Source organism: Serinus canaria, chromosome Z, assembly GCF_022539315.1.
Source record: "Serinus canaria isolate serCan28SL12 chromosome Z, serCan2020, whole genome shotgun sequence".
Taxonomy (NCBI): domain Eukaryota; kingdom Metazoa; phylum Chordata; class Aves; order Passeriformes; family Fringillidae; genus Serinus; species Serinus canaria.
Genome location: NC_066343.1, coordinates 39,954,687 through 40,098,865, shown reverse-complemented (window position 1 = coordinate 40,098,865; position 144,179 = coordinate 39,954,687). Strand labels below are relative to the sequence as shown.

The 144,179-nt window shown below is 38.8% G+C and overlaps 1 protein-coding gene across 4 annotated transcripts; it reads right to left on the bottom strand.

Moving 5' to 3' along the window:
- Positions 1 to 44,456: 44,456 nt before the first annotated feature.
- TLE1 (TLE family member 1, transcriptional corepressor) lies at positions 44,457 to 121,531 on the bottom strand. 4 transcript variants are annotated; one of them, XM_050986664.1, is made up of 20 exons: positions 121,388 to 121,531; positions 120,702 to 120,802; positions 119,057 to 119,120; positions 118,918 to 118,962; positions 100,771 to 100,833; positions 99,854 to 99,958; positions 80,747 to 80,951; positions 79,979 to 79,995; positions 71,952 to 72,068; positions 68,845 to 68,898; positions 67,133 to 67,285; positions 66,162 to 66,306; positions 65,275 to 65,465; positions 63,772 to 63,848; positions 56,098 to 56,347; positions 54,187 to 54,434; positions 52,315 to 52,462; positions 51,765 to 51,915; positions 51,267 to 51,343; positions 44,457 to 51,103 (listed from the first exon to the last, which is right to left on the bottom strand). In XM_050986664.1, exons 1-20 carry the CDS (start codon positions 121,409 to 121,411, stop codon positions 50,996 to 50,998), a joined length of 2,343 nt encoding a protein of 780 aa, XP_050842621.1. In that variant the 5' UTR covers positions 121,412 to 121,531; the 3' UTR covers positions 44,457 to 50,995. The 4 variants fall into 4 exon arrangements, with proteins under 4 accessions (XP_050842621.1, XP_030092553.2, XP_050842622.1 ...); XM_030236693.2 differs by having other exon boundaries at positions 99,884 to 99,958; XM_050986665.1 differs by having other exon boundaries at positions 80,747 to 80,948; positions 99,884 to 99,958.
- Positions 121,532 to 144,179: the final 22,648 nt, after the last annotated feature.

The window sequence follows — 144,179 nt, the reverse complement described above, 5'->3', positions numbered from 1 at the left end:
GCACCAAGAAAGCACTACCTTCTACAAAGCTTTTTGCTATTCTTCCATTTAAAAGTTTCACTGGCAAGGAAGTAGAAAAATAATGTTAAGTCACAGTTCAGCAAATAGAAACCACTGGGAGAAAAGACCATAATAATCCTGGGCTTCAGCACTAGCACTGATTATATGAGTTCAGTGACATTTTCATAATTCAGGTCTGATTAGCAACTCAAAATTATGCACTTATGCAAGTCTGACACCCTTTTACAGACAGAAGACCTCATCTAAAGGTACAGAGACAGGGCACCCGTCTTTCATAGCTCAGAAACTCACTTCTCTCAAGGTTTTCTTTTATATATCTTCTCTATATGTGCAAACCTAGGCTATTAGTAATAACTACTAAAATGGCAACACTATTTGAAAGTCCTTTTAACAATATTTGTACTTCCCTAACTCACTTAATACAGGTGATGTGTTTGGGATATCAATAGCAAGCACTTCTGTCCAAGTGCCTTGAAATGCACAAGACCTGTAGAGGCCTAAATAATATCTCACAGTCTTCTCTGCTGATGGAGGCAGAGAAAATCAAGCATATGGATTTACAGGCTAGCAATTTCTGAAAATCTTTCTGTTTCACTTGGGCCAGCCAGATATTTTCCAGTAGAATAGAAAGGAATGTTTCCCAATGGTAGCCACCAGCATGCTTGGGTTTTTGCATGTATATGTACACACACATGCAAAAAACTAATTGCTGTCTAGAAAAAAGAAAAAAATTAAAATACTGCATTGTTGCAGTGTGATGTCATAGCTTACCTCAGTTATCCTGGTCCTTCCCCAGGTGCCAATCACCTTTCCTTTCCCCCACCCTGACCCCTGCTGAGCGCTGTCAATCCTGGCATTCCAGAAGGGTGTCAAGTGATTGCAGAGTTCAAAAGATGCTCTGCATCCCTGGGGGCCACTGGCCCATCCAGGCGTCCCTTTCACCTGAGACCTGCCCGCCCTGCACCTGGTTGACAGGATCCTTACCCCTTCCCTCCCTCTCTCCCCAGGGTTAAAAGGACCAGCAACCACGCAGTGAGATGAGTTCTGTTGGAGCAGTTACTGGATTCAGAGGCCTGTGGGCTAGGAATAAAGCTCTGGATTGAAACCCTCCAGCAGAACCTGACTCCTTTTCCTTCACTTCGCCTTAAAGCTTCTCCACCAGAGGTAAACCTGAGCTCCTGCACGTCTGGACCTGTCTCTAGCATCCAGCTGCAGCATCCAGCTTAGCCAGAGGTGTCTCTGAGGTGAAACCACTGCAGTGCTTCCTTGGGTCAAGCAGCAAGGGCCAGACAAGCCCAGGCACAACACCTCTGGCTATATTGGTATTAATTCCAATACTGCACTTTTTTTTTAATTGGCTTATTTGTATTTGTTGAAAGATGTAGGTATACTTAGGAAGGATTTGAAGCTGAGGGCTTGACATTTCATTCAGCAGCTAGACTCTGGGAAAGAGCAGCAGTGCTTGAATCTCTGCCATAAAGCAAATTCAGCATGCACAAATTTCACACACCATAACCAGCCTGCACCCTCATAAAAAGGAGGCAGTGCTTCTGTTGACCCCATCTGTCCTGTGGGCTTAGAGGACGAGTGGAGGGGTGTTAGCTGTGAGCGTTGGTGGGGTTGTGGTGTGCAGGCTCTGTCTGCACCCAGCCCTGTGAAACTGTCTGGAGAGCCACATGTCTTATTTACCCTTCCATTTGTACTTTTGCATCCATCAGTGAAATTACCTTTCCCTATGTCCAAACAGAATTATGCATTGATGCATTGTCTCTTCATTCCAAGACTGATGAACCCCCTGACTGTGAGTGTGTGAGCAGGCTGTGCTCCCCACCACACCAGGACCAGTGCTGGCCTGAGGAGGACTGTGAAGCCAGAGGCAGCCATCCTCTGAGCCTGGGAGTGAACTGCACAGCAAGGCCTCTAGCAAGACCACTAGATAGAGAGCTGGTGGGCCTCAAAGCCCTGGCTTTCATTCCCCGCTCCCAGCTGCTGCCACAGATGTCCAGACTTTATTGCAGAGATGAGTTTGGATGGCTGCAGGAACAGCTGGAAGTGTGAAGGAAGAACCAGACATTGGCTCCAGTGCATGACATGGCTCTTATGAAAAGGAAACAAGAGGAAAGGAGGAGGGAGGGAGGGGAGGGGAGGGGAGGGGGAGGGGATGGAGGGAGGGTGTGATGGGCTAGGTGAGTTGTGCGTTTCGGATTTTTTTTAGTTTTACGTTGTTCGTTTTCTTGTTAGGTCGTTTAGTGTTCGTTTTCGTTTTGCTTGTCGTTTCTTTTCTTTCGGCCTCCCTCCCGCCCTCCACCGCCCTCCCCTCCGCCCCTCCCCTCACTCCCGCCGCCGCCCGCCCCGCATCCCCTCCCGCCACGACCCTCCCGCCAGCCCGCAAGATGTGACAGCACGCTGCTCCTCCGCAGCTGCCGCCATTAGCGAAACAGTTAACATCATTACACCCTTTCTCTTTCCTCTTTCCTATTCCCTTTCTCCTTCGCCCCCCCCTCTATCGAAAACTCGCACTAGATGCCACAAGACTGAGTCAGAAGCTTCTCTGTGACCAGAGCTAGGGAGGCCCAGCACACACTACACAGATGTGGTATTTTCTTGGGGAAGAATGAGATGCCCTGTGTTAAAAGTTGCATCAGGCATCAATGCACCCAGTGGAATAAATGCCCTGCTGGAGTTTTAATTCCAGCCAAGAGACAATCCACAAGGTTATTTAGGAACATGCACTGCGTCTTACAGCATGCTGTGAACATGCAAGTATGGGACAATTTAGCAGATCTTTGAGGAAAACAAAACCCACAGCAGTATAGTAATATATATGCTCTCATATGTGCACTTCTAACCCAGCTACTCTGAAGTTGTATCCAAACACAGTACTTGGAGTTAAAACATTTGATGAAAAGGCAGAAGCAGCTGACTACTTAACATGAACAGTCTAAAAACTCAGCTACTTAAAGAGTAAGACCTCTGATCTGCCACAGAGTACACAGACCCCTTTGCTGTTACCTAATAAAATCTTGTATGCCGAGCACTGTTACCTAAACAATCTAAAAATAAAGTAGCAGAAACTGTTGCCAAAATATAAGTTGAATTAAGACTGCATGCAGCACTTGTGTGCACTTTCTAGTACCTAAGGCAGCGTGGTCCTAGGAAGAGTGCACACAGCACAGGCATTACCAAACTCCCGGCGGGGGTGGGGGGAACCAGCTAAAAAACCAGGAGCACAGACTGAGAAACAGCTATGGTAGCAACTTGAGGAGGTGTCTGGCTTGGTTGAGCAGCAAAGTATACATCAGGTTGGCTGGAGATAGCCAACTAATGTATGATTCCTGCAAGGACAACCAGCAGCTCATGAAGGAAAAAAGGACAAATAATGCTAAGTATCAAGATTGGGAGGACATAAGTCACAACTTAAAGTATATCATGGGTAAGAACAAATAGTTTTGACTTATGCACAATACATTGCAAACTTACTGAAAACCCATTTGAGACCAGAACTATCATAATTTCCCTGCAATTTACTGATAATTTTATTCCAATACAACAAATCCACTTTTCCTGCCTACATTAAGTACCACAGCTCTACCATTCTCACATTTACCATATATCTCTTTAGAATGGGCTATTAAATACTGTTTTCTTCTTCGATGTAAACAACCCCAATCTTTGATTATTTTACAAACTCATTACATTTTGATAATTTTGTCAATATTTTTCTTCTGTGAGTTGTTGCGCTGATTGTAACTCCCTTCCCCTACACTTGCTTCCAAAAATTCCTGTCTCTTATATGTCACTTTCATTTTAATTAGACATTTAATGACCAGGCAACATGCTAATATATCTTGTTTGCCATGACTAAAATTATGGTGTAGAAGCATTATTGAATCAGCTATTCCAGTAGTATAATGCATTTTCATAGTAGAAAAAAACAACTTTAATTTATAAACAACCACTGTGTATCATAGCTCACAATTTTTCTAGTCCTCTAAGCAGACATCTTCAAAATAATTTCTGATGATTGAAACTAAAGGAATTATGGTCCCATATTTTAGTTAATCTTAAGATAATTTTTATAGATATGAATGTTTAAATTACATATCTACTGTTTGTGAAACATTTTGCAGACTCTGACAGTGAGCTCTTGAAATTGCCTCCAGATTAAAACTATAATTTTCAACATAAAAAGTGAAGTCCAATATTTCTATGCCTTTACTGTTAAAGTAGTCGCAAATCATTGCTCAGCATGAAAATTACAGATGCATCATACCAGTTTTTTAGAAAACAGCATTCCTTTGACAAACTGTCAAAGGAGCACTTTGTTCCAGACTAGCATGCCTTGAGTGGGGGGTTCTCAACGTAATTCTCTACCAAGTTCCTAACTAAATTTGTATAAGAAATTTCACTAATCTAAAAGTGAAAATGTTATAGACTAGTAGTTAAAAGCAAGAGAAAAGAATGATGACAAATAAACAGCATTTTCAAAGACTGGAAATAAATCAAGAACATCTCATCAAACATCTCTACACCTTGCCACAATTCATGCTGATTTTTTCTTTGAAGAACCTGGATAACATGGAAGAGGAGTCCATTTTGAAAGAGTTAGTCTGTGAGTGTTAGTCTTACTACCATGGGAAGCAGAGGAATGAAGTAAGCAGGATAAGGTCAACACATTAACATTTACATGAGTTCAGATCCCATATAACTTTAATCCTCTTCAGTGACAGGCAAACCATCAGAGAGGAGGAAATGAGACTTCAACATTAATTCAAAATGCCTGGTTTAACCTTTAGAAAATAATTCAATTTTTTCTTTCTTTCCCTTTCCTGTTCTCCTTTCCATACACCACAAAGGCGGGCACTTTTCTTTTTCTTCAAAATTAACTACATCTTTTCAGGCTTTCATTTAAATTTGGAGAAACTGTCCATGCACACTTTATGAGACCCAAAGTGCACACGTGGGAGATAAACTCCTTCCTAACTCTTTGTGCCTCATTCCTGTAGACTTAACTGAACTAACAAAGAAGATTGAGTCAGGATTAGCTTCTATTCACCCAAAATACCTGTGGACAAATGTTAGCAGTCACTGCCTGGGAGTTCCAGGCGAACTTTTTGGTAACAAATCACCCCAAAAAGAGACAAACAGGCCTAAAGTTACAATGAAGGGCACTCACCAATCATTTTAGACAGACGAGTAAAGAAACTGTTGTTTCAATGTAAGAAAGCAAGGTGGGGGAGTAGAAAAGGGAGTGGTGTGAGAGAATCCCAATAATAAATAGGACTTAATTTTTTTTTCAACATTGTGAAGACTAAAGCTTCAGAAATTCGCAGTTTTTTGTATGGTTCCTTGGGGCTGCATAGTGTAATAATTGTTTGTTCTACTGGGGTATGTGGCATTTCCCCAAATCTGGCTGTCCTGGATTAGCAGAATCAAAATGAGATAACACAATGTCTTTGTCTCAGGCAGGACATTAAAGAGAGTAAAATACAGTGTTCCAAAGAAATGAGCATACTGAGACCCAGACCCAAATGGATAGAAGCCAGCTCACCTTTTCTGAGGGTCTGTAAAGATTGAAATTTTCCTTATAGAGTGATATCTTACTTCTAACCACATCAGCATAAGTTCTTCTACCTGAAAAAGTTTTCTGCTTACCTTTCTGCAGGTTAGTGTGAAAGTGTGTATTCATCTGCATCACTCTTGTAAACAAATCTTAATGGCTTCCAAATAACTCATCTTTTTTTAAAGACAAGCATCTTGTTGTTTCTCTGTAGATCAGGCACTGCACATATGCACTGTATATACAAAAAAGAGGATGGTCAGTCCCTACACAGGATGAGACACAGGAACATTGCTGAAATTCTGAAATTAAGCACTTCCTTAATTTCAGGAGAAGTTTTCTCATTCTCCAGGTAATGTTGAATGTCATGAAGCAGGACTGAAGAAATGTTTCTTGAAATCAAAGATGTATGCTGAAAAACAAAAACCAATCACAGATTCCATTTCTTGATGAATAGATAAAATATGGTTATTCCACTTAATTTCTACTAAAAAAATAAAAGGGAAAAAAAAAGGAAGGAAAAAAGCCTAAAGCAAAGCAATCATTCTTATTTAATTTCTTCTATCTTCACTATGGTCAATGAAGTTCCATCCTTTTTATTTCTTCACTTGGCACTGACTTCATTTTAAATACAACCCAGTAGAGTACTCAGTTGCCAAATTGCTGCATTTTAAAACATTCTAAATAGGACATTAGTTCTTAGCATGAATGTTTTGAAATCTGATCAACAAGCTGTTTCTCAATACATTAGGCAAAGCAAGCAAAATTAGGCTGTTTTATGTCAGGTACTTAGCACAAATCCCTTAATAATGTGTTTGAGTGCAGAAACCATTAATAAATGCATAATTCCCTAAGACAGGCTTGATTAATTAAGTCATATGTGTATCCTTCTAATTAAAAAAAGAACATTAGGCAGATGAGTGGAATTTCTGAGTACAAAATTCAAAGGCTGTTTTGCTTTTATTTGAACAACGAAAGAAAAGCTGCTCGTTAATATAGCTGCCAAAAAACCAGCAAGAGTGCTGACACAAACCCCCCAAACTCTGACTTGTTCAAAACAGCTAAGTATTTACTCGCTCATTTGTAGTCCAATTTTTAATCAGGTAGCTGCTTGATTAATCCAGGCAGTTCAAATTACAAAGGCAGCTGGTGCTAATATATACATAAGTAGAGGATATGTTGGTTGCATTTCTTCCAGTAAATCGTTTAAAATCAAAAACTCACAGGTTTTTACACTCTAAGGAAAAACAATTTTATGAAAAAATAAGAGTCTAATGGTTGACCCTGACTCTTCTCAAGCATGCACTTTATTGCTGTGTGGACTGCAAATTTTGGTGTGATAGCATAATTTGCAGCAATACTGAAGCAAAAGCTATTTTTAAAAGCATAACTTTTCTTGTAAAACAATCGGCTTTTTGAGATTCCTTGCTAAAACAAATAAACAAAACCAGAAAAAGCAGAAAACATAATGTTATGAGACGTACCAGAAATGTAAAAAATTCTGCTAAGCTAACAGATACTGTTAAGCATAACAATTTGGCCAAGGTGATTTTTGAGGATAAGTAGGATTGATTGCAGTCAGCACAATTTGGTATAATAATGCTAGTGGGCCAAATACAAGCCCAGTACTTGGGCTTGTATTTGCAAATCTGAGATCTCAAGTTAGGTTTTAGTCTGAGAAATATGAACCTGTTGAAGATAAATGGTAAATTTAGTGGCTCATAGGTGGGCAAAGCTGGTACCTGTCAGGCAGAGACAACAGATTGATCTGCAGGAATAATCTCAGTTGAAAAAAGAACACAACGATAAAGAACACAGTGTCCTGTGGCTCTTTAATTTACAGAGAAGAGCCTAGGTGAGAAAATGACCAGGTGTGTAAAAGCAAGGGGGAAAACAGTAGGCAACAATGATTAAGGAGCAGAGACTGATAGACTTGATAGAGACTTTATGAAACACTTTGCATCCATGGGACAGGATGGCGAGGGGAAAGCAGAGACAAGGGTGAAGAAGTGATTTGAATAAGATTTATGAACACCCCAAGAAATATTATTTGGACCTAAAAGAGGGGGCAAAGGGCTTGAATCTCATGGCCCGAAAGAGGCTAAAAGTTAGATACAGTTGAAAAGCCACTGAACTGGTTTCTCCAAATGCAAGCAGTAATTCAAAGGAATTAAGTATTTTAATTCTTCCACTGCTATATCCTAAACCATCAACATAAGCAACATTCTCAAATAAAAAGCAAAGCAACTCAGCACAAAACCAGCCAGAAGGCTGCTGTATGTAGTCCCAATTGGTTGGTGCAGCTCAATTTCCAGTCTAGGCCTTATGTCTAGGCAATTACATTATTCCCAACTAGAGTGACAAGACTGAAATAAGGCCCACCATGACTGCTATTTTTTTCCCCTGTGTCTTCCTCTAAAACAGACACTGACTGAGAGAGTGGCTGAAGCTTAGACAGGCTGAGTCTGCAGCTATGAAGACAATACATTTCTGCCACACAATGAGTGCAAGATGACTTGCTGTGTTGGACATTTCTAAGAGGTTACATATGGGCACAATTGTTGTGCAATCTGGAATGTGACTTTGAATTAAGCAGGAATGTACTTTATTAAAAAGTAAGAACTGCATACAGCTCATCATCTGAGTTCCAACTCCCTGAGCTGCAAGTCTGAGTTCTCCACTCAGAGACAGATACTTGTGTACCTCTATCCAAAAAGACACACAATACTGCACTTGCCCTTGCCTGTTTTTGCCATAACATATATTTAGGTGTCTATCAGAGTTGTTCTTAGCAGACTGATACAAGGCTACAATCTTTAAAAAATCCAGTAAAGAAGACTTAAACCAACAAGACAATAGTCATAAGACAACAAATCCTAAGAGGATTGGAGAATTAGAAATTTACAGGGACAAGATCTTGGAAATGAGCAAAAAGAATATGTACAGTAAAAATTAAACTGGAAAATGCTTATATGAAGAGGGAATGTTGTTACAAGAATCAAACTTGAAAGCAGCTTGCCTGTTGATACAGTCAATAAGTATGATAGGAATGACAGAGAAAACAAACACAATCAGTCTAGATTTAAGTGTTTAATAGTAACTCCTGTTAAAAAACAGGCTCCAGCTTGGCCTCAGTTGGAGACAAGGAAAAGAAAATAAAGTTTCTGTATTCTAGAGGGGTTTGAGCTGAATGGAATTAATTTTTGTCATGGGAAGAAGTAATATCTATCCTAAAAATCAGCCACCTTTTCCACTAATTTTTCTATGTAACACAACTCAAACTCTTAGTGCCTTCCTGAACTATAATTAAATCCATGCACTAATTTCTTCCTGTGAGAAAACTGTCTTCTTTCTAATGTTTACATGCAAGCCTAGTGTCTCCTGTTGTTCTAACCCTGCTATAATATAATTCCTGTGCTATATTCCATCTCCCATGCCCTATGTCTGCTACCTTTCTAAAAGATTTGCCAAGCTTAGTACCCTCTCAGGAAGCTATAGCATCTCTCATGTCTCCCACTCACCAAATTCTTACTTTCCTCTCCTTCTTTCTACTGTTCCATCCACAACCTTGTCAAAAGCCTATGCATTTTGGTTGGGCTTGTGGTGTTTTAATTTTGATTGTTTGTTTTAGTTTTTTGAGAAAAAACTCCAACATATTATTAACAATTATCAGTTATGCTGCATATTGTACACATGAAAGTGAGATCTAGAGTAGTCTGGAACTCGACAGTTTGACTCATTAGGCTTTTCCTGTTTTAGGTGATTGTGAAGTCACACTGATTTACAAACAAAAATCAAAATCAGACCTTACTCTGCAGACAGACATTGAAAAAACTCCAGTAGGTAGATTTTTGTCAATATTGTCAGTTTTCCTGTTTTTGCTATTGGATGTCCTTGACTCCTAGCAACACATTAGAGTGCAAGTCTATACTCTGAATACCAACATTCTACCATAGTTTAGCTTTCCTTTGGACTAAAGCCAGATAAAGAGCCAGGTCTGCATGATCTAGTCTTCTAAGATCAAATATTACATCACACAAACAAAAAAATAATTAGAAAAAAATTGTAGAGATACAGAAGTTTTCGTCTCAGTCAAAAACCTTTTTCTCTTCACTGTTAATCTTACTGTCTTCTGGACCAAAAAGCTAAGAAACTTGGACAATTTGAGAACAAATTTTACAAGTAAGTATTCATTATTCCTTTCTGGTTTTTGGTGGTTTTAAAATTATTTATTATTTTTTGGGTTTTTTTGGTTGCTTGCTCCTTTTTAAAATATCTCTGTTTTGCAGAAAAAGCTTTCAGTCCAAGTATATACTCCAGGACACTAAAGTACCCATTTTCACCTTCCTTGCATACATGAACCTTTCCTATATATGTAAACTAGCATTTACACTGGGTATGTTGACAAGCTTCAAAAAACAAGGGAAAAATATTTGTCCATTTTCAACTTAGCTAAGAAGAGCACCTCTTTCCTTCCAAGCCCTCATTCTGGTGAACATCAGAGACAGACAATGCAGCGTGAACATCCAGAGACAAGTTTCCTCAACAATTACATTTTCTTCCCTTGTACACAATCCCAGTGTTATTAAATGTTTGCAGACCATTCACTGCAGGAGACAAGGGCACAGCCAATTCAGACTGAAGCCTGGAACAGGGATAAACACTGAAATTCTGGAACTCACCTAACAGCCCAGGGTCTGGAGCCAGGGCCAGAATACAAGCCAAGGCTGAAGCCAAAGACAGGAACCAAACAAGCTGCCAAGAGGCAGGACCTGGAGCCAGGGTATGATCCAAGGGTTGTGAGCCAGAGCCAAGATACAAGTCAAAGGTCAGGAACAGATGCCAGGGACTTGGATCAACAATAGGCTTCAACCATTCAACAACTGAAGAGAAAATACAGACACCACTTTAATGCCCAGCAACTAACTACATGGGATGGCCACGCATGTGACTGTGCTGCTTAAAAGCATCAGCCCTCTCTCACCCAACAATTTCTACCAGACTCCAGCTAGCACTGAGCTCAAGCCAAAGCCAGTAGTCCTGACTCAAATAAATTGCAAACTATTGCATCACAGCTAAGTGGTGGGGTACAAGCTAATTTCTGGAAGTGGCATTACAGTTTACTTGCCTCCACAGCCCTGAGTCAGCTTGATAACATAGCTCATTACATATATCACATGCATCCTTGTGGTGCGGCATCCTTGTGTCTTTGGCAGGGTAAGTGAGAACATCCAGTACTGACAGGAAATGGGATCCCTAGATGACTGGAGATTGGAGCACAGAAAAGTTACAGGTACATAACTACTTTTGAGGATAGTTTTATCAAAAAACTTGTTGCTAGAAAAACAGATATTTCAATAAAGCCAGATGGCAATCTGGTCCTTTTTTCAATAATCAGACTGTCCTATATCCTTGAGTACAGACATAGACAAAGAGCCACAGCATCGTAATTAATTCACTTTCACCATAAACTCTGAAAAGTCTTAAATGAGAATTAGATGTTTTAGAAATCAAAGTAGGAGAAGAGTGTGAACTACCTTATCACAATCTTTGGCTAACTGGAGGAAAAGAAAACCAGTAATTGCATGCAAGCTGTAGATGTAACAAGAGTGGCTTATCTAAGCAGTCAGAAAACAAGCCCTAGTGTTGGAGGAATGAACTAAGACAGATAATCAGAGCCCTTTGCACTGATGCCTCCAAAGCTTATTCAAGTACAATGAGAAGCACTGATAAAATAGTGTTGTCTAATTTTCCCTGATTAAATACCTGACATTTCCCCAGACTTCATCCTCTCTGTATCGTTTGAAATAACTTTTAATGAGATACATAGATATTCCTTTAAATCAACCTTCAGTTTTTATTTTTCTAGATGCAAAATTTCAGCCTTTGTAGCAAAAAACAAGTTGTATATTATCAGCATCTGAAATAATTAGGAGCCATGGTCTTCACACTTTTCATATTTCTATTAAACATTCTGCTGACCCAGGTGAGGTAAATGACTGCTTATGAAAGCAAAAGGTGATGTTTTTCACTCAATTTCTTTACAAATAGTTTTTAAATGCATGAAAAGGTGAAATAAGTTTTTTTTAGAGATTATATTAGTTTCTACATTAGCTCCTTAGGCAGGAGGGTAGGAGATAGGGTTGTGCAAAATATTTTTCTTAAATAGGTAGCATAAGGGAAAAAAAGTAGAATTATTAATGTTTTGAAGTATTTTAGAAAATAAAATTGATTTGGCATATAAACCAAATAATGGTTATTTATCTTGTCTGCTAAAAAAACCCAAAACATACTTCTGAGACTTCAGACCATTTAAAACTTTAGGTTTTCATGTGGCTGTGCTCACTAGAAAATTAGCGCATACTCTACGACAAGTTTCCTCAGTGAAAGAAGCTGTGAAATTATTGCAGAGAGGTTTCCAGCTAAAATGTGGGGGGTGAGGGGCAGAAGGGAAAGACGCACCCCCTCTTTACTTTTTTTTTTTTTTTTTTTTTTTTTGGTGAGACTATGCTGAGGAGATGGTTGCAATTCTTCTCACCAAAGAAGCAATACTGCTCAGATACCATTACTGAAGCCCCTTTGTTTCCTGTCCTTGAAGGTCTATATCTTTCTACTTAAATACTGAAAAAAGTCTACTCTCAGTGGTGGCAATACCAAAAATCATCAAGCATTTGTTACATAGGTGTCAAGCATCTCCTGAACAGCACTGTTAGAACGTTTCTGCAGACAAAAGAAAACTCTACGTGTTGACAGGGACGAGTCCTGTGGAGTGCTAATACACTTTAGAACAGCTAGAAAGGATTTACTTAGGCCACCCATAAAGCGAAAAAGGGCAAAAGTAGCTTTTATCTTGTCATTTAGCCTGAGGTCTAAAAATACTTCGTGACAAGGTTATGACACATGTTCTACAAGCAGAAGTTCACTTCTCTACAGGGGAAGTACCTGGCTGTTATTAAAGCTGGATGGATTGTTAACAACACAGGTGCCCCTGTAATTTCACAGCTGCCTAGAGGATTCATCAGGTATCTCTTCACTTAAACATCAGCAAGTGCCTGGAGGCAAAACCATATGGGATGAAAAGGGCTCTCCCAGTAAAGTAATTTCTTACTTGTAAATCCTACTAATTTATGACCCTGTGTTAATTCCTCAAGCTCTTTGAAGAACTATTACATAAATCTTTTTAACTGCATTATCATCTCTTGCACACAAATCATAATTTATTCTAAGGACTTCAAAGGTCATCAGTTATCCTGACTGCAACTCCAGACTGACACAGCAATCCATTAAAAACAGAGACTTTTACCAACAAAGTTTTTCACTTTAAATTGCCAGATGACTGAAACTAAGAGGTTAAGAGGTCACTTTCAGACAAATAACCATCATATTTTTATCATCTTTAAAATTCCCTGTTAAATTCTGCAGTTTATTAAGACACCAGCCATCTTCCCCATGACCTCTATTATTCAAAAATTATTCAACACCCTCATTATGATATGTAAATGTATATTTGACCTTGATGAGTTCCATTATCCCAAACAAAATCTTAGAATGGAGCACACATCAAAGAATAAGCTCCTGCTTTTAAATATATTCAGAAGAAATGCATCCTTTTTAATGTATTTCAAGCAACATTTTTTTGGTGTTCAAAAAATATCTTCCTGCTTCATATCTGTTTATACCCCTGATTTCAATATGCTTTCTGTATCAAAAGGGCAATATGTCTGTAAAAATATTTTGAGTGTTTATCATAAAAAGTCCAACACACCTCCAGAGGAACTGGAAAAATATAACAATAAAAAAACCCCAAACAACAACAACACCAACCAGAAAAACCCAAAAATGAAAAAAAAAAACTCCACCCAAAAAGCCAACAACAAAAAAACACCAAACAAACAAAACAAAAAAAAAAACTAAACAACAACCACCCCCCACAATAAATTAAAAAGGCTTGAAAGCAAATCAAACAAAGAGGGATTTACCAAATGGAAAAGGCAGCCGTAATGGCTGAACTATTTTTATCAGTATTCTAACAAATAACACCTCCTGTGCTTTAAATATTTAATGTGAAATCCATGGATTTATATAGCTTACAAAATGCCAGAGGCTTATTATCTTTACAGATTGCATGACAGGAATATTCATATAATTTGATTCCACTTTTTAAGACAACAGGAATTCCTCCAGGTGCTAATAGTAGATAACTTGTGTGCTGCTTCAATAATCTACTAATTATAGAATCCCTCAGGTAGAACAATGTCATTAATCTGATTAAATTATTTATATTCTGGAAAGCAAAATCTTATTAGGTCCTTGGCATTTGACTGTGTATATCATGCAGCTGTGTTTGCAGTTTAAGGTGTGGAGGAAAAATATCTATATTTTACCTTAACATCAACATAGCTGGAAAAGGATCAGAGTCTCTTATATCCTAACTTACGTTGCTGTTCATTAATTCCAGAGCATACCCTTCATTGCATAGGTTGTCCATTTAGAGCACTATAACACTTCTGATAATGAAGGTTTGTTGTAGGCATTTATTAGGCACCTAGTCTTCTCAGGAGCAAAATAACAACAGGCATGGATGGAGTCTCATCCACCCACTATATGGTAAGCATGCTAACACTAGTGAAATTATCAGACACTCTAATGTAAGATCAGGATCAACCAATGGTCAGAATTAAAGTGATGGTTTTAGTTTTCTACTAAATATAGCAGGACCAACAAAAGCAACATATGTTTGCAGAAAGCACAGTCTGATCTCACGTCAGTAGCTTTGATTTTAAAAGAGGAGGTAGCATAGGGGATTGAGAGCTGGTATTATCTTGCAACTTAGCACAAAATAATGACACTAAAACTAGATTAATATTGAGTTAGAGAAAACAGAAATTTTGATTAGTTCTTTCAGCAGATAAGATACTTTTTGCAGCAAGCATCATCACATCACATGGGATAGATAATGTGGTTTTTTATAGAGAAGCAAAAATTTCCACTGTCATCTCTGTACACCATTGTGCAATATATCTAACTTCTATTCTGCCTCATGCCTCCATTTGAAACTTATCTTTCTAGATTTGCATGACAATTAGAAAAGTGAAACCAACATAGACATGTTCCTATAGTAAAGCAATAAAAACAACAGCAGATTTTATAATTTAAATAGTAATATATTTAGAGATTTCTTAAGGATGTGGTTTGTTGTTGCACCTGTTTTAGCTGCTATATCAGACAAGTTACAAGTACAATAGTTTACTGAATAATATAAAGCTGTTTCAGTAGGTCATTATTCTGGTAACATTTATTTACATTCAACATAAATTCACATCCATTTACAGCTACAGAAAGGCTTAAATGTTAGCAGTATCCCTTCAAGCAAAAGATTGCTGTGCTGCTTTTATGAAAAATATCAACTCATGATCATTTGTCTTCTTGCCCTTCTAAACTTCCAGAATATTTAAGTAAAAAATAAACTGTATAGAAGAAGTTGAGAACACCAGTGTCCCATTTGATGCCTATTAAAATAGATGATCTAACTGTTCCTTCTTGCTTTAAAAATATATGAACTTTTACATTTCAGATTTTGCCAAGAATTCAGTTTTGATATTGGAAATAACTTATACAGTACATACTGTATGTGGGCAGCCACTCTAAATATTGTAAACATTATTATAAAACATTGCAAGTCCTAACATTACTGAATAAAGTAGAGGGTTTTATTCCTTCATATGAATTACCGAGTATTCCTGCCAGTGCATTACTGTCCATCTATCAAATTTCTGAAAAGGGATTAGAAGAAGCATCTTCACATATTCAGCTGACTCTTCTGGCAAAAAATAGTTTCAGTTTGTGAGTCATCTCACTTTCTGGCAACGTTAACCCAAAAAAGGTGCGATAACATATTTCACCTCTGTACTACGCAAATCTGGTCCTATAAAATGTAGGATGTTCATCACAGCAAAAGTGAGAAAGAGTCTTCTTCACCCTTCTGTAGCAACTCCTGCAATGTGTAATAGCAAAAAGTCCCCTTGCATAAAACACAGTCTTTCTCTCAGTCCAAATTCACTCCTAGCTGATCTGGCACAGTAAAACTGAGATTAAATAACCATCAACCATTTGTACCACAAGAAAGTTCAGTGCTCTTTTTATCAACAAGTTTCTAATGTGCCTCTTTAGAACAGACTTTCCCAGGGGAAGGCAGTTTGCATGGCCCAGATCTGAATGACAGCACGCTCCTGTTGATTATCACCGTGTTGGTAGACTTCTTAAAAATCTCTCACAGTGACATAAATGCCCATTTTTGAGACACGTCCACTTGAGTAATTGCCAGAGGAAATTTACAAGCCATCCTGAAAAATGCTGAAGTGATGAGTCTTCCATCTGCCTTAAATCACAGGGGTACTGAGCATGTTCCCACAATCAGTTCACTGCTCAGTTGGACTACATTCTCAAGGTCTGATGCTTTCTTATGCTTAAGTTCTCTGCAAAGAATGAGATGCGTAGATACAAGCACATTTTTTTGTGACCATCCTCACCATTCCTCAGGCCAAGTATGTCTGATTCATGTTTGCTAGATAGGGCATGCATCTGTTAAATAGCCAAGTTTATAGAGAAGAGAAAAAGCATGCAATATCTCAACCTCAAGTTTAAAGACCGCATTTTCTCCTTCTCTACAGCTACTGTGGTATCGCAAGGATTGTCCAGCATATATAATATTTCTGCAAAATCTACTACTACATGGAGCAATAAAAATCCAAGTGGGTGGAAAAACAAGATTATTCAATGCTAAATGAGCAGTAAAGGCCTGTTAAAAGCTCTTTGCTGAAGGATTTGAGAATCTGCTCTAGCAGATACTCTTGTTTTCCTAGATCCACTAGCCATCAAATCCCAAAGCAGTGACTTTTTTCCACCTCTAAGATGTTACATCACACTTCAGAAGACAAATCCAGATTCAGAAGGCACTAAAACCAGCATTAGTTCCTATATCTGTTAGTGGGAAGGAGAAGATAATAAGAAATTACAGAATCACCTGTAGAAAATGCTGCCACATTATCCAGAGTTCTCAGTGCATAAAGGTTTTGGCTTAAGCTATCATGCCTTCTTATCTAATGTGAATGGCTCTCTTTCAGTCTTTTGTAGGAAAGATAACAAACTTCACCAGGAAGATAAGTACAAGAACCCTGTTATTTCAAAAAAATCATAAGGCTCCACTTACAAAATTAAATTTTACTTTTGCCCTACACGAAAGACTGTTTCTGCTTATCCTCAAAAAAAAAACCAAACAAAAAAATCCCCAAAAACCCAACAAACAAACAAGAAAATACCTAAAATACCTAATAATAGAAATTTTGAAATATTTAATTAATACATAATATTCTTTTTCTTTCACTACAATTTAAATAGGTCTTAAGTTCTCATGCATGTGTATTCCATTACTGAAAGTTAAACTGCAAAAAGCAGACCAACAGTTCTTCTCACCTGAATGCAAATAGAAATACTAACAGACCTCCTAAGACCCCAAAATCTGAAGGAATGCAAGACAGAATAGCACAAGACAGGACTAACAGATAATCTATTTTAACCTGCAGAAGCCTCTCTAGCTCCAGTACTCTATAATATCTTGCACAGCTGAGAGGTCTCCTGGGATGAGAGATGGGAAAGAGAGACTGGACAAAATGAGGCAGCACAATGCTTTATCGAAACTGGATTTCAGGTGTTAACCTTCAGTGAGAAATCTCTGATCTTCTGGCTGTCCATGATGTTACTTCAGTGGTGGTGACTAGAAAGCTAAGCACTCAAAAACATCTGCCTGGCCAGAAATACCCACGGTATTAAATGTCTAATCTCAATGGGTATTACAGTTGCATTGTTTGTAAGAGAATAAAGGCTACTATTTTGCTTTTTTTTCTATATCACCATGTACTTGACTATGGTTTCATGGTTGCCATTATTTTTTAGCAGATTAAATAATTGTCTGCATAAATGGAGGAGATATAGAGTTGTGAATTTTTAAAAATAACTACTCTTACAACATCAGCAACATGTACAAAATTCTTGTTCCTTCTATTCATTAAAAATTACAACCTCAGGTACAAAATCATTCACATTTTAGTCACTGAAAAAAAATCTAAAATCTCATTCTCAGAGTTTAAATATGCTCAGGCAGGTCTGGTACCTCCAGCACAATGACACCTGATGTCCTTCGTGGTATTTAACAACAATATCAGCAAGTGTGAATGAATGCATTAGATGTCTGACTATCCTTTTTGTTTCCATCATTCTTAAGGCTTCTTTTCCATCCAGAAAAACAATGATATCAGCAACACTCAGATTCACTCTTGGCTTTGTGCAGGTTTTTTTATACATAATGAATATTGTCCCTGTCATCTTCATTCTCTTGATTAAACTGGTATGAAACTCAGTAAAACAACAAGAACTGGTAGCCCTAACTGAAGAAAACTGTCATCTCAGACACCTATATCCCACTGCCTAAGACTCCACCAGGTTATAAATTCAATGACCATTTACAATAAAAATCACCATGTCACAAAACTTCGGAATTCATGTAATTCAGAGATGATGCATCACAATATGAATTGTAAGTGTATTTGTGTATGGTGGGTAAGATTGGGACACTTAATTTAGTTCCAAAAACTCATCTCAAATGTATATTTTTATTATTTGATTTAGTCCTCACATTTAGTCCTCCCCTAATGCAATGTTTATTAGGTTTTGGGAAAAGAAGGGCTAGTCAGCCATGTCTGCCAAAGGAAAAAGAAAATTCCATAGCAGTAGGAATGCAGACTGCGTATATTCTCATTACTTTGTCTGTCTCTAGCTTTCATGGTTGTATGATCAACTATTTATAAATTTTGTCTTTTCTCAGAATGCCTTCAGCAACATGTAAATACAATTTAATGTTACAATTCATAATTGGTGCTTCAGATGATTAAGCAATACTCTAAGCCCCAACCCTTCTTGGGTTGCTCAGAAATATCTATGTTGTGTATACAACATAGAGTTGTTCAGGTTAGAAAAACCTTTAAGATTGTCATGTTCAACTATTTTGCCAGTACTACGAGGTTCACCACTAAACGATGTTCCTAAGTACCATGTCTATAAATCTTTTAAATATCCCAGGGGGTGGTGACTCAGCCACCTACCTGGGCAGCCTGTTCCATTGTTTGACAACCCTTTCTGTGAAGGAATTTTTCCTGATATCCAATTTAAAACTTCCCTGGGGCAACTTGGGTCCATTATCTCTCATCTAGTTGCTTCCTACTTGAGAGTAGAGACTGCCCCCAGGTCACTACACCCTCCTTTCAGGTGGTTTTAGAGAGTGATAAGATCTCATGTCAGTCTCCTTTTCTCTAGACTAAACAATCCCAGCTCCCTCAGACACTCCTCACAGGACTTGTGCTCCAGACCCTTCGCCAGCTCAGTTGTTCTGCTCAGAACACACTTCCACCATCTCAATGTCTTCCTTGTCATGAGAGGCTCTGAACTGGATCCAAGGTGTGGCCTCACCAGCTCTGGGTACAGAGTGGCAATCCTTTCCCTAGTCCTGCTAGCTGCATAATTTTTAATGCAAACCAGGATGCTGCTGACCTTTTTGGCCACCTGGGCACACACAATGAATCATGTTCAACTCTGTCTGAAAGCATCCCCAGATTATTTTCCCCCAGGCAGTTTTTCAGCCACTCTGCCTGAAATATGTAGGGCTGCCTGGGGCTGTTGTGACTCAAGTGCAGAGCCCCACATTTGCCTTGCCAAATCTCATACTGTTGTTCTCAGTCTCAGGCCAATCCCTCTGCAGAGCCTTCCTACACTGCAGCTGGTCAACAGTCCCACCCAACTTCATGTCATCTGCAAGCTGGCAGAAGGGTCACCCATCCAGGTTGTTGATAAAGATAAACGATCCATCTAGGTTGTTGTTCTGTTGTTAAACAGAACTGGCCCCAACACTCTGCTCTCAGAAATCCCACTGGTAACTGGCCCCCAACAGGATGCGGCACCATTCACCAACCCTCTCTGGGCCAGAGTTTTTAACTCAGTGAAGAGCGCACTTGCCTAAGCCATGAGCAGCCAATTTCTCCCTGACAGTGCTGTGGGAAACTGTATCAATGACTTAAATGAAGTCCATGCAGACACATCCACATAAACATGGCTCCGTTGGTGCTTTCACCAGCTCCCTCAGTACCCTCAAGTGGATCTATTCTGGCCCTATAGATTTGGGAGTGTGGGCAAGCAGGTTGCTGACCATTTTCTCCTGGACTGTGGGACCTTCATTTCCCCATCCCTGTCTTCCAGCTTGAGGGGCTGGTTATCCTAATTAGACAAAGAAAGCATTACAAGCCTTAGCCTTTTATCCATCTTTAGTTACTGACATGGTATTGGCATGGTCTTCCTACATAGAATCCTGTAAAAGCTGATCACCCTGTGCCACAACCAAACATAAAGGTTACACTTCACCACATGAGTTATTTTCTAGTACTTCAATTGAAGTGAAGAAGCATAAATAAGGACAGTAAACAAAGCTCAGATAAGAAGTGAGGTTTAATTCTCTGACATTACTGTCCCCAACGGTGCATTATTACCACTTAAAATAGGTGTAATTCAGTCTAATTCGAATCGTGCTCAGAATTTGCATTTTAGGGACAGGCCTAAATCTTCTCTAAAAAATGTAATGTGCCATATATCTTTATGTCTATTATTCATCACATTAATGTACATTATTTTTCAGGAGTATCTGCACTGTTTGGGATAATTTCTGAATGAAGACTGTATGGTAGGTCTAGTTCAGAAATTTCCTGATAAATGTTCTGCTCCATAAACCACCACAAGACCTGAAAGTTTTCTTTCTGCTTTTTAAAACTGATGGCCATTTCTGAACACTTCTCAATATCCACCCAAAGAACTAGAGAATGGAGCTCCCAGCCTTAAGACCCCCCTGAATTCTCACTGAATTTACTGACCAAAATCTTCCTTCCTGGAATGGAAAAAATATGATCCTCTTCCCTCTGAATTATTAAAACTTTGAAATTATAGGGTTTTCAGGCAAAGATATGGGAAAAGGAATATCAGTTCTTTGCTAGTGTGTGTGTACTAGTGTGTGTACCAGTGTGTGTCTGTGTAACCAGGCAAGCAAGCAACGCCGCTGCTGGCACACCGAAGGAGAGCAGAAATCCCAGGGAAGGCTCTTCCCGCTCCTCGAGCACTTTGGGTGCAGTTCCTGTGACAGCCGGCAGGGGGCGCTGCTGGCTCCCGGCGAGCCGGGTGGGTGCGGTGATTCCCCCGCACCTGCAGGGGGCGCTGTGCGCGGGCCCGCCAAGGCTCCCTCACACGGTAATGGCGGCTCAGGCAAGGTGAAATGGCTTCCCTTGCAAAACTCACGCGGAGCAGGCAGTCTCAGTGCCACTCTGGGTCATGACCTAGACTGTAGCGGGAACCTTGGAGGAACAGGCTGGAACAACAGAGGAGAACAAATCCAAGGACAGTAAATCAAAGTGTAGCAGCACAGCAGCAGGAACAGTGGCCAGCTAGACCCTGGGGAGCGAAGGTGGAACTAAAGCGTAGTGAAAACCTCAGTGCAGCAGCAGGAAACCACGGGGGCCAGACGTGAGGGGAAGTCAAGCTAAGTGCAGCAAACGACCCCAGGGCCATGGCAGGAAACAGCAGGGGCAAGCAGGTCTAGTTGGGCAGCAATGAACCTTGGCGTCACTCACTGGCAACTGGCAGCAATGGTGAAGTGGGCAGGCCCAGCTGAGAAGCAGCTGATGTCAGCAGCCAGTAGAAACAAAAAAAGAAATAGACAGATCCCGGGATCAAACCACAGCTCAACCCTGTCAAGGGAAGGACAGGCACCCGCTCCCCCACCACACGTGGCTGCTGTCCCATCTGAATGCAGAGAGGAGAAAGGGCTGAGCCCAGCCCCTGACCCACAGCCAAGTCTTGTTTAGACCCCGACATCTCATGATGTTGCTGCACCTCCCAAGAGAAACCCACCAGCCAGAGAGCTCACTCTCCAGCTAAGAGACTGCTGCAACCATGTCCTTCCCCCCTCCTTCCCCAGGACTATCTCTGTGAAATTTGAAGATGCTCAGCCATGGTTTTGTCTCTTAATATTGTCTGTTCATCATCTCCAGGGCAACAAATGGGAAGAAAAATTCCCTGAGATAAAGAAATAAAAGCAAAAGCCTAACGCTTAAAACAAAGACATTTACACTGCCTTTCTGTAGGAAAGTTTGGAAATTCTGTTTCTTGTTTCAGAAAGCTAGAATTTTGACATTTGGACCAGCTTTACCATCTTATGCCTGAAGTAGTCAAATCATTACCATACGAAAATGAACACCACGAAGGAGTATCTTCTGTGCAGTTCACCTACCTGTAGTCTCCTGTGGGTCCATTTGGCGTCCTTACCATTAGAATTTTAATATAGCGGTCAGATCACACCCTTGCCATATTCTTCCTTCTAAAGGCTGCCTGAATGATGACGGCAGGTAAGATGCAAGTAGGCAACGGTTGCAAGGGGGAACTGGGACCTGTTGGCCCGTCACCCTGAGTGCAAATGCAGAGGCAGGTTTTGCCCAGGCAAGTTGGCTCAAGCAAGACCAGCAGCAGCACCAGCTACAGCTCAGGCAGGCAGCACTGATTTTGCCAGCAGAAACATAGACCGGAGGGACCTGCAGAAGATTTGTACAACTCAGCTCTCAGAAGAAGGAAATATCTAGCTCATCTGGCTGTACTACTGACTGTCCCTTGGCAAAAAGAGAGCACCCTTCCTTAAGGCTTTCCACAGCTGCTCACAAAAATCTGATGAAATCAGTACACTAACATTGAGAAGGGGTGTTTTTGGCAGCAGTCACCTCATGCATGGGGTCACCTTGCTGTGAGGCAGAGACACCCCGTTACATACTCTGGTCCCAGTTTATTCACTGCAAAGGAAAAGCATTATGCTGCTACACTACTGCTTGTCCATTGTACATCCAAGAGGGGACAAGACAGCTGCCAACTGGCACTAACCTGATTTACATCCAGTGGTGGACATGAGTAGGGAGATGAGAAGACGCAGGGTAACTGGATTCAGTCATAAGATAATTTTGGTGTTTATGATCATATGTCTGTGATGGGCATTACTCAGAGGTACAAGCCATGCCAAAAGGAGAGAGATCAAGATCATTGCAAAGCCCCAAACAATAAAAATAAATCCATGCTTGAGGAGGGAGATGCACACATTTAATCCTTGCCTAGACATGACTCATCAGTACTCCTCACCCCATGCAGCCTGAGGAGATACCCCAGAGCTTCCCTCCCTCTCCCTCATTTACAAACCATGAAGGCCATGGATTTACAGCTATGTCACTTTCCCTGCACACAAACAGGCATATTGTGCATAGAAATTCAAGGACTACTGTTAGATAACTTTTTGTCAGCAAATAGGGATGCAATCGGATTAGCTTTCACTGCCTGACCTTACAGCCACACTACCCACCACTTAGAAACATTGCTTCATTTTCATCATAACATTGATGCAACAAGGAATTATTATAACCATTTTATAGAGAGGCAGAGTGATTAAGCTATTTGCTCACAGTCAGCAGCAGATTCAACAGCCAAAGTCATAAACTTTGAAATCCCACAACTTGAAAAGTAAGAGTTGTTCCATCATCTGTTTCCTTGATTAATGCTACATGAGAGAGTTTCCATGGATGGTCATGTCCCACTGCTTTCTGAACTTAGTGACCATTTCCCAGATTTGCAAATAATGGAATAAGAGAAGGAAGGCATTATAGGACAGGTTTATCTTTAAGCTTAAGAACAACATGAAGATTAATGCACAGTAAAACCTCAGGGGATTATGCAAATAAGTACCACATTGCATACATTAAGCAGAAAGGAAAACAGCCTAGTACAAAGGAAAAATACTTCAAAACTACAGCTATGGTCAAAGAACTACAAATACATTTATTTAGAAGTTTCTACTGGAAATCTTAATGAGAGATCTTGGCCACACTGGACAGAGCCTCCTAGGGGGAGTCTTCATGCTCCTCTGGCATTTAAAAGCAACTGTATTACCATTGCTTCAAATTCCCCCACCTTTCACTCCTGGCCTTGACAGTACACTTAATTTTATAAGACATTTCCCAGATGCCAACTGGCTGTATAACTTCCCTCTTAAAAGAGCTAATCTAAGTACTAAGACATCTAGTTTCCAAACAGACCCTTAACCCTGAAGAAGATATTTCCTAAAGAGAAAGGTGTAAAAATTAAGCCAGAAAGTTGCTTTTCCAGATATACACCATCTAACTTGAAGACTTCTGCTGTTATATCACATCAAAGGAAAAACACTTCCTCCCATTCACTTAACAATTAGAAACTATGTGAAATGAGAAGGAGCTACACATGAGCTACACAATTTCAAAGTATGTGTAAGGTAAGAAAAAGAGTTTCAATGCTCTTTTCCTGCCTTATACTGCATACAGATTTTTAAAATCCAAATAATTTTCCTTTTATTTTTAAGTGGCTAAACTTCTACTTTGTTTCAATGTAACAAGTTCTTTGGAATGTTATTAAAAGTTTGCACCATTTCTAATTGTTGCATAGCTACATGATAGAAAAATTTATATTTATAAACTGTCTTTTGACAGTTTATAAATTCTTCCTGCCCCTCTGCTCTACTCTGGTGAGATCCCACCTGAAGTGCAGCATCAGCTCTGGGATTCCCTGAGAAGGAATGACATGGATCTATTGGAATGAGTCCAGAGGAGGCCACCAAGATGAGGCCACCAAGACTAGAGGGATAGAGCATCTCTCCTATGAGGAAAGGCTAAGACAATTGAAATTATTCAGCCTGGAGAAAAGAAGATTTTAGTGTGACTTTATTGTGCCAAGGAAGCTGGACAGGGGCTTTTTGCAAGAGTATATAGAAAACAGGACAAGGAGGAATGGCTCCACACTGAAAGTGAGCAGGTTTAGATCAGATATTAGGAAAAAAAAAATTACTGTAAGGGTGGTGAGGCAATGGAAGAAGTTGCCCAAAGAAGCTGTGGGTGTCTCATCTCTGGAAATATTTGAAACCAGGCTGGATGGAGCTTTGAACCACCTGTTCTGGTGGAAGGTGTCTGTACCCATGACAGGGGGGTTGGAACTTTAAGGTCTCTTCCAAACTAAGATATTCTATTATAAAATAAGTAAATTATACTGATAGATCTATCATTTTTACATACTACTATTACACTTGGTTTGTATAATATGGAGGTATTTCATTTAAACATTGGGGTACAGTGAATAGTGCTGGGTGAACTTTAATGCAGAGAGTTTATCCTGGCTGATCTCTAGTGATTTATGAAGATAAGCTCATTATATTTTCAATAAAGAAACCATATCTCACACAAAGGAACAAAAACCAAATGAAGATGTAGTGGAGTGTCAGGGAAAATTGCTGTAAGTATGCAGAATAACTGCATCATATGCTTCAGAGGAAAAAAAACAGCAAAGAAAAAAACACTTTTCTCCATTAAAAACCCCCACAATTTTTAGGATATTTTTAGGGGTTAAAAGCTAGAGAAAAAAAAAAAAAAAAAAAAAGATAGATATAAAGAAAAGAAATAGAGATAAATAATCTATTTCAAGGCTAAGAGAAGTTTTGGCAAATAGGATAAAGATTAATTATCTCCCTGCCTCTTCACAGTTATTCTCTATGCTGACAGCTTTTAATTGTTTGTGATTTAGAACCCAGAAACCTTTTTCTGTGTCTAAATATCTACAGAGAGCAGCAGTTTCTGGAAAAATACTTCACAATAGAATAACCTAGAAAGAACAGTGGAAAAGATATCATAATCACTGTCCTTTTAGTGAAGACTTTTATATTGCTCTTGCTGGGAGATAAAAAATATCAGTATATGAGATTTATGATGTGAAAGGAATCCCTATTTCTGCACAGTTTCACTATTCCAAATGAGCCCCTCATAGTTTTACATACACATCCCCCTTATAAGCTTCATTCTTTTGCTGTATGAAAGAGCTTTCTCTGCACTCTTTTCCAGCAGTTATGCACAAACCATGTTTTACCCTTCAAACCCAACATAGTATAACTGAGACCCTGCCTCATAGTTTGCAGACTGCTCACACACCTCTTGTCTTTCTCTTTTTGCCCACCACCCTGTCCTTGTTCTGCAGCTGCACGATATTACCACCACCCCAAGCACCTTTTACTGTCTGTCATACAAGGACCTTTCACCTTCTTTGAGTCACTAGTACTAGCAAGGTACTTGTTTGTTCAGTGATTCCTCAAGATGTGGTTGACATTTTGCAATTTGTTCTAATTTGACATGAGATTTTACATTATTTTAACACCTTCCACATGGAAATCCCATAGATAAAAGTCATTTGAAGATGATGTAGTTTTGCTTTTTCTGTCTCTCTGATTTTTAAAGATTGAAGATTTCCAAACCTTCAATCTTTAAAAATCAGAATCAAAGATTTCCAATTTTGAAGATTTCCAAATCCCTGCAATTGTCATTGCTTTCACTGTATACTGATGGAGCCACTTTTCAGCACTATTGTGTACAGAACTTCCCACTCAAACCGAAAAAGAATATAATTCTAATAACATGTCATCTGAAGAACAGTTTTCCCTTCCTCCCCCAGATTGGCTTCCTCTTCCCATCAGGATCTTTTGTGTCCATGACACAAACTTGTCAGGAAAATCTCATTGAGAGGGATGCTCACAAATGAAGTTGTGCCAATGAATAGGTCTTGGTGCTTGAGTATTAGCTTATTTCTTTTCCCATGGAGCAATCCACCAAATCTTACCCTACAGTTTCCTTCTCTTTGTCTGGAGAATAAGAAATGTTTGCAGATTTCAAACATATGCAAACATTTTTTGCCCTAACCTCTTTTGAAACAAGCATTCATCATTTATTCTTGAATCATTAATGTAACATTTTTTATTTTTCAGGTAAAAGCAGCCTGAGATGCTCAGGTAAAAGCAGACTGAGATGTTGTAACCATAGACCTCATATGTCCTTAGGAAATTCAAAGTGCTTTACTAAGCTGTTCTCAGTTTCAGGATTGTGGGTGTTTGTGGAATTAGCACTTGTCACATATATCGTATGTTAGAGTTGTTACAAATACATCACCATGACATTTTAACAAGCTGCCACTATAGGTTAGCACTACCTGGCTTTTACATGGCATTTTAGATGTGAATCTCAAGCACAATACAGAAGATGGTAAGCAATGTTGCTGTCATTATGCAGACAAATAAGAGTGAGAGACAGTGTGGTTAAAAAGCCTGCAAGAGGCTGCTCACAAAAGCCATTCCTGACATCTTATACAGGGTCAGTAACAACCTGAGCCAGAATGATCTCTCCCTGTCTGCCAGCAAAACTTCAGAAACTACTTGGACATCTGGGTTCAAAGCGTACGGTTTCCATGCCACGCTATGGATCTTGAGCCCTTGATGCTGCAAAAGAGTAAGGGCAAGGCACAAGGCACCTTGCAAGGCTCTACTTCCACAGAATGGCCTTCTCCTAAAATGTATTCTCAGTTGCTTTTTCACCAGGAGCTTTTTCTGTTCTAGCATGCTCCAGTGCCATATTTTCAGACTCTATGGTTTTTCAAACCAGATCCTACTGCTGAAACCACTTGAAACCTTCCCAAATTATACATGAAAAGCAAGGAAAGAAACTAATCAAAACATGCTTCTATATGAAAATGTCAGTAACCATCTAAAACTGTAATGTATTTCTTTAGTAGATGATTAAAAACAAGCTGGCCCTTAGCCAGCCACTCTACTCTGCTGTGCTGTACCATGTCTTCCTTCACTAAAGAATATCGAAGCTTTTTTTACTGATCTCTAACATTGATAAAAAACAAGTTAAGCAGCAGAGAGAACAAAGGAAAAAACGCGTTCAAGCACCCTTTTGATAGAATAAAACAAAGGTAGTTTACTCCAGTTTAGAAACCAGGTGGCAAAAATAGCAAACTCCTAGCTTTTAAAAGCCAAAAGTTTTATATATTTTAAAATATCCATGGGAGAAGTCTTTGGCTTGAATAAACAAAATTCCAACTACATGGTTCAAGAAAGAAATCTGTGAAGCAGAGCTAGATAGCCAAAGCTGAATTTCTTGGTTACTTCCAGAAGGAAGCAGATGCGTAACATGCATAGACTACCATGCTTAAGCGTCTCTGAATCTCTTTCTGTATGACATAAAGTTTTAAGTCTACTCAGAAGACATCTCAGAGAGGACTGCAGCACTACCACTGTTTACACCTGTGTGTGCCTCAGCACCGCATCTTCTGTCTCAGCGACAACTAAACATTTGCCAGTGTTGGCAAAGGGATTGGTGTGACACACCATAAGTTTTCTGCTGTTTATCCTCTCTTTGTGGATCTTTTTCAACACTTTGAAGAGTGGATTCTTGCTACTTCAGCTATATTATATGATTTAAAAGCAACTGGAATGGGAATAAATTGTAATTTGTGTACCTTGAGTGCAGCACTCAAAACAGAAAAGCAGTTTGAGACCTACTTTTGAATTGTTGGACTTGCATGGCAACTTCAATCTTCGAAAGAGGACTTATATTTTCCATTTTAAATTACTCAAAGTATTATGAAGAAAGGGGCAAGATGGGGATAAACTTTCAAGGGACAAAACCAAAATTTTAAAAATATGTTTCATAATCATATTACATGAGGCTTCTAATTTGAAGATTTCCAGTCCATATTCTTCTTGTAGATAAATCTGCCCAGTTAACCCATGTTTTCTTGTGATGCATTACTTGTATTTAGAGTGGTTGTATTTCCTCCAGAATCCACACAATGGAAACTGGTAAGAAATTTTGAGCACTAGGAGAAAGAGGAACCTGAGGACACAGAAGACTGAGCATCAGAATCAGAAAGGAAAGAAGGAATTATATTTTCAACAACAGAAATAGATTATCTATGGAAAAGGTAACATGATTCTTGAAAAGAAACCAGATTTTCAATTAGCCTTAGTTACAAACTCCCTTTTCATTGCTAGAGAGGCACCAGATATTCTAACTGAATTTCTGTAGTTAATCATTATAACAAAAAATTATCTAGTTAGATAGTGATATAAAAATAATACACACTTCTAAAGGAATCACTTTTCAAATGAGCTGATTAATATTTTTCTTTTACTACAATTTTCAATTTGCTGGCCTCACAAGTACTGCACACTGAGAGAAAATGATGAATTTTGATGTCCAAGCAATTCTGTCACAACCTTGATATTTAGTGTATATACACAAAAGAGCATGGATGAAATGGAATAATTCACTAAATCAAACTTATATTTGTAGACAGTGTATTATATTAAGCAGTGGCTGTAGAAATAGTAAAGATACCTATTGATATTTCTAGGCATTGGTAAGTTTATGCATTTGTGCATTTGCACCTTCCTGGGTGAAGGGCTTTTTGTTTTGATTTAATAACGCAATTTATTTTTTTCAAAATGAAGAAACTGGCAATAATACCATATTTTTTTGTTAAGAAAGGAACTCAATATTGTTTAGAGGAAGAGCTGAAAATAAACAAAAGATAAAAGCAAGAATGTGATATTCGAAACCTTTAATGGTACATAAGGGGGCACTCAAACCAGCCCACTCAACTTTATTTTTTTTTAAAAAAAGGGAATGGAAAAAACAACAAAAGTATTCACAAGGACAGTGTAGGATTATTTATTTCAGCAAACACAGGTATTCGCAGGCATCTTATTCCCTGAGCCAATATTTGGAAAACACTATATTCTAGAAGCAATTTCTGAAGCCCTCTACATCTTAGCAAGAGAGAAGATGGTAAGGAAATTTCAGTCATTATTATGACCTATATAAAAGAAATACAGTAAGTAAAATTACTAAAATGATACCCTAGGAATTACTATACTGAATAGATGTTGGATTTTTTTGTCTTAAGAGGATGCTGGTTAAGAAAATGTGGTTTCAAACTCACAGGGTAGCATTCATGCTACTCTGTCAGTTACAAGCTTCATTTCTGTTTCTAAATCTAAATCTTGTTCTATAGATGTGCTCGATTTTTCATCCTAGTTTCTTCTTTGAAATATCAAGGCTGTTTTCCTCCTTCTAATTTTTTTACTTATCAGGTTCTTCAGATCTTATTAGAGATCATCAGAAAGAAATTATTTTTCTGCTGAACTAAAAGTTGGAAACATTATTCAATAGAGAAATGACAAATTTACTCTTCAACACAAAATTTAAAAAAATGAAATTAAACCATATATATGTGCAGTTTGCTTGTCAAAAGAAGGTATTTTCCTGAGCTTTCTTTTAAAAAAATTCAGTGCATGCTTGTCATTGAAGACTAGCCTTTCAAAAAATTCAAAAATTTTCTATCCTAAAAATCCTCAGTGCATAAGAGACTAAAAAAGATTCAATACACAAAAGACTAAAAAAAGAAGATAACACAAATCCCACAAAAACCCCACATAATCAAAAACTTGCCTTCTTGAGAACATAACCATCTAAAAGAACTAGATTGGCCGATATCACTCTCCTTCAGTTTCTCCCCACTGCCTGCATAAAGAAATCTAGTCCTCTGCCTGGTGTCTTTCTTCTTCTCTTGTTCTCTTCCCATAGTCTTTCTTTTCCAAAGCCATTCAGTTCTAGTTCAAACCTGTTTAACCAAAGATTAGGGCAGACAAAGATTATGTGCAGGGAGTCACATCTGGGGCTCACAACCTCTGGAAACATAGATAGGATAAGGCAACCCTCTTTCATCTTCAAAATTATTTTCAAAACAGTAACTTTTAGATGGAAATGAGGATGGGTGGCAATGATAGGGGTGACCCTTTATTCATATTTTCTCCCTTTTTAAGCCCTTACCCAACCGTGTGAAGGAATGCATATGCGTAAGGAAGCTTTGTGCCATATGCCTATGCTCTCTGGGTAGGCAGTGGCTAAAAACCAATGCAATCACCAAAAGTGGAAGACACTGTATTTTGGTTTCCTGGTCTCTGGGAAGGGGTGCTCATCAGGACTTTGGTAATTTCCATGACCCCTACTCCTTGGCCATTTTCAGGCAAGGAGTAGGAGATGTGGAAATGTCCCATTTTCCTCTTTGCAGAAAAGCAGTTTCTAGATCTGGGAACTTCTTCCTGTTCCTTCATCCCCCACTGTAGCAGTAGTTACATATTGAGTATATTAAAAACAATTTTCATGTTGATGTGGAACCCTCCTAGCTGGCTTTCACATATTGCTAAATACAGCCCATCAGGTCATTTCTGCATTTTGTTGTACAAATGAAATTTTAATATGTATTTTCATTATTTAAAAAGCTTGTGTATTTCTGGTATTACTTAGCCTTGGTTTTGTCAAATGCACCTAAAATAACACACACAATCCCTATCACATCCTTGTTCCCCAATTATCACACATTTAATTCACAATAACAGTTCTTGCCTTCTGCCTTATGTTATCTTCAAAGAGCAGTAGAGCCACAATTAGCAAAATTTTGTGAAAGCAGAGCCATACCCATTCAGCTTTGGAAAAACAGAGCTAAAGTTGTACTGATGTGATTCAGCTTCCATTCTGGAAGCTGACAGCTGTGTAAGATGCCTTTCAGCACTGAGAACAAGGATTTCCCCTCCTCTCTCATACTCAGTAACCTGGAGATGTAATTTATGATGAATTCACACGCAAAATGGTCAGTGGTTCAGTACAAACCAAACATAAGCAGACACATTTCTAAACCTATCCGTCATGCTGCTTACACAATCTGTTGATCCGTTGAACAAATATATGTTGAAAGATTAGGCGGGAGTTGACTGCCATTCAGTAAAATAAATGTGGACTAGACTAATTTTCTGCCTGACTTGACACTTAAGGATTTGCATTAAAGGGGAAGGCAAGGGAATTCCAGACACCTAGATTTTTGGAATGAGATTACCCTTCCAAGGATCTCACACAGAGGTCTCTACCAGCCCTCTTTCACATACCGAATCGTCTGCTTTTTGAATAAAATTGCTGGGCAAGCAATAAACTGGTACTAAAGGACCACTAATTCTGGCTATTCAGGTTTTTTTCTTGGCAGAGAGAAAAAAAAACAGAAGGATGAAGTTGTATGGTGTACAGTTGTAAGTTAAAAGCAATAGCTGTGCTGTCATGGTCTTTGTTATACTGTTGTTTCACAACAGAACTGCAGAAAACTGAAAATCATTAACTGAGGAAAAGCACTCATGCTGCCTAGGGCCATCCCTTAGCATGCATTAACCTTAACTCAGCTTATTTTTGGTGACAGTCCCTCTAAACCCAGCAGCTTTCGTAGAGGAAAAATCATTGGTTTTTGTCAGAAAAATCCTTCACCAAAAGATATACTGGTTTTTGGTGTCCAAAGACTGCATTTAAATCATGACTTGTTGAGATTAAAAGTAGTGTCTAGAGGGAAATAAGCTTGTTTTATGATTCAGGTTTCCCAGGAGACTTGGGAAATACTGGCATCCCCAGCAAGAAGGGCTACTGAAAGTTTAAGTGAGTGAGCTGACAAGAGCTCCAATTGGCATAAACCACCTCAGGTAATTCACCATCACAAAGCATCACCTTTTCTGAAAAATAAGCAAAAAAACCCAACCAAACAAAAAGAAATCCAACAAAAGAAGAAAGTTTCTCATGTCTTATTATACAACTCCAAAATGCAATTATGAATATTTCTGCTAGATCTTCAACAGACCCCTTAAGAAATATTGAAAATAAAATAGATACAGCTGTTTTGTCAGGCAGACCAGGCTTTTAAAAACATAGCACAGAAAAATGTGTCATAAAATTCCAGATTCACCACAGTTCATGACAGCATTTCTACAAGTTTGAATGACTTTATGTTTTCAAAAGCTTACCCAAATATCCCTCCATCTTTCCATTGTGAGCCCAAAGAAACCCACATGCTCCTGGGAATGTGTTTTACTGTAATGATTCCAGCAACTTGTACCAGGTGTCTGTCTTGTGAGGTGCTAGGTCTCTTGGTAGCATCTCAGAACCTTTTATCCCATGATACCTGAAATGAATTTGTAAAGATTTTGGAACAGGTGATAATTTTCTAAGTATCTTGATTCCAACCTCAAACTCTTGCTGCATTCTCACACAAGACAAAATTTGCCAGGCTGGATATGAATATCATCACACAACACCTTGTGCAATACTCTTTTGGACCAACACTTTTGCTACTTTACAAATAAAAACAACTTGCAAGCATCAGTGGTTGTTTCTCTTGTGCTATAAAAAAGCTACCCCTTCCATTTATTTATTTTGTTTTCCAGTAAAAAACACAAAACCTTGCAGTGCTTAATCTGATCTAACACTCCACTTTTCTGCCAGTTTGTTTAATTTACTCTAAAGCAGATCCTATAGTCTTTAGCAAAAGATGCCTTTTCAGTTTGCTTGTTTCAATGAGTGGAGCCTAATGAAATGCTGATTCCTACTGGACATTACTTCAAAACTGAAAGCAGCATGTCAGCAAAATAAGTAATCCCATTGTTCCAGGTACAGCAAACACTGTCCAAACATTACTATGGTTGATTGCATCTCACTGACTCTCATGTGCAAGCACTAGTCTCTGAATATTAAAGTTCAAGTTCACTGCAGGGATGGAAGCATCTTAGAAAACAGAAAAGGCTTCACTTAATAATCACCTAATCCATATGATAAAAACTCCAGGCATATTCATTCATCAGTGCTAGTAGTTTGGGTTTTTTTTGGGGGTCTTTTATTCAGATGGAATTTATTCCTCTACTAGTAGTAGCTATTAGAGTGTCTTTAAGATTTAACTCTACCAGAATCAATTCACATAAAAACATTTTATTTAGTTCCTCAGAATTACTTCAGCTTTAACCTACTTTTAAACAAGATTAAATAAGATTAAATTAAAATTAAATTCTTAAATAAGAACATCTGTCTAAAATTTTGGGTACTTTTGGCAAATCTTTGAAATAAGTTAAGAAGGAAATCCAAAATAACAAAAAGGTATAGGAAGAAAGAGTCTGAAAGCATGGGTAAAGACATCTATCTTATTTAGGACCAATGATTCTTATTCAATAAACTGATCCAGCCATAGGTAGGAACAAGGCAGCAGCATTGGCGGAATACTTTACAATTACCGCTCCATAGCTTTCAAACATCTAGATTAATCCCAGACAAAACACAATGTATTAGCTGTCTCTAGATACCCTAAGCCAATAATTCAGTGTTGTACACTTAAAAAAAAAAAAAATAGAAAAGGGAAAGAAAAACTAGATGAGAAAAATGGATTTGGGGGGGGTAAGAAAAAAATTAGTTGAATAGTTTAAATCCTTCAAAAATAAAATAATCAGGTGCTTGAGATTAGTTTGGCAGGCCAAGGCTTTATAACCTAGCTGCTAAAATTATACTAGAAAAGAAAGCTACAATATGGTTCTAATGAATTCACTGGAGACAGTTTGCATTTTAAAGAAAACATAAACTTGACCATCTGGATTAAGTTATGGCAGATTGCTGAGTATTTTTCTTCTTCCAGTCCCACATTTATAACTAGCAACATCATATTTGGCACAGCAGTAATCTGTGATAGGCTCCATGGCTCTTTTGAAAGCCTGCTGGTACCTGCTCCAAAATTATGTAATTGAATGGGAATCATCATGACAAATGTCAAACAAGGAAAATTTGGTAGCTTCCTTTCCTTCAGACAGACAGTATTATTCCTCTTTCTTTTCATAATGTCATAACATATACTCAGCAAGTACCATCTACAGACACTCAAGTCAGTGTATGAGACCATTAGTGTCTAAAATGAGTATTTTGTGCACACATGAACACACACACACAAGATTAGCACCTGACCATATGATATATGTTATTCATGAGCTCCTAGGAGTGCAAAATATGCCAAGTTCAGAATAACTTTGAATTTGTCAGTCTTTCTCCATTCTCCTCAAGATAGATGGATGTTCCACTTTTTCTCCCTACTCCCCTGAAAGGAGGAACAGACAAGCTATACTTGTTATATTAGGGTTAGCAAACAACAATGCAGAAACCAACAACTAAAAGTACACAGACAGCACATAGGAAATCCTGAACTAGGAGAAAGTGTTCAATAGCTACTGAAGTAGCCCAGTTCTCCATTCAGCACAGTGTACTTGCTCTTCAAAAAGCACTACAAAATTATATACAACTGATACCCAGGTCATGCTCATCTCTAAAAACTTTTAAACTTTCTGCCCTGGAAATGAATTTGCCAGCTTCTAAACCTAAGAATTTTACAACCATTTTTTAAACAAAGATTGATGTTTCAAACACACTTGATAATTAAACACACATTTAATTAATTATATATTAAAATTTGCGAGGAAAACAAAATGAAATCCTGTTTGAAAGTCAGGAAGTTGAGACTTGGGAGTTTTTTCTCAAAGAGAAAATTCCCATAGTGAATTAAAATACCTGACCTGGCAAAGGATAAGCAGTGGTAAGAAGAATGTATTTACTATGTCTTGAGAACGCAGAACAGGTCACCCCTGATTTCTGTTTGTGCTGCAGTGAACCTTGAATCTCCTGGAGCAATTTGTTCACCTGTGTCTGCAAGCTACATTACTCACTGTGTTTCATCTTGTAGGGCACATTTTGCATTAGGGTCAATATCCTCACATAGTTTTTGTTCTATGCTTATTACACTGGGAAAATAGTATTTCTGGAATTTTAGAAATAGTATTGCAGGAATTTCAACTTACACTTGACAGCTAGCAAACATAATCTGTACATCTCAATGCCATTGTAGAGTGTATGGTGTCTAACTGGACGAGAACACAATGGATTTTATAATAGCTGAAACAAGAAATAGCTGAATAAGGAGCAGAAAAGAAGGTCTCTTATGATCTCCTCTGGTCCATCATACTGTGCCCTGGACACATGTGCACATCAGACAGCACTAACAGGAGTGCTGAGTACTCCCAGCTCTTCTCCATTAAGTGTGCCTGGAGGAAGATGACCATGAAAACACTGCTATCCTTTTGAATCTACAGTTTGCATTGTTATCACTAGCCAAGCTCATTCCAGTGTTCCAAGTTCATTTCAATGTTCCTGTGACTACTCAAGTAATAGAAAGACCTTTTATGAGAACTTGATCACACTAAGAGCTTTCTAGTGCTCTTGTCATCTGCAAAAGAATAAGGCCTTCTCCATAAAGTCAATGCTGCATGCAAGTGCTGCATTTGAAGTTAAGGTGGAGTCATCTCAGCTTCATGGGAGGGAGTGATTTAGAAACAGAAGAGTTTTAACAGTTCTCAAGGATGGAAACCACAATGGCATTTTTAAGATAAAAATTCCTTTTTCATATAACGAAAGGGGAAAAAAACATGATGATTTTACAGCCCACTCAAGACTGAGTCATAACCATGGAGGAGTTAAAATTACCAATTTTTTCCCCTATTCAAGAGAAAAAATGGTCCACAAATAATTTTTCCCCATCAAGCTGTTTCTGTTGGACAGGACAAGGCACATCTCTTTGATCTGCACAGCAAATGGAAAAGAGCCAGCAGTCCAATAGCATTTTGAAAACAAACAAACAAACAAACAAAAAAAAAAAAAAAAAAAAAAAAAAAAAACCACAAAAAAAACCCAAGCAAAAAGTCCTCCCTAAAAAGCAGAGAAGCCTTAGTAATATGATGTCTAGTAATATGAATATCTAGACACTGAAACATGTTGTCCAGAAAACATTTGGTATCTCTATTCTCAGAGTTAAGCAAAATCCAACTGGACAAGTCTTAAGTAACTCAGCTTTGAAAAGGAGATGGCAGGAGGTGAGAAGCCTTTAAAATAAACATCTGCATAAGGATTATGTTTCCTCCTTGGTTTTATTGAAGTAATGAGTAGACACAAGGGAGCAAGAACAATATATGGAGATAGGGGCCTACACTAAGTAAATGAGGTTGTTTTATGGGACAAATACAAGAGAATTGGCTGAAAATTAACTACATTTTAGCAAAGGCCAGCATTGATGTATAATAGAGGAGACCTACAGTGGCTGTGAAATGTGTCATCCTCCCATTGGTGGAGCAAGTAGGTCTGGAGAGAAAGGCTTTTTTTCCAGTCAGTTGTTTGGTTTGGTTGTGGTGGTTTTGTTGCGGTTTTCTCCCAAAAAATTTCCTGCTGGATGCCTGAATTGGTAGTTATGAGACGACCTCCCTCCACCCACAGCAGGAAATCAAGCACATATTGATTGCACAAAATGACATTCATTGCAAAGCTAGCAGAAATGACAAGAAACCTCCTTCTGCCAGTACAAGCAGATACTACCCACTGTTGCTTCCTAAGCTGCCAGCATCCAGCAGATTGAGATTTAAAACTGTTTTTAACTAGTTTCATCTAAAGAGGTTAGTCCTAATTTACCCATTCATGCAGAATAGTCCAGCAGCCCAACCCAACACACTCACCACATGGATTCCTCAGAACTGGCTATTTTGCTTATGTGCAATCCCAAGACAAATAAACATCAAGGAGAAAAAAAGAGTAGAAGAGTTACAGATGTTAGAGAGGTCCTTCAAATCACCAATTAGAGACACTGGAAAAAGGAAACACTTCCTTTTAAAAGCTCAAAACTGAAGCAGAAAATAAATCAGTGAAAGTAAGATCAAATTAAAGCTGTTCTTCCAGAAGGGAAAAGTTGATTGCTGTGAAATACTCGGAGAATTGCTCAGAGCTGAAGCTGCTTTTATTGTTTAATTTCTGTTTTCTTTCATTTTACTTTTGTAATATGAATTTCTTCACATTGGAGTAGCAGCAAACTACCTCCCAAGGAGCTGGACAGACAGTCAAATAGCTGGCAATGTTTTCCTTTTGATTTAATGTCTTGCTTGAGGCATATTTTCAGGCTTTGGATGAAAGCATGGGAAATTGCTATTATAAGTCTTTGACTTTTAAAAGCAGTGTAGTGGGGAAGACACTGCTATAGTACATATTCCAAAACTTTTCAAAGCAACATGGCAGAACCCTATTCTGTCACGACACATGAGCATAACAACTCACATAAATATAAAACCCATTTCCAAGGATTTCTATGGTAATAGACCTAGAAAAGCTACAATAATTTTGAACCATACCTGTGGTTTTCTGTATTATTTGCCAGATTTCAAAAAATTAAAGAGCAAAGAATTTTCAGTAAGATTCCCAAAGGATATTTTTTTTAGTCTTGGAGGTAAATGCCATACAATGTTCAGCACTTAGTGACATGGGCCTGTATTACATCAAAACAGGAGCTTGTAATGTCATACTATAGTAGGTCATGCTAAAAAAGGGAGAGCCTTCCTCTGGGCAAACACCTGATCTGTTTCTTGCTGTATATATCCAGGTTTCCACGTCTCCAGCTTGACTGATCAAGAGTTAATAATCAACATACTTGCACTGGGTGTTTTTAGTCTTTTCTGGATATTGTGTTCCTGGATAGGAAGGTGAAATTCCTTACAAATAAGATGCTTTCCTGGGAACAGAGAGAACCCTGGTAGTATTTACGTACAGCTTGTTTTAATTAGAACAATTGCAAGCAAGCTGTCTCAAGCAAGAATGCTGAAATCTCTGCCACAAGCACATATACTTTAACCAGTTGGTAGCCATTGCCTGGTTGGATAAGACCATTTCTCAGGAACTTATCAAACACACAGATAAACATTTGCTTGGTTATTTGTTCTTCCACTGCCCTACCCTCTCCTTAGGGTCGTAAGAAAAAATCAGAACAACCAACACTGTGTTCCACCTTTGCCGCATTTGGTTAAACACAAATGTAATATTCTACCCGATTATCCTCAATCAAGGAAAAAGTCTTGGCTTACCTTTTTGACGTTGCATCTTCATTGCTGATCAAGTGTGCTATTTCTAATGTATCTCCATTTCTTCTGTGAATGGAAGTCTTCCCTGCTCACAGAAAAACAATGTTCTTTTCTGATCCAGCCACAGCTACCTTCTTTTCCAGTAAACAAGTCCCACATAAAGTCCTTCACCCTGGCTGGAGAAATGCAGAAGAGCCAGGATGTGCAATTCCTTCCCCTCAGGTGCTTCGAATCTACTGCACAGCAGCTTGCTGCAGGGAGGTGATGGAGATGAGAAGTTCACTATTAAATTGGTGGATACTCCCCAGATGGAAGAGGCTATGACCAGCCAAAGACTTGGTGTCACCCCACAAACCCCTTCACTCCTGGGCTTTTTTCTTCACTTGTCCATGGATCATCTTGGACAAACCCAGATGCCCAAAAATACTTGATGATGGGGGACTGTAAGTTATTTATTTAGAAATTTTGGGGTTTATCCTCATCCAAGAGATTTGATCCGAATTTCCCACTGCTGGCACTCTCCTCTCTTGAATTTCTCCCAGCAGCGCTTCTCCCAGCAGTCCTCAGACACTGGTCTCTCTCCTGCACCTCCCCATCTCTCAGCTTCTGAATTGCCCAGTATTCCAGCCCCAGCTCTATCTCCAGCAGCACCGGGGCTACCTGGGCAAAATGGAGGCCAAACTACAGACACCACCATGTGCACACACTGTTGGTTACATTTCTCCATGCCCAGCTTTATGAGGGGTCCACCAGAACATTGGCACCTCTGCTCCTTCAGACCTTTGCTAGCCGTATCTTGGAGGCCACTGGTCTTTCCCAACTTATGGTCCAATTGTTTCTAAGGGAGGCTTTGCACTTCATCTTCATTCCCTCCACCCTATTTCAACATACCCCGAACACCATCCCAGCATGAAAAGCCTTTAGAAGGGCTATAGTTATGCTATATGCCTTCTTAGTGCCTTTTTATAGCAGAAAATTGAATCTTTGATGGAATATAAAATGAAAATGTTGGGAGAATTCACAGAAATAAAAGCTTTTTTGCTAAATGAACCAAGTAATTTTGGATCTTTTTTCAGATTCTTCAGAGAAAATGGTGGGGACTTGGTTTTCTCACAGCTAGACTATCAGAAAGGTATGGTGCAGGAGAAAGGATATTATCACAGAGTTTAGGAATACTCAGATACAATTTTTTCATAAAAATTAAACACCCAGTAAATGCCATTGATGAAAAACGTAAGAAAAGTTGTGAATTGTTTCAATGAATAACCATGAATATGATGCTGGGTACAATGAAAAGTTTAAAAAAAAAAGGTAATTTTTGCTGAGGCTAGAAAAAATGATGCTGGCAAAAAAAAATAAATGTTCACCAGCATACTGCAGTAAATTAGGACCATTTCATGGTTCTGCACTTGGAATATTGGAAAATTGAACAGATATGGTTAAGAAAAAGCTGTATTTTCCTAGTGTGGCAAGTGAGAAGCATTATCTAGGAAGGCTTAATTAAAATATAAAATCAGACTGATTAAAGAACTTGGATTTTTGTTTTTCTGATGTGTTATTGGCTGTAATAATGCACTATGAAAAAAAGGGTCTGACCAAAGTTGGACAGACCAAAACTTAGATTGACAACAAACTCTCTTTAAACTAACTATAGGAAAAGGAAGCAAGCACAGTTTAGTGTGCTGTCTTTTGCTGGAGCTCATCGAGTGTTACAGGATAAAGGGTGCTATTTATGGTTCTTTTCCAGTCATTAAGTGTTGGCCAAGAACTGGTTTGTCAGGAGCTGATTTCCCCCCCCTGCCAGTCCTCCTTCAAAACAACTAACTGTCCAGAGCAGCTTTTGGTGCACTCCAAATTCCTCATAGCCCAGTCTGAATTTTGGTTCTTTCCACAGAAAAGCAAGAGCTTGCAGCTTTGAATTTATGGAAAGCAAGCTTCTGCCTTTCATACAGAATGACTTGTTACCTCCTTGCTCTGTGTAGCATAACAGGCTTGCCCTCAGAGTATGCATGCAGGTAACAGTGTGCATAGTGCCATCAGCCAGAAGAAATGAAATTCCGAATACCACATCACCCAATTTAGTTTGTCCGTTTGTTACAAGAGGCAAATTCAGTGATAGCCAGGGAAGATTTTCTGTGTCCTTAAAATGTTCTTTGCTCATCCAATATATGTATTGAACTATACAAAAAACCCAGTTTGTTACTAAATGGCAAGGTTTATTTTGAGAATGCAATTAATATGTAATACCTTGGAAGATGAACAGCTATTGTAAATACAGAATAAATGTTCAAGCACCACAGCTCTTCTGTTCCTGTTATTTGTGTTTTACAAGAAAAGACACGCAGCACTAAACTGCATAACTTCCATAAAAGGTGCTATAACTAATTTAGAAAACCAATGTCTCAAAGAATTAGTATTTCAGACTGACATATGTGTGCATTCAGGATCATAAGAATTCAAAACAGCAGCCCAGAGAGCCCCACGATGTGAAGTTCTCTTGATCCCCTTCAGCTGTGCTTTGAACTATGTGCAATACCTTTTTTGTCTCTGCCTCAGCTCCATAAGGCAGGACACTAATTTTCTCTAATCAGCAATGTGAGTGTTTGTAAGCCCTGCTAGCTCATTTACAACAGTGGACACTAATACAACAGGAAATGAACCTATTGGTTTCACTTAGATCCCTGGGCAGCTGCCAGTTACCAAGAGATCATGTCTGAGTTTGAAAACAGCAATGCTCTTGATTGCAAAATGATTTTTTCCCTGCTGTTGCGGCCCTCCTCATACTCGCTTCTGATCAATACACCATTCTGATTCACAACCACATCTTCCTCAGGAGGCTTTGAATCAACTAAGTACAATTGCAAGCTCAAAGAAAATACTGACATTTATTTTTATATTGCAAAAAAACCTAACTATACATACCCCCTCTCTCAGAATTCACAGAAAAGTGAGTCTTTTATTGAAAGGCCCTATAAAACTGAGGTAAAGTACAAATTAGAAAGCTATCTGTAATAGAAATGACAGAGGATGAAACTCATTGTATATCACACCATAAAGAACACATGGGAATTGGTTTAAGCATGACAGAAGTGAACTTCCTAGCAGCAAGGAATTTAATGCTAAAATCTATGATAAGTACTGTGTATCCCATGACTTTTTACAGTTCACAGTTACAGAACAAATCTGTTCCTTTTCATTGTAACTGCTCCAAAATCAAATGTATAATATGTATATACAAATATAATTAAATAGCCAAAAAGTTCCTAGTCTGACCAAGACTCGACTGAGCAGAGGTACCTATTAACTTTTTTGCAATTAGCTTCATAAATTCAGCTTTGTCACTAAACCTTTGAATTGGATATGTACTAACATCATTTAAATACATAATGGCTTTTTTGCCCATCTATACAATGAAATTTGTGTATAAGTCTCCAAAATGTCTTCTCCCACCTTCCAAGGGGAATGAGCTTGGGAGCAGTAAAACCTACTGCTCATACTTAGGCTTCCTGGAATAGGCTGACTGCAAGCATTGCTAGGATAATAATTCCTTCCCTCCTTCAACCACACATAATACAGTCTTTATTCAGCAAAGTCGTTTCACGCCATGCCAAAGGTCATCTTTTGCTGTATTAATAGCTGCTCTGGGAGGATCAGTGTTGTGCTATCCTACATTTTTTCCCGGGTCTGGAGATGCAATTTCCTACAATCTGCAGGCAATTTCCCACCAATTTTCTTGGGGAGCTAATAGGCTGTGACAGGAGATGGAGCTAGCTAGCAGCAGGCGGCTTCAGAAAAGACAAATTGCATCTCTGCCACCTAACTGGGCAATCTAGAAAGACAGAGTTTATAGCTTTGTAGTGTTATTGGGCCCCATGCTAACAGTAAATTGCTCAAGCTGCTATCTGAATTTCATATTCTTTTCCTTCCGAATTGTTACCGCCACATATCACTTTGCTGCACTTCTTCTACGAATGACAGTTAGACACAGATCATGTGTGACTACTGTTTTAACTGCCTTTTAACTAGATAAGCCCTGCTAAACAACATCCACATCAGAAACAGAGAAATATACAGTGTCTCTATCAAATAGAGATATTTTGATTATTTTCATATTTGTTAAGGTTCAAAGCAGACACCTATGAAAAGGGATTAATTTTTAAGCTAAATTCAAAGGAAACAGATGGAGCAAACTGTGGCAACATTAAAACCAAGCACACCTACTGTGGTAAGAAAGTAGCACTGATATATATAGTACAAAATGAAAGCAATAAAAAAACCCCAAATATAACTGGTAATTGCTCCCTCTACTCTAGCAGGTTTTGAAACCTAAGAAGTTAACCTCAGCAGTCAAATCAGTTCAAAACCATCCATGCAATGATTTACTGTGCAGATTTAAATTCAGTAAGACTAGTAAAGCTCTAAGAACGTATTGTCATATCCACTTCGATAGAAATGAAACTGATTTAAAGCTGCTCACCTCATCCAAGATTACAAAAATTTAACAACTACAGAAAATGATTTAAAGGCACATTGCACTAGCAACTATTGCAAGTGGTATTTGTCACTGTACTTCCCCTTACTGTTATAGCTAACCCAGGGGATAAATACTGTAAACACATTTTATTACAGAACCCTATAAATCTGTATGTTTTCTTCAAAATATAGAAGAACAAATTTCTGAAGGCATGGAGGTTATTAAAAACAACTAACAATAGCAATGAAATTATTATAATTAGCAAAATTTGCAAGGTTAATATTTTTCCCCTTCCCCCCTGCCCAAGAATAAATTAGGTAGAGTAAAAACAATCCCATCTAAATTATTGCTGTCCACTGGGAGACAAAATTAGTATTGAGATGTATAAAATTTTACTCTAATTCAACCCTAAGGATTTTTTTTAATTACTTAAGTAATGAAAAAATGTAAAATTACAGTGAACAAAGTGTTGAAATATTCTAACATGCATTTTGAAATTCTCACATTAAAACCACTTGTCATTAATATCCCCATTTCATAATTGTGGTTTTTAATAAGTTACAGCTAGATAAAATACTGAAGAACCAGGAAGAATTATAAATAGAATACCAGGTCAATAATTTGTACTCAACAAAGAAGAGTATCTACATAAACAAATAAAAAAAAGCAATGAAAACCATTCAAAATCCAGAAGTATTTCCTTTAACAGATTCACTGATAAAAATACAAGAGTATCAGGACTTGAAAATCTTGAATTTGACAAACGAAAATCAATGATTTATCTATACAAGTCTATAAACTTCTTGAAGTACACATTCAAAAATTCAATTATATAATATATTTGTGAATATTCACTCAACTGCTGTCAGAAATACACATCTCACATATCTAACAATCAGAAAGACAGAGAAAAATTAGAAGCATTATGTATGTATAACTCATTAAAATATCTCTAGTGATCTAATGTATATCCAGGAGGAAACACAAAGGAGCACGGTAGTAAACTGATTTCTGTATGAAAAAGGAAACTTATTCCAGTAAGTAAATGTGGCCACCAAAGTTGAATCACTCCAAAGTTTTGTTGCATGCATGGCATGCTAAGCAAAAACCAGGCTGACATTAAGGACATTTACATACCCAACAAAAGTGTTTAGCTGATTCATCAACAATTAGAAAATACTTTGAACTTGCAAAGCCATCAGATTGTATATTTATTTGAAATCTAATTTTTAAAAAATCATGTCCAACAGCAAAAAAAAACCCCAATAGCAGACTATTTTTTAAGAATAAAGGGCATCTTTGCTGGTCTGCAAAACTTTATGCTATAGCAAACCACAAAATAAGAGTTATTAGCTTATCATAATTGCAGACAGGTTTTAAAGTAAGGGGGTAATCCACTGTGGATTGCTGAAGGAAGTGTGACAAAGACTGTGAAATGAGCAGATGGATTTTATTTTAAACAAATTAGGCTCACTACCAGGAAAGTAACAAGGATTTCTCAGTTTCCAACTGCTGTGGGTTAACTTTCATTTATGACCCCTTCATTCTGCTTGTTAACTTTTTTAAACTGCCATTAAAATCAGTGCTCAAAGGAAAAACAGCATTTATTGTTTGCAGTTACAGGCTATCATCTCCATTTTCTATGTAAATGACAGAGTATACAAAAGGGATAATGATAACAGTATGTTTGATTGCTTAGTCTCCAGACTATGTGTTATCTTCACCTCAAACTCATTTTTGGCAGAAAACAGGGTTTTGAAACAAGGTTTGAGAGATACCTTTGTGCTTTGAACACAGCAAAGGCAATCCTTGCCAAGCTGTACACAATAGAAATGTTGAGGTCCTTGCAGCATCTCTTCTATGAATCAATATAACCTTACAAAACATGGGCAAAATCATATGTGAAAATATAGGACAGGGAAAATCTCCTAATGTTGTTTTACCTCAGAAGCCATTACAGAACTTTTTCTAGGAAGAGTCAACTGCGCCAAACCAGGAATTCCATAAACAATAAAAGTATGAGTATAGAATAATGCAGCTATCTTATATCTGAGTGCTTTCTTTAGTAAGGGAAATCATCACAGCAGACACTGCCCAATATAATTATGCAGCTATCCACTAAAATATTCAATCAGATTTTCCTGTGTATTATATATCATTAGCAGGCAAATAAATTCTTACTAATGCATAGTAGAGCATAGAGCCAGAATGACCATGGACTGTTGTTCAGCTTCTCAGAGTGAACTGTGAGACCCAGATCTAAGAAATATAGGGGGAAAACCGCAAACAACCCAAACCCCCAAAAAACACTGCTCAGATTTAAAAATGGTAACTAACATTTGTCCCCACAACAGACATCTTTTGGTATTCAGTTTTCTGAGCAGCACTTTTAGCCCCAAGGAAATAGAAATCCATCTCTCTCAAGAATTAATGTATCATAAAAGCAGTAGGTTCTTTGCGTCTTCAACCACATTCTGCCCTCTGAAGACTATTATTCATTCTTCTGATTTCCCTTCATGTTTTCTTGTTGTATTCAATTCATAGTTTTTAAAGTAATGTCAGAAGAAAAAACTAAATAAATCAACAGAAAATAGTGAAAAACCACAAACCAAAGAAAAAAAACCCAAGCCCACCCATGTGCTTAGAATGTGTTCAAAACACATTTTTTGCTGATTTAGAAAATGTTTCAATGAGTGTTTGAGCTCTCCCATATAGCTGAACAGAAATCCTGGGTAAATTTGTCAGAAATGTCAGTAAGAAAGACCCATAGGACAGATTTTTCAAGCACCCAGCTCTTACATGTCTGGTTTCCTTAGCAAAATCTACCACACAGCACTAAGCACTTAAACTGCAGTGGGACATTTGGGAGCATGTTGCTGAAAATGGGATTATCAAGTGCTTGGAAGCAGATCTTGAGCTACAGAAGTAAAAGGTAATGGTAAATGTTGAGAACTGGCTGTGAGTTAACTCCCTTTCCTCTTAGGATGAGATGACTACATGTTTATGGATTTCAAAGAAATGTCCACTTCCAGTTCAAACACACAAGACAGGTGTCCTTGAATAACTGCAGAAACATTTGAACAACTTTACAGAGGAACAGACATCAGTGAACTCTCTGACTGAAATCTCATTCTAGGTGAATTGCATAGTTGGCATGTTAGATTACACCTAAAATATATGTGCTTCTATGTTCTCATTTTCCCTTGTCCTGCAGTGTGACTAGGTGTCCAAGGTGACTAATGGTGTCCTCATTTGTGTCAGCAAGTGTGTCTAGCAGGAATAGAGCTGGGATTTTCCTTGTCCCTTTCACTGGTGCATTGTCCCTGCACCTCAAATCCTGTGAGGCCACTCATTACAAGGACATTGAGGTATGTTCAGAGGAGGGCAAAGAAGCTGGTGAAGGGTCCGGAGCACAAGTCTTTTAAGGAGTGGCTGAGGGAGCTGGGATTGTTTAGACTGGAGAAAAGGGGAAGACTTCATCACTCTACAACTCCCTGAAATGAGGTTGTAGCAAGCTGGGTGTCACTTGGCCTCTCCTCTCAGCCACAGGACAAGAGGACACAGCTTCAAACTGAGCCAGGGGAGGTTCAGGTCGGACCTGAGAATTTTCTCAAGGTTAATATTGTCAAGCATTGGAGCAGGCTGCCCAGGGAGGTGGTAGAGTCATCCATCCCACAGGTGTTCAAGAAATGACTGGATGCAGCACATAATGCTTTTGTTTAGTTTACACATAATGTGCAGTCAAAGGTTGGACTAGATCATCTTGGAGGACTTTTCTAACTGAAGTGATTCTGCCCATGAATTTCCCTGGCATAATTCTCCTGCATTCTGGTGTTTGTCAGGTTAACTCTGAGTTACTTCACCTTGCCCATTATGTAATGAAGTATGTCTGTCTGGCAGGACAGAATGAATTGGCTGAAGTCTTACATAGACCTACATTCTCAAATTCTTTCTGTGTGCTTGTAGTAGGAGTAAAAACCAAAATCCTTCAAAGAGACAGCAGAGCTGGAGTCAGTTCAGATTATCCAGTGAAGTTATTTAAGGGTAAACACTTTATCAGTAGTGCGAAATCAGAAGTCTGTACTCCTCCTTAGCCCAAAAATTTCAAAATCCACCTTTCTTAATTAACAGAATGGTGGAATTTCCCCATCAACTCAAAATTGCACTGATATAATAGAAAATATGAAAGACTATTTAAACTAGACTACATAATCCCATGGGCTCCTAAGTGGGCCAGTTATTCCACAAAATTACAAACAAACAAAAAACCCTATCAAGAATTAAACATCATAACAAAAAATCAGTTTGTCAACTGAGTTAAAGCTACTTTAGTAACTTAGAAGCTACAGAAATTCTAGTTGTATCACCATTGCAAAAATTTGAGCCAAATCTAGGGTCAATCATTCATACATAGAAGTATGTATGAGACTAGATGACAGATTATACATTGATGTTTATATTAAAAAGTAACACTTGTTATAGCAGTCTGTGAAAATGATGCTCATTTAGTGCTCTTTCTTTTCTTTAAAGGAACAAAAGCCTTTAAATGCCAAATGAGTTAGAAAGAACTAATGTAGATGATAATTCTCTCTCAAAGTATCAGTGGCTTGTGGGCTAACATGGGGAACTACCATTGCTTGGAATTACAATCAAAAAGAAAGTCTGACACACTGACAAATACATTGTGCGGAATGAAATCATGACTTTCTGCACAATTGATTTATGAAGGGTTATACCAAGTGCACATATACAAAATATACATATTAAAGCTGACAAAGGATTTTGTTCAGTTGAATTGGTATTACCACAAATCCCCTCTTCATCAGTTATTGTTTGCACTGACATCCAAAATGTCTTTTGTAAGGACTCCCTGCTTCTATCCACAACTGGCATTTGCCAGAGTGGCATTGAGACATCCCTGAATACTGAAGGCCACCCAGCACACAAAGACTGTCTCAAAAGGGGCTAACCAAAGGAATCTTTTAGGACTGTGTTTAAGTTGAACCCCCCCCACCAAAAAAAAAAAAAAAAGAATTACCAATACAATAGTTACTGGTGCACAGAAGGATATCTGGATCTCTTGCCCACATGGTTTTCCCAGCGCCTTTTCACTTCCTGCTGATCTTGGTTAGTCTGTTACTTCATTCAATAAGCAATTATTTCCACCCACTACTTTACACAGGGCTACAAGAACTTACAAAAGTTCTAAGCTTCACAAGTTTTATATTTTTCAGGTGATTGTGTAGACAGACATGCTAGGAGTTCAGCAAATCTATCTTGTAATTAAAAATTATATCTGCAAGTAGAATATATTTACTGTCTGACAAATTAAAAGACTCACGATTTTATAAACAGTAAGTGAAATCTGAAACAACAAATGGAGAGAACTACTCATCCACAAGTATGGATGGTGCATCCAGAAGCTTTAAGATGTATCTACTAATTTTCAGACCCAAGGCTTAAAGATATGGGGGGAAAAAGGAATTAATTTCTTAATTACAATCAAGAAATACATGGTACAAATATGATTAAATTTGTACACATAAATTTCTGATTCCATAACTGCTCTGACACACTGTACATTCTAGCCAAGCCAAGGAAACAAAGTATTTTATAATTTTCCTGATACTATGATTTTGAACCTCCTGATTGATAAGTGTGATCTATGCCACAACATATAGCAGACCAATTACACTTCTGGGGTTTTTTTATATTGACTTCAGAGAACAGCAAAAGGAGGCCTATAAAATAAAAGCCAAGGTGATACCAGTTTGACAAAAATCCAAAAGATCCTAACTAAAGTAAATTTGCTAAAGCAAATGATGACTGCCAAAGCCAGATGTTCAGAGAAATTTCAAGATGAAAATGTAAAAATCAAGTAGTCTTGTAAATACTCTTGTTTTAAAACTTTCCCTTTTAAAAATGGCATAGCACTTCTCAGTATTTCAGTGTAGCAAATACAGTTAATACTTTGAAAAGCCTGATGATTCTGCTTTTTGCCCCACTATGTCTAAAGTAACATGACCCACATCTAAACTGGTCTGTCATTTTCATACAGATACAAATTAACTGTGCAATCAACAAAGATATATATATATATACATATTGATACAATGCTAATTTTAAATGTCTAGGAGACCAGATTATCCTGAATGGGAAATACTTTGCATTCTGAATGGAATATTAATATGTTAAGGCGATTACAGTTTTGGATGCCACAATTTGGTTTCAGTAGAATAGTCATGTAAATTAAAAGGAAAACCTGTGTCTCTTCAGACTAGAAATTTAGATAAAATTTGCTCCCAGACGAAAAATTCCTCATCCAATCAACGCATCTGTCAGTCAAGCTTGTTTCTTCCTAGCGACGTGTCTTTGAAAGAGCAGGGACATAGGCCATTGTCAAATGCAAGCAAAATGAGAAAGCAGCTCTTCTTCTGCCTGCCAGTTTGTGTAATCTAAATTAATTGTTTAAAGATATCCTTCTGTTCATCTGTATTCTCCATTAGCAACAGAAATTGCAACCAAATTACAGAATGTAGGAAACGTATGCTCTCACCAGTGCAACAGCAACGTTTGTTGTCTAGCACATAGTGGTAGAACACATTAGACTGAAAATATAATAGTTAAATAAAGTGAACACATTCTCTCCTCATCCATTGCTCTTGAGTACACCAAGAAAACTTGAAGATGCATAGCTTTGGTAACTGGCTGCTTATCATGGCTCTTCACAGATGTCACACAATGATGTGACAATGTAAAGGATTCAAAGATTGCTCAGCATGAATACATAGAGCCTACAGGCCTGCATAACATGGGACACTCAGGAAAATTAATTCTAATTAATTTGTAGAGTGGATTAGTTAAAAATCAAAATATTCCTTTGTCAATATTCTCACAAGAAATTAAGAAGCGAGTTTTACTTAGTTTAGGTTAATTCTCTTCACTTGCAACCCTGCAAGTATTTAACATCTTTAAGCAATCCCCTGTAAACTCACACTTTTGGTAATTTAGTTAAATTTACCTGAGTATCTAAGTATAGACAAGACTTTAAAAAGGAAATGGTCATTACCACCACTTCTCCGTAAAACATGAAGGATGCAACTTATCTAATCACAGACATCCTCATATAACAAATAAAGGCTCTGATGTACTTAGTTGAAATGTAGTCTTATGTGAATTCTGTTCAGCTGGGGGAAAAAAAGAACAGGGAAGTCACCTCCTCTTCCAGAGAAATGACCAAATGAGTTATGATCAGGCACATATTACTGTATCTGCCAAAGAACATATACATGGGACATCAGAATAAACTTAAACTGCACAGTTTTATGAAATGTTCAATTTTTATATTTACACTATAATTAGTACAAAACTGCCTTTAAGTTTTCTGTAGAACAAGACAATATCTACTGGACTTGATAACCTCGTATGTCAAATCAACTACTTTGAAGTATGATAAAGGAATCTAAGAACAGTTATAAAGAATAAGACACCATTTTCAAACTATACATAGTGTTTGCTTTTGCTTCTAAAAAGGTACTTATATCCCCAAAAGGTTTTTAATTTTAAATAAGCAGGGCAAGCAGGGAGGGGGCAAGGGGGAAGACTGGTTGTTGGTACTAAAGCCTTTACTGTAGTAAACTAAATATATTTACAATTTATACAAATGTTTGACCTTCAACAAAAATACAAAAACATATCACAAGATGCAAAACCAGGAAACAAGTTCATCTGAGACACTGCTGCTCTACCCAGGACAGAATGCAATTTGAACTGCAAGGAACAGAAAGGTATTTATCCCCCATATTCAGGCAATGAGAAAAATTTGCATGAGGTCACAAAAAGAAAAAAATAAAAGGCTCCAACATTCTTCAGTAGACTTGGCTTTTAAAAATTATGTCAAAAACCTAGGCTACATTTGTCCATCTTGCCTCTATGCTCCATCTGGTCCATGTAGCCAATACTTGGTTGCTGGATGTTGCCTTCTATTTTGAAAAATCGGAGTAGTTTCATGGCAAGGTCTGGAACCTCAATGCTTTTGTTTCCTTTCAAAAATTCAAAACCTTTCTACTTCTACAAACAATTTTGGCCCAGTTCAACCTCTAAGAGAATATCCCCATCATATTTTTCAGTAGATAACTTCATAGACTGTAGCCTTTTTGTCTCCAGAGCCAGTGACAATGTACTTATCATCCACAGAGATGTCACAGCTAAGCACTGATGAAGATTCTTTGGACTAGAAGAAAAATAGAAATATATTACATCATTAAAAAAAAAGTCTGTTTACCCTCATTTCATCATCTCATTTTAGGTAGATCACATATGTGAAGATATCTGAATCCACTCCTGGAACTCTGCATGTTTTATTTTTTTTTCATTAAAATCAACACCACCCTCACCTGGAAGATACTGGCTCCATAAGGAGTTCTCCATGCATTAAGAAGGTTATCTTTCCCAGTACTCACAAACCATTTACCTAGAATATAAACCAGAAGGATTACAGAAACATGAAAGAGACATCTGACAAACTTTGGGTTTTCAATTCACATCAATGCAATCTGTTAACTAATTGCCCTTATAAAAGCTCTTACTACAAATCAATACAGTACTTTTGCTTACAATCAATGTGGATGCTCAGCACGTTTGCAGTGTGTTACATACTAGGAAATCCCTAAACTTCAAACAGAAATAGCTTTTTACACATGAATCAATCCTCACAGCAGCCTCTAGACAAACAGATGGCTGTTTGTAGATAAGTGCATTTGAATTCATGAAGCAGAGATATTTATGCATTACTTAAGAAACTGAGATGTAATAACTAATGACTATGAAATAACTAATCAGCAAAACATGAATTAAGAGCCCTGACCTCTAGTTCTATGTTCAGGGCAACTTACCACAGTAAGCAAACTTGAGTGACAATACACAGCTCTCATGAAGGTGCAGTTGATACTTGTCTGGTTTATTTACATGTAGCACTTCGACATTGCTGCTCTCCATTCCCACAGCCAGCCATTCACCAGTAGGACAATAACCAAGGGAAAATATCTGAAAATTATACCATATTTATATCTTTTAATCTTTTTTTCCCTATAGATATTTTTTTCTGCAGTTAAAATTATTTGGGAAAGGGGGGGAGAGAGAGAGAGAGAGAGATAAAGGCAGATTTACATAGTTCAACAGAAAAACTGCAGTTCAAAATCTGAGTAATTAAATAACCCCTGTTTTGACATATTAACTTAGAAAAATAAGAGAAGAGTAGTGTCAGGCCATCATTTTCTTCTGTAATCTAAGCACATAAAAAAGCTTCAAAATATTGTGTTGAGAGCAGCCAAAAGGAAGAGTGGGAACAACCTGCCAGTTCTACTGGGCTCAGTTTTACCTTTGATCCTAAGGGTTTCCTTCCCACCCCACATATTGCCACAAGCTGTAGGAAAATCCAGTTACCTGTGATGTGAAGTCATGCTGTTGTAGCTGTCTCCCTTCTCTCAAGTCCCAGGATCTGACAGTGTTATCCAAACCTCCTGTCCAGAGCTTGGTACCATCATTAGAAATGTCAATACAGCTGGCTCCATCTGTGTGGCCCTGGAATTGCCTGATAAAACAAACCAGATTGAATAATGATTTCCTGCCAGAGCTCAAGGTAAACACTGTTGTGGTGTTAGTTTTGGACTCTGTACATGTGTCATCTGTTCTGTGTCTGACGATGAGCAAGAATCAGCACCTCCCTCTCACTGAGCATTAAATACCAGTATTAAAAAAACATTTTCCAGGTGCTAGAGAAATTATCTGCATCATGGTTAGCTGAATAAAGTCAAACATTTCCTATCAGGTTTTGAAAAAAGAAAACAAAACAACAAAACCGCCCAAAAACCCATACCCACTTGGGAGAATACTAAAGCCCAGTAACTACACTTAAAACCACCAAGGATAACTCAGATAAAATCGAAGTTGTCAGAGAATAAAACCTCCAATTTCAGAAAACAGCTTCTGTATTTTTCTTTGGCTGCAAGTCAAGAAGATAAATAACAAGCAGATATACTAATAGAATGGGATCCAGATAAAGATCCAGATAGTTAAACACAAGCATTGCTGAGTCACAAAGTTGCATTCTCTGTGGCAGGAGATTAGAAAAATCTAAATGGAACAGTTTGTTTTATAACCTTCTCATTAGGAAATCTCAGCTTTCAACAACCAGAAGGTCATCTCAAGTTTTTCTTAATCCTTTGGCTAAAGCATTCTGAAGCTCCTGCATTTTTCATCAGCAATTAGCTTTAGCAAAGTCCTGTGCCTCACTCAGTGTGAAAGGTGGAGGACGGGTGGGGAAAAGACAGCTAGCTTGTGAAGGAAGGGTATGAATCACCAAGAGCTGCCACAGAAAGGTCACACGGCATGTTTTGTTTAGTAGCTCTGGTCTCAAAATTCCATGTGCTATCAACCAGCAAGATCAGCATGCAAGTGGTGGGAACACATAGAGCAAACATTTTAAAAGCAAGACATTCACAGATGTGTATAGATGCCGCAGAGTGCGCCTTTACAGGGACTAAGCAGGCACATGAGAAGGTGAAAACTTTCTATAACTAAAATTGTATTTATTGACCTAAAGCTCAACAGAAAGTAAAATCTGCATGCCCATTAACATGACTCTCTCTATGTAATTTTCAGCTAATTACGGATATACAGGAAGTTTAACTGAAACACAGCAGACTAAGTATATTCTTTAGTTTTTGTGTTCAGAACTTTCAAGGTATCATGGCCTTTTCCAAATTCGACTCATTCTTCTCAAAATATTGTAAGCCATCACTGCTTTGGTAAGCCTGAACTAAATTTATCTTATAGTAAGCCCCCCTTCTTTCCTAAAGAACTGAGGGGATCCACCCTTTCAACCACTTCCTTAAGATTAATTTTACTACTTATCCTCACTAAATAAGAATTGAAAATACTCTTTTTTTACTTAACAAGGCTTAAGACAAAGGAAAGGAAAAAACCTCAAAGTGTTCCCTAGAAGGCATGTAACATAACAATAACAAAGCAGCAAGAATGCTGCCTGTAGAAAACTGCAAACCAATCCCAAATAATAGAGACCTGCAGGAGCTTTTACATTGATTACAGCAGGTTATGGACAAACCCTGAAAGCCTATCTTCTGAGACTAGGCTGAAACTACCAAAACTAGTTTCTGCCGACTTGGGTGTAAACCACTGCTCTGAATAAGAGACACTATTTACTTTGCTGTCATAAACCCTATTCAGGGAGATAAATATTTATGTAGCTGCTCAAAGAGTAACTTCTATTAAAATTTTCTGTAAACAACAACTCACCTGACCAATGTCTGGTTATGCAGGTCCCACACTGCAATGTTCCCATCACTGCAGCAGGAAAAGCACACCTTGGAGTCAGGGCTGATAGCCAGAGCATAGCAGGCAGGTGCTGAGGATGTCAGCTCTGCTTTGATGCGAGGAGTTGGAGCTGCCAGGTCCCATATGGATAACGTGCTGGCTTCCCCGCCAACAATGAGGGTGCATCCATCGGGCAGCAATTTACAGGAGCGGATGTAGTTATCTCTGTTCTGTACAACACAAATCACCTCAGTTACATGCCTGCCAGTAATGACCACTAATATAATTCTGGCTGCATCAAAGTTTCAAGCAGTTTGGTACTTTTTCCATTATCAAAGTACTGAAGAGGCACCAGCAGATCTTAAAAGGTTGGAAACACCTACTTCTCATCACTAATTAGAAACTGCAGCTGCAGAAATTAAAACTGCAGACTCCTGTTGCCATAGTCTACTCTGTTTCAAATGTGACAAATGGCAAGTTTTCTATCTCATTACACAAAACCAGAGCCAAAGTAAGCTTGCTTTTCTGCAAATGTACTCCATCAGTGAAGGCCACCAACAATAGAAATATTAAAGCAAATGACCTTTCATTTGGCATTTAACAGCCCTATATGAAAATGTTGTTCCAGTCTCATGCACTTCAGATTTTTGAATCTTTCTTTCAAACCCTATTTTGCATTCACAGTGGTAAAGTTGAAAGATTAAGGATTCCTGTATTGATTCCTGTATTGATCCTGTATTTATGTTGGTCCTTTGTTGTTCATCATGATATATTGATCTCTCATTCATGATGTTATTGTTGATTTGAGAGGTACTGTGGGGGAATTAGTGACAGAAGACATTTCTGTCACTAATTACAACCTTGCTTGACTGGCAACAGTTTTTTTACAAAATTGATCATTAAGATGTGCAACTCAAGATAGAAAAAAACACTGCAATAATTAGTTAACAGCATTCCTACTATGATATATTTTTTTAATTTGCAGCAAAGGAGCAGTAAGTAGGGCAGTGAAAATGTTGACTTAATCAGTCATTACTGCACCCTGATTTGAATGAAGGCTCCTCATCCAGACAGACATACCTGCCACAGAATAGAATACCTATTCAACTTCACTATTACTACTCAGCAATTACAAAATGATAGCAGTAAAGAAAGGATAAAGAGTAAAAAACCTCACCACATTTAATTGGATCTACATTGTAGCTAGAATTTTCATTCACAATACATATTGCTGTGCTTGACAACATTAAGTCTTCTCAGTTAACACTGCACAAACCTCTACGCCGCTTCTAGTGAGAAGCATCTATTGAGCCATCGCTTTTGTTGAGTTAATTTTTCAGCTACCTATACTATTGCACCCAGTCCCTTTTGTATCCTGCACACGTGAAAATAACTGGCCTATATGTATAACTAGTGGATGATAAACAAAAATCATAGCAAAATTTTAGGTGACCTTTGGTACTGTGCCACGTTATTCCAATATGCGGTTGCTATCATCTTACAGAAATGAGGTTTTCACTCCTTGTGTGAGTGAAAGACCTAGGAAGGTTCTCTGCAGCCCTGCATAAGACAAGCTACATTCCTTTTAAACTCATATACAAAAATCAACATTATAACTAGAAAGAGAAAAAAATATTATGTTTTATTCAAAACATGGCATACGCGTTCTATTCAGAAATCTGATCTAATCTGTTATCTGACCCTTAGTGATAATTATCACTAAACAAAGCAGCACTATTCTCTGTAACACTGTTATGTATCGAAAAAAAAAAGGACACCAGGAAACAGATCTGCCTGCTATTTCCTTTTAATATGAACAAAATCCAAACAAGGACTTTTTTTTTGAGTCTCTAAGGAGAAGCTACCCTTGTGCATAAATTCCTGTTTGCCTACCAGGCAGTCCAGTTGAGAGACAGGGCTCTTGTTGCCAGGCTGACTGATGTCCCAGACCTTGACACAGCCCTTGCCACCCGTGTACACATGTCTCGTGGGGTTGCTGATGGTAACTGCACACACAACTTCCCCGTGGTTCAGGGTGTTGATCTGACGGGCATGGCGAGGGATTCCTGGGCCGATGAGGGCATCAGGAGGGAAAGGAACTGGCTGCATCTGACCATCTGCAGTAACATGAAAGGAGTAGGCTCTTTTGGGGAAGGGAAAGAGAGAAGACAAAACAATTTTAAAAAATCAGTCATTACAGAACTACAGTGTGAGAAAAACACAGTACTTTTAATTTTAGTTCTTTGACAATCATCTGGCAAAAATCAGAACTATAGTGCCAAGTAATGCAGGCAGATGAAACCTCAGATGGAGACAAAGATTCACAATAGAAATTTTCAGCTTGACTCAGCTTAAATATTTGTGTAATGGGAAAGCAGGTTAAATTCCACCCTTAACTCTACAGACCAAGGTCATGGCTGCCATCCCTCAGCCACTTAGATAATCAAAAGACTTTTCAGCCCCTGGTTTCTAGCTAGCAGCTGCAATTCTCATCATCACAAGTACTACCCCAGCAGTCCCTCACCAGGCACTACTCATCCTTCCATAAGCCTTGCACCTGTTGCCTTGCAGTAACACAAGACAACAGGTGATTCCTGCACCTCACATCTGTAACATCACTGTCTGTGCTCATATACCCCTCTTTCCAGCTGGTAAGTAGTGCTTTAGAAAAAAGAAACACAGAAAATAGAAACACAGAGTGGTTGCACACAGATTTCATGAAAAAGCTGATATAATCTTCTCATAATTATGTTTCTTTGAATAACCTGAAAGGCTTAGTTTTCCAGGTACTTTTTGGTACTAAAAAATACCTTTTATGCGTGTTCATTGCATGATTTCCAGTTTGTGGAAACTGAGGGTTGAGGAAGTGACATTCTAGCACTGAATAAAAACATTCCTCAGGGAAAATACATGAAATTACTTTTTCACAGTCACTGAAAAGTAAGTCAGCTCTGCTCAAGGACAAGGGCACAAATACCAACTAATAAAGGTTTCAGGTGCAGGGGGGTTCTTTGCTTATTTTAACTACTAATGAAAATGCTACTGTAAAAGGCTGGTTTTTGCTACACTAGTGAGTTACTTCTGTTGTAAGTGCATCCACAGCTCATGCTTTTGATGCTGTTGTTACATCAACAACATCCTTCAAGAGGCCAAAGTGGATAAAAAACGGTGAGAAATGAGTGTTCTTTTTTAATTTTTTTTCCAGTAATAAGATGCATCTCCCTCCTGAAAAATTTATTTTTCTAATATATTCTTTTGTTCAGAACTTCCCTTTCTTTTCCAAATCTACTTTCTTCCTCAGAAATCTTCAATCACTGTAGTTCAACTATTAATATCCCATCCATCTTCCAAGAACCCAACAATAGATATTTCTATTAAATCCTTTGTCCTGAATAATAAGTTAGTATTTTCAAGGTATTTTATTACATATTTCCAAGTATCACACAGTTTGAAATGAAGGAGCAAGGAAGATGCCTGGTTCTGGAACAGACATTACAAATCAACTGAATCTGCTCAGCTCCTGGGCATAAGATATTCCTTTGGAAAACCATAAGGAGAGATGAAAGAACTCCACAGCTCTTTCATACAGAAACTAAGACTGGAAGTAGTCAATCTATGCAATATCACAGTTTTTGCTTAAGTGAAGGTAAAAGCTGGTTAACAGTAACTGCTCTTAAACAGAGGAGAAATGAGTAGTACATATGTATGCAATTCCTGTACGCATTCATGTTTCATGGTTGGGCGTATAAGCAGAAAGTTTACTCAGAGAGGACACAGAAACAGAGAACGAGCAAGTGCAAAAGAGGACATAATTTTTGGCACAGAAATGTCAGGAACGGGAAATGTAAGGTTAGAAAGGAAGCGTAATGTTCACTCCCTTACATGTACACAAGGCACACAGTATATCAAGTGAGTTTTGTCCCATGGGACCCTTTCTGGCTTTTTCTACAAAGAATTACAGTAATGATAATTGCTTAACTAGAAACCCATTCCTTTCTGTGAAGAAAAAGAGAGACAAGATTGTAGGAAGGTCCTACAAATCCCTCTTTTGAATCCCAGAGTAGGTATTCGCTAAACAGATCAGACACAGGGCAGGAGAGGAAGCAGAACAGGAGTGGCAACAAGGCTGTTTGAGGCTGAACTGCTCAGGTTCATCTACAGAATCCAACAGAAGAGTCACTGCATTAAAACACTGAAAAGCTCTCCCCCATCCTGGGCTCCAGATCAAAGTCAGTTGCAGAGTATTTGTTAGCATTAAGAGTACACAGAACTATATAACTTTGAAGTTTCAGCCCGCCCTTGCTTTTATCACGGACTGAAGCAAAACAATTAAGCACATATTAGGCAATTCTTTCCAGCATGTTCAAGATTAATAATCTACTTGTCCATGACTTTTTTTTAATCTGAAGGTTATAGCTTAAATGCTCTGTTCAATTCAAAATACCTAAAGAATTAGTGTTTTGAAATCCTTAGGTGCATACACAGAGCTCCTCAGCTCTTGCTGAGAAGGGGTGCGAGGAAGACAATAGAAACATTTTTCAAGTACTTCCTGTTTACTGTAGAACTATAGTGACTCTTATGCTTTAAAAAATCAGAGGCCTACCCACTGTATTTTTTTAATTATGTAGAATTTTACCACTATGTTTAAAGTGGGGCTATACTAATCATAGAAGCAGTCCCTCTTTTTTAGCATTTGCTTTTAAGACTGGTTGATCAGAACACAGGATGACTGAGTTTGATGGCCTAACAACCAGACCAGTTTCTTACAAGCCAAGACATCTTTTTCTACAGTGCAACCTATCTGCAATCTACTGCAGAAAGGAATGGCTACACTTTGCCAAATCTCTCTGCCAAGACAAGCACACAAAACAGTAAATGTTCCTGTTTGCTTGAAGATATGTCTCATGTAATGCTGACATCACCACTGCCAGCACACTTACGGTATGGTAGCCTAGTGACTGTCTCTGCTAGGTATGATGGTATAACTTTTGATACACAGTACCTTTTAACCTTGAAAAGGCTCGCATGGTTTACCAGACTGACACATCAGACACTCCCTGGACAAGGAAAAGTGTCTGTCTCCAGAAGAATGCACGACTGGAGACAGCAGGAGTGCAAATGACTATGTGCAGCTCAAAAGCTGCAGCCCTTGGCTTCCTCTTCATCATGAGAGAGATCCTGCTACTTCTGGAGAGGACTGTACTTACAGTTCCACACCTACAGAAGATTCAATTTTTAGTATACTAGACATATTCACAGGCCTCAATTCTCAAAAATTACAAACGTTTTCATTATTTAACCTCAAAGGAGTCAACAACTAGCAAAATCTTGAGTTCCCTAAAGCTCAGGATTTCTTAACAGGCACCACTTGACCACCCATTTTTCTTTTAAAACTGACCATGAATGCCAGAAACTGCTGCTTAGTCTCATGACTAGCACAGTTTTCTGTCTCGCTCGGAACATTCTGTCTGCATGAAAGATGGCTATCCTACCATGGACTCCATGATTATCCCTCTTTGGTCAAAGGAGAGTCCTTCCTCGTGTTGGGATAACAATGAACAAAATTATCTTATTTAAATGCAATTAAAATTTAACATAAAATAAGCTAAGTACATATCAACTAATACATATTAACAGAATATTATGACAAGAACAATTACAAGACAAACGTCTGTGCTTTTGCTAAGAAGAGTTCTGAGAAATAGTATACTTATATTATTTCTGAATAATGGAAATAGTCTTCTGAATTACTGCATCCAGAGACTTCTCTCACGTGTGTCAAAGCAGCACTGAGAACCTTCAGAGTTCCCATGCACAGCAACATGCTTAAGTGATACTAATACAAACCAGTTTCTCAGCTTAACTCTCAAATTCCCAAATAAGTATACAGCAAGTATCATCTGACATGCTGAGGAGAGTTCAGGATAATTAATTTACTACCCAAGAATACAGCAAATTACCTAAACTACCTGCCAGCTACTCTAAGTATTCAGACTGACGTACAAATGCAGGCATTTCCTGCCTACTAAAGTAACATCTTAAAAAATCCCCTCACAAACTTCCACTTCATCCCTTCAATTCAAGCAGACTTCTTTAACTAGCAGAACAATACCCCCAACAGCAAAACACAAAAGCAAAAAGTTCCTTCCATTCATGACTGCATTTCGCTTTCAGCTTTCCTTTGGACTCGAGCTCATTTTTAATTGTAGTTATCACAAGAAACACTGAATATCTGAGTGTTTTGTTTCATCATACAGAACAAAACGCCAATAAATAAGGATAGACATGTTTGTATAGAAATGACTGAATTTTTGTCTTCATACATGTCACCAAATGATTCTATTTAGAGATAGATGTCAAGGATCCATATAGCCCTTATTCTCCTATAATACAGTAAAATTAGCCTTCCTTTACAATATCTCTCATGGTACATTCACTATGAAAGTGTGAAGATCTGAAGAACAGAACAGAACTGAAATCAAGCAATTCCAAAAGAATTGTACAGTCTTCCTCTCAACAAACATGGAGAAAAGCCAACTTAAAAGTAGAAGGAGGAAGATTTAACATTTACCATGTAAAGTTCCCTTTCCTACTAAAATAAGAAACATATATTTTCAGCTCTTTTCACTGTCCAGAAAAACGTGCTGGGAAATACATTTGTTCTCAATACTACCATTAATTCAGAATTTTAGACACCAGGGAAGCAGTATTGTGGACATACATCTCACCACTATATTGAAACTCTGTATTTAGTCCAACATCTAGATATTAGAAGGCATGGTTCACATAAACCAGAAACCCCTAGGAATGTTATTTCAGCAGCTAGAGAATACTAAAAGCTAAGTACTAGTTAGAAAGACTATGCAAAGCAAAAAAAAAAAAAAAAAATTAGAGCAACAGACCACAAACTTATAGTCCAGGGCATATTTAAATGCATCAGAACAAAAGCATTCAGGACTCAGACACCACACGTTCACATCCAAGTGGGTTTTTAACAGGCTACACATTTTTCTAACAAGAAGGTCATTAACAGACCTCAGAATATACAAGGCTTAAAAAACCTGGGTGCTATCAGAAGTGTCTGTCCTTTAGAAAGAAGGGAACATAATTTTCTCTTGGGTGAAAAAACAGCATAAAAATAACCATTGATAAAAAATGTGCAGCCTAAAGAGCACACACATGAGTGGGGATTAGTTCAGTTAAAAAATTGTCTGTACCACTTGCAACAAGACTCACTAAAACTTCACATCTAATAAAGAAAATTCAATGGGTCACCATATTGGAAATCAAGAGAAAGGCTGACTTTGAAAAATAAACAAGGCATACACCACCAGTCTGCACGATTGTAGCTGCTCTCTACATAAACTACAGGAGAAAAACCTGAAGTAGGTGAGATACTTGTAAATGCTGCAGGTAGCAGACAGCATCTAGCCAATCAAGACTAGAACATGAGATTTTATAGCTGTCAATGGAAAGACAATTCCATGAGTTTATGGAAATTTTAGGCTTGCTTCACTAAGATAAGCAAAGAAGTAATTTTAGAAGAAATGTACGAGAAACATGACCACAAAAACCCCCAAACATTGCAGGACACATTAAATGAAGCGGCGACTAGGGAGTATGTGTCAAAGTAGGCAGTATATGAAGCAGTGTGAATAAAGTGGTAAAAACATTAAAAAAAAACCAAGCAACCCTCACAGTTTCCCCCTGCCACACACAGTAATTTAGGTAAATTACCAGGATACAAAGTAGAGCAGTATACATATGCTGTCCTTGAACAGTGTAACACCTAGAACTCAGCCACAGAAAACTTCAAAATTTCTGAACAAAAATAGGCTTCACTAGATTACAATATAAAATATTGCCAGGCAATGAAATATGTAATTGAAAGCTTATGAACACACTTGTTTAGAAGTAAAATCTTAGAGCCACTCAATTATGCGATTTTCAAAAGCATTTAAGTATGCCTAATTTTATGAAAATCGGCAAGACTGTGTCTGAGTTTTGAGTACAAAGCCTGATCCTTACTGCACTAAATTTAAATACACTACATTAGATGCACAACACCAACTCACTGGGCCCTCACTTCACTAATCTTGTCAACACACCACCAACTTTAAGTTCAACCAAGATTTAACCTGTTTCTCACTCTGTCAACAGATAGCTAAGCCTGTTCCCAGAAGCATAGTGGATAACCACAAAAACACATTCAGGATGGCTTTCCAAACTAATTCTGCTGCTTTACTATTGATATTGGAAAATATCAGAATAAAACATACTTTTGTTTTTGGCCTGTAATCTGGTATCCTTTCACGGATGTTTGCAAGATTGACACTAGAACTTATCACGAGTCCAAAATCAAAGCAAACAGAAATGAGTGAGTATATAGGTTTCACCACAGCCTGTCTGACAACTTAGCATCCTAAAAGTAATAGTTTCTAAATATTTCCTGAAACTGCAAAAGGAAAAATTAAATATAGATTGGTAAATAGACATTATGAAACATGAACATCTTGCACAGAAAGTCCAATCTGTTAAATAAGTTTCAAAATTATGTAAGTAGCTAGGTAGATAAAAACTACTCTAATTGCAAGTTCCTGTTGAACGAGAAGTCAGGACTGACTGCCAAGTGTGAACAAAGAACAGGCTCTAACAGAGCGTTGAAAAAACTGTTAGGAGTTCTCTCTGCCTCATTCTCTCCAGAAAAACAGCTGAGTTAAATTTGCTCTTTTAGTACCTGCATAGACTACTTGTTCAGAAATAGCTAAATAATTGTGTATTTTCAGAGGTCATACATGCTCATGAGTCTACTCACTGGTTAAGTTCAGGGTCAATGGTCTACCAAAGTCAAATTACTGAAAACTTTCATATATGCTGCTGAACTTATTTTATTGAAACATTAATAAGTCACAGCATCACAGAACCATTTTATTTAATAACTGCTTCACCAATAACCAAAACTTTAAAATAAAAATACTTATTGTGGAATAATATAGTAAAAAATACTTATTGTGGAAAATACTTACTGTTCCACAACCTGCTTCATCACCCTTTTGCTCTCCAGCTGCACTCACAAAAAATTTCTAAATAGCTTGCTCCATTATTCAAAATGTGTGTAATCTGTTGCTAAAGTAACTGCTCCAGATACCTACTGTCATCAGTTGCAGACTCCCATGCCTGATAAAACAAGTGCCAGACAAGGAGTCTGCAAGTTTGTAATACACACTTATCCTGATGTAGTGCAAATTTTAGTTTCAACATATCTAACACATTTTACCACTATTTACTGTTTAGTTTGTCATCCCCTTAACTTCCCCCAGAAAGAATGAAATAAAAAACCCCTTAACATATACCTTCACAACTTGGAAATAGGTATATACACACCTGTTTTGGAATATGACAACTACCATTTGAGAACTTTTACACTGCAGATTTTACCTAGAAGTCTAAAACACCCTCTTAAAAACAACCAGACACTATCCCTTTTGAAATCCCTGCTCACTGACAAATATAACTTCATTCCCTCTAAATATTGCAGATGTTACCAAAATGTTAAAAGTTACTTACGGTTTTCCCCCAGGAATCCCTGCTAGATTTGGAGGAATTCCTGGTACTCTCATGTGAGGAGGAGGATCAAACCCAACCTGACAACAAAAAGTGAATTAATTTCACACTTGGAATTTCTCATCCATTTGTCAGCAAGTCTCTTTTCCCACTCCCAACCTACTATGCATTTAACCAAAGGGTGGCTTTGAGTCACAGCATTGGATAACTGCATGACCCTCCACTGGGGGGCAAAGCCCAGACCTTTTCCCTGAGCATTCCTTTGATAGAAGCACTCAAATGAAAGCACAAGAAAATGTATTGTGCATTCACACACTGAGCATTACCCAGCAGTCCTGGTTATCAGGGAGAGGAGTCCTGTGTTAGCCCTGGAACAGAGTCCATGTCAGCAACCAGCTATGCCAGTGCTTTTCACTGCTGAGAGAGCTAGCACGCACTCAGGCTGGCACAGTGTGGGGCTGGGAAGTAGCTCTGGGCCCCAGCTAGGATTTCAATGCCTCCACAGCATTCTGTGTGGGCACAGCAGCTGAGAGATCTCTCAAGACACATTGTGGGGTGCAAACAAGCTCGATCTCAGCTTAAAAAAAAGCAACATACTTAATTCCACTGAATTTTTCTATCTTGATTATGTTTGTCAAATAATCCAAGCAGAAAATGTTGATTAAAAAGACTTAAGTTTTTCTTCTGAACATTGTACTAGAATAAACATTGCTATTGCTTTAAAAGGAGGGTGCAGGCTATTTAAAATTTGCACATTTTCACACAAAAGCCCTGTTTACCAGTCTGAAAAAAGTGGTCATAGAAACAATAATGAGAAGTTGACAAGCATAAATCCAACTTTGCAAATTTACAAGTAGGTAAGTTTGTCTATGCAGAAAGCTGCCATCAAGCTCATGTTTACAGAATCAGACCCCTAGGTTATATTGTGTGACAGCCACTATAACTACCAGGTTCCATTTACTTACTACACCCACAACAGCAACTATTCTTACCACACCTGATCTCAGAGCTCCAAAATAGGTACTGACCAATTTATCAGGTTGATTTCCACAAAAAAACCCCAAAAAACAGGGACAGAGACCCAGACAAAAAAACTTTACATGCCTCACGATTAATTTATTATGTCTATATGGAATACAAATGTGGTTCAGCAACAAAAAAGCAGATGTCCACAGCTACAGTGAAATACTTTGTGTGTCCACAAACTACTTTTTCATTTACAGCAGCACAAAAAATTTTTTGGCCTTTATTCATCAGTTAAAGCCCTGATGAAGGTGAAGGACAAAGAAAATAGACATTAATACACTGAAATTCTTTGTTTTCAAGGTGCAAATTTGTTTCTTCAGCCGCACAGCAAAGTGAAGCACGCGGTGAAGCATGCAGTGAAGCTGTCAAGCCTCTGGCACTGTTATGAGTTGGGAATTCTGCAGTGCTAAATGAAGCATGCAGCTTTTCTCAGTGAACCACAACTCACAGGACTGAGATTGCATGCAACGTATGGCCTACCATAGGAGATCTTCCATAGGCAACCACGGCAGCTGCAGCAGCCGCAGCACTCATCTGGGGTGACATATTGTGCAGACTGGCATAGGCTGCCCCTGGACTGGTTAACTCTCCATTCATGCCAGCATGAGGTACCATTCCAAAGGGAGCAGGGTATGGTCCTGGTACTGCCAACGGAGTCCGCAAACCTGCAGCTACAGAATAACAAAATTAAGTGGGTTTATTTATGTGTTCCTGCACGCAGGAAGGAAGCCCCTTTTTTTCTCCCCTAAAACACATTACCTTCTCCTCTCACAGGCTGTCAAGAAACATTGCCATAATCTGTCAGTACCACCAGCTCTTCTCAGTGTAAATAAGATCTACTGAAGTCTGAACTTGCTGATTACTTCTAGCAATCTCTTCTAGCATTACCTATTTCCATTTCTGTAATATTCCCCTGTTTACATTAATCTCTTCTTTGCCAAATTAAGCAGTAAAGCTGACAGACATGGTTTACACAGCTCATGTCTGAAGCAACTGTGTGTACCAGCCTGAACAGCAAAAGCAAACTTCCCCCAGCATTTGTCAAGCTGTGCACTGCAGCAAATATTAGTAGACTCAGACAAAGACTGTAGAAGAGATTCCATGCAGAATAAGTACCAGAAACTTCTGAGAAGTCTTTTTATATTACATTCAGTCTCTGGATTATTTGCAAAAAAAGATAAAGACAAAAGTAAACAAAGAAGACTAAGAGACAGAAAGATATTCAGACTCCTGATAATCCAAACATCTGCTTCTCATCAAGCCCTCTCTTGATATCAAGAACAAAGCAATATATTTAGTTAGCAGTCACATGTGTAAAAAAAAGATTAATTTTGGAACCATAAAAAGCCATGAGGTAATGCATTTACCAGCTTGGTTAACCAGAGGGTCCATTGTTGGAGGTTTGCCAAGGCCTGGACGGAGTCCTGGAGTTGCACTAGTGCCTGGGGTTGGCACATCACCTCGAGGAGTTGGTGTGCTGGATTTCAAAACAGGCGTGCTGGCTTTTTCATGCTGGTATCATTAAACAAATTAAATGAGTATTATTTTTAATCCAGGCCATATTATACAATTTATCACAACAGCAGCTGGGATGCTGGGCACTTACTACCTAGTCCCTCAGCCAATTTTCATAAATCCACACAATGCTGACAACGTTAACTCGTGAGAGAGAAATGTTGACCTTTTTGATTGCTGCCAAAATTAAAATAAGAAACGTGGAAAGTTATTTCCCCTCTTCTACTGACATATAAAAAGGAATGCTTGAGCTCATTTTTTTCTTCAGGAAAATACAGTATGCATTACCAAACCACTTCAGTTTGAAACCATTAATATCTCAATTATTATTTGACACACAAAATCTAACTGCAAAACCAAAATACAATCATAGTTGATAGTATCAAAAAAAAAAAAAACCAAAAAAACCATCACACAGAATCAGATCAAATTATTAGGGATACTACAAGAAAAAGTCTCCAAGGAATAACAGCCTATTTAGAAGAGTTTAACAAAAAAGCCTGAAGAACTTCTTAGTCACTACATACATACCATGTAAAACCATAAGTTATTGCTTCCAAAAAAACCACCAAGCCAATGCTAGTTCCTTGTAAGAAATTTGCAACTCATTTGACAGAAATGTAGGAAATACAAGAAATCAAAACGGGAGAAAATACTGCTGAGGAAGAAAGCTCAATAATACTTGAAAGGTCTGGAAAAACAGAAGGCAATTTCAGCCTCAAATGTTTAATGAGAGGTAATTTGTGCCACAAGTAGTTGCAGAAGAGTGGAGAGTCAGATTTTACAGGAAAGAAGACTAGCTGGACCACTGACTGCTACCTACCAGACCCATTTCCTTGGATTTGAGGGAAGTGGAACTTCCTGAAGAGGCTGTAGATGCTGGGCTGCTGGAGGCATCCTTCTTCAGTAGGCGGGCTTTATCAATGCCGTTTTCGCGCGGCGAATGAGTGGGACTTGCCCGGGGGGAAGAAGGATCCTAAAACAATGGGAAGGGAAGAACAGCATAGAACTGTGTCATAAACTGGTACACCAACACCACATAAGGAGTCAACAGGAGAAAAAACCAAAAAAACCCACCAAACTAGAAGAATTTAAACAGTAAATGCAAACGACGTTTGTTATCTTTGTAGAAAAAAAGCTGAAATCCCTTCATCAACCTAGAGAAGTACGTAAAGTCATATAATAAGCAATCTGTTTTTATTTTACACCACATGTAATCATAAATTGTTTTCAAGCACAGAGCTTGCAAAGCATTCCTAAGTACAAACTAAAGCAAGTGCGGCAAATGTGGCAAGAGCAAGGAAGACCAACAGAAACTGCAGTAACTTGACACAGTTTTTATCACATACGTTCTCCATGCTCTGCTAGTTGCAATAAACATTTCAATAATCTCTTATAGGTGATAAAGACCTTGCTTATCTCTACCTTCAGAAGAAGAGGCAGACTCATGCCTTCACAGATTTCACAGACTATTTTGAGCTGGAAGAGACCCACAAGGATCATTGAGTCCAGCTCTTAAGTGGAATGGCCCATACAGGGATCTTTATATGCCATAATAGCTGTCACATTTTTGCTAAACACCATCTGTAATTGCTTTGCCACTTACATCTACAGAAAAACTGAAATCACCTCTCAGGTGATTATTTTTCTCTGTTCCAGAGGCACTCTCTGCATTTACTTTAACTTGAAATAGCCAGCCCTATGAGTTACAATGCTATCAGAGCTCTGCAGGTTCTCCACGCTCCTCTGGCTCATAAGAATAGCACCAGGGAGAAATCACACCTCACAAAAGGGCAATAAGTCTACTGATGATTATTAAGCAGTTTCATTGTAAGCCAACCTTCTGAAAGGATTACTAAAATCACTAGTTGGACACCCATTTTTCTACTTGGCTGACATCGTTTGGGCACCTCGGGCTACTGAAGGCACTTCTCTCTGTGTGCTTATCACAGACCTGAAAAACATCACTACATATTCAGGCTTCCTAAATCTCTGTGTTCTATGAAATAAAAAATGAAGAAAAGGGAGCACCATCCCTTTACCTTGATGCCATTACCAAATCTCAGCCCTGGAGAAAAAAAAGTGTCTACAATCTTGTAACCTAACTTCATTCTAGAAAAACAGCATTTCTGGAAAATGTCTGTAATGTAGGAGATTAAAATACAAGCAATTTTAAGGTATTTTTTAAATAACAATCCTACTATGAAATACAACATTAGATAATGTCTTCCTTTTTCATTCAAAGACAGGAGTTTGAAAGCCTCAGCCTTCCACATGCAGTTCCCTCTACACTACAGAGCAGCTGTGAAGTGTCAGAATGTTAACTGTGCAGAGAACAGACCTGGACAAAGCAGCAGAAGGAAAAACTGAGAAGGCAACCAGATAAATCTCAGAGGAAGACTTAGTACTAATAAAAAGGAGAAGGCGTGAATATTTTAACATATCCACAGAGGATTATTTTTCTTCTAACAACTAAATGTACTTTTCCTTTCCCCTTTGGGCAAATGTCAAGACTACAAAAGTGAAAAAAGTTACCTCATTGGATACATCTACAACCAAGTTATCGTCACTCTTGTCCCCATCACTGTCCTATTAAAGATAAATAAATATAGTGTTCATTTCAATTAGTACAATAAGAGCCCAGAAGAAAGACTACGCATCTACTCAGACATTTTTTGTTTTTCCTAAACAAAAAACAAACAGCCTTTCATTAAGTTATTAGCAGTAGGGAGAATAATTAAAAAAGAAACACAACACCTTATTTCTGCTATAATAGCAAAACCCAAGTAAGGTAGAACTAGTTTAAAATGGGGATCTCACCATCAGTGTAAGATGGTCCAAAACCCCTCCTTTATTACCATCATAAACAGTGTTATCGCGTTTCCTAAAAGAGAAAGGTACTCTGTTCATACACTAATCTCGAGTTACTTTAGAGAAAGTACTGTTTATGCATATCTGCAAAAACACCAAAAAAACAGATCTCGGGAAAATAGAGCTTTTTGGCATGTTTGGTAAATCGTCATCCTTAAAGTGATAGTACCATTTTCCCTCTTTTTTCAGAAAGGCAAGTATTGAAATCAAAAGTTCTGGGAAGAAAAAACTTCAGAAATGCTAAGGAATTTCAACATTTCTGCCCAAGAAAAGCAAAATACTTGGATGTTCCTAAACAGAAATGTTCTACTGCAGCTTGTCAAACTGCATTTTGACTATTTCACTTTGATTGATGTTCACCTGAGCTGGTCTACTAATGATTGCTTTTACTGTAGTGCCTCCTGGTCCCTCTCTCCAACAGAGGCCAGGATGCCCCAGCAGACACATTCTGATACTGAGGTCTACTGATTTCCACAGCACCCCAGAGTGTTTCAATCAGAAGGCAAGTCTTGACTCAAAATCAAACAAAGAAATGAAGTGAATGTCAAAACTTTAAATTTTTGTGGGAAGCAGTTTGACATTTCCAATAAAAGTACTTTTAGTTAAAAAGCTTCTACACAAACAAACCAGATGTACAAGATTGCTCAACTCTCCTCCATCTCTTGCTTTCAAAGTGTCTGAGCTTTCGCACATAAAACCAAATACTTCCTCTCATTTCAGGCCACAATGCTTTAAAAAAACAAAACCAAGCCACCCAAAACCAACCAACCAACCAACCAAACCCCCCCCCCCAAAAATCAAACTGAAAAATACTCCTTAACCAACAGGTAGTTTCAACCCTTCCCTTCTGCTAACAGCTGAATCTTGCTCCAAGAAATACCAGAAACATAATAGGGATCCAAGAGAGCAGCTGGACACAGAATGGGCACTCTATTTGCTACTCAGGAAGCTATCTAATCAACAGGTGAAAACAAAGGACATGGAAGCTGTAGCTCAGTTTATCTGCCACCTCTTGAGAAGCATGAAGCACCCAGAGTGCTAGAACAGGTGGGAGAATGTGGGAGAATGCTGGAGAAGGGACACTTGTCTACCAGAAACGCCCCTCTGGAGGAGGACAAAATAAGTTGCAAAGCAATGTTTAAGTGAGCCCTAGCGGCTCTGTCATCTTAATAAATAGAAACTTCCTGGGACTATCAAAGGCATCTCCAGTAACTTCAAGGAGTATCAGAAGAGTCTCTTCACTAATAAATTCATGCAGTGAAACTACATAGGTACTATTATGAAAATTAGTCAAAAGTTAAAAAGGGGGAAAAAAATTCACTTTATATTCGTATTCCAAAAGCTACAGGTCTACAACTCATTTATGTCCCTTTTCACAAAAGCAGTATTTCCTTGTCCCTACAAGGGATTAATCAAAAACGAGCTCAAAATCAGCAGCTCTGTATTTGCTTGATTGGTAGACCTTCCAAAAAAAAAAAACTTCAAGATTAGAACAAATCTGTAACTTTCCAATATTCTTTCCTTGCTCCATTTTTAAACTTGATGCTGCCTGTAGCTGTAAAATCCATTTCAAACAAACAGAGGGCAGAATCATACTTAAAATGTGGATTAAAAACTGCTTCTACTGTGCAACAGCATCCTTTACATTTCTTTATGGTAGAAACATAAGAAAAACTAGTAAGTTAAGCTTTTCCTTCCTTTTTATATCAAGCATAGCTTAAGAATGCTTAATCTCCAATATTAAAAATGAAAAATGCCAATAGAGTATCAAACCCTTAAAACTGAGGGAGTAACAAGGGGAAATATTCCAAACCCTTCTGTAATCAAAACATTATTATTAGAAAGTGGTGGAAATACAACTTGTAAAACCATTAACAGCAGTAAAATATCTAATAGCTGCTCAAAGACATTATCCAAATGGAGAGAAATTAAAATTACCCTACCCTAAAATACTGAGAAAATAAAAAGGCACATAATTTTCTCTTGAGTTTCAGTAACCAAGAGCTAATTAGTGATCTGAATCACATAAACCAGACAATTTGCCACATTATTGCTGTATCAAAGTACAGTATGTTCTAATAGATTTAAATTTTGCTTTTTGGTACTCTCTCACACCAGTCCTAATTTCTTAGGCCTGTTTAAGTACCATCCTGTGTTTTGGCTGAGAACTTAGACTTGAAGTCAAAAGCCTATGTGAACCTTCTGAGGTTCATGCACATTGTTGCACTGAAGTGTCTCTTTAAAACCAAGCAACAAGCAAGCTAGTTAAAAATGCAGAACACAAAACTCTGAACTTTCAATATTTCAATTTGCTTTCTGCTGAAATTGCCTTATCAGCCAGAAGTAAAATTCAGTAAGTTGGTACAGCTTGACGGCGTATGCAATTTGTAATGGTAATTATAACTCAGCATGGTAATAACTGCTTATCATTAAAATTTACCAAACTTCTCTCAATAACAAAATCCTCCATTTCAAACAAACCTGCAGTTTCTAGAGGAGTCCAGAAAGAATGTCACTCAAACTCTGAAAAATGCCCCAATGAGCACGTGTGAATCCCAAACAGCTACTCCCATTGAGGGCAATTACTTCACAATGTCCCAAACTACTGAGTCACTACTCTTTCCAAAATTTGAATCTTGTGCCTCTCTGGCTCATACATTTATGTACTACTTCAGCTATAGGAAAGTTGCCTTGGTCTTCACAGCTCTTATACTCCTCATACAAGCACAGTATGTGCAAATAAATAATTTCCTTGACACAGATTTGCTTACATAGTGGCTGGAATCCTTATCATCCACCTTTCTCTTTTTGATGTCATTGGCATATTCAGGGCCATTCCTGCGTTTATCTGTGCTTCGTAGACTGTCAGGGACCAACAGAGAATTACTCTGTAAAGACAAAAAAACAAGGTCAATCAAAGATTCCTTTCAGGATTCCTCCATATATTCCTAAAAACTCTAATTGATGTGATAGATGTTTTAGAAATGTGTTACGTACTTAGTCTTTTAATTCAATTTAATTCAAAGCAAAGTCCTCTAGACAAACATATACAGCTCCACGCATTCTAAAAAGCTTGGCTTTTCATTGTTAAACTTATCAAAAGTTTAGTTCACTTGTCAGTCACCATCTATTTAACTAATTAATTCAACTGAATTTATTGTTTAGGAGAAGAAGAAGGCTTGCAGTTGATTCATGAGCAAGTAACTACGATTTTATTGTCTTTTTAATGTTCAGATTACATATAATAAAAGAGATTTACTACACAATCTGATTGATCAGCCACTCTTTGAACATCATAAATAGATGAGGCTTTGGTACCCATGCCTGCAGGTATGGACAGATAAACAGCAGCTTGCCTTTAATACCTAAAATAACAAGTATGTGCTGAATACGGTTATGCAGTAATCAATTGTCAGCTGGAGTAAACTCCAATTGGATTGCTTCAACAAATGTATTGCAAACAAAGATCAAATATTTTTACTTCCAGCATAACATTCACTACTAGTGTGAAATTAAGGCTAAAGTGTTGCTTAATCAGACTTGATCTGAAAAACTGAGGCCAACACAGGCACACAAAAGACAAAAGCAAAGACTAATCTTTTCCTCAAACTACATGGACTGCTTTCATTCATGCTAAGTTATGCTAAGTACAAACTGTTGACCCAAAGAGCATTTTAGACATTTTTCAGTCACATGACAATTTCATATGCCTGTGATTCCCGATTCTCATCTCCATCTCAGTTCCAGCTAAAGCATTAAAATGTGTTACAATGAGTTCTTTTAAGTGCAGGATTAGCATATGCAAGAGGGCAATTTGTTCACTGATGTGTTAATGCTGTGAACAATACTGAAAGGGTTGAGAAAAAAATCTCCTTTCACAAAGACCTGGTAAGCCTAGATCCTAAAAGCCAAGTACATACTTAGATAAATAAATATAGGCTCACATAAATATATAAGTTTACACGTGTTTACATCCATACACGTATATCTCTCAAGAGAGAAGTCTAATACCAACATGAACTTCAGTGTAAGCCCTCAAAGGACATATTTAGATCTACCCAAGAGACATTTACTTATATCATAAACTTATACAAACAGCCAGTGAACTGTGCACTGAATAGCTTCCCCTTTAAAACCTGAAGACATCAAGATAGTTTTGCTCATACACAAATGTTTAGCCCCAAGGAGAAGGACAAGGAAACAGGGTACATAAGGCAATCTGAATCCTCTTTTTCCTAATTCAGAAGCTGCACTTTAAAGCCCACTCTAAGCTCTTTTATTCATGACTATTCAAGCTAAACAAATGCCAAAGGGCTTACATAAAGCATATAGGAGGGTCTATTGAAATTCAGTATAAAGAAGCTCAAAATAATGTCTTTACCGAAATGTTTTGTGGCTAAAAGGTGGGCTTGTTGGATCATTGAACTAATTGCCTTGACAAATACATTCGGAATTTAACCCCTTATCTCCTCTCAAATGCACACAAATTCAGGGATTCACTAGTCTGAAAACCATTAAAACTAATTTTCAACATTTAAATGTTAAATCCATCATGCTTGTGGCTGTAGAAACATCTTAAGAAGCAGTAAAAACACCTTAAGAAGCAAGATGTCAATTAAAACTTGACCAGAAGTATTTTCCTCTTGAGGAAGAATGTCTTTTGGTTCAGATACTTTCTTTAATAAAAATAACTAAAAATAGCTATTTTTCTACTGAAGAATTTAGAATAAAACAATTAAATCAAATGCAGTAAAGAGAACAAATTCAGGTCCTCACTTTAATTTTAAAAAAAAGTGTGAATATCAGAAAGGTAGCAAAGAGGCAACACCTGGAAAAAATTTAGCAAACCTGCGAGTTACAGCTTGCAAAATTTGACAATCTATAGGCAAACTGTTATAGCTGATTTTTTTTCTTTTTTTATTTAGCCTACCTAGACAATGCGGACAATATTTTATACTGTTTGTGTTGCAGAATTTCAAAGCTGTGAAATATAACATAGGAAATCCTAGCTTTCACTGGGTCCTAAACACCAAACAAAGATTTGGTTTTTTCTCCATAAGACTGATGGTTTCTCACATATAATTATATCACAAGCTTATTCTGCAAAACACATCCCTTATGGTCATATTTACACCACTTTTATATAACTTACCACATGAATTTAAACTACTGATCTCTGTGATCAGAGCATCCATGCTAGGAAGCTGTTGTAGAGCAGCTCATTTCCCAACAGCTACATCAGAAACAGCAAGTAAGATTGTGCTCTTTTTATGGCAAAATCTATGAGTAAACTCAAAAAATAAAAAGTTCCTGCTTTGCTTCCCACAGAAGTTCAAGAAAGTTCTAACAACTATGACTAAAACCAGGTAAAGAAAAAACAGCTTGCAATTGTAAACTACTACCATAATTCAAACTACCAGATTTGTAAGATTTCATTCAATAATGTAAATATATGAATATTTTTAAATAGTGCAAATAGTAAATCCGGAACACTGAAGAACAAATTAAATAAATGAAAATGCAAGAACTGGTAAAGAGATGATCATATAAGCCTTGGACTATTAATATCTCTCACCCTTGTAATGTTAAGTTTCAGAGAACAGTGAGAACAGCGAGAACAGCATACTAAAAGCCACCTTTCCTCTTTTTAGCTCTGGTAGAGTTCATACTTGCTGTATGTCCACTATCAAACAGGGCCAGCCAGAAGACAGCAGCAAAAGCTTCAAAACATCAGAGTTTCCTTATTTTCTCTTTAGAAGAGTGATCTGTTTAGTTCTCCTAACTAGGCCTACTAACTGACTTATTTTCAGAAGTCAGACAAGAATTTTTAATTTGGCTGTAATTTTTTAAAATAACTCTACAGAAATTTTCAGCTGGGATAGCTCTTCAATAATGATTCAGTTTATGCAAAAAGGGCAACAATGTGTGTGTGTGTGTGTATATACACACACACACACATATACATATTTATGCATAGTTTATATCATAAAGAGAAACTGCACAGCACCAAATTCAATTTTTTATTAATTTCAACAGTTTAGATACATGATTGAGGATACTCCTTTCATACTTAAGAGTTCAGTTTACTAAGGATTACCAATGCAACATTTACAAATCATGAAGCTCAGATCAGAGGAAGTGGTCAAAATCAGTTTCATGTGTTTTCTTGTCAGAATTACCAGATCGCATAAATGCTGGGCAACAGGCAATTTGTGATCCTAAAGCAACTCTGCTGCCAGCAAAAGTTAAATACTAAAACCACCAGAAGAAAAATGCGAAACAAAAACCTAGTCCTGATGCACAGAAAGAATGTAAGTTCCCTACTAGGAATATAATGCACATTATTCAAATGCACCTTTTTGACTGCCACACAGCTCCCCACAGGAGCCACCTCCAAACCTCAACTATGTGTGCCAGAGGTGCAGGCTGAGAGTACCTCATTTATCCCATTACCCCACTTATAATACAGCACAGACAATTCACAGAGAATAGTACACACAGAACTGACAACTGACTTTATATGCTGATCATTATATCAATTAAACAACAGTATTTGCATTACATCTGTGCACATGGTTCAACTGCACCTGGTCCCAATTAAGATGTTCTCTAGTGCTGGGCTCCTTAGTCCTCTTGCTCCCCTTTCCCCCAAAGATGTGCCATGGCTCGCTCTGTGCTTGGCCATTCCCTGACTCACTGCACATCCATGCCAAGGACAGCCACCAGCCATCACAGCCAGCTGCTACAGCTGACAACTTGGGCTTGCCTGCTGTGCTCAGTAGAGCCTCTGTGTTTATTTTATTTAGCCATGCATGGGACCTCTGCCCTGCTGCTGCACCACAGACGAGTGCTATTTACAGATATGCACAAATAGACAAGGAACAGGAGCAATTCCTTGCTGAGTAGGCAAAACAGGATCAAGTCTAACAACTACACCCAAAACATCAGTTGCTCTTTGTCAGGACTCACTGGAAGATGGACTTTAATGTCCCGCAGATGGGCAAAAGAAGATTGCACTCAAAGCTATTCTACTCCAGAATCACTAACTTCAATTTGTTCAATATACTTGTCGCAAACATGCATGTCAAAAACCCAAAAGCTGACTTCTGAAGTCAGTAGGTTTTAAGTCAAATTACTCCTGATGGAAAGCTAGTTGACCTCACCTTTTTTTTAAGCACCATTTTAATTTATGTTGATTTACAATCAAAATACATTAACAAGGAATAAATGGATTTCAGTATTTTTGAGCTACTGTTTGTCAAAACCAAGGTGTCCATAAAAATTCTTACCAGACCATCTCAACCCCATTGCCCTTTGTCATCAACCTGATGCTGCCTTCTATCAGCTACAAACTAAACTGCAACATAGCAACCCAGAGCTTTTACATATGAGCAACCTCTGGAGCCATTCTTTCTCCAAAAAGTCCAAGAAACATCTTTGTGGGATGCTGATCAGTGCCACAGACTTCCGTATAACAACTTTTGTGAATTTCTTCCCCCCATTAAAAAAATTAAAACACAAAACAAAAACAGCTTGCACATAATATCTTCTGAAAAGAAGCACTCAGTTGTTCATGCCCACCTTCTCCAAGACTGGGAGGAGGAGAATAGGATAGAGAGCTCAGGGCACAGAATATTTTTCAACTGTAGGAAAAGAGCAATTGCTTTACAAAAAAATAGCAATATTTACACTTAACAGTGAAGGCAAAAAAAAAGTCTGGGAAAATTTATGAGTACTTCCTAGGCCTTAGAAAATAAGCTCAGTATTTTTCATGAGGACTAACGATAAATACCAATTAATGTAAATCCTAAGTACGCAACGAAGCAAGATTTCACTGTCTGAAAATTACTACTGTTATAACAGAGCACATCAAAACATTTGCATTTCTGTGCTGGCCAAACAGGACACTAGCATAGAGGGAAGACAAGTGATAAATGAACACCTACAAAAAAGTGCTGTAAGCATGTTTCCTAAAAAAAAGAATGTGGACATCAAAGTTCTTTTCTATTGATATCTCCCAAAGCTTTCAGTTTCAGCTTCAAAACTTGCTTCCTTTGCCTGGCTTCACTACCTGCAGCCAGAATTTGCCACATTAGAAGGGATGCCTGCATTTGCACAATAACACAGCCCAGTTTGGGATGGTTAAGAGATAAATCAGCCAAAACCCACCAGCCATTACCCAGATAGGCATGCAATTTAAATCTGACAACATAGTTTTAGCATTCATCAAATGCTAAAATACTTCTTTAGTAAGTATACTATTATTACTAACTTATATGTTACTCATTACACAAACATGCATTTACCAAAAAACTTTTCTTCATTTTTCTTTCTGGAACTTGAGCTAATTTATAAAAGAAAAATGTAGCCCTTGCTATTTTGATATAATAGAAGTAGATAAACTGGTCAAATAAAAATAATGAAACCATGTCTGTACATTTCTTTATAAATACAAGAATTTCACTAATTTTGGTGTATTTCTACACATACAATACATAATAGCTCATTGCTGCTTATCTAAGGAGACTTTAAAAGTATAAAACCAGATCTAATTTAAAAATTAATATGCTCAAATCTGTCACAGTATGCTTTAAATTAAAGTTATGTCACGAAACCTTAATTTAAAATCCCATAGACAGGTGCTAAATTTTAGCTTTTCAAACTGACATTTCAAGTTTTAGCTTCTACTGATAGTGCATGAAGGTCATGTTAGACATATTTGATGGAAATCATTCTGTAGAACTGCACAGTAGTACCAAACACCATGGTGGATTTAGCTATCTTACAAACTGCCTGGGGTTTGGTGTCTTGGATGATGAAAGCATGCCTGTCAGGATTTTTAGCAGCACCATAACTTTTAAAATGTTATTCTGAAAATCAAGTTGATTTTATTGTGGTGTTATAAAGTGATTTCAACCACACATAACAACCAAACAGACCTGCTGCTACCCCTTGTGTACTTGGGACCCATTTCCTACTATCCTTAAAACTATATTTTACATTAAAAGAAAATTCTATTAAAAATACAAGAGAATTAGTGAAGTTTGAAGAGCCCATAATTCCCAGCTCATTTTAGCCACAGAGTTGAATTTAACTATCTCTTGGATTATTCTTTCATTGATGGCGTCCTTTACTGTTAAGATTTTGATGTAACAATGCATTTAAGCAATTTTAAGTTAAAGTTCACCTGTATTCAGCTATTAAAGTTTAACTTAGCTGTGCAGTATTACCCTGCACTGACACCAAAAAGAAACTAGAATGACCATAATGTATTATCCAAAACTCAATAGATCCACATGGCAAAATTCCTTTATGATATTAAGCCTCAGATTATTTAGAAGTTAATTTTTATGCTAATAAAACCAGCATAAAAACTGTCAGCTTCAGGTAATAAGCAAGTAATCATCAGTTAGATATATGGATACAGAAACAACTGCAGCAACAATTTTACATAGTTAGAGTTAAATTTACATCTGTAGTAAACTAAGCAAGTGATCCTGCAACTCTCCCACAATCCAGAAGTCAGTTTTAATTTTTGATCGTTTTCCTTCCATAGACAAGAACTATTCTCAGCTACAAGATTAATTCAGAGTCCAAATTTCACAATGCTAAGCACCTGACTTTAAATTCAACCCTCGACCAAAATTACTTAAAATTATAATTAATTAAACCAAATTGCATGACAGACAGGGCAGGGGAAGCTGGGACCAGGACAAGGACATGAAACATAACAATCAAATCAAAACACAGAGCCATCACTAGCTGGGGATTCCTGCTGTCAAATAACAGCACTCAAAGAAGTATGTCCCACACAGAGCAAAAAGTCCTTAACAAGTCAGAGACTTCATAAAAACCCAGCTTAAAATTATTTCTGCAGATACACTGTCATTAATAACATTAGGCAAGCTGAAATGAATGCTTCTTGCTTTGTAACCTAAAACTAAAAGACTGCTGCAAAAGATATGCAAATAGTTTGCAGTAAATAATTGTCAAGCAAGCCTTCTATATATATTAAATAAGCAGCAATAAAAGTCAGAAGTTTAGCACTGTACAGCTGTCAAATAATTTTTCCTATTCTTGTCTTTTGCAGTTGAGAAAAGGAACAAAATAGAGCTCAAATTCACCTCTGACATAAACAAACAGAATGAGCTTTGTTACTTGAATTAAGTTGCACATCTCTAACAGATTAATACAGCAATATCACTTAAACAAAACAGCATGAAAAGCAGCAAGCAGTTCTTTAGAGGGATTTTCAGGCAACACCAATTCTATTACAGCTTATGTCTACAGGGAAAAAAGTATCGCCTTCAGAGTTATACCTGAAGCACAAATTAAGCAGTAATGACATTAGTATGGCTTAAACAGATGCTGTTAAAAAAACCTCCTAGGGCCAAACACCATCATGACACATTTAAAATTCTCGCATTTAAATTTCTCACCTCTTCTCCAATTCTAATTCCTGAAAATCCTGGAGACTAAAAATCTCAACCCTGGACTAAAAATGCTATATTTGCAATATCCTTTTTGATTTGCAGCTTCGTGCCCCCTTTCTGCCTTCAACAAGCAAACTAAAGTTGGAGTTTACCTAAAAGTGTTCTGCTCAGAAACAAGACTCCTTCATACAATCCATCAAACAAATGATCTGGTGTTCTGCATAAACCAAGACATAGCTGAACAGAAAACACATATGCCTTGTATGATGAAAATAACTAAAAGGAGGACAAAACAAACATACAGCACATCATCTGATTATTACATTGTTGGAAATTGAAACATTAGCAGGAATGTTGGTACTTACTGTGCCTGGCTCTCTGTCTGCTCCCGCAGTAACCAAGAAATGGACAGACATGCCCGTTCAGACACAGAGGCAAGAACAGAAATAAAAAAGGGGGGAAAAAAAATTAGAACACAAGCCACAAACAGTTTTAAAATGGCTTTTATTTATAGAAGTCATTGCACATTCCTAATACAGTGATTTCCTGAAAATTACAGTATTTTGTAAACATGATTTACAGTTTAACCATACACAAAACCTAGTTTTATTTCGTGACAGAATAAATTATTTTCTTTTCAAAAATTAGTCAAGTGCAATTTTGCCCAATATTTAACTGAGTACTAGAATTTAAGCTTATGAAACTAAAGTCACAGATGCAATTATCTAAATCTTTTGTTTGAACACATTCACTTCAAAATTTAACTTCTTGTTCCCCCTACCTTCCCACCCACCCATTTAACAACATTACTTTGTTTAAAAAAATCACCATTATGCAGTTTAACAATTTTCCACAATATAGTGCAGGCCACTGCTATTACAACTAAGCATTTACCAGGATGTCAAAAGGCCCTGCAAAGTATAGAGCAGGTGACACCTAGTGATCCCCTTTAAAATACTGAAAAATTCCAAGCTGAATTTTTCTTCAGTGGTTTATATGCAGACATTTTAAAGTTTGCCAACAGTTTTTGTTTTTTTTTTGTTCTATATAACTTGAATTCTTTAGAGATGCACATAATTTGCGGCAATGCGCAAATGTGACAATGTCCTAATCAGGCCTGCCATGCCTCTCACCTCTGTGGTGGTCTGCATCGTGGTGCTTCTTGTCATCTTTTATTGCCAAGTGAGACTGCCCACCCAAAGCACTGGAGAGGGCAAGAAGGCCAGCACTGCTTCCAAGTGGAGGGATTCCCGGAGGCTGAAGTCCTGATGGATGCGGCGTTAGAGGCACTGGCGGTCCGTGACCATGGGAGAGATGCTGAGCCTGCAACTGCTGCTGCTGTTCCCAGCGGTATCATCATCCCCAGAAGAACAACGTACAGCACACAATTTGGGAAGGATAAGGCAGAAATTTGGTTAATTTTTGAGAATCTGTAGTGAATTTATTTGTTTCCTCTTAATCTAGCCCCTCCCCTTTAACCCACTGCACTCTATCATGCTGTCTGAGGACAATTCTGATCACATCTCAGAAAAGCTAGCTGGATACTTATTTTGCAGCCTGACGCATAAGTTCAGCAATTATAGGATATTTCAGGCAGCTACTGCCCGCCACAGCATCTCTGGCAACAAAGAACAGCAGCAGAACCACCAAACACCTTTCCCTTTCTAGAGAAAGTCATGTCACTGCTCTGAAAAAAAAAAAGCCCCAGTGGGAAGACTGATTTTAACTCACATCCCTCTCTTCCCCAAGTTTGGAAGCAGCAAGTACCTTTCTATCCTGAATATTAAAGAATGTAAAAGATAAAATTAATTTCATATTTTGTAAAGTTTAATTTGCATTTCAGTCTAGCCAAGGTTTTTAAGGGAAAGAGGGGAAATTATTCATGACTTAAGACTGTTTAGGAGCTAGCTTTGAGCTGAAAATCCAGCTATTTTAGATAGCATTGTATTCTCAACAAAAAACATGGTATTAGTGAACACCTCCACCCTGTTTTCAAAGGAGCTTCCAAGATCAAAATCATGATGAGTGGACATATAACCCTGTAACCAATCTGCTAAAATAATCTGTAAATAATTTTAGAAACAGAGTTTTTACATTAGAATGTCTTCCCTATAGCTTAAATATTAAGATATTTTCTAGTTAAAGCTTCCACATGGTTTTATTAATGTTTACCAAGTTCAGATAGCCATTTAATTTGCCTAAAATGCTAAGCACAGGTTTTTTGGTTTTTTTTAAATGAAGCTTCAAAAGCACCTTTAGCTTAGTCATAGCTCCCATAATCTGCTCCAAGTTAACAGGTATTCTGCCTCTCTCTCCTGATTCCTTGTGTCTGGACATGTGACTAGAAGACAGGACAATCCTCTCCACCTTGGCCACTCTCCACTCTCTCTCTGCTCAAGACAGATACCAGGAAAAAGCTAGAGTGCCTTCCAATGGATAGAAAAGGAGACAAATAAACATCCTGTCTGAAAAGGAAGAACTCAAGTTTGACCAGGTGAATGCCAGTGGTCCTGTAATAGCATGCAAAATTTTTACAGTACTGCTGGCAGCTACTGAAGTCATACCTGGACTGCAGCTTACAATATTTCATGTACTGGACCAAAAAAACTCAACTCAAAATAATACAGAAATATTTAATCTGTTTCTTTAGGTGTGAAGTCTTTTCAAGACAACCTGTCAACAACACCTGTATAATATCTACTGGAATATGAATGAACTATTTATTACTGTTTATATATATTACTACTGAACTCCTACACTTTTACTTCTCATAACCTTATCCCAAGACTTGCCTTGAGCTGTTTATAAAATTATGCAGACACAGGGGCTGACATTCAAGAACTCTGCACCACACTTGCTAATTTTTCACTTTTATGCTGTCCCAGCTGTCATGCAGCAATCATTTACTTATTTCAAATTACAAGACAATCTTTAAATTTACCACAATCCATTTAGTCAATTCTATAAAGCCCCCTGTTTACCAAATCCTTCTCACACCACATACCAGGAATTTATTTTTGAATGCTGCATAAAAAGCCGTGCTAGTCTAAACTTCAAAACATACATCTGATCATCACCCTTTTCAGTATGTTTAGAAAACAAGGTAAAAAGAGAATTTATTATTCTTCTTCTAATTTAATGTGTTTACAAAAGGCAACATTTGAAAGAAGCATTAGGAAACATTTTTTTAAAGTAGTTAACACAGTCGACTACTTTCTACAATATCAATCAGTTTTTGCATGTGAAGCTACACTTAACTGAAGAACTATCAGTAAGGAGCACTGTAAGGTCTGACAGGTCTACAGAGGTTTGGTTGGGGGTTTTGCTTGTTTTTTGAATCCAGCCTCTAAAGAACAATCCCTCTCCACACAGACTTTAATGAGACTTCAGTAGTTTCCACATTTCCTCAAAATAGGGGATAACCTGATATTTTGGCAGTCTCTCTCAGAGATGGTGATTTAATCACCTCCTTCCTCATTGACCACTTCAGCTAGGTCAGTCATCTGCAGTCTTGCTCTGAGGCAACTTCAGTCGGCAGTACTGTGCAGCTTTGCTGGCATCAGTCTTACTTGTTCCCAGCTGCACTATCACCCCACATTACCTAGTTTTATGTGCAACTGCCTAAGAATAAAAAGTGAATTATTCCTTCCCAACTTGTTTCATAGCGAAAAGCCTCCTCCCTTCTCTAGCAATAAGCTCAAACTAGCTTCTTTTGCAGAGTGACCACGGGAAGGTTGAAACAGGGAACAGGAATTCAATTGTTTCCATTCTTGCCCCTACCATTTGGGAAGTGTATGAAGATAACCTTTATTCATCTCTTTCCTGCTTGGTTTAATTAGCAAACAAGTTAACTCAATTTCAGGAAGCACAGGTTAACATTTTAAGAAATGTCAGGGACACATTACCTACCATTTCCCTGGCTCTGGTTTGTAGCCTACATCCCACACATTATGACAGTCTGAGAAATGAGGAACAGATGAATGCTCTATAAAAGGTTCTGAAGCTGAGAGTGGAAGGGTTGTGCTCTGTGCTCTCTGGTGGTATTGCACACAGTGGGAGCAATGGGCAAGGTGCAGTGTGAGAGCTGCAAGTGCATTGCAAAGCTGCTCTGCACGTTTTTGTAGCTTTGCAAATGGTTACTTACAGGCATGGTACACAAAGACCTGTAAATATGGCAGTACATGAAACTGACTTAAAACTGAAATCCTGATCATGGTCTTTTAAGCCACCAAAGTTATGTCATGATTTCATTTTTATTGTCTGATGTTCGTTGCTGTTCAGGGCTTTAATATACTGATTTATTGCTTATGTGTTATTTATTCATAACAGGCTTGAAGTTCTCCCTAAGAGATGAGGGATCATCCATAAAGATGATGCTTTCCAGAAGTTCATATTCTTTTTATTTAAAAAACTTAAATTTTTAAAAGCATACTGTATTATCTTTGTAGAAGGGATAAAAGGAATATGTGCTGCACACAAAGGAAGAAAATAAAGACCAGGGAGAGGGATAACAGCAATGTTCACCAGATGCATTTAGCAACTAAACATTTGCCATAGTAGATCCTACAAACAATTATGTTATGCATATAATCACTTTCCCATCACTTCAAAGACACTAATGCCTGCTCTGTAACCTTTTAAGAGCTTAGCAGCAGTGAGATATAAAACGGAGTAGGCTGGCAGCAGTACCATGGTCTACTAGGCATGTTCATTAGCAGTTAATTAAAAACTAGACATCTGCCATAAGAAATGTGCTCAAAAAAGGATGAGTAACAGGTCTGTCTTAGTACCAATTATTATCATTACTTGCAGAGCAAAGGCTGTGTCCACTTTCAGAGGAAAGTGGGAAGGTAGAGTGCAATGATGCATACTTAAGTGACTGCACTTAAGATAATTAGCCACAGCAGCGATTTTAAAAATATCTGTAGTTCACCCACCATTTTGGTGCAAACCCAGAAGTTCTACATATTTGCAAAGGGAGAAAAGGAATTACAAACTCATATTACTGTACTGTTTACGTGTAGGTTTTATTGCCTCAGATTTTTATTTCCCAGTGTCTCCATAACTAAACCATAAAGACCCAGAAACTCGGCATATAATAAACAGCGTTACTGTCTCGGACCAAGCATGTCCTAACAATTTTAAAGGTAGTACAGCTTTTCATCTCCCACACTTTAGGAAAAGTCCAGCTATGAAGAGATCTTTAATCAAGACTTAAAATGTGGAATTGCATTTTCAATCTCCGACAAGGACTTCCAAAGACAGAGTTAGTATGTCTTTGTGAAACAGAGCTCCTATAATTAAACAGTGATAGGTCTCCCTTAGGCTCCTTGCTCATAAAGACAGAGAACAAGCTCTTACAATCCCACTCCTCACCTTAAAGCAGCTCTGGTGAAGTCTCAAACACCTGGTTTCACTTTGACACCCTTTTCACTTAAATATATGGTTTTTAATCCTTATCATTATGCACTTAGAGCATTCCTCTGTTCTTAAACAGATGTATGATGTACTTTTCTGTGTCTCTTGAATTAAAAATTCACATGTGATTGTAAATGAATGGTGGTGAAAAGATTGTGCTTTGTCTCAGACTACAAGAGCTGACTTCTCTTGTGCTTTTCTAAATAAACACATGAATAAACACAGGAAAAAAACCCACAGAAACATAAACACAGAAAAATTATTCCAAAATCTTATCAGCACTACTATCAGTACTACTTATCAGTAATACTATCAACAGTTGCCTCCAACTTCCATAGAGGTGTTCTGAAAAAATATCTGGAAAAAACAAGTCATTTAGAGACCTAAAATGTAAAGGACGCTATTTCATGTCAACTTTTGTAAAACAGAAGAAATGTGATTTTGTTAAACTCAAGCAGACAGAAAGACATGAGAGAAAAACACATATTACTGTGTTCAGTTTCATTATCATATTCACTTCCTTTCCAAAGGAACATCTTCTGGTCTTTCATTTGCTTCCTTGAATTTCTTAAGGAAATGAGAGTCTGCATCAAATATCTGCAGCCAACAAACACAAGAGGGACAGTGTCTGAGCACATACAGGTAGTTGATCAAGGAATAACCTTTTCCCTCACTGTTTAGAAATATTCTTAAAACCAGTAGTGCAAATATAACCTTTCAAAAAAGGAAGGAACTCAAGACTACGCTCCTTTCACATTCCATTTTTTCCCTAATCCCTAAAAAAACAAAAGCCCTGTACGTACAACCCACAGTCAAATTTGGCAGGAGGAAACTCAATAGACCCTCTAAGCTGTGAATTAATACTTACATTTAAATTTCTGTAAGTACTTTCCAAAGAGTATTTCAGCTATAGGGAAGAACACATTTCAGGACAACAAACAATCACTTGGAAGAACATATTCTCATTCTTCTACAAAAGTGACTATACTCATGGACACAGGAACAGTAAAAGATACCATCTACTTAAGACTTCTGGCATGTCTTTGACATGGCCCCTCATAAAATTCTTGCCACTCAAAGAAATAGTGCATTGAGGGATGGATTATTACATGGATGAGGAACTGGATGGATGACTGCATCTGAAGAGTCAACAAAACTTAACCCAGAGAGTCAATGGCTTCACACCTCTGTGGAAAACAGTAATGAGTGGGGTCCCTCAGGAGCGCAAAATGTGACCAACACTGCTCAACACCTTCATCAACAACACAGGAAATGGGACTGAAAAAACTGTGCCTTCCGCAAGTTGGTTTGCAGATGACAGCAAGCCGTGCAGTGCAATTGATTCACTTAAGGGAAGAGGTGACATCAAGATGGACTTTGACAGGCCCAAGAAGTGGGACCATTTTAGGAGGTTCTCAAGAGGTTCCACAAGGCCAAATGCAATGTCTGTAATAATTCCTAGACCGGGGGGATGAAGGGGTTGGGAATGGCCCTGCTGAAAAGGACTGGAGGGTGCTAAAAGATGAATCATTGGATTACTGCATCTGAAGCCCAGAAAGCCAGCTGTATCCTAGGCTGCATCAAAATAATTTGGCCAGCAGGTCGAAGGAAGTGGTTCTGTTCCTCTTCTTCCCTCTACATCATGAGAGGGAAGTACTGGAGTATCATGGCCTGCTCTGGGGTCAACAGTGCAAGAAAGACATTAACCTGCTACAGCAGTTTCAAAGAAGGCCCACAAAAATGATCCAAGAGGGCTGGAACACCTTTCCTAAGAAAAAAAGACAAAGATAGGGTTGTTTAGCCTGAAGGCACCAGGAACACCTTGCTGTGATCTTTATACACAAAGTGAGTCCGTAAGAAAATGGAAAGAGACTTTTTACCAGGGCCTGTAGCTACAGAACAAGAGGCTGTGGTTTTACACTGAAAGGTGATAAGTTTACATTGGACACAATGACAAAACTTTTATATTGTATGTGGTGAGACACTGGATGCCCCATCCCTGGGAGTGCTCAAAGTCAAGGCTGGATGGGATTTTGAGCAACCTGTCTCATGGAAGGCATTCCTGTCCCCATGGCAGAGGGGTTTGGTTTGATCTTTGAACACTTCTTCCAATGCAAACCTTTCTATTATAGGTAAACAGATTTATTTATGAAATACCAAATATGCACTGCTTACTGCTCCATTTCCCAATTTTGCTCTGTCAGCAGCTGTCATGTTTCCTTCTTGATGCTTCTTTCCTTGATAATATCACCACACAAAGAGTGTTAATAGTCCCCACATGACACTTCCTTCTGACCTATTTCAGCCCTAATCTTCAGTACCACTTCAGCAATTTACAAAACTAAGGTCTGAGTTTGCTTTCTTTTGCTGACTGTACACAACTGTGAAGAGTGGCTGATACACCAGACAGCTGAGATAACATTCACAGACAGCTCAGCAGGCGGGAAAGATGGACTCACAGGAATCTCATGATGTTCAGCAAGGGCAAGTGCAATAACCTGCAACAGGTGGAACAATACCATAAACTCATATATGTTGGAATCCACACAGCTAGGAAGCAGCCTTGCAGAAAAGGTCCTTCCATACCAAATTGTGCATGAGCCAGCAGCAAGCTCCCTTGTGGAAAAGCAGGTGAATGGCATCTTGGACTGCATTAAACAAAGTATTGCAGCAGGTCTAGGGAGGGGATCCTTCTATACTTATCACTGTGAGAACTACAGCTGGATTACCATTACCAGTCCTGTTCTGGGTTTCTCCATGCATGAGACATGAACAAAACAGAGAGCATCTAACATGCCTAGAAATGGCTCAATGGTCCTCAGGTCTCTCAACCCCTCCTCATACAACATACCCCAGTCCCTTACCTTTATAACCCATCACCAATGATAGCCCAGTGAAAGGCAAGAGGCAATGGGTGCAGACTAACACATAGGAAGTTCTTGAACATTAGAACACACCCATTTTTGACCGAGCCCTTGCACAGGCTACCTAGGGCTCTTTGGAGTTTTCATCTTTGAACATACTCAAAAGCTGTATGGACATAGTCCTGCATAACCGGCCCTAGGTGATCTTGTCTAAGCAGGAGCAAGTAGATCAGATGACCTCCAGTGGTCTCTTCCAACCTTACCAATTTTATGATTTGCAGACTGCAGAATCACAGAATGCCTGAGGCTTCAAGGGACCATAGGAGGACATCTAGTCCAACCTCCCTACTCAAGCCAAGTCATTCCAGAGCATGTGGCACAGGATTGTGCCTATGTAGTTCTTGAATATCTTCAGTGAGGGAGACTCCAAAACATCTCTGGACAATTTGTTCCAGCACTAGGTCACCCACAAAGTAAAGAAGTTCTTCCTTATATTCAAATGGAACTTTCACAGCATCAGTTTGTGACAGTGGCCTCTTGTCCTATTGCTCAGCACCACCGAGCAGAGTCTGGATCCATCCACTGACACTCTCCCTTCAGATACTGATAGACAATGGCGAGGACATCATTGTCATCTCAATCATCTCTTCTTGAGGCTGAACAGGCACAAGTTTGTAAGCCTTTCTTTGTAAGTGAGATGGTCCAGTTCCTTCATCAACTTTGTAGCCCCCTGCTAGTGACAGGCCTGCCACGAGACCATGTGCCAATTCTCACTGCTTACTCTTGTCTCCCTGTTTGAACAAGTTTTAGAAAAGTAAGTCAGGTACTACTGTAATTTCCTAATTTTCTAACTACTTACTTTGAAATATTTTTTTGGTCAATTTTCCTTGCTTCCTCATCTTCTAAATCCTTTATTCTGACAGGAAGAAAGCCACACTCTCAGACAGTAAACAGCCTCTAGATTGCCCACCATGGCATGCCTAGCTAATGAGCCAAGAATGTGGGTTTGTAGAAGTTTGAAAACTATCCTTATGTGCAAAAGCCACAGTGCCTAATGTGGGAAGAGAATGCCCTTTCAGAAACAAAGAATAGTGTCTTCAGCAAGTCTCTTCCATCTATAAACCACATGAAATGTCATTGTACTATAGAAATTTAAGTCCATAAAAGGACGACATTGGCAAAAGCTAGTCAAAGCCGTATATTTCACACATACAGAATTTGTGCAGCAGTGGCATGATTATGTAAAGGTCCAGCTGTCTCATGGGTAAAATCCTCTTCCTTTTTCATGCTTTATTAAAGGAGATATAGGGTACTGTCTTAAAGGAGGTATAGGGTAGTGTCTTGGGGTCTTTACACTGATTTTCTACTCCCACAAAAGAAGCAAATGAAACCCCAGAACTTTAGTGGGAAGAGAATTTATGTCAGAAAGCAAATATCCAAGCAAACATCAGAAAGAAGATGTAAGTTAACTCAAGTCTGTTAAATTTCTGAACAGAAAGCTCTTCTAAGTTTTTCCCATTTCCTGTTTTTGCTTGTTCAGACAACACAAACCACATTAATAAGCACCAATTGCACAACAACATTTTTAAGCAGTAAAGGGTTGCATAAAAAAAACTGATGCTATACTGGAATAAAAGCAGCTGGCCACATACACCCCCCAAATTGTCCTTTTTTCACAAATTAATTTCAGCTCTAAGGTAAGATGTGAGACAGAGAAGCTGTATTTCAGTGCTCCACTGTAAGTACAGTAAGCTCCTGTGTCACTAACTATTAAAATAAAAAAATAAGATACAGAAGGGCCAGCAACATGCTCAAAGGAGTGCATGAACCTACTTCAAAACAACATGAAGCCCAACTGGAAGCCTGTACCCCAAGGCTCAAAATGACGTCACTATTGTTTAACTTGCTTATCAGTGACTCGGACAAGGGGACAGACACCTCCTCAGCAGGTCACTGATGACACAGAGCTGGAGCAGTGGCCATACCCCAGAGTGCAGCCTTTCGGAAGGGCCTCAAAAGGGTGGAGACAGAGCAGAGAGGAATCTTCGGAAACCTAACAAGGGCAAATGTAGGGTCCTGCACTTGGGGAGGAATCACCCCAAGCACCAGCACAGGCAGGGGGCTGATCTTCTGGAAAGCAGCTCTGTGGAGAAGGACCTGAGGGTTCCTGGTGGACAGCAAGCTGTCCATGAGCCAGCAGTGTGTCCTGGTGGCCAAGAAAGCCAATGGTGTCCTTGGGGTGCACTGGGAAGAGCAGTGCCAGCAGGCTGGGGGAGGTGATCCAGCCCTTCTACTAAGCCCTAGTGAAGCCTTCACCTGGTGAAGTTATTAAGGTGATTGAGGAAATGGAACACCTCTCATATGAGGAAAGGCTGAGAGAGCTGGGCCTGTTCAGCCTCAAGAAGAGAAGACAGATGGGTGCTCATCAGTGTCTGTCAGTATCTGAAGGGAGGGTGTCAGTGGATGGATCCAGGCTCTGCTCAGGGGTGCTGAGCAATAGGACAAAAGGCAATGGGCACAAACTGAAGCCCCTGAAGCTCCACTTAAACACAAGGAAGAACTTCTTTACTGTGCAGGTGACTGAGCACTGGCACAGGCTGCCAAGAAAGGTTTTGGAGTCTCCCTCAAGGGAGAAATTGAAGAACCATCTGGACACAGTACTGTGCCATGTGCTCTGAGATGACCTGGCTTGAGCAGGGAGGCTGGACCAGATGTCCCCCTGCAGTCCCTTCCAACCTTACCCATTCTTTGATTCTGATTTTGTACATATGTACTCTTTGGCTTGCATTCTGGAATATTTTCTACTTTTATGAGAAATTTTGAATTTTTCAACATGAAGAGAAAAACAACATTCTTCCAACAACAGAAAGGCCTGGGCTGCTCTTAATTACATAGCCACCGCCAGTACATACACAGTACTTTTGCTGAATCACAGGATCCCCCCCACACCTAAATTTAAATACTGTAATTTACAGAACTAAGAAACGGGTCTTCAGTGCTTCCCAATGTAATTCAAAAATATTTTAAAAATAACATTCAAGGGTAATTTATTAATATTTGATTAGTTTCCACATCACCACTCTTTGTCGCAAGGGAGAAAGGACTCTTATCTTTCCCTTTGTCTGAGCAGCAACTCTTATGGACTCTGGGCCTTCCTGTCTTATTGTAAACAGCTAGGCTTCACTGCCTTTCCTCCAGGCATCTTTGAGGACAAGCCCAGGCACCAGAATTAGAAAGATAAGAGATAATACACTTCAGATCACTTTTGTAAACAGTAAATGACAGGTGTGGGTGGCCCCACCCAAATCATTTGCCACCACACCTAGTGAATAAGCCCATTGGCTGTTTTTCTACTAAAGACCAGCAAGGAAATATTTACCAAATTTTTAGTGATAATTCTTAAATGGCAGGTTTTCCCATTATCATATGGGGAATAATCATATAGCACTGCCAGCAGGACTGGTATTTTCACTGGAGTGAGCACATGGAAGATCTGCACTAGCAGCCTCCTAGGCTGGGGAGCCTCAGTGGATCATCCCACCACATGCAGGCAGAGCCCTGCCCCAAGGATGAAGGGCATCGCCAGCAGATGGAATTCTTCCAGTTCAGTGACATCTTCTCCCCAAAGTGCAACACTCCCCTACCATAGCTGCACCCACACAAAGGCTTTTGCCAACAGAAAAGGGTTTTCTTCCTTCCCCTGTGCTTTTAGGCAATGCAAGTCAAGGTAAAACTCGGTACCACGTGCAGACCCAGAAGCATGAGTAGAGCAACACAACAAGCAGCCCACAAACTAAATAAGCTCTTTTGCTTGTCTAACCTTTTTTGTATGTACAAACACACCATACTTCACATGACATACATACAGTATTTTACATCTTAGTGTATCACTAACATATTGCTACACACAACTCTTAGTATGTATTACATGTACTGTTCTGTGTATGTTATATATATTGAGTGTTTATACTTTTATGTAAAAAGGTAGCTCTTCGGTGTGTTTGTACATACAAAAAATGTGTATTCCATGGCTCATTTAAGAACAATTCCTGTCTCAAACACTTCAAAGAAACCCCAAAAAACCAAATAGAACTGAATCACAAGACCATGTTTTTAAGGGTCCTTGTATTAATTATGTTATTTTCCTTGTTTTTAACTTAGATAAAAATCTTGTTGTTGGTTTCTTTTTTTATTTCTTAGCTAAAATTCTGAAGAAATAAGGGATAAACAGCAAAGCCAAAGGCAACCAGGAGAGAAGGACTACCCCAATGGAAGAGCCAGACAATCCTTTGTAAAAAACAGATGCCACAGGACAGGAAGGGTAGAGTCAGAGTCACCATAGAAAAAATGATCCTTGCTCGGGAAGACATGTCTCCACCAAAGGACTTCCCAGACTCTAAAACAAAGTAACAAATTCAGAACCACAGTCTAAAAGTAGCAGAAGATGACCTTAAAATCTCCTGGTCCAGACAAGACAAATGCTGGTTCTCTGAAACCATTCATGTTCCTCCTGTCAGTGTAAGTCAGTTCAAGAACAAAGCTTTTCTTTAATTTTAGACAAGTATATGTTGCCTTCTCTGAAGGCTCAGATGCAAGCCTGAAGTCTGTAGAATGAAGCTGTCAGCACACACTGCTTCTGCTCTGCAGAAACTGCCAGCACATTTCATTTCTGCGGCAATCATAAATTCTTGCTATTACTCACCTCCTAACCTCAAATCTAGTATTTGCCTTTTTAGCTACTGTTAGCATACCACCACCATCCAACAACACTTCAAAAGCACGCTCCTACTGCACAGTTGCCAAAAACAACTAGTTCAAGCATGCACCAATTTGGAAATGACTTACAGATATTACTCTAGAGGGTTTTATTACTGATGTATGATTATCTTAAAAAGTATTTATTTTCCTTCCAGGCTCTTTTAGTCTCCAGAAATTTAACTCTTGCTGAACATGACAGAAATTATTAAGTAGCAAGGCTTCTTGTAAATTAAAATCCACAAGTTAAATAGAGAATTTGAAATTAAACTCACTATCCTTTTGTCCCAGCCACTACTAACTACAAAAGCATTTCAGAGACACCAACAAGTAAAGAATAAGACAGTCATAAGAAAAGCAGCACACCAATCTTTATTCTGTATTCCAAGCCAAAACCAGAAGCTTGTGTGTTTTCTCTACATTCCATAACAACTTTGACACACCAAACAACAACTACTTCTGAACATGCATTTAAGCACTTTTGCTAAATTCTTTACATTTCTTACTTCCTCACAACTGCTGCTGGTACGTACTCAGTCTGAAAAGCCAGTTAGCCAGCACCTTTATAAATAGTATGAGATACTGTTTCAGGCAGCTGAGTATTAATTTCAGGCAATTAACTGTTACACAAGATAATGACCTTGGTAGTTCAGCAAGTACTCTGAAAAATTAAAAAATAATGCAGTTACTAGAGAGCAGAAATTCTGCAATTGAAAGAAACTCTTATGTATATTGAAGAGTTACTGTGGAAAAACACAGTGGATAAACAACCATCTGTGTTGTGCTTTTACTTTGTCCTAAAGTTATCTGAACTGCCTATGCTAGCCTCTCCCTACTCAAGAGTAAGGAAAGCAAGCTTCTTGTCTAGTCCTCCCACAAAGTCCCTATCTCAAGTCTGTCTTGCTTGTCTTCCATGAAAAACATAGCAAGGAGGTTGCTGTTTTCTTGTACAAGTCCAATGTTTATTATTTACAGTACTTGTGTGCCCCTATTCTTCCTCCACCTGCATCTTTTTCTGCGCCTTCCTACTCTCAAGTGACCCCATTATTGACACTGGCACCTAGTTAGAGGTGTGTTTTGCCTGTGCACTCCACATCACTCCCAGTGGCAATTAGTTCACCTCAGTTTATCAGCGTTTCCTTCTCAAAAATCTGTATGGTTCATTCTTTGCACCACTTTTACTGCAAAGCAGGCCAACCTGCAGCTCTACATTGTTCAACATACTAACTCCCTACAACTTTCTCTACTCGTATTCATGCTGGGATGTGACAGCTCCATGGACATAACCATTCTTCATCCTTCAACTAAATTCTTTACATTTCATGTCTCCTCATATGCAGTCCAAGCTGAATTTTCCTTGTCTGCACCAACCAACCAATTCGGCTCTCCCACCCAACTCCTCCCTCCTCCCAACACACCACATTTCCAACAGCTTTCCAGACAAGTACTGAAGGTTACATCATATTTTATCTCAGGCTACTCACTCTTTATCTACTCCAATTCCCCCACATATCTCACTAAGTATGAAAGCAAAGCAGACATTTCTAAGAAAGAAAAATTATGTACATCTCTTCATTTTGTCTCCTTTTACTTGAAAACTTCATTTTTATGAATATCATCCACTTTACCACTATGTTCAAAGCACGTAAGCTATTCTGCTTATACACTTGAGTCAAGAGAGGTGAGTTAAATCACTTTGTTGAGGAAGTAGTACTTCCCTCCAGGATTAAATAACTTACCCTCTATGCCAATTACATATATGAATTCATATGCATACTGCTCCTACCACATTCTGCAAATTCTTGTTTTCAACTGCACTATTCCAGCACTTGTATCCAACTTCAGCCCCTTATATTTCACCAAAACCATTCTTTCTAACCTAGTCAAACCGAATAATTTCAAGCCAAGTATACAAAATGAATCAATCAACTCTTCAATATCAAAACCTCTATCTAACCCTTCCTGAAACCACATGCTCCAATTTGACTTCTTTTTTTCACTATTATCACAAACACATTTTACCACCAAAATTACTTCACCTCTGCTGAGAAACAGACCAGTTTTGAGATCTATAGCATTCAAAGTGTACAAATTATATCCCCAACACACTCAAAAAAAGGAATCTAGCAAGAGGTACCAACTCACATTTGATACCCCACATGTTGTCCCGTAAGAATCTGCCTTCTCTCTGCATTCACATTTGCAGCTGCATATCTCCAGTTTTTAGAACTAGTTAGCAATGTTTTTGTTCAACTGTCATACTTTCACTCCTTTCCTGAAAGCTCTTCGGCTTCACAAATTTGCAGCTGTATACTTGATCTCACTTTTGACTTGTAGTTTAGATACTAGATCTTGATGAGAGCCACCTGAAGTTCTTTTGTTTTTCTTTTTGGGCAAGAACCAAGGTGAAGGTTTTTTCTATTCAACCCACATGAAGCCTTGCCAGACAAAGGAGGTCTGGCCGGCCACTCAATTCCATTTGACTTTGGGATGCAATTTTGCCCTCTCCAAAATTACTGAGAATACCTTCTTCTGCAGAAAATGGTCTTGTTTAGATACTACCTTCCTCTATATTGCTGCTTCAAGATTCTTCATTTCCCATCAGTCCACAGAGAGTGGGTGTGTGGGGGTGAGGTGTCAAAAGGAAACCAAGTTTGATTAATACCATTCTTTCATATTTTACCCACCTTCTCCCAGATTTTCCCTTTTGAGTAGGCCAAGCTACCAATAAGTATCAATACCACTTCCATATTTTTCCTCCAAGCGCAGTGGCACTAACAGTAAAAATCTGACCATTGTTTGGGGACTGGTATTTTGGGAACACTCAGTATTACGCTGAGTAATACTGAGTATTACCTTCCTTGCTTTCTATTTTAAACTGGTAAACTAAGTTCACAGCCTTTCTATTCCAAAAGTAACTACCATGAATCCTAGAATAAAACTAAGGTTTCTATATGTTCTAAAATATGAAGAATAACACAGGATGTTGCTACACAAAAGAGCTCCTATTGCCAGAGTTCAGTAATTTAGACTTGCAGTTATGGAGTTTATGCTAAAAGTGAGGAGAGTGTCTTGTGCTTACTAGATCTCATTTTATTTAATTTAAAGAACTAGGCAATTTCCCCTCCTTCAGCACATAATGCAGATCATGCCTGAGAAGGATCTAAAGTAATGCTACAGCTGCTTAGCTCTTCCCCTGCACTAAATTCTGCATTCATTTCTGCTCTAGTCTGTATTTCTATTTCATAATGAAACATACAGCCTAGTTATTTATAGGCTTTCTAAGGATTAACTACACACTCATAAGAATAAACCCTCAAGAGGTTAACCTCATCCTCTTAAGCTTCACACACTACAATCCCAGAGATAGCTGGCAACCACAGCCCAGAGAGAAAAAATAATCCCACATCTTGCTAATCCTTTAGCCAATCACCTCATGCAACAGTGGAGAGGCCTCTCGGAGGCCAACAACTCAATCTGTCTCAGGAGAACTGTCAGTCCAAAAGATACATATTTCACTAAGTCATTGGCAACACACCTCAACAGGAAAAACAAGACATACCTGGCTTCTCAGTGGTATGCTGAAATCATACATCCAAAATACTGCGCTGAAGAAAGTTTCCTGTTTGCTGCTCATATTTCTCATTCAGATATTTGCATATTTGACTCATAAAACAAGTTTATTGATTGGAAAGTAAATCTAATCTTCCATTGTTCACACCTAGACATACTGATTTAGCTGTCACTTATACTCCCTAACACGAACCTGTTATTTTCTAGATGCATCTCACAAAAACAACCCCACAAAAAACCAAGCAAACAGTGAAACAAAACACAAAAAAACCCAAACCACTCACAAAAAAACCAAAACAAGCCTTCAAGTTACACCATAATAGTCTAGCTAATTCTTTCATACCATGATCTAGAGTCTTCCCTAACTGCAGAAGTGGGTACTGCCTGCAGCTGCAGCAAGGCCAAGGAGTTAATGGGGGCACTTATCCTTTTAGTTAGGGTTTCTGCTTTGTTCATTATTTATCTAGCAAAATTGCTACTTCGTTCTACTCTAATATAATAAATATTAAATGGTGCTATTTTAAAAAAAATTGAAAGGAAATTGTTTAGCCACATGGCTAACCCATGGCTGACAGTAAAAGCTTTCAAAAACAGGTAGGATAAGTGTAAGGCCAGCAGTATGACTGCTAATAACCAAACATCATCCAGGGCTTTTTACTGAAGAATTTTTAATCAACACAGAGGATTAGCACTGCTTGCAAGCTCACTGAGTCCAACTATATTACTTTCTTAAAAAATTGTGTCAATTTATTCATTCTGTTTTGTACATGCTTAATATACACCTATTCCAAAGGCTGGCTTTTGATTTTGTAGTCAAATTCTCTGAAAAATCTTGGTCCTGTGAAACTCTAAGTCTCTATCCTCATAGTCTGTCCTCTAAAAGGCTTCCCTCTTTTCAACTGGAAATAAAAAGTATAAAATAAATATAGTTCAAAATAATTTTGCACTTCAAAACATTTTTCCCAGTAATTTAAAAGTCTTTGTTCTCTTCCAGAAGTCATATATTGCACAGAAGTAACATGAACTTCTCTAACTGAAGGAAGCCAATTGGGAAACCCTTGAATCATCTGGTGTCAGGAAACAATGACCCTTAGGGACAGAAAGGAAGAGGGGAAAAAAGGCAAATCCTGGCAAAAATGCAGAATTTTATTTAGTTAGTACCAGGTAGCAAAATGAAACTTCCCTCCTATCCTCAAGAATTATCATATGCCTGTATTTTAGGTCGTGTGGCACCAGAAGCCCCTCAACTGCATCTTCTACTGTTACAGATTGGTCCAGCCTGCTTGCACTCTGAAAAGAAGTCTGATGATCTTTCAAGCCCATAATAGGTGTCTAAACCGTTAAATTACTATATCTTTTCTTATCCTGAAAGACACTGCACTTTAGCAGCATGGCCCTTCCATTGTTCTTCACACTAAGTGGGGCCCCTGAACAATACTGACAGCTGCTATCAAACTGCGCTGTGCTCACCCTCGGTGCAGCTGCCGCTTGTAGGAACAGACAGGCTTCTGATGTGTCCCCCCCTCTGGGGAAAGGGCTTGACACCCTGAGTGCTCAGTGAGGGGGAGCACAGGTCCACTGCATTGTCAGCCTGATTTTATGCTATTCAGATTTTCCAGGACATACACTGTCCCTTTCAAACAAAACCAAGCATATGTCAAAGCATGAAACTTATTGTGCAGCACAAGGTAACTATTGATTAATAGGACTGTAAAAGATCCCTGGAACATACATCTAATTTTGGCATTATGTAAATACATGCACCTACGTGGTCAAACAAATTTGGTGCCCAGCATGTTAATTTCTTCACTCACAGTTTTGGATTTGTATGGCATCAGTCAGGAGTCTTTCAAAAGACACAGGAAAGTATTTCTTCAGGTAAATCTTAGATGATTATGAAACAAAAATGTTAGAGCCTACTCTTTCTGCCCTAAAATTTCCCTCCTTGCTCCCCAAAACCCCCAGAGATCTTAATTGCATGTGGTACTTGTAGATCCTATGGCTTTTATGACTATTGTGTGGACATTAAAAAGAAGCAGATGACATGCTTGAGATAGAAAAATTTGGTTTCTCTAAGTAGCACTATTTTAGGGCAATAAAGAATCCTTAAAAATGTTTTAATATGTTTCCTTTTGCTGCATAAACTCTTCTTTAAAACTAGCTCATAATGAAGGGTTTTCCATTCCATTTTCATCCTCAAGAAGCAATTTGTTTTAAAAAATGTAAGAAAGTAAAGTTCTCTAATCTTTGTTAATCGAATAACACAAATGTACATGTGGCGCATTTCAAAGATCAAATCAGGTATTCATAAACTAATTCATTACACGAGCAAAGCATAGAGGAGATTCTGACAAATACAGATGTAATTGTGTGGGTTTCTAAGATGTGATTAGCAAATCAACTAAGTAACAGTCAAAATTTGATACGAAGGAAAAACAGCACAGATTTGAAGGGGGGGTATGTTTATGCAAAGCTAATCTGTCAAGTGTAATAAAGCAGCTTGAATAAAATTTAAGCTGAAAATCCACTGAAGCTCCCCATTTCAGGGAGGAAAAGCTATTAAAAGGAAATGAAGGTCACCCTCCCAGTTTATTTCACCTAATTGACTGCCAATAGCTTACCACAGGCAAACCGACTGCAGATCTGCAATTGAGAAACTGATGAAAGGAGCATTTTCAAGCTGAGGCTCATTCTTTTAATCCTCCCTCTCTCCTATTTTTTTTTTTCCATCTCCAGTTGGGATGTAATTTTAAGCACAGATGGATTAACTGGTTCCATTGTCTGCAGACGTCATTGGACTATGGCACTGTTAATCCGTACAGCAGCATGTCTAATTATCATTACAAAGTGTCTGAGGGAACTATAAAGACCAGCAGGGCATCTTCTCACAAGCAATTAACATAAATTGATAAATGAGTAATTTGAATCCGCTCAAGGCGCTCACATATGAATAAAATCAGAAAGGACAGGTTCTTGTTTCGGCTACTTCTTTCACTTAGTCGGAAGGGCAGAAAACATGAGAAATATTCCAGACTTAGTGGCAGGGGAAATGAACTCATACAGTGGAAGGAATGTATGGTTCAAAAAGTTCATTAATACAAAGCAAATGACTTGTGATTGACAACCAGTCACAAGCAAGCAGTATTAACTTTTTTAGCATATTTAAAAGCACATTCTTGGTGAAAGGCTATTAGAACACTGTGTCAGACAATTAATACTACTTCAAAAGCAAGTGAAGTTTCTATTCAGTAGCTTGCTAATTTAAAATTCATGAAAGATTCACAAGAAAGGGAAAGAAAGAAGAATGAATAGTTGTATAAGCTCCAAGAACTCAAGTATCACAAAAAGCATGAGGAAAAAGTATCTAGCTCAACTGACACACAATACCCATAAATAAACAAGCAACTCTCCTAAAACTCCATTTCTTGCAGGAAAAGTTTTGTTACATGCAGCACCACTGGCCAAAATTATGTTCTGACAAAGTAAACTACTACCTTTATCTCTGCTAAAATCTGTGTGAAGCAAAAACACTTCAGCAGCACTGGGCATCAAAACAACATTAGAAATCAAAACATTAAGTTTGTTTTAAAAATAGCAAAGGAGTAAGATATGAAAGCAAGTTATACACACTGTAGGAGGTAGACCTGGAAGGCCACGTACCCCGATGATGGCATTCAATTCAGCCATGGTCACTTGTTTGGCACGTTCTACAGCTTGGGCCACTTGTTGCTGATGCTGTTGAAAGAAGAAGGGGCATAAGGAGGAATTTGTGTTAAGGTATTACCACACCATATCAAACCAGGATCACAAATACTCGAATAACCAGTTTGTCTGCAGAAGCCCACAATACCCATTGCAAGATATCTCATGCAGGCAAAAGGTAACAATGCCTTATTTTTCACCTGCTCAAAAGGAAAGAAGAGACCTGAAGGCAGCCAGCTTATCTCTTCCCCTAAGTCCCTTCATTATTAGTTGTCTGGCAAACGAATAATCATTTTTACTTGAGCTGACAGGACAATGTCAACTTCACATTAGCTTCAATTTTAGCATTCATTTACAGACTCTATGCCCACATAGCAAAACCAACTGAAATTTCAAACAAGGAAAAGCTGCCCACAACATGCTAAAATCACAGTCATTCAGATGAAATGTAGGTCTACAAACTTAAATAGTGTTTTGCACAGGAGCTAAACACTCACCTTTGATAACAAATTATGTAGAGAACATAAGCATGCTTATTTCACTAGATCTATGCTTGACAACTGAATATCTAATAAACAATCACCATTATTAGAAACAAAAGCATTTTCTTGTATTGCTACTATTTTACAGACTACCACTCTCCTCAGGCAATGAAAGACTGAGCCATTGTCACTAGTTTGAACTCAGATTTGTTAGATCAAATTAGCAGGGGGTTTGCACACTTCAGCTATAACAGATGTTCCTTACACTTGTGTATTGTGATAAAATTAACATCTTAAAACTAGCTAATTTGCAAACAGAAAACCAACATAATCGCACTTTAACAGCTGAACAGTTTTACTTACTTCCTGAGACAAAAATGGGATGACTTGTGCACAAATTGTATTCAATCTCTTCGCGATTTCTGTCTACAGAGTAAAAGTATTTTGATTAAAAACTGCATTTTAGGGGGTTTGACATATTAACTACTATACAGGATTATATTAAGTTCAGACAAAGAAGAAAGTAACAAAATATTACCCATTTTTCATACTACGGCAAATTTAAATACTTAATATACAAGCCCAGACATGGAAAGAGATTTTGTTAGCTGCTCTAGGACACCTGCCATGTCTAAAGCACCTAATCTGTACACACATTTAGGCACAAATCTGGTCCTTGTATATAGTCCATTAATAAGCAGAGCATTTTTGAAATCCATTAATTCCAAGATAAAGCCTTTTAAAAGGTAGATTTATTATTACTCAAATCATCAAGCAGCATAACATGAAGGCAGCAGGAGTAGAAGAAAAATGCTTCTTCCATGATCAATTATCTGCCTATTAGAAGGTAAAACAACAGAAATGTACTATCAGGAATATAAAAGAAATACTAAAACAGAAGTGAGTACGAATGGAGACAAAAAGTACAGACTTCTAAAATCCATATTGAAAGAGAATTAAATAATGCTAACAAGGAAAAAAAAAACAGATCAAAAAACGTTATCTTGTGAACAGCAAATTTGTGAAACCAATAGCAGGAGAACAAGGTTAGGAACCAGTAAAGAACACAACAATCCTTCAGGGAAATCAACAGAGATTACAGCAGGACAAAGAGTTTGACTCCCGTTTTTCAACAGTTTCTATATCTTCTACTTCTGTATCTCCCATTTTGTCATGTCAACCTAAACCCTGGATTCCTGGAGGGGTAAAGGGATCTTTTTCTCTCATTACTCAGTGATATCTGTGTTTACAGCCTTTCAGACCAATACATCTGACCATAATTCAGAACCACTATTATAATTAACCCTCAAGCTACCTATACAGTTTCCACAGTCTTCTTTAAAAACAGGAATTTCAGTCACTGTAGCGCAGTGGCACAAAACCAAAATCAGCACCCAGACAAGAACACAGCTTATGTAAGAGACATTAAACAGCTCCTGCCCATCTCTGTCATACAATTAACCCATAAAGATATTTCTTGGTTAGTTGGGTTTTTTTTAATGTTTCAAGACAGAAGAAACAAGCAATGATTCGCTACTATGAATCATTAGGCCTTCTATGAAATCACACATATTGAAGCTGAGCAAAGATAAACTCACTTAAGTCAGACTAAAACTGTTTACTCTCTGCCAAGCCTTTTCCTGAACCTTCCCATAATTCTGAGTTTTTTTAAGAAGATATGTTGATCTTTCTACATCAGCCACATAATAATTGGGATACAAAATCAACCCTCTGGTTTTATGTCTCAGGAGACAGCTGATTTGGGATCTAAGCATAATTAGCAAGCTTTAACACCTCCTTCCAAACCTCTGACAGACACAGTGAAAATACATGATGGCATCCAGGCCTCGTCTCTCTTGACATGAAGCACTTCATCTGACCAAAGTCTGATATTTGACACACCCAAAACTATACAGTTTTGCAGAAGCTTCCAAAGAAGTACTGGGATGGCTTCTTCCTAGGATTAAAAGGTTTCCCTTAACTAAGGGCAATGAAGTGACAGTTGTTTTACAGGAAATCTTTGCTCTCTGCAACAAGGTGAGCATATCTCTATTCTCAGCTGAAACAGCTATCATTTCACAGAGTACCACAGTGGTCTTCTCCATTCTGTCTGGGCCACAGCCATAAAACATCTATAATTCCATGTTTAGCCTTTAGTACCAGTACTCCATACCTAATAGCAAAGTCAATACTCTGAAGTTACCAGCTTATCTATTACTGATTATAAGTCTTACCTATTACCAAATCTGTTAGTACTTCTCTGTACAGGAAAAAAAAAAAAAAAAAAAAAAAAACCAAAAACAAAACACATGTACTAATAGGCATTTTTCCACATACCTAGTATATCTCTCCAGAAAGCAGGGTACATCAGCCATGGAAAGGTAATCTGTTGCACAGCAATCTGTTTGGATGATGTTTAGCTAAGATGTTTAGAATCCAAGGACTTAATTGCCCTAGACCAATGGGATTAATTTCGTTTTTCAAGGAGGATCAAGTATGAATCATACCAGGTGACAAGAGGAGATAGTGAAAGAATAAAGTAAGAAACTCACTTGGTGTCTACTGCCAAGTTCTTTGGCCTGTATGAGCCATATAAACGGCCTATACATTTACTGTATGCTAAGGTAAATGTCCTTATTGTTGCTATAAGGAAACAAAATGCAGTCCTTTTTTTAGTAGAGTCTGTAAAACAAGCAAGTTGTCAATATTATTGGATTTTTCTGCTCCAAATCCCAAATATCTGAGCTACACTGTAAGAACAGCATACATGACATCAAACAGTAAGACAAAAATGCAGTATCATGTGGATAAGGTTATAATTGCCTTCCAATGAAGGTCAGTTAGATATTTAATTTATTTTCCAAAAATGAAGGCATAATCAACTTTCCCCCTTTCCATACCAATCTTCTGTTAAAGTTATTGTCTCAGTATTATCACACCCGATTTAGTGTCAGAACAGGAAAAAAAAAAAAAGTGTATTTTTCCTAGTTTGTCTGGGCATCATTGATTACCATATATGAACATCAACCTTAATTCAACTACAGTGCTAGATAAACTTAAATGTACATCCCATAAAATGAAGGTTTTTTTGAGATTTCTTGCTGTTGTTACAAGTGCCAGTTAAGAGACATCTACACTGAAAATTGAAATAACTATTCTATTAACCAAAAAAAACGGCTGCTTGCATTTAAAAGGCACTTTGTGTAACAGAGTTTTCACACACTTTTAAAGTACTTGAAATTATTTATCTAATGTGCAATTTCATGCAGCTCCTGTTAGCTGCCCTCTAACATTAAGTAAAAAAAAAATTATTCACAAACATGTTTAAAAATATTTTTGTTGTCTAGCAATTTGTCAAAGTTAAGTTTTAATGCACAGTTAATGTAATTTTGCCTATCAAGAGTTGCAAGAGGTTGTGAGAAAAAAGGAACATACGTCACTTTAAATGTAAATGCTACATCAATAGACAATGCACATTTGCTTTTTAAGGTGAAATACCCTTGAGTATGCATGTGCTCATGCCAGTAAGTGTGCACACATTCATTCTGGAAAGCAAAACCCCTTTCTGAAAGAGTCAAGGACAGTTTAGTTAATCAAGACTAGACATAAGTAACTGGTGTCATTAAAGTAAGCCCCCAGACCTGGAGCTCATGAATTTGAAAGCTTTAAAAAAAAGGTACTTATCTCCTGTTTCTAGAGGCCTTAGAATAGAACACAACTATTACCTAACTGTTCATCTTAAGACATATAAAGAGGTTCTAAGGATGAGTAAACAAAGGAAACTTTGCAGAAAGCTGCTCAAACATAGACAAACATGACAATTGCTCATGTTATGTGGCTCCTTGGTAAAGAAGGCTACAGAAGCCTGGATCTCTCATGAAGTCCTCTGAGCTCTACAGCAGCTCTTAGCAAAGCATCTGAAGTGCCCTTAATTGTTTGTGTTCTTAATGCAGAGCCTCTTGAATACATTCATTTTTAATAGAGAACTTGAGCGTGAGGCCCATCAAAGAATAACAAAACTACATCATTCACTGGTTCTTGCTGCTGTAATGATTGTCTTTTGATTTATTTGCAAATGACTAGCTTGTCAGACCTCTGACTGAAGTGCTACCCTCCTTTCTGAAGTATCATTAAAAATTAACATGAAGGAATTCAGCTGCATTTTGTAAAATTAAGTTGAGCTGATGGATTTTTTTTTCTCTTCACTTGTGTAATTTTTTTTGCCTCTCTTCCATTTACTTAAGGACTTAAATGTTTTGACCTAACCATTGCCAAACTCAAGTGTACGTACTTAAGTTTGTCTTGCACACTTGTTAAAGTGAATTCTCAACATAATGACAAAGAACAAAGCAGCCAGACTAGTTATTAAATACAACACTAATTTAAATAAGGCTTTTTACTATGGACTTAAGCTTGTTTGTAGAATTGAATTCTGTTTTCCTTCTGCATTGTTAGAAAAAAAGTATTGACCTGTTTTCCTTTACAGCGGTCTGTTGCAGATAATTTTGCACTTTGATAGCCTGTGCTTTCCAAAGCTCCACGTAAGGTAGCATGCCTAAATCACCATAATTTCTGGAAAAGGACAGATTTTTGCAATGAAATTAAAAGGAAGTATAATGCAAGTATTTAAGTTCTATTTCACAGCATAACAAACACCCATGTGTATTTTAGCTTTATGTAAGAAGCCCTAGCTTACGGGAACCAGCAGTTTAACTTCTGAGTGAAGAACACAGAGTTTCTCTGAGGAGAATTAGTTAATCCCCTTTCAGATTCAGAGGTTTCAATGGGAGTAATTTTGAATTTGCTCCAACCAGGGTGTACTGATACATATCCCAGTACTAACTTCAGCTATAGGATCCATGGTGATTTAAGACAAAAATTGAATCTTGCAACATGTTAGTTTTAGCAATTACTTGCCCTGCAACAGCTGCTCCATTATTATTGCTGAGGCTTGTCAAAGCTGTCCAGACTCTATCTGACAAAGCAATGCTCAGCTAAAAATGTCCATTTTATGTCAGAAGCTTGTTATTCATTCTTGCACTGAACTTCCAGTACCACAAAGCAGATATACCCAATCTGAAAGCACTGCTCTATCACCGGCTCTTAAGGATTCTTATTTGTGCTATTATTTTGATCCAATTTTGAAAATAAAATTTGTAATAAATTGAGAAAAATACAGCTTAGGAACAACATGATTAAAAATAAAGCAAAAACCACCAATGTTCTGATAATACCAAAGAAGCATGTCCTAATTCATTCCCTTCAAGCAAAAGAATCAGAGAATCAGCCTTTAATGCACACAAAGGAATATACTGTTAAAACACATTCACAAAAGCTTTAGAAGGTAATTCTTAAGCATTCTGCCTCTGCTTACACTTTCAAGACTTAGAAAGCCAAGTACAACACTGAACTCCTCCTGGAAGGACAAAATGGACTTCCTGCCATTTACAGCATGTAACACAGTAATCCACTGGGGAGGAAAGGTCAACGTTGCACTTTTGGTCACTGCTGAATCATTTGAGATTATCTGTGGTGGAGATGAGAAGAAAATCGAAGCCTATGAGAATGCTGTGAATGGCTTGACCTCAGCCCAGTTTTCATCTCCATCTGTCTAAAAGGCATGTGAATAAAAGCCCTCTTTCTGGGACATGCTTGACCATTTTTTTTTTAATCCCTGCTGCAAGGCAGAACTCATTCAAATACCCAAAGACTTGTGAAATGCAGTAACAAACTGTATATTTTAGTCTTGTGCTGAAGTTTAATATCCATTTACTGTTTTAATTTTTCCACCAGAATCGTTGAAACAAGCAGTGCACTTAAAAGACAAATCCTTTTTTCTTTTTGTGATCAAAATCTTCAAAAACAAGAAGAAGCAGACACATTCAGAGAGCAATTACAGGGAAAAAATGTATTTCACTGTGCTTAGCTTTCTGTATTTCACTGTATTTAGCTTTCTTCGTGCTTTGTTAGTACTTGCTACAGCAAGACTCTAGCACCTCCAAAAATTAGTTGCTAAGAATTCAGGGGATGAGGGGACGTTGGAATTATAATTAAATCTCAAAACCTAAACACTCAAAAGCTTCAAATTATTAAGGCTAGCATTCTGTGAACTTTGCTATTCATGTTATTGAATCCAGGTTGAGCACAGAGATATGCATATATTATGAATGCCCTTTTATTTAAAATTAATACACTACATTCCATTTTGGCAATGGCTGAAAAAGAAAAAAAAAAAAGAAACAAAGGCAACATGCCATTTAAAAGTTTAGGCCCCCACAGTATATCAATGTCAAACAACAGCGTGTCAAGCTAAGATTCAATTCAGGTAAGTGCCACTGCCAAATTTTCTTGTTCCCAGACGTGCTTTAAGATTATTTTATTGCTTAAAATTTAATTTGTTCCAACTTGCGTTTCCATGACAACGTTGGCTAACCCTGCAAATCATTTGAGTAATTGGATATCTTATCTTTCTATTGCTCTCAAATCCAATGATTCTGGAAGAACTGCAGCAGCCAATCAAATTTACAGGCCTCCTGAGTAATAGACTTGCACAAGTAGCCACATCCATCTCGCCTTTACTGCCGTATTAACCAACCTGTGACAAACTGCGGAACTCGGCCTTCCAACTGTATTTTAAATTGCAAACACTGTCATCACTAATACTCTCATCAATAGAAAGGAATGAGAAGGTTTACTCTCAACAGATACTTGATATTCAATCTGACAAGAAGCAATGGGTAGAATTCATTTCAGCAACAGAAATAATCTCTGTATTTTGGGCATAAACTTCAGTTTAGCATGACATGCAAATAATAAATACAGTTTTCCTTCTGCCTTACATTAGTACTACTCATTTTAATTGTGAGATCAGTCACCCACAAAATGATATTAAAATCCCAGAAGACTGGGATGAAAAATCCTTAGCAATAAAAAAACCCAGAAGACCCTGTCTTGCAAATGGGAATGGGGAAAGAAGTAGCAGAAATATTAACAGAATAAAAATTCAAAAGCATAAAAATACTGAATACTACATAGTTTCCAAAGTGAAATTTAGAAAGTTTTACTTAAGTACCTAAACTACTTTCATCTGAATCCTCTTAGATGTTCATTTAAACTACAGAAAGGTCACAATAATTTAAACATAAGCTACATATGATGCATAAGACAACAGCTACACTTGCCAAATATCTACTACAGATTTGGATCCCATTCAAGTGTAAAGTGACTGGATATATTTCAGATGTCTAATTTCAATGCTTTATAAAAATAGAGAGAGGCTGTGTGTAACTCAATGAACCACTGTACACAACTGCCCATCCCATTTACAGCTCTAAGTCCTGTTGAAACAAAGCCAGCGGGCAACAAAGAATCTATTGTCAAGATGTCGAAGTGCTCCTTTCACATATCTTCACTATGTCAAGACTCTTCTTAAACTTGGCTAAAGAGGGTAGTTACCACATTTCTCCTTTAATCTGACTTCAGCACATCTTGCTTAAGCACTCACAACTACAAAAGGTGTGTTTATCTAAATTTTAGTTTCATTGTTTAGTTTCCAAGCCTAAGCTAACCTTAAATACACACAGAAGTATTTAAATCTCTTAAGTGAGCACACAGCTTTGTTTTACTTTCAAGCTGTTTTCCAGGACACAGAGTTCCCACTTTTATTTAGATTCCAAGAGATGCTGAGAGAATCAACGGCTGACTCCAATCAGGAAGAGGTCTTTGCCACCTTTGCCTCCAGGGACACAATTCTCTGAACCATACTGCAGACATCTAAAGACCTGCCAAACATCTCAACAACTAATCAGGCAGGAAACATTACTATAATACAAACTGGGAAAGGACCATGTTGGTCGACCACTACATGAGGTAGCTAAATAAACTCACAGGAGATGTCCATCCAGTAGGAGAATAGCCCAAAGTATCAGGAGAACCAAAAGGTTCTTGGGAAAAACATAAGCTACCAATGAGTTCCCCTCTTTTCATCTGACTACACTCTAACGAGTTGTTATGGTGCTCTATAAGCAGCATGGTCTCCAAAATTATCCAGCACACTTTGCAGTATTATCTTTAAGGTCACTAAGAACTTGATTTTCTCTGGACAACTAAGCAACACTGCACTACACAGTAAGAAGGAGGAGGCAAAGAGCACAGAAAGATAAAAAGAGCATAAAAAGCATAACCCTAACTGCTACACTCCTACCAGGAAAGAGCACCAGTGGTTCTTCATTTAGTTTAGGATGCTATTTTAAAACTACCTCCTATTTTGCTCTTACTCCCATAATCCACATTGGAATTTCTGCAAATATCTTTTCAGTACTTGTCGCTCTGAGCCACTTGATTGGGATGGCAGTAGAAAGTCAAAGCTCTTACACAGCTGGAGAAGTACCTGGAATAAGTTTCTAAAAAATCAGAGCATTAAGTTCTTCAAACGAAGCACATACGTTTGCAGTATGAAAATCAACAACAAAGCTCCCAGTCAGGATTCTGTCCTTACCATCATTCAAGGAAGACTAGAATAAGACTTGAATTTTTTTAATAGAACAAAAAGTACGGCATCCAGCAAAAGAAAACTATTAAGACAAGGGTCTGAATTATGGTGGGGGGAGAGGGAATCTAATCATTATGCAACAATCAGACTTTAGAAACAACTACCAAAGTAAGCATACCAACTAAGTCACATGTACTACTCTAAATGTAGTTTCACCATTTAAAAATACTTAGTATAGTCACAGCTCAGTTTCAAAAATCTATCAAGTCAGAAAAACAATTTAAACACTTATTCATATCAATGCTTCAGGTGCCATCAGGTGACTCACTAATGAATAACAAGTTAGGAGGATTGACAACTCCTTTGATAGTAACTAGTGGAACTACCCACCACATAGGATTTGCAAGGAAAGTGAACAGAATGGATATTTTCACTGCATAGGGAAAAAGGTCACAATTCTTTCAGCAAAACTTTGGGAACTTAACACTAAATTCCTTACTCATTTTATTATTTTTATATATATTCTGTTGTTTACAGAATAGAAACAACAGTAAAAAGACTATCTAAATTTCATTCTATTAGACAAGAGTGTCATAAAAAAACACAGCTCAAATATTTTTTAGCAAAAAACATCAGAATTATGCAAAGTCCAAAAAGGTAAAGTAATTAGAGATAAGAGAGAAAGATGATGTTAACATCTTTGATGATGTTAACAATCTGACAGTCATAGCATTATTAGGAACACCAGCAGTACAGCAAAAACTTCATGGGAACAAGGACAAAACTGCTCAATTATTAAACCATGTACAGATGAAATCATTTGGGTTTTTTTGAAACTAAGAAGTCCTGCATTCATGATAGGTCCAGTATTTTTTAGTATTTCCCCCTAACAAGCATAAAGATCTCTTCATTTACCCTAATCCTCAATTTGCAAAGAGTTTCAAGCTGAGAAAGACAGAATATGCTAGAGAATAGCTTCAGAACTCACTTTACAGTGAATGGAAAAATTGATTGAAAAGTAAAAAGGACAGGGATAAAGGCCCATAGCATGCCTAGACAGGAACATAAAAGAAAAGGAAATAATGGGCCTTAGGAATGAATCTCTTGGTCACAGAGGATCAGAAGTTGAACATAAGTCAATAGCAGGCTGCTCAGAAAAGGCTGCCACCACAGTAAGCCGTATTCTAAGTAAGCCTTCTATGCCACTCAGCACGGCATTTCCTCCCCTGGAGTACTGTACTTCAGCTGGGCAACACCATTCAGAGAATGAACACTCGACTTTAGAGGTATGCAGCATGGTTCTGGAAGGCAGGGGAGTGATTTGCTCTCCTTATCCAGGGTGAAGAAAATGCATAGTAAAGAGCTGAAGCTACAACAGAAAGACTGAAACTGTAACTGAAGAAGCACTTCAACAGCAAGGACATAAAAGCAATCTGTTACCTGAAGAGCTTGAAGGTTGCCACTACTGTTGAAGTCTTTGCTAACAGATAGAACAAGTGTCCTATCAGCAATGACATTGGTATAGCTGATCCTGCTAGGAGGACACAGGGAGGCACTAGGTCCCTGCTAGTGACATGATTCTAGAGTTCATATTTCAGGTGGAATAAACAACCTAAAAGCTTTCCATAGGTCTTGTTGAAAATTTTTCTTACCTGACAATTTGTAGTCACCATTTGAGGCCACAGACAGCTAGCCTAGTTTACTGTCTGAAAAAGTAATGGCTGGAAATCTTATAACCAACCGTTTTACAATAGAAATTTTACAACAGTATTTTACAACAACAGAAATTCAGAATGACCTTACACCCTTGCACTTAAAAGAAAGATGAATGTTTTACCTTTTTTTTTAGTGAAACAAAAAACTTTGTTGCAAATAGGAACTGCTGGAGCAAAAGTACAAAAGAATGATCTTTCTGTAAGTCATTTTTCCCAAGAAAGTGTAGGGTTTTCACCCCTTCTCCCCAGCTTAACTCCAATTCCTATACTTGAAGTTGAGATCATCATGTCTTGAAGCAGAGAGCAGGGCATTTCAAGGGGTTTAGAACACTTAAAAAACAAGTTCATAAATAGGCAGACTTCCACAGATTACAAAACCCACCCAGTTTCAGATGTTCTTTCTTTTTCTTAAAGTTACAAAAGCAGGTTCTCATAGACTTAATGTCTTATCAAGATGCAGGTCAGCAAGAATTCCTGTTCCCATTCTCCAAAATGAAAGCTATCTTTTGTTTTTGCTTGCTAATCCATAGAAGCCTTTAAAATGGCACAAATAGAGATGGCAGCATTTTGTTCTCTAAATCAATTTTATCCTCAGCCATCAACTAGATGTTCCAGCACACAGAAAGATCAGTCCTTCCCTTCTAATTCAAAAATCCATACTACCATTGCCCTTGCAAACTGCTAAACAAGCAGTATCGGCAATGCACTTGTGTTCTGTAATATATTTACTGCAAATCCCAACGGCTTCCCTCCTAATGCAGTTTTCTATTGTGTCTGTTCTTGTGTCAATACAGTGACTGGTCACCTTACAAGTAAGTTGCTTTGACCAACTGTTTACACAAACATCAAAAAGCTTCAAGACAAAAAAAAAAAAAAAAAAAAAAAAAAAAAAAAAAAAAAAAAAACAAACAAAAAAAAAAAAACAGAAAAAAGAGAACATCCATATTGCTAAGGTTAACCTCAGTTTTCTTTTTTGTTGTCATTTAGCCAAAAAGGCTAGTTAGCTGTTCAGATCATGTATAAAGTACAAAATACTTTCAGACAGGCAGCCCTGACACAAAGCTTACCTAACACCCCTCAAAGAACTTTAATCTGTAATTTAATCATCAGTGCTAATTTGTTCACAAAGAAGAAATGTTCTGAAGGACAAAAAGAAAAGGTGGGAGCAACTTGGCCAATCTCCAGTTAGTGACTAGACACTTCGAATACACTCTGTGACTTCTGATTAGACACAGAGTATTATCATTATAAAAAAGTTCAGGGACACTCACCAAACACATTAATTTCCTGAAGTGATTTCCCCATACTAGAAAGTGTATTTTATAAGTAGGCTTGCTAACAACTGAAATAAGACTGAACACTCAAAACAAAAGAAACCCAAACAGCCCACCTTGATGCTGTCAAGATTCAAATAAACCTATGGAAACAATATTAAAATCTCTAACTTGAAATTATAATCAAAATACTTTCAAGGGAAATTGTAATCAAAAAAGGCTTATAGTATTACTTCACAGGGTTGCAGTATTTAAATTTTGTTTTGTTGGAGGTTTTTGTTTGTTTGTGCAGCACTAAGGCTTCTTTCTTAAAAGAGACAACCTCAGGAAATAACTGATTTTTAAGTCTAACCTGATTTAGCTAGAGTTCTGTTAAGATTAAACTCAATTTCAGCAAGCACTAATCCACTTTTCAATCACCTCCAGCACTATGCCAGAAACAGTTCACCAGTGGAGTTTCACAGCGGCCTTTGCTGCAATCTGTTTTACTAACATGATCAGCAGCGCAGCCTGGAAAAGACAGCAAGCAAGTAAGAAAACTTGCTTCATAAAAGAATTAGAAAGAAAGTAAGTACAAAGGCTGCAAGGAAATAGAAATACAGTATTTTATCCATAAGAAAGTAAAAGCAACGTAAAGTAAAGAATTGCAAAGAGACCTTACAAGAGTACATGGGCAATGAAACAATTGCACATAAACAAGATTTACACATACTGTGAGTAGACATCCCTAGCCATGTAAAATGATGGTCCTTGAGCTTACAATTATCATTCATGAGCAAGAACTCAAATGTGAAAGGAGTCTCCAGCAGATCAGCATTTCATGGCAGCGAAAAGAAAAAACGTGGAAATTTGACTGAAGAAGAAATAAAAATTAAAAAGAAAAAGTATCCAATTAATTAATAAGCATCCTGAGAGCTGAATATAGTTCTAGTTCCCCTTTTCAAAAGTCTAAGTTAAAAATTCAGAAAAGTTGAGTGAAAAGAAAAGAAAGTGATAAAAGAAAGCTTCATAGCTGTTTAAGCTGAGACTGCCCAACCTTAAAAGGGATCAACACAGATGAGCTGCAAAAGGTACAACATTTTGACTTCATTGAAAACACAGCTAGGTATCAAAAGCTTCTGTCCTGAGAAGCAGTGACCATCTAATACAGTGGAAACCAGGTTCAAAGCAAACAAAGATGGGGGGGTTGCCCTAAATCAGGAACAACTTTCTCCCCACAACAGCACAGCAAGTGTTTCTGGTGGAAACACACTAGAAATCAGTTTTGAAAGAGGAGGACTTTGGAGAAAAAGTTGAATATGCATCAGCACTGCACTCATGTCCTGATGAAGGCTACACCTCATGTGAAGACACAGGAGAATGACTGTAACCAACTGGCTGAATGAAATAATTCCCCTTTCTGTTCCCTTGTTTGGCAAGAAGGAAGATGCTGTTAAACTGAAGCAAGTCTCTAAGTGTCACCAGTAAGATGATCAGGCAATCAGAGCACACATCATACCAGGGAGAAAATAGATTTTATCAGCTTCAGGAAGAGGGGGTTTTATGGGGAGGCAAGACCTCATTGCTAAAAAAGAAGTGATTATGGAGAGGACTATGTCAGCTCCTTCTCAGAGGTGCACAATAGAAGAACAAAAGGCACACAATGGTTACCAGTGCGGAAAGGCAAACTCCCAGTTGGTGAAGGATAAAATTCTTCACAATGAGGGCAGGTCAAACACTAGTAAGTGTTGCCCTGACATGTCATGCAATATTACCTCCAGAAAACTGTTTAAAGTGGAAATTTGATACTTACAAGAACACAGGTTGCAAATTCAGCTTGACTATGGTATCAACTAGCAAGAACTTTAGAAGTTGTAGCCTCCAAGTAATCATAAGGACTAATCTGTTAAAAAAGCTGTTTTGACAATTAAATGCAGACAAAACTATGAATTCTCCCTGCCTTTGTTTTTCCCCTTTCTGAGAGGAACTATGCAAGTGACTATTATTCAAATACCTGCACCAAAGAATCCAAGTAAGTGTGATGCAGAAAGTGACAATAGTAGTGTTTGACATAATTGCCATTAGAGGCCCCTAAATCTTACCCCAAGCTGAAAAGTAATTTCATTAGTTCCATACAAAGCTGTTATCATTTTTAAAGTCGGTACTGTGCAGTCTTGTGATAAGCACCAGTTGATCCAAAATTGGTTTTAAAGGCTTTCACTGTATGCCAGTGGTGATCTATCAAGTCTAAAGGATCCTAATTTTCCATTCTGCATAGAAGATGCTGCAATTTTAGTACTTTGCTGCAAACACTCAAGTAGAGAGGGACAAAAGGCAATTCAGATGCTCAGCTTGATTTTGTATAACAACCAGCAGAAGGAGGAAAACCATTAAGCTTTCCCCACATAATCTGTTGTGACAAAAAGATATTGCACATTCAGAAAGCATCTCCCCTCCTACTTTTCCCTCTACCCCAAAAGTTACCAACACTTTTTTTTCCTTCCTTCCTTCTAACAGAACAGATATGCAAAGTACATCAACAGACCTTGCAATGCAAGCTCCAGCAATGCAAGGGAAATGTTAACAGTGTAGCTGGTAGGAATAGTGTTCCTCACTCTGGCTCTGTGAGGAACCTGAAATCTGGTAGACTAAGTCTAAAATGAGAGATGATCAGGCCCTATTTAACATATGTACAGTGTTTACACTCTGACATGCTTTTGAATTAAGTTCTATATGGAGCTGACATAATAGATGGTATCTGACAACATGGTTATGTGAAAGCCACATGGAGATGCACTTCACAGTGCCCTGAATCTGTCAGATAACTCCTTCACAATAATGTTGGCCTCAAGCTTGAAACATGGTTCAAAAGTCACAAAAGTGGAGGCAATTACTCTAGTCTTTTCTCCTCTTTAAAACTGGCAACTCTATTTGTGGTTGAAATAGCTAGGCTGCTGACACAACTGTACTCATTTAGAAAGCAAATATTTGTAGAATAAGTACATTTTTTTCAGAGAAAAATACTGTCACAATCAAGCCTACCATTTTCTCTTTTAAATAAAAACAGTTTTTGCATGTCTTTTGTGGCTGTGCCAACTGCAAAATGTTCTTGAAACATTCACTGCACACCACCAAAACCTTAAGGAGTTTTTCATTCCAATAATTAAAATGTAGGAAAAAAGACGAAAATTAATTTATCTTTAAATCCCTTTCAACAGCAAAGCCATCCTACTCAAGAGCTGCAGAGAGCTAACTAAGCTCCTTAATTCCCTCCTGTTTAACCCTCTCCTGAAGACTGATGTTCTAATGAGATATCATTAGAAGACTTTGTCCTTTGCCATGAAGCATTAGAAATTATTCCACAGAACAGTCCAGGATAAAACAGACATGTAACTCCTATACAGCTGGTTAATGCAATGCAGCTTCAGAGTTTGTATACTTTTCTAAAACAGGCAAGCTACTGAATGACAGGTCTGCCTCCAGGCAGGTCACAGAGATCAAAAAGACCCACCCATAGAGAAGGAAACCTTGCTGTAACTGTTGGGATAGCAGAAACCCAGACGCTGCAGTAGTTTATAAGTCTAGCACTCGGTTCAGCGCTGCTGAATTTTTTTTTTCCTGTGGCTGCCTGCCAATGAACAAAAGATAATCTTGCACCTAACCAATCCAGACATTAAATGCACAGGAAACCTTATCTTCTGACTTATGACAGAAGATGACAAGCAGAGCTGGTGAAAATAAAGACGCAGTGCCCTAGGAGCCAAGGGCAGCAACTCTTAAGTACAGCAGGAGTTTTAACACCCAACCAACTATTCATCTTGGCACTAGCACTTGATTCATCTGCTTTGCCAGCCACAGATGTCACATTGGGGAAAATCTCACTTGGACAGCATAACACAGAAAAGAAACTGAAGACCACACAATGTTCTCATTCATTCTGTCCTGACACATATGAAAACAACATAAATCAAACCACATCCTACCTAAACAAATCCTCAGGTGGTTGTTTCTGTTTCAGAGATGCAAAACTTGGTCAGTAACTATTCACCTTAAAATAATTTCTACGAACGCAGTGTAAGTGTCTACTTAAAACATGCTCTTAATAAAAAAATCTCTGGAATTCTTAATTTAAAGTTTAAAAACCTATGCAGAAAAAGAAGGAAACAGAAAATCAAATCTAAACCAAACATAAATGTGTCAAAAAGATTATCTCCTGACCACTATTCAGCCAGCAGGTTGAAGCACAGCAGCACCTTTATTTAAGCACACATCACAGTGTTACGCACTGCAAAGGGCCAAAGCTAGATTTGAGAGAGAAGCCTTTCCGGGGCCATTTCTGGACTTAAATGCAACATATTCAAGTGAAAAGCTCTGCTCCTTGTGTATGCAAAGTTCACCTTAGTTAAGTTGGTTTATAACAACATCCAAGTCTTGACTAACTTTATTTTAGTTAAATTATAACAGATTATTAAATTACACAAAGACAGAACTGCTGACACAAACCCATCAGTACAAGAACTCAAACTCATTTACATTCAGGCTAACTGCAAGCACTTCATTCTATCTAAGTGACTGTACCTTAACAGTGATGTACACACCACACTCCATAAATAAGCTCTGCCACAGTGTAATTTTGTTTTTCAAACAGCAGCCCAAGCAGTCTGAAGAGTTTCACACAGAGCAAGTACAGCATCCAAACAGGAGAAAGACCTTAAAAAATGTTAAAGCTTGTTCACTGGAAAGTTTCCCCATCATTGCATTTTCCAGTAACAAAGATGTTGTCAGAAATGACAATTTTTCGTGTCCCCTGATGATGCCTTGCTAGCATTTGGTTATAAGCCATAAAGCAGGAATAATTTCAGCCTGTCAGGAGTCTAGCTAATGCCCAGTTTCCCCCTAGAGAGAATTCCTGTCAAACGTAATGAGAGCTCCAAAGGCCCTTTCTACAACATAATGAGCACTTAGGCCATGCTGGTGATCAGCCAGCAAAAAGCATCAATTTGAGCCTGGCTACACCCTTGGGGGTAGACGTCACCAGTTAATAAGAATTATGATTACTATCTGTCAAAAGCCTCCTCAGAACTTATCGTTAGCAATGGAAATTCAGAAGAATGACATTGTTAGGGTTTTTTTTTTTTAGTTCCTTTTTTTTTGCTTCCTGTAATCTAAGGCCACCTACATACTGAACTGCAACACCATTTGGCATCCTCACTGCAGGAATCTAAATCAATAGCCTTTAACATGAAGGTGCTACTTTTACCAGAAATTAGAATTACTTAACATGTAAAAGCACAGTATCTGAGACTCACATCCAGAGAAATGTATTATACCTTCAAAAGCTTGTTATTTTCTTAACAGCACGCACAGAGCAAGTGGGCACTACTCTCTCCAGCTACAACTAACACAGATATAATGCTGTCATAAATCTTAAAAGCTTCCGAAGTATCACCGCCTACTGGGTACATAATTCTAATTGCCATACATACAGAACATTAAACCTTTATACATAGGTTAAGGTCAAAGTAGGAACCTTAGTTCTCACCCATTTTAATCCTACGGGTTAAATTGATTTTACCTAAAGTTAATTCCTAGTACACTAACTGAAATCACACATTTTCTCCAGAGAATGAAACATCCAGTTTGCAGCAAATGATCTTCCTATACAGATACTGGCTTCCTCACAGGTTGTAGTATGCCAAGAAGTTGTTGAAGAGAAAAAAATGCAAGAAAAAAAATCTCGAAATTACAATGCTATCAAAAGTCACCTCACAGAAAAACTGACATTGCTCTAAAACACAAGCCACAAGAAAAATTTGTTAAGCAATAGTACAGAACCAAGTCAAATACTAAGCTTGGTGTTACATCTGGTTATTTGGTGCATTTTTTTTTTTTTTTTAAGGTTCGTCATAATATGATTTCTTTTAATGACATTTTGAATTGAAACAAGCAAAAACCCTCCAAAACCTTAAAGGACACCTACCCAGATTTGCAGATAGAAAGCTATCACGGAATTACAATGCCACCCTACCAAATATGGTATTTTTATGGGAAAACAAAACAAACAACAAAAAAAAATTCAAAGAGTTCAGAGTTACAAAAGCAAAACTCAGCTCCGTAATTCACTTGCTTAATGAATGTCTTTGAATATACTGAAGATCTGAAGCCTGAACTAATCAATTTCTTCGCTGTGCCCTAGCCGGTCAGCCATGCTCTTTAATTTAATGAAACAAGAGTTTTAGATGAAATAGCACATACACATCAAGAAAGAATTGTATTGTTGCACTTTGAAATGTGTCCAACTGTGCAACTTCATCTAATGATAATTTTTTTAAGAGGCCATCGATTTCTGAAAGACTTATTGTACTAGCATCTTGATGAAAAAGTGAATGTCAGCATATCTACAGAATACTTACACCCTGCCATTAATGCTTTATTTGGCAGACAATGACTACTCAATTGAGGGCCCTCTGGGCTGTGCAATCATTTAGCTTTTCTTCTCTTATGAGGTCCTTAGTGTCTTGTTCCAGTTCAATACTCTTTTTATTCACCATTATAGTGGCCATAAGTGTGAATTTTATGGGAACTTGCAAACTCAGTCATAACTAGAGCTTTCCAAGTCACTAATCTCTTCATACCTTTACAAGGCAGGGATTTGAGTAACTATGACTACATATGCTACACAGACACAGGATCAGTTCTACATGTCAGCACCTCTACCAGTAACAAAACAAACAAACAAAAAAAAAAAAAAAAAAACCCAACCCAAAAAACCTCAAACTTGCAAAGTACTGAAATGCATTTTTAAAACCACAGATACAAAATCTTTCCTATTTATGCCAAAGTCTTTCAGAACCAATACCAAAAAAGGTATTGCTGCTTAACCTAATCTACACCTCATCTGACAGGAGGTAGGCAAAGGTCTACTAATCAGGCTACAAATCAGGCTATTGATTCAGACACGATACCCTCATCTAAGCATAAACAGCACAGCTACATTTAAATGCTCCAGACAGACTGCAGATTTTGCATCTTAGAAAACAAAATGTCTTACCTGCTTGTGCATTTCAATGTTTAATCCATACGACATTTCATAGTACTGCAAATAAATGAGCACACATTATTTTCTTATACTGACTTACATTGTATTAGGATATATTTACTGAAATAAAGATAAAAACAAATACACTTACCATCACATAATGCCTCTGCATTTCCGTCTTTTCGCTTGCCAGTTTCTCACATTCCAATTTAAGGCTACAAAATAGATCATGTTTTAATGTAACGTGTCATTTTTTGGCATCTACCCTCCCTATTTCTATTTTGACAGAAGCTGCTAATTAAAAAAAACTCAAACTGACTTGCAATATAGAAAGACTTAAGCATACTTGAAATAAAAAGGCCAAAGAAGAAATATAAAGAACATTTCATGGGTGCTGTATGAGGCCTGAACTGTCTACAAAACCTAAACATATCCACTCTTGATACTTTGACAAAGAGCTGCTATGAAGTGCTGCAACTTACAAGTTGGAATAGGGTCTGAATTTCCCATAAGTACTTCTCAGGAGTAAAAAAGATAAAAATAGAGGCATTTCTTTCTCTAAAGTCTCAGTAAATGACTACCAAGTAAGACTACTAACATTTATAATTACAACTTGAGTATAATTCTTACCTTAAATACATTCTAGCAAATGTTACTTTGCCCAGTGCTTGAAAACTGGTAATTCTGACTATCATTTACTGGTAGGTTTCTTTTCCATTTTTGTTTTCATAAACAAAAGTTCAGCTGCATTTGCATGTCTCATCACAACCTGTGATATAATTCTGACTAATTTCACTGAGCCTCAATATTTCCTTTGTTTTCTATCAAACTGATTTTTTTTTTTAACTGATGCTTGCGGACCATCCTATGGAACAGTTAGTGTGCAAACAGTATTTTTCACTCACAGCTACAAAGCTACATGTTTAGAGTTTACATTGTATTTCTTGATCAATAAATGGCTTAAGCAAGTTATGACTACATAGTATCATAGGTAAAGGAAGAGAAAGCGTAACTAAAGCCAAGTATTTCCTGACTGGGAAACCAGTAAATCTTTTATTCCTCTACGAATATTCCAGGTGCGCATAAGCACAAAATCAGTGAAGATTAATGTTCCTTAACACCAGATGACCAGGATCAAAAAGAACCTGTACCCTAAATTCCTGAAAGAACCTCAGCAGAAAGCACACACCCACAAAGAACTTCTGAAGGGCAGAGCAGCAAAGAGGAGTGCATCCTGCAACTTCCATTGATTACAGTAAACTTTGTGTTACTACTCTGAGTACCTGTGTGCTTTAACCGTCCTCCCTGGCTCTTAACCACAGGACGCTGGCATTTTATTAATTTTTGCATTAACACCACACACAAACGAGCAAACATGAGAAGTAACCTCCTTAACGTGCTGTGCCACAGAGCTGGCGCAGGTTTTCTCGTGATTTACTGAAATGACCCCTCCACATACGGGTTCCCAAGACACACCGTGTTTTTTCAAATGCACAGAGGTGGCGAGCGCTCCAGTTTCGACAGTTCAGCTTCCGCAGCTGCCCGGGGAGCACGGGCCCGTTCAGGGCAGGGCTGTCTCCCAGTACGCGCCCCGTCCACCCGGAAGCCCGCGCCCAGCCACAGACCGGGGCTGCCCGCGCTCCCCTCTCGGCCCGTCGGGGTCCCTCGGAGGGGCTCTGCCGCGACGCCGCACGCCACCGCCTGGACGCGCCCGTCCGCTGCAGCCCCCCGCGCCCGGCCGGGGCTAGTCCTGGTCCCGTAGTCCCTGGACCCGGAGGCAGCCCGCCGGCGCTCACCTGTGGTACTGCGCCTGGAGGAACTGGAACTCTTCTTTGATGCGGTCCAGCGACTCCGGGATGGTGAATTTGAAAGGCTGGCCCGCAGCCTGGTGCGGAGTCTGGCGCGGCGGCGGCACGGGAGAAAGATGCACGTTCAGACACGGCGCGGCCGCCCCGCGGACAAGAGGAGGCGGCGCTGTCCATCGCGGCCGGGCCGGAGGGATGGAGAGAGCGCCCGGCCCGGTCCGTCCCCGCCCCGCGGCGCTGCGCACTTGTTACCCACCTTCCCGTCCCTCAACTGCAGTGGGGCCGAGGTTAACCGCGCTCCGGCTCCGACCCACCCGCTCCTGCCGCCGCCGTCTACACGAAAGCGGGAAGTGCCGGCTCCTCCCCGCCGACCCCCGCCGCGGAGGCGCAGCCAGCCCCATTCCGGGCGCTGTGTTCGGCGGATGCTGCCTGGCCCGGCGGCGACCCCCCGCCGTCCTGCCCAAGGCGAGTAAGTTGCCCACGCAGCAAAAGTATTGGGGGCCGCTCCGGCAGGCAGGATGAGCCGCTCGACCACAGGGAGAATGAACTTGTGAGGGCGCCTTCCTCTCCCTCCCCCCCAGGTCCAGCCGAGCAAGCGAGCTGGAGGTGCGCTCCGGCCCGCCCGGCCCTCGCCCCGCGCCCCTGCCCCGGGGAGCGGCGGCCCAAGCCGTACTTACGGGGTGCCGGCTCTGGGGGAACATGGCTCCGACCGCGGCTGGTCTCCCTCGCAGCGTGGCTCCCACGGCGAGACTCCCCGCCCTGCCCCGGCTTCACACCCGGTGCGCCAAGGGGACAGGAGCGGCGACACCCGCCGACGGCCTTCCCTTCGCCGCCGCGGGCTGAACCGTGGCGAGGCGCGGCTCAGTGCCCCCGCCGCGGGGACATTCCCCAGCCGCGGCGTCCTTTGTTGCTGTTGTTCCAAGGAGGGCTGAAGGTGGCCGGGAAAGGCGTCCGGGTCGCGCTTGGGAGGGTCACCAGCGCTCCGCGCTCTTCGGGCTGCGCTTCGACCGGCGGGCGGCGCCCGAAACGCCCGGGCGCGGCGGGACGGGACCCGACGGGGCGCAGAGGGGAGGCAACAGCCGCCCCTCAGAGGGAGCGAATAATCCCCTTCACGGACTCGCAAGTAGTCGATGTGATTGTAAGGCCGGAAACCCCAGGCGGAGGCGATTCCTCTCTCCTCTTCTGCCCCTAGTCAAAAGGTGAAAATCCAGCCGGAGGGAGCGGATCGCAGTGTCCGCGGCGGGACCGTCGCAAGCCGAGGGGGGTGAAAGAAAGTCTCCAGGCAGGGAGGCGTTGCTCGCGGGCGTCGGCGCAGGGGCCAAACCACTAGCAAGACACAGAACGATGAACAAGGGAAGAAGGCAAGAGGAGGAGGAAGGAGGCGGGCGGGGGCTCTTGCACAGCCTTCGCAGATCGGAGCAGCTCCAATAGCACATGCACGAAACGCTGGAGGGCAGAGGAAAGGGTACCACACACGCAGCACGGACTCTTCCGTTAGTTGCAGAGAAGTCTCCAGGACAAAAGGAAAGCAAACCCCTCAAGATGCTCGCTGGCCTTAGCGTCCAGGCAACCAGCCCCGTTGGGGAAGATTTAAAAAAAAAATAAAAGAAATGAAAGCGTCCGTTTGAGGTTTAAATCAGACGGGAAGCTCCTTCGTGCAACAGCACCACTACAGACTCTTACAGGCGGGCGCGTATCTGGGAGCTGGGCGTCTCACCAGAGCCCCCCGAGCGCGATACATCGCGGCGACATCAGCAGCATCATCCTCATCCTCGCTCCACTCCGCGGTGGCCCGCCGCTCCTCGTCGACCCGGGATATAAAGTTCCCCCTGCTGAAAAATCCGAACCCGAGCGTACGGGAACACCACCGGCTTCCTTTGCCCCGTCCCCTCCGTGCCGGCCAAGGGCAAGGGAAAGCCGAGGCGGCGGCCTGGCGGGCGGCGCTCGGCGGGACCTGAGCGCGGCTGTGGCCGAGCTGGACACGCCGAGCTCGCCCGCGCCGCTTACATTAGCACGCGGTTTCACACTCCGCCGGCTAACCAGCCGCGCGGCCCCGCCCACGCCGCCGCGCGGGGGGGCGGCCGCCCAATCGCCGGCCCCGCCGCCAACGTGGGCCCGTGACGCACCGAGGCCCCGCGGCCCAATGGCGCGCGCCGGAGTCGCGCCGCCTCTCGGCTTTCGCTGGGAAGCGTTTCTGTGGCGGATCGGCGGGAGCGCTCGGAGCCGGCCAATGGGAGGGCGCGGAGCGCGCGGCGCCGCGGGGGGGCGGGGAAGGTCGGCGGGAAGGAGAGCGGGGAGGCCGAGCTGTCCATCAAAGTAACGTGGGGTCCCGCGCCGGCGGGCGGGGCTGCGGCGGCGGGCGCGCGGCGCCTGCGCGTGGCGCCTCTGCCTCCGCCGAAGCCGCCGGGCGGCCCCATCCGCCGGGGGCACCCCCCCCACACCGCACACCGCACACCGCACACCGCACACCGCACACCGCACACCGCACACCGCACACCGCAGCACACCGCAGCGCACCGCACACCGCAGCGCACCGCACACCGCAGCGCACCGCACACCGTACACCCCACACCGCAGGGGACCGCACACCGTACACCCCGCACCGCACACCGCAGCACACCGCACACGGTAACGCGCACTGCCCTCGCCGGCCGTTCCACACTGCACCGCACACCGCGCCCCGGCCCCGCCCGGCACGGCGGCGCCCGCTGACAGTGCGGCGGGCGGCTGGGGCGCACGGGCCCGCCTCGTTCGCCAGACGACGGCGTCAGGGCCGTGGCACCTGCTGACAATGCCCCACGGAAAACGCCGCGGGGAGGGATAAGCCCTCCCACGTACTTGCGCGGCTAAGGGGCACGCCAAGTGCTGTGTTGTTTGGAATGACCCTGTGATCAGACGGAAGTTGTCCTTTGGGGAAAACTGGCTTCTTTTTAAGAGGGGCTTGATAGAGGAAAGCTGTCAATAACTTTGGTTTATAGGCCCACTTGAGATAGATGAGGGTCAAACAAATTCCACAGACGTGTGTGCTTGCTGAGGAGATGACAAATGGTGACATAGCTTGCAGTGGGAAGAACACTTCAAAACATGTCCTCTATTAGCAAGCACCTTATTCATAGCAGAATTCCACTATGAAGTGTGAAATACCTTTGGAGTTAAAACAGTGCCTTAATACACACTTTTGCTCTTGGTATATATTTGTATGCTACCTAAAAAGAGGTCTTGGAATGTTGAACCACATTTAAACATGGTAATGTTTACTAGATACAGATTATTCCTTAGAATTGCATTGTGCTTCATCTTGTATCCTAAAGAGAAGTCTGTGTGTTATATTTGATAGGAAATTTACTTTTTTGCAATATTAAAGTAAAGCTTTACTCATTCAGAGTGATATTTTCCCATTATATTCCCAAAATATTCTGTATTCCCTGTTTTACTTAAAAACATCCAACACAAAAGGGAGGGAAACTGTCTCAGTCTTCTGCAGTGAAAAGTTTGGACTTCATTCCAGGACTGCAGAGTTTTGTCAGTGAGCACTGATACATCTGTGTCTCCATGCATGTCTGTATATGTGTATCAGTCTGTGTGTAATGGGGTCTGTACTTATAGGTGTACATATGTATGTCTGTTCATGTATTTGGTGCATATGTGCATGCATCCTGGGGAACACATAAATAAACGTGGGCTTTTAATGGTCTCTAAGAGATGAGACAAAATACCCTTGACAGTGAGCTTTGGTAGATTGTGGTTCCCAGGACGGGAGTGTAAACTTGTCTGGTGTTCCACCTGCATAAGCAAACCTTAAAATCTTGCGTTCTGTTCCCAGCTCTTCCCTTGTTGTCTTGGTCTAGCCAACTTGCTGCTCTGTTCATGGCAATGGAAAGCTTAATTACTTAATGCTTATTAAAGTACTTAGATCTTCAGATGAAAGGTGCCATAAAAATGCAAACCATGATTATATACTTTGTGTGTGTACCTAGTAGCTATGGAGTCTATAATAATGTAACACTTGCCTAACTTCTGTTGTACTTTGCTTAACCTGCTGGCACAGGTTGTTAATGAGATATTGACAGATATGACATTAAAACAACATTGTGTTTTGGAACATAAACAAAAGGGGTTTGGTTTTTTCTTAATTGCTCACCTACATGAAAGTTGAAATGTCTTGTTACCTGTATTTGTCAACATTAAAACATCCAAGGCATGTTTTAACAGAGAGAGAAAAGCTCAGTTTTCCTGGTTCTTATTAGCAAGTGCTTTTAACCCACTTTGATTCTGGAATCAGACACTTAAGGGCATTTTGAAGCTTATTCATTGTATTTGAGATAGACGAGATGTACAAGCAGAAGTAGAATCAAATGTACTGGGGTTTTTATCAAATGAGAGCTTCTGACATTACATAGCAGGAAAAATAACCAACATGATCTGATGTTTAACTAATTTATGATGCATCCTCACTGGTTCATTAAAGCATAAAAAGTTATTTTTGTTGGATGGGTATAAATCTGGATGAATTCCAGCAAACTGAACATTCTCATTCTATGGCAATATTCACTACTTACACTATAGAAAGACAGCAAAATATGGCTAAGCATGTTGTATTCAAGTAGGTAGCATTTTATACCAGATCATTCTGCTACAATGCTGTATATACTCTTCACAGTTCTCCAACTGGATTAAAAATACTTGTTTGTAAATGTCTGTCCCATGTTTCAAAAATAAAAATATTTCCTTGAGTATTAACCTCTCCAATCATTCTGTCTAGTCATCAATTTTACTCTGATGCTTGAAACCAGTTGGTTTTTTACTGTAAAAATTTTAGTGTCATCTTCCTACCTCATAAAGCAAAGGGCTTAATCCTAAACTGGCTACTGAAAATTCACGCTGGAAGCAGTTGGAGCTTTGGGTGAAAAAAAAACCACCCTTTTGTCCAAAATGTAGGTTAAATGTACTGAAAGGGTTTCAGATGTAGATTTCATTCTTTAGTGAAACTATAATGTTCTGTTTAATGCACTGTTTATTATTTTTTTTCTTCACTGTTCACAGTACTTTTTATGAGCAATATTTTTTACTTTGTGCAAACTGGCACATAAAAGAAAGATGTTGATGATGTTAATCACTAGGTGTTAGCTGCAGGTGGGCAGTAAACAATTGAGTGTGATTTGTCCCACTCTTCTTCTACTCTATATTGTGAGAGCAAGTCAATAGAGGAATCAATTCTAGAATTCAATAGAGTTTATGCTTTCAAAGTTTTAGATAGATCTCTGGATTTTCAACTGAAAGAGAAACATGCATGTGTTAATGGTCTTGGGGGGTTATTCTATTTGGTTTATTTGTTTTAGGTTTGTTTGTTTGTTTGTTTTTAATGCCAGTGTGGTGCAGGTGAAATAGAAAAAAACCCTGAATGATACAGTACATGTGGTATAGTAGTGACTGTCTATACAGTTGAAAGAATAGTAATTATTATAAGAACATGAAAAACAATATCACTTTTTAAATATTCATTTATTTGTGAAGTGCAAATGATGTGAACAGGGTAAAGCAATTACATTTGTAATTATTTGCCATCTTTTGGCTAATAGCCATTGCATACCCTCTTAGTAATTTGATTTCTTTTTAATTAGTAGCTTTTCTTGTAGGCAAGAATGTTCAAAAATTGCACTAGGTCATTTTACCATTATGACTGTATTCACTTCCCCCATTCCTTCACCCTTAAAAAATCCCTGAGCTGAATTTAAAAAAAAAACCCAAGTCAGTAGCAGATCATGCAGCAGTAAAACCTCAAATAGAATCAGATCCAAAGAATCCCTTTTGGCTTCACACAATATGGTAAAATTAGAGATTGCAGGAAACAAAAAAAAATTAAACTGGGAACATTTGAAAAGAAATGACCGGGCTTTATGAAAATGACACATTGACTGGCCAGTGTGTTTTTTTTATCGACAGTTTCTTTGTTGAGGCATAGATCAAAGAAACCTGCATATGTTTTCATTTTGTTCTAAGTCTAACTAGAAAATTACATCCAGATGTTTAATAGGCATTCTGTTGGTTTTCTGCATTGATTAGATATGTTGGTACTGTTTGCTTACAAGTGTAGCCGGATCATTAGCTAATGCAAAGAAATGTTTGTAGCGAGTTGCTAATTAGGTCTTTTGGAAACTCTCCATACTAAGGAACAATTTGTACAGTGGCCAGAAAAACTTGCAGTACTTGAGAAGTCGCTTTCCCTTCTGTGTCTGGGAAAAAACAGTCAGTCGCTTTCCCTAATCTTCTTTTGCCTACAGGGATTGCAGCTTGATCCCAGTGGGTTGAAGTGCAAATAAATTAGGAAGAGACCACACACACACACACACAGACACACACAGACACACACACACACACACACACACACACACACACACACACACACACACACACACGCAGGCATGCATGCGTGCACACACACACACAAAACTCCCCACACACACTCCCCCCTCCCTCCACCCCCAATCTGCTCCTTTAGTCAAAAGTCAGTTGTACAGTCTTAGGAAAAGCTAGCCAAAGTGGAGTGCTTAAAACTAAAATGTGTTAAATTCTCAACATTCATGTTATCAAATACACAGCATTTTTGAGCATACTTTAGAGACAGATGGGGAAGCCCTTTATGATAAATGAGTGTACTTGAATTCATTACTGTGGTACTTATAATTAAAGTAGCTCTTTCTCAACTTCGCTACTTCTGCAGGGTACTTCAAGACAAAGCTTGGGGAAAGTGTATGCATGAATAACAGAAGGGTGAAAGAGGAGCAGAAGAACTTTAATCATCTGTGTTTTGTTAGGTATAAAAAGAGGTCAGATGTATTACCTGTTTACAATATTGACAGAGAAATTGTTGTAGACTTCATGGCTCTGGCCTGATAACCTTCTAGGTGCAATGTCACCTTTCAAAGGCTGCTTGACAGTGTCAATAACCTTTCTAATAAAGACCACTTGCCAGTGCACCACACTTCAGCCCACAGCAGAATGAGGCCTCCATTGCAGGAGGCAACAACTAAAGGAGCGGTTTGTGTCTATTTTGTACGGTAAATGAGAGTGCATGATCATACCAGCTCTCTGATCCTGTCATCACACACATGACAAAGCTTTACTCCTGGAAATAGTCCCTTTGAACTCCATGACAATACTTGCTTTAAAAAAGATGTCTTTGTGACAGACCTGGCCAGATCAGGGCCATGTATACAGAATAGTAGGTGTGTGACATACATAGGCAAAACACATGTGTTTTTACCAATGACGTCATGCAAGCATAGAAGTTTTATCTCACTTTTCAGGAGCTACCTAAAAGGGAAGGTTGCCACAAAAGTACAGTTAATCCTTGCACCTCAGTGGACTAGTTATGGTATACTATTTTTCCTTGCCTGGCAAAATACTAAAACTTTTCCATCCTGTTTTGGTTCCATATATATAGTATTCTGACAGGATTAATAGGAGGTTTTTCCCCCTAAGCTGTCAATAACATTAGAAAGAGTCTACAGATCACCAAAGACTCTTAGACTTAAAACCACAGGGAAAATATCATTGAGGCAAATGCTCTTGTGGAAATGATGTTTTCAAAACATTTGTGGAAATGGCTGATAGAAGTTTCATTTTACAAAGAAAGGGATTGTCTGAGAGGGAGAGATGGCTCCAAATGCACTGGCATTTCAGGATTAGCAACAGCAACTAGCTTGCTGCTGCCAAGGTACATAAAGGTACTATCCTTTACCCTAGTATCTGTTCTCCACGTACGAAAGCAACAGCCTTTAGGAATCTTTAAAGAACAGATGTGGTACAGAAATACTGTGTGGAACCATGTGTCTCTGTCAGCCAATAGGAAGCAGATTCAGCTGAAAGTTGGCTAGAGTTTGGCAGCTGTTTCCTATTATACCTCTGCCTCTCAGTCCTTCAGAAGTCGTTCTTGCCTACTGAGGTTATAAATGCTGTATGAGCTGCTCTTATACCAACCTTCTCCTCCAGACCTCAGATTTCAGTCTGGTGGAGTCTAGATGAGAGCAGATTGTCCTGTCCTGATGTCTCTTCATAATGCAGATGCTGTAAAGGGCTGATGTGCTACAGCTGCAACATCTGTAGAGATGTTCTTCCAGTACTTTTTTTCCAGTGGCAAAAAAGCATTAAGTCTGTTTCAACTTCCCCCATCTCCCAAAAGCTCTGGGGTTCCAGAGCTTGTCAGAATGGAATTAACAATAATATTTTTTAGGACTCAATGAAAAGCGGAGAAATTATGAAAGAAGTACTCGCTGCACAAGGGTTGTGGTGGTAGTGATAGGGAGGAGAACTGTGGAGAGGAATTTAATTGGGAGGGAACATATAAGTACCAGTGTGATGCAGTTCTTAACAAATGTGGAAATTTCCTTAGTAAAACACCATAGAACTTCAGGCAAAATTGTAAACGGTAACAGTTGCTCACAGTATAAAAAGGAAATAATTAGCTGTCCGAGTCATCCAGCACTATCCACCTCTCTGTTTTTCTACTTACTCTACCCTTCCACTTCATTCAATGCAGGAGTCTCAGTTTATATCCTGAGGGGCTAACATAAAATGACAACTGTGATTATTAATAGAGTATATCAGTTTTTCAAAATGCAAAATAATGAATTCCACCACTTGACATACACATAGAATTGTCACTAATATGTATCATCTACTCAGTCATCAAGTGAATGTCTGCATGAAGCATCCAATCAAAAAAGCATGACTTGCAACTATCCATCTACTCTGATGCACTGGTATGCTCATAATCATTGGCATTACTCCATAAAAACTTCGTATGAAGGAAAGGAAAAATAGATCTATCCCATTCATTCCACCTACATATATGCCTCTAAAATATTGATATGCCTTCTGTTGCAGAAAACCACATCATGATTAGACAGACAGTAGAATAATATATATTCATGATATTTATCAGTAAGATAGAATGATGAGGACTTAATACTGCTTGTTGAGGAGAGAGCAGCCAAAGTCACTGACAGGATATCTTTTGAAAACAAGAGAGTTAATGAGTGAGTTGAGGTGCTGAACATTGCTTGAGTGTAGAGGGAATAGTGGGAGCAAGAGGGGTTGTGTTTCATTGATTTGGGTCTCTGCTGGGGTTTTTTTGTTTGTTTCTTTTTATTTGTTTGGTTGGTTGGTTGTTGGGGTTTGTGTGTGTGTCCTGAAAAAGAAGGATTTTTCATCTATCCGCCTGAGTTCAAAAGCCATGAAAAGTGTGGACATATTCATAATTTATTATTATAAATTCAATAGTTGGTAGTAAGACATTTTCTACCCAGCCTCTCACATTTTCTTCTCTAGTTTTACTGTCTGTTAATGTGCTTCTGCACGCTCAGGTGCTCAGCTGTCTGAGTTAAGTAGCATCCATGAAGAAAATCTCAATACAACATGACTGTAGAGCATAACTCAGGAGAATGTCTATGCCCTAAAACTAGCAGTGGATTGTACTTTGGGAAAAGACTGAATCTCATAAGTGAAACCATTATATCTTCATTAATTTTGCAATAAAATAGTTTGCAAATCTCACCCATGTAAATCCCATAAAGCAGAGAGTAAGCAGCACAAGGAATAGAGGTGTACATGCAGCATTTAGCATTGTTACACACTGAAGTAAGTATTTTTATATTGTCCATATTTTGGTTTTGAATAAGGTGTTTCACTTGATACATTATTAGTTCTTTGAACGTGGGACAATACGGGAGAACTTTTAACAATTCTTTTCACATGTGCAAGTGAAATCTCTCCTCTACTCTCCCCTCCCCCTCCTCTCCCCTCCCCTCCTCTCCCCTCCCCTCCTCCCTCTCCGCTCCTCTCCTCGCCTCTCCTCTCCTCTCCTCTCCTCCTCCTCTCCTCTCCTCTCCTCTCCCCCTCATCCTCTCCTCTCCTCTCCTCCTCCGCTCTCTCTCTCCTCTCCTCTCCTCTCCTCTCCTCTCCTCTCCCCCCTCTCCTCTCCTCGTCCTCGGCCTCTCCTCTCCTCTCCTCTCCTCTCTCTCTCCTCTTCCTCTCCCTCCTCTCCTCTTCCTCCTCCATGCTCCTCTACCTCTCCTCCTCCTCGCTCCTCATCCCTCCTGCTCCTCTGGCTCCTCCATCCTCCCCCCTCTCCTCATCACTCCTCCTACTCCTACCCGATCCATACCAGCTCTCCTTCTCGCCTCTCATCCGTCTGCCTCTTCCTCTCCTCTCCTCTGCCTCTTCGCTCACGTCCTCTCCTCCTGCCCCGGTCTCTCTCTCCGTCTCCTCTCCTCTCCTCCTCACTCCTCCTCTCCTCTCTCGTCGTTATCCTCGTCCTGCAGGTCCCATCCTGCTCCTCTCCTCCTCCCTCTCCTCGCAGCTCTCCTCTCACTCAAGCTCCTCCTGGCCTACTCTACCTCTTCCTCTCCTCTCCTTCTGCGGCTCTAAGTTCCATCTCCTTCTCCTCATCCTCCGGTCCTCTCCCTCCTCTCCTCTCGCTCGTCCTCAAGTCACCTCGTCACACTCGATCGCTCTCCGTCTCACTCGATGGCTGTCCGTCAAAGATCTCTCCTCGTCCTCGAAATCCTCGTCGCTCGCTCTGCGATCCTCTCCTCTCCTCTCCTCTCCCTCCCACTCCCCGTTCGCCCTCAAAAACCCCTCCCCTCGCCCTCCCCTCCCCTCCCCATCCCCTCCTGTCTATAGCCCCATCCCCTCCGCATCTCCCTCCCTCCCCTCCCCTCCCCTCCCCTCCCCTCATCCCTCCCCGCGCCCCTCCCCTCCCCTCCTCTCTCTCCCCCCCTCCCCCTCCCCTCGTCCCTCCCCTCCCCTCCGCCGCTCCCCTCCCCTCCGCCCTCCCCTGCCCGCTCCCCTCCCCTCCTCTCTCCTCTCCTCTCCTCCCCTCTGCTCCCCTCACCGCTCCCCTCCTCCTCCCCTCCCCTCCCCCCTCCCCCTCAGGCCATCCACCCTCCCGCTCCCCTCGCCCTCCCCTCCCGGTCCTCCATCCCCTCCCCTCCCCGTCCCCTTCGCCCTCCCATCCCATCCCCTCCCCCCTCCCCTCCCCTCCCCTCCCCTCCCCTCCCATCCCCTCCCATCCCCTCTCATCCCTCTCATCAATTTCACTCAGAGGAAAATAAAGCAATTAAATGTAGGAGAAAAAAAATCACAGACACAGACTGTTGAACTTTAGGTCAGTCTTAGTCTGAGATGCAATCGGAATTGAAGAGGCTGTTTTCTAAAGGATTTTTCTTTAAGTGGTTCACATAGGACTCCTGCTGAACTGGTCAGATGTTGCAGACAAGGTCCCACGTGTCTTTAAATAAGTTTTGAGTATTGGTTGTTTCTCTTTGAACTAGCCAGCCAAACCGCAATACAACTTCTGAATTCTCAGTTGAGTGAAACTCCCCACAAACAAATTGCTCAACAAAGTCTGGTGTATTTTGCCCCTGTGTTTGAAAACAATAGGGGCTAGAAAGAAACGTGTTTACTTGTGTCCCAATTTACTTCTATCCCAAGGTGTCGGGCACTTCACAGAAGGCCCTAGGAGTGCAACAGGTCATTTATGGAGTATTGCACCAGAATGGTTGTCTTCTAATGGTTTCCCTTGAAGGTGGACTGCCAGCTGCAGCACAGCCATAAACCTCATCACCTTAAACCTAACCCTAACCTCTGCCTCACACATTATCCTACTTTGTTTAATAGCATAAGTCAAGCTGATGTGTGTCCCCATCCCCTGAGCCATAAACCATGAAAGACTTTCAATGAATGAGGTACAGGGCTAGCTATAGGGATCTATGCATTCAACAGGTCTCATTCATTTCAGATGAGGTAGGATTTCATCCTGGGTGTCTGACATGTTTAGCAAAATACACTGAATGCCCTAAGATATACTGAGAATTTTCCATTCTCTCAGAGAAAAAAACAACTGTCCAGAATTACTTGTGTTGACATAATTTTCAAGCACAGCTTTCTTTTCAAGGAACCTGGGCAACTGCAGAAATATTGCTGGGTGCAGAATTTTACTGTAGGGAATATTTGTCCCTCTTTGTCCACTCTTTCTTATCTTAAGGTCTTTCATAATTTTGCTGCTCTGCATTAATATCTTCTTTTGTCTATGAAGAATATCTGGGACTGGTTTACTTTCTTGCACAGAGAACTACTAGAATATGGTTTATCTGGAATACAGTACTAAAAATATTTTTAAGCAGCTCTTGAGTTCACAAAAAACTAATTCTTTCTCAAGGTATCCTTCTGTCACTTGCTTTTGTTTGGGAGGGTTTTTTTTGGGTTTTGGTTGGTTGTTTTTGGGAAGGTTTTTTGGAGGCTGGTTTGGGTATTTTTGTTTTGTTTGGTTTGGTTTCTCAATAATTTGTTTGAATTTTTTATTTAACAGAGCTTTCTAATGGGAATGTAACAGAACTTTAAAAATAGAAATCTTCAAATCAATCAGCTGATTATATTGATAGTGCCCTGAACTTTTTTATATCATTGCAAGACATCTACAGTAAATCTCTAGTAAAAATGAAGAAAACATTTATTAGCGTGGTAAGTATTTGAAAAGCATGAGAGAGCGGAAAATAGAGTTTAATTTAGGTGCTGCTTTAGATATTTGCTTTGTTGAATTTTCGTTTCCATTGAAAACATTTGAGAAACCATTTCATGATGTCTTGGGCCTAGTTAGATAGTTTCTTACTGAGTGACAGATTATTACAGGAAACTGGGCTACTAGCATCTGGCCCATTCCAGGAAGATTTTTCCTTTATAGAAGGCAGAATGTGCTGTCTTAAGCCTTTGATTGAACTCCATCTCCCATCTACTACATGACTATTAGTTGCCTACATAAGATACATCACTTGAATGAAAAAGTGAATATTAATGATTTCCCATATTTTTGGAAAAGTATATTTTATAAATATCCTTAACATATGAAATAATAGTAAAATGTTTAAATACTATTCCCAGCTTTATCTCGCATTAGCTGAACAAAAAGATCAACTCACACGTACTGTTTAGGGCACTAAGTGTGATATACATAAAATTATGGCTAAGACATAAAATATTATACAATACAGGGTTTAATTTTGTTTCTTGACTGTTTTGAAAAAACAATTTACTGTTCTTCAGTAAATAAGAAAGTTGTTTAGGTGCATATATATATATATATATGTACATAAATATATACATGTAGTTACATCGATGTAAACATAGACATATACATGAGGTAAGAAATTCTGATCTGTTTAATTCCCAGGCAGGGCATTCAGTGAACCTGAAGGGCTGGGAAGAAAACCTGATTCACAGGTGTTAAACTTTTGGTTTATGCCATGCTCCATTGAAGTCAAACCAAAGAAGCCAAAGTAATCTCACTTTTTTTTTTTTTTTTCTTTTTTCTTTTTTCTTCTTCCTTTTCCCATTCCAAATGATTATTCAAAATGCATGTTAGCAGTCTGGTTAAAGACATTCCTTTTAAGAGCATCAGATACTAGGAAATGCTGTTGTCTTCTGTTTTCAGCATTTTAGATCTTCTGTTCCTTAGGATAAATGGCAAACTGAACTGGCACCTGAAAAATAGTGTTAAAACGCAATGAAATTATTGACATGACATTGATAAATGCAAACAGCCTGCTGGAAGACAAATCACCTTCATTTAGATCATCTGTTTGGAAATGTGTGTATCTGGGAAAACAGACATATTAATGTAGCTTCTACCACAAAATAAATACATGGACAGTAATTTAAATTAAATAATACATATCTGTTGATATCTTGAGAGGAAAAAAGCTCCTGGAGATAGTTCTGTAATTAAGAGTCCAAAAAGTCCAAAAGATGTTAACTTGTTATTCATATGATAAGGAAATGGTGGAATATTCTTGCAAATTGATTTCCTGTTGCTTTTTTTTTTTTTTTGGGCCAAAGTTTTATACCAAAATAAGGCAACATATTAAACTTCCTTTTGTTAAACAATTTGATTTTATTAAATGCAAAACCAGTGGTAAAAGTGACACCATATTAACTGATTCAAAGTTGCGCTTTAGACACTTTGTGGATCTTTTTCTTACAATTCACTCTGTCCATTTCTGGGGCTATATGATTCAGTCAGGTGGGTTTTAACACCCAAGTTTTTAAATATGAGAGTCTGTTCTTCCACCTTTTCTCTTCCTTTGTATACACAAGTCTGCACACTCACATGCATTCACACAAACAAATACATCGCAAATCAAAATATGCTTAATGAGTATGCAGATGCAAGGCCCCTGGGATTTGTGATAAATTTATACAGAATAGAAGAAATTACAAAAATATTTTGGTTGTGTTTTGGTGAAAAGGATGTTGTAGTTGATATATATACTTGGTCTTTTAGCTTATTAGATGGGAGGCTGACATGATTGTGGTATTTTCCACAAAGGTCACAGAATGAGGGAAAAGACGAGAAAGTTGACTCCATGTATCAGAAGGCTTGATTTATTACTATATGATAGATAATATATTAAAACTATACTAAAAGAATAGAAGAAAGGATTTCACTAGAAGGCTAAGCTAAGAATAGAAAAGGAATGAAAACAAAGACTTCTCTCAGACTGAGACAGTCCGGCCAGGTGATCTGTGATTGGCCCGTAATTGGAAACAGCCTGATGAGGCCAATCACAGATTCCCCCTGTTGCATTCCACAGCAGCAGATAAGAATTGTTTACAGTTTGTTCCTGAGGCCTCTCAACTTCTCAGGAGGAGAAAAATCCTAAGGAAAGGATTTTTCATAAAACATGTCGGTGACACATGATGTTTTACATTTATAGATAGGAAGCAAGCAAGCTGTGAACTTGTCTTCGAGTTTGGTTAAAGGAGAGTATGAGAATAGATTGTACCTTTGTCTAGGTACAAAGGGCAAACTGTGAGATGTGGATATCTTATGTGTGGTTCACATTGGGTCTAGTCACCAAGAAAAGCTGTACCCAGTACCAGACTAAGATTTTTGTACCGTGAAGGTTTTGTTTATACCAGACTAAGATTTTTAATGAATGTTGGAGCTCATATAGAATTGTGATATGTCTGAATTTTCTATTTTCATTTAAAGCTCTCCATTTCTGTTTTTAGAATATATTATATTCTTTCCCACATACCATTCTTTCTTTTCCCATTTGAATTACCCCTGCTACCCACTTACTGGTGAGAGGGGGGAAAAGGTGTGTCATTCAAGGATGCAGGAAAACCTGGCAGGACATAGTCAGAAGTTACATCTTGCTCTTCAGCTGATGCACAGCAAAATGAAAGTCAGTGGTTGACTAGGGGAATCCAAAAACTTCCTCTGTGATGTAGTCCTCAGGTTTTATGAAAGAGCACTGGAGCCAATAAATTCAGACATTCCTACACCACTTCACGTGTATAGTGGTATTGGTTTGGTCCCACAGAATAATCACTGGTTAGCTTCTTTTTTTAATATACCAAGTAACACCCTCAGGTTTCAGGGTAAAAACAACCACAAATATGAAACCCTTCTCCATCCAGTCTTGTAATTCCAGATTGGAAAAAAAAAAGTCTGGCTTGATGTCTATCCCATTTACTTTAAAGTGAAGTCAGAATGCATCTGTAAAGCAAAGAATAAATTAGTCAAATAAGATTTTTTATTATATTAAAAATATTCTAATTCAAAATTTTGTTTTAATCAGTCTGGATCAAAGTGTCAGTTGTTCTGTTACCACTTAAAACTAATCTTTTACATAAATCAGCTGAATATTCATGTCTTTCAAGAAAAAGGGTTTAGTCAAGTGGAGTTATTATTTTGTTGCGAGTAGGTTGGGCTCAGACATTTCTCTGCTATTTGTAAACCAAACCTTTTATCCATTGGTATCTGAAGGACATGGTGGGGGGTTTTGTCACTGAGCATAGGGCTGGTTATGTGTCTAGTGATTCTTTTCAGTTTAGTAAAAACTTAAAGATCCAACTACAGCTTCCTGCTAAAAGACCTCTCCTTTAAGTTCAATTTTTAAGACTGTAGGTTGTAAATTATGTATCAGGGTTGCATAGGTGTTGAAGGTTATTAAAGGGAAGCAGTTACAATAACAAAGTTGAGGTTTATCCCTCTTGCTTTTTCTTTTCCCCTAAAAGGAACCTCATAGAATTTTGTTCTAGGGCTGTATCTCTTTTAACTAGAATACAATAAAAATTTTGACTAAAAAACCCTGAGTACTTATTTTAAAATACTTTTTAAATAATTGCTTTGGAGTAGTTTGCTAAGTGCCTAGGTTTTAGCTTCAATTACCTGATGTTGTGTGATCTTTGTAGGAACATATTTATATTTTTCTTTCATGTCATCAAAGATGTGGTTTTAAAGGGCAGAAACAAAGATTCATGTGACCAAACTATTCTCCACAATTTAAGATTAGTCTTCAAAATATGTGAGTCTATTCTCACATATCGTTTGTGGAAAAGATTTAAGACGGGACTGGAAGGATGCCAAAATACAGTAAAGATACATAAACCTGCTTTTCAATTAGTGGTCACAGCTAGGTCTCCTTCAGTGTCCATGCTATCTCATCTAGAGCTTGTTATCAACCGTGTGCTGGGTATTTTGGTGGAAACTGGTCCTGGAAGCACTTCTGCAAGGAAAAAATATTCTGTAATTGCTTGTAGTTTTGCAGTACACTGACTTTTCTTCTAGAGTAAGGGTGAAGTAGTTCAACCCATTGCAATGGGAAACTTGCTGTAATAACCACAAAACAACTTTGAAGAACTGAAGAAATATAATTGGGTTCTAATTATGTATTAATATAACTTTCAAGGAGCACACTCAGACCTCCACTGGAAAAAAGCAACTGTTAAAACAGTGAATTTTGCACGCAGTCAATTTTTTTATTTGGCATTTACAAGTGCTGAAATACAGGAATAGCAACCATACTTTATTGATCAATACAAACTGCTGAAATGGCACTAGCACAACAAGATAAAGTGACAACACGAGAGAGAACCAACACCAGCCATTGGGAACACTGTCTTAGTTTTCCACAAAATATACGGATAGGAAATAGGTTCACCAAGAGGAGAAGCCTGCTTTTTCAGAAGAGAGTGTCTTGACATTCCTTGTAAAGGAGCACTGCAAATGGTTCCCATCTCCTTGTGTCAAGGGGGATGCTATTATCAGATACTTTCACCTGGTAACTGCATAACAGTGCTTTTGGCGTGGAACAGTTCTGTGCAGGTTCTTCTGTACTGCCCCAATTTAATCTTCTTCGAAAATTTTCAGGTGTGTAGTCAGATGTAACTACAAAGATACCTTTTGGTTATTTGTTTTTGTCAAATATTAGGATTTTAGTTAGAAATTCATGGCAGAAAAGAGGTGCAACTGAAAAAAATAGTAAGAGGCATCTGGTGTACCCAAAGATTTAGCAAGTAAGCCAATATGAGAAGAAAGAACTCCAAGCAACATAAGTCACAGCTTAGTCTTCTTAAACATCTAAATCTAATAGAGCTGCAGTAACTCTAAAGGGAAGGAGCCACATCCACAGACAGATGGATTTCATGCTAGCCACTGCATGCTGCATTGATAATGTTTGGTCGTAAGCCATGTCTTCTTTCTGGTGGAGTTTCTCCTAACCTTTGGCCAAAAACAACTTTAAAACAATCTTTTGCTGAAAGTCAAAGCACTTTGGGGATTATAAGCAGATATTTCTATACAGAATGCATGGTTTGGTTTATATATACTAAGAAGCTCTGTTTCATCTGTATTTAAGTGATAAAAACTATGGAAAGTATGAAAAAAAGATCAACTTACATTTTAAATCAAATGTATGTTCAGCTTTCTCATGTGTGTTTGAAGTAATAAAACTCATTTAATGTGATTCTCCTTATGCTGTAGTTCAGGTTCTACATTATTTCAAAAGTAACTTCTGTAATTTTTTTCTTTGTATTAGCTATTTTATAAATCTTGACTCAGTTTTCTTAGATGTATCTTAGTGAGAATTAATAAGCCTTTCTTAACTAAGATCAAAACCCAGTGAGTTGCTGTTATGTGGCAGAAGTCAAACTAAATTATCTTTCACTTTTACAATATCTACCACGACACTCTTTTGAACCTCTACCAGGTGTCCTTCTTCATCTAGCTTCTAACATCTGAAATGTAGTATACTGAGGAAAAGCAAAAACCTAGTCTGCTCCTAAGAAAGTCTGATTCTTTTTGGTGGGCAAATAAAACACCCTCTGTCAATCACATATGATATTTCCTTAGGACTGACACTTACAGTAGTCTTGACTGGAATTAGTAGATTGGTCAACAAATGATCACAGCTTTCAGTATTCAGCAATCTTGATTGTGTTTCCTGCTATATTATTGCTGCTTCCTTAAATTTACTTCCTCGTCTTTCAGAAATCAGCTACTTTCATTGTCTTTATTAAAGGAAAGAAAAAAACCCCACAAACAAAAAACTGAATGAAACTCCAACCAACCAATCAAACCAAAAAGAAACATAAAACCCCACCAGAACCCAACACAGAGGCTTGTTAAAGAAGTGCAAGTGCATCCAAATTGAAAAGAGACATTGAAGTTCTGCATCTTTGTAATGCCATTGCTTCTTTATAACCTGCCCCCATGATACCTACCAGCAGATATGCACATTATGCATATGTGCATATCTGAAGTTGAAAGCACTTACAATTGAAAAATTGTTTTTAAAAATATCTCTTTTCCTAAAGGACAAATTCATTTTATATTAAAGTGGTCTGGTAAACTTCTCTGAAATTTTTATATTCCCTTGAGTTATCATTACATGTGAGAACCATTGATGCACACTGATATGAGGAAATACCTGGGAATGACTTAGTAGCACAGAAAAGTTGCAATGTCTGCTATGCAGTAGAGCAAGAAAGACCTTAACTTTTGTAAGATCTACAGCATTTCATGGGCTAAATCTTCTGGAAATAAATATTGTCATTGGAAACACGGGATGCTTCTATGTCTTCCATACATTCTTGAAAATTTTTTTTTTTTGCCATTGTTCAAGGTTTCGACAAGTGAAAAGATTCACTTGTTGTAAACTTGAAAAAAAAAAAAAGGTCTCTCTTTTTATTTTCTTCTAATTATGAGAGGAAGGAAGTACTGAAAAGCAACAAAAGAGCAAAGTAAGGTATTTCTGAGAAAGCACACCATGCTTCTTTTGTAGCATGCTATATTCCTGCCTAGTAAATGAGGGAAAGGCTGTGGGTGTCGTCTACCTGGACTTCAGTAAAGCCTTTGATTCTGTGACCCACAGTATTCTCCTAGAGAACAGGCAGCCCATGTCTTGGACGAGTGCACTCTTTGCTGGATAAAAACCAACTGGATGGCCCACACTGGGCCCAGAGTGCTGGTGAATGGGTTCTTTCCAACCAGTCACTAGGGAGGCTCCCCAAGGCTCTGTGTTGAAGCCAGTTCTGTTTAATATCTTTATTGATGATCTGAATGAGGGGATCAAGGGCACCTTCAGTCAGTTTGCAGATGACACCAATTGGGAGGAGAGTGTTGATCTGCCAGAGGGTTAGAAGGCTCTGCAGAGTATCTGCAGAGGCTGGATCAATGGGCCAAGGCCATCCAACAAGGCCAAGTGCCCAGTTCTTCACTTTGGTCACAAGCATGCCTCCCAGTCCCAGTCCCCTGGGGGACAGGTCCCTGAAAATTTCAAAGCAACAGAGAAAGCAACTTTTCAAAGCAATATTTTCAAAGCAACAAATTTCAAAGCAACAAAGAAAGAAGGTCATAAAAATATGGCCTTATAAAAATAAAAAGTATTCCCAAAATCCACACATAGTTGGTGGCTGAATAGGCAAGGTGAGACACTTTCCTGTAGACCTTGCCTGTTAGGTGGAAACACCTCTTAAGAAGACTTAGAAGGGCTTATGCAGAGAGGGCAGGTAAGTCCTAAAGAGAAACTGGAGACTGTGTAGGCAGGTCTCAAAAAGTAGAAATTTAACAGGAAATTGTCAAGTCCATCATATAAATAAAAAAGAATTCATACATTTCTCATAGAGTTGGAGAATATTTAGGAGCAGTATATACTCAGGAACATAGCTGGCAGAAAAACAGCCTTGGTTTCTCATGCTAGATCTGTCAGATTGCAGCTACTGACCAAGGTGATGGAGTGGCCTCTCATTCAGTTTGTAGATGACTCCAAGTCGGGCAGGAATGTTGATCTTCTGGAGAAAGGAAAGTTCTAGGCCAGAATAGATCTATGGGCTGAGGCCAATGATATGAGGTTCCTAGCTTGCATCCAGCATGGTGTGGCCATCAGGACTAGGTGAGGGTTCATCCCCTACGTGGCACTGGTGAGGCACACCTTGAGTCCTGTGCTCAGTTCTGGGTCCCTCATGACAAGTGACATTGAGGAGATAAAGCACGTCCGTGAAAGGGCAATGGAGCTGGTGAAGGGTCTGGAGAACAAGTCTAATGACTAGGAAAAATTGCTTATTTGGAGGTAATGTACCTGAAAATTCTGGCTGAAACTGTTTGTTAGGGCAAGGAAAATAATTATATTGCAATTAAAAGAGAAATGTCCACAAGTAGACAAGCAGGCAAATGATTGCTACTACAAAACCTGGAGCATGGACTGCATTCCTTTTTATCCAGTAGCCTACCTATAAGAATGTGGTTTATTATCTAGATTGTCAACTTTTATCCTTTGTTTGTGGAACGTGTGATTTGATGTTTAAATAGAGTATTTTCTTTCAGATTTTCAGATGGTGATAACTAGGGTATAATTTATCTTATTAATCCTTTCAGGTTGCCTTGTTTGCATGACTAATGTTCCTGCATCATGCATATCTGATGTCAACCCATGGCTCTGTTGTCTCTTTGTCTTCTCAACTAAGCTTAAAATCAACAAAGAGCTTTTCTATCTTTTCAATCTTGCATTTCACCTTACATGCTATTCAGATTTTAGAGGGTGTGTGAAACTCTTTTGGAAACAAAATAGTAACTCATGTTTACCACTGAGAGAAACAATTACCTGTCTCTCATTTCCAGTAATCTGCTTCTATGAGTAAACACTATTTTTAAAAAACCCTGCCTACGTACAAAAAGAATTATCTTCCTTACTGCTCCAATCTTCTTATTAGTAATAATATCTCTCTGTTACTATTTGTTGAAAGATCCATCTCAGAGGACAGAGGAGAGGAGAGGAGAGGAGAGGAGAGGAGAGGAGAGGAGAGGAGAGGAGAGGAGAGGAGAGGAGAGGAGATTATAAGTGAGTATAGAAAAGGACTTTCTGGATCACTGAGTCAGTCCTCTGCTTCTGTTTGTGCCACACAGTGAAAAAACATTACATAAATAGTAAGATTAAATTTTCTGTCTTGAGAATTCTATATATAATAGTTAAACAAACTGCCCTTGTGCACCTTTAAGTTCTGAGTGTCACTTTTCCAGCTTGGGACTTCATTATGTTATATTGCAGTAAAGTTTTGATTGATACTTAAACTAATTTCAATTTACATTAATGTCACCGACATGTTTTATGAAAAATCCTTTCCTTAGGATTTTCCCCCTCCTGAGAAACTGAGAGGCCTCAGGAACAAACTGTAAACAATTCTTATCTGCTGCTGTGGAATGCAACAGGGGAAATCTGTGATTGTCCTCATCAGGCTGTTTCCAATTAAGAGCCAATCACAGATCACCTGGCCGGCTCGGTCTGAGAGAAGACCTTTGTTATTCATTCCTTTTCTATTCTTAGCTTATCCTGCTAGTGAAATCCTTTCCTCTATTCTTTTAGTATAGTTTTAATATATTATCTATCATACAATAATAAATCAAGCTTCTGATACATGGAGTCAACTTTCTTGTCTCTTCCCTCATCCTGGAACCCCTGTGAACAAGACCACACATTAAGGAAAAGAAAGTTCTTGTGTCTGGGAGATCATTCAATTTGTAACAAAAAATTTAATAGATAAATTTTCCTTATGAGCCTTGTATTTATCTAAGATATTTTTCCTAATCATATTTTTAAAAATACTTTTCTTTTAAATATTACTACTTGGGTTTTTATTCCATTTGTAAATAATTATTAAAGCATTTTGTTTGTCTATTTCCTATTGCATGGAACACATTTTTCATGAGTTTGAGATTGCTTATATTAATTTATATTTTCATATTTAATTAATGAGCTTGTGAAAATTTTACTGGCATTACAACATTCTTCACCATTGTCTTGTTGTTTCCTAAAAATAAAAATTGTTTAATGCTGAAAAAATAATACATTCTTACATGAACAATTGCCATTTATACTGCAAGATCTGTGCTCACCTGATTGTTCTTCTACGTGCATTAATGTCTCCTTTTTGTACTGAACTGAGGTGAGGTTTGGGATCCCTTTGTGATAAACACAACACCACAAAGAAAAGCTAAAACTCACAGCGACTCACAATCTGAAATTAGACTTTACATTTATCCTTCCTGGAATATTTTTTCTCTTTTAATAAATACATAAAATCTAATCAGCATTAAAGATGCAATGCAGAGGAAGAAAAGGGAGCAGTAGGCTTGCCCTAAGTTCTTTCCATGCACTGAACAAACCAAATGCATGCCAAAATTCCACATCCTGCTGTCATGGACAATTCAGCAATGCACATAATGAAGAAATCCTGGGTAAGCTCTACTTGAATTGACAACACTGTTGACATCCAGATCAACCATTATTGTGAAACCCAGTGGCAAAACATAAAGTTTGTAGTTACAATGTAATTATAAGGTTATCTTTATTAGACTGTATGGAGGAGTGAAATTAATTTAAAATGGGAAAGAAGTAGGAAAAGAAAAAACATTCTGAGTTATTCTTGTCTATTCTGACTTAGTCTTTTGATGGTTTTGCATTAGTTGGTCAGCTACTGTGTGAAGCCTAAAGCTCTGCTGTTCTAAAGGTCATTGCTTTTTAACACCAACTTTTTCTGCAGCAGATACTATGTGGGAAATTAAAGGTCTATGCAGTCAAACAGCTGATGAATAGTATACTCTCTGATGAATAATCCAATACATTGCTCTTTCTATAATTACTTTTATCTGCACACGTATGCTTTTGCATTGTTTAGCCTACAAGAACTAGTTTAAGACTGTTAAGGAGATTTTCCTCTTGTGTAATTTTGATTTGTCACACTGCATGGAAGGAAAGTAGTTTCCTAATTTTCGTCCTGTTTAAAACAACTTTGAAAGTCATTTTATGTTAGGGAAAATGTGAGGATACTCTCACATATAGAGCAAACCTCTTTGTTTCCTTCCCATAGTAAACACCCAGGCTGAGTAGTGTCATTATAAGGGCATTCTGGCAATGAGCGGGAGACTGAACATCATAATTTTCATTTCTGTTTGTATGTCAGCCTATCAGGGTCATGTCAGCAACAGTGCTTTTCTTACTGTATGACTTGTTCAGAAGAGGAGTGGCAAATGGAAATACTGCTCTGAATCAGAAAGCTGACACCTGGGAATGAATTTCTGGCAGATACTGGAAAATACATAGATTTTTAAATTATTTTCTGCAGGCAGGG

Coding starts and splice junctions, on each gene's coding strand:
- TLE1 (XM_050986664.1), bottom strand. CDS start 121,411: ATGTTCCCCCAGAGCCGGCACCCC. Junction 99,959..100,770: donor TCCCATTTTTGTCTCAGGAA/GTAAGTAAAACT, acceptor TTCTTTCAACAG/CATCAGCAACAAGTGGCCCA. Junction 52,463..54,186: donor CATAACCAGACATTGGTCAG/GTGAGTTGTTGT, acceptor TTGTTTTATCAG/GCAATTCCAGGGCCACACAG.